At 38.4% G+C, this 144,179-nt stretch overlaps 3 protein-coding genes and 1 long non-coding RNA gene across 6 annotated transcripts; 1 reads left to right on the forward strand and 3 right to left on the reverse strand.

The window, feature by feature from the left end:
• Window positions 1-4,577: 4,577 nt before the first annotated feature.
• Window positions 4,578-28,735, forward strand: rhd (Rh blood group D antigen). The gene is given in 11 exon segments (XM_002936599.5): window positions 4,578-4,818; window positions 12,188-12,368; window positions 15,633-15,783; window positions 17,059-17,212; window positions 18,455-18,621; window positions 22,479-22,616; window positions 23,960-24,090; window positions 26,051-26,130; window positions 26,721-26,807; window positions 28,456-28,560; window positions 28,563-28,735. Coding segments are annotated over 11 exon segments (1,401 nt in total). The 5' UTR covers window positions 4,578-4,676; the 3' UTR covers window positions 28,628-28,735.
• A 1,747-nt stretch (window positions 28,736-30,482) lies between these two features.
• Window positions 30,483-40,243, reverse strand: tmem50a (transmembrane protein 50A). 2 transcript variants are annotated; one of them, XM_012956319.3, is made up of 7 exons: window positions 40,097-40,243; window positions 38,110-38,213; window positions 35,561-35,673; window positions 34,307-34,374; window positions 33,408-33,500; window positions 32,686-32,746; window positions 30,483-30,757 (listed from the first exon to the last, which is right to left on the reverse strand). In XM_012956319.3, the coding sequence occupies exons 2-7, from the start codon at window positions 38,200-38,202 to the stop codon at window positions 30,712-30,714; spliced, it is 474 nt and encodes a 157-aa protein (XP_012811773.1). In that variant the 5' UTR covers window positions 38,203-38,213; window positions 40,097-40,243; the 3' UTR covers window positions 30,483-30,711. The 2 variants fall into 2 exon arrangements, with proteins under 2 accessions (XP_012811773.1, NP_001096521.1); NM_001103051.1 differs by lacking the exon at window positions 40,097-40,243 and having other exon boundaries at window positions 38,110-38,207.
• A 3,726-nt stretch (window positions 40,244-43,969) lies between these two features.
• Window positions 43,970-54,790, reverse strand: LOC734071 (microsomal glutathione S-transferase 3-like). 2 transcript variants are annotated; one of them, NM_001045747.1, is given in 5 exon segments: window positions 43,970-44,073; window positions 44,486-45,649; window positions 47,130-47,202; window positions 49,542-49,661; window positions 54,574-54,716. In NM_001045747.1, coding segments are annotated over 4 exon segments (426 nt in total). In that variant the 5' UTR covers window positions 54,706-54,716; the 3' UTR covers window positions 43,970-44,073; window positions 44,486-45,548.
• A 12,714-nt stretch (window positions 54,791-67,504) lies between these two features.
• Window positions 67,505-100,481, reverse strand: LOC105946707. The gene is made up of 3 exons (XR_001170125.3): window positions 100,265-100,481; window positions 68,698-68,761; window positions 67,505-67,817 (listed from the first exon to the last, which is right to left on the reverse strand). It is a non-coding gene; the product is annotated as an uncharacterized LOC105946707 (long non-coding RNA).
• Window positions 100,482-144,179: the final 43,698 nt, after the last annotated feature.

Consider the following 144,179-nt stretch of genomic DNA (forward strand, 5'->3'; position numbering starts at 1 on the left):
TGAGCCCAGCAGCCCAGCATGGTGCACAGTTCCGTTAGAATATCCATTTGTGTATTACCCATTTAGATTTAAAATAAAATGGTTGGGGATAACAGGCTTTGTTCATTTAAAAAGTTTTTGGCTGACCCTCCTATGAGCCAGTAGAGAATCCCACATCCAGTATTTACCCTGACAGCCCTTTCAAAAACAGCCTGTTGAGTGAAAACCGGACAGGTGGTAACTCTAAGCTTAAAGGAACAGTAACACCAAAAAAGGAAAGAGCTTTCAAGTAATAAAAATATAATGCACTGTTGCCCTGCACTGGTAAAACTGGTGTGTTTGCTACAGTAACACTACTATAATTTATATAATAAGCTGCTGTGTAGCCACGGGGGCAGCCATTCAAGCTGGAAAAAAGGAGAAAAGGCACAGGTTACATAGCAGATAACAGATAAGTTCTGTAGAATACAATAGTGTTTTATCTGTTATCTGCTATGTGCCTGTGCCTTTTCTCCTTTGAATGGCTGCCTCCATGGCTACACAGCAACTCATTTATATAAATTATAGTAGACTTTCTGAAGTAAACAAACTTTTACCAGTGCAGGGCGGCAGCACATTATATTTTAGTTACTTTTATACACTTTCATTTTTTAGTGTTACTTTTCCTTTAACAGATAGAGACAGTATCACATTTTGTACACCTTATATAAGCTTATGGTGGAAATAAAAAGGGATTATAAGAATTTTCCCAGACTGAGGCCCAGGAGGGCCAGATTCTCTGGCTTATTTGATTAAAAGCCTAAAAATGAATATGGCTACAAATGCCATATTTTATATACTGACCTTATTGAACCAGCCTAAAGGTTCAGCATCTCCATAGTAGTAATGATCCAGTACTTTAAATTTGTCAAAGGGGTCACCATATTGGGATCTATTAGAAGTGTCTACGACAGCTGTTGAGAAGCTGAGCTTAGGGGTTGTCACAAATCATCAACAGAAAATTAGGTTTGCTTGTCATAATAGCTGACATTACAGGGCTGATTATTACATTCCAGTGCTAGTTCCACTGGTTTTAGAGCTGCAATGTAGTAATTATCTGTATTCATTAGTAATCAGCCTTGTATCAAGAAATTTATATTGTATATATACTGTATGTTGTGAGTCAGTCACTGAGCTCAGTAACTGACAGCAGCACAGAGCGAGCATGTGCAGGGAATCAGCAGAAAAGAAAATGGGGAGCTACTGGGGGCATCTTTGGAGGTACACATCTTACATGCCTTGGGCAGAAGCTCAAAACATAATGTAAAAGATTTCTACATTACCTGTTTAGTTAAGCTTTAGTTCTTGTTTAGTGACTTCCAGTCAGGGTAAGACTGGGCTGGTGGGACACCAGGAGAATTTTTTGCCCATGCCCTTTTTTTGGCCACACCCCCTAAATATCACTCCCATTTTACAAAATTTGTCAGGTTATGTAATGCTTGAACACATTTCTGGGGCCTTGTTTTATATTTTTGTATATTTTTGCTAAGGTGAGATTGCCCTTTAAGATCAGTTCTCACAAGAGACCCGTTTATCTTATTAGTTACAATTGTATCTTAAGTGCAGGTGTTGAGTATTCTCTGCCAAAAGCCTACTTATCTAATTAAGTTTTAGAAATGTTGTATCTTTTTTGGTGTTCAGTGGAGGAGATCAAAGGGAAATAAAATAATTTTGAAATAAATTATTATTATTATATATTATAATTATATTATATATAATTTTTTAATTAAAAATCGGTAATGTCCCAAGAAAATTGGGACATTTGGGAGGTATGAAATGGTGACCTGTCTATGGAAGACCTGGACTGGGAATCAGAATAGGTCCTGGCATTTCAAGTACCCAGAGGCCCAAATAGCCCTCCACAGGCCCAATAAATAGTGACTGTCAATGTCATCTTACAGCAGCCCCTCTGGCATTTGCCAGAATCCATAGATTTTCAATCCAGGCCTGGGGTGAAATACAAGGTGTGAGTCACTTTGGGTCGGGCGGATTTTGGGTAGAAGGTTCACAACAGGGCTTTGGGAAGTGAGCCCTTAAGGACGGGCCCTGCACCCAGTTTGGCTAAAATTCTATAGTGGCTAACTACAGATAAATATTTGTCATGTGCAATGATGTCATGAAATTATATCATTATACCACATCCACAATGGGTAGCCTGTTTTCAAAGTTGACATTTTGGTATAGCTTAAAAAACTCTAGGAGTGATGCATCAGACTTTTCATGAACTATTTAAGTTATGATTGTTTTTTTCTAATGAACTAATTAATTAACATCTGTCTAATAAATTTGTGCAAATACAATATTTAAAATATCATAACCACAACATGGTGATTTTCACCAGCAAATAAATATTTTCCAATTTCAGTGCATAGAATTGTTTGTATGCATAGTATATAAGTACTTTAAGCATCCCTTTTGTATGGAATAAGGTGGAATTCTCACTGGAGGATTCTTTTACCCTGGGGAAAATTTTATTAAGCAAGATTGCTTAATGTGGTGTTACTTAAAGAGACAGTATGAGTTCATTGAAAAGGGCTTGTGCTGAACAAACTTATTATTTTAATGAAGAAACATCCATGGTTTCTGTTATTTCTAGCACTAAACAAGAATTTTAAGCTAGTTTCACTTTTCGCTCTAGGCATATAAGTAGCTTTAAACAAACTGCCATGTTTATAAAGGGAAGGGGGGTGTAAAAAAAAAGGCCCAATTTTCAAATTAGTGCATGGTACTGGTAAAAAAAATAGAAAAATAAGTTTCTTTTTTAATTAAAACTATAACTTATATAAGTATGTGAGCACTTGTGTATAGATTGGATCTTTGATGAGGGTGTAAGCTCTACCCTTTAAAGGAGAAGGAAAGGCTAATTGTAATAACTGCTCTATATTTATTAAATTTGTGTAAGTCTCAAGCTGCAGGCATACTTTCAGTTCTCTCAGTAGTGCCCTTAAGTCTCCCCATATTTCACCTGTTCAGATGATCAGAAGTCTCATAGGAAAAAAACCCTGAGTTCTGTAAACAAAATTCCCATAATGCCTTGCTCCTGCACCAAGACCAAGACCCCTGTACATGCACAGTTTGTAAGACTATGAGGAAGCTTCCTGCTGATTGGCTCAGATCACACATTCCTAAGGGGGGGAGGGAGTTCTTAGCATTCTTGTGGGAGGAGGGAGCAGGAGAGAGCTGTGCAGACTCTGGCACAGGAGACAAGAAATCTTGTGTTTCTTTTGATAGAGGACTCACTGCAGCATTTCTGTGAGTGCTTATGGCTGTATTTACATAGACCTTTCTGATAAATCTTACTTAGTTTTTACCTTTCCTTCTCCTTTAAGGTTTTATCCAGAAACTACTACATAAAGCTGCACAAACCAACAGAATGTTTTGTACAATTTTCCCTTTGTCTATAATATTAGCAGAAACAAACTGCATGTTATTTTCAGTATATTACATAATATCAAGTTGAATAAAGTGCTATTTGTAGGGCAATCGATTTTATCAGATCTCATAGTCTCTGTAAATAAGTTGGGAGATATCTGATTTGAAGAATGAGGTTGGCAAGCCCCATTAGACTGAGATGATATAAATGATACCACTGGCTTCCTTAACAAAGGTGCTGCAATTGTGTAAGGTCACAACAATTATTGTTAGCCAGTAATATTGGTGGAATCTGATTATTCCAGATATTTACTTTCTTTTTGTTCACTATCCTAATCACTGCCAGCCTACACCAGTGACTGATATCTAAATCTGGACTCCGTGCAGAGAGCAACAACCCCAGGGGTTTGTAAATTACCCTTCTAATATCCTGTTTTTTAATATTTAATCAGATTTTCATGTACAAATTTGAGTAAAAAAGAAAGGAAATTAAAAAAAAAATTTACACTTTAGTAAGTAGGTCCCTTGATATATTGCTGGCTAGGGTTGCCACCTGGCTGTTATTATACCAATAACACCATGATCATGGCAATTTTTTAATAGGAAATAAATATAAAAATATAGGAAGGCTGGTATTTTTTCCCTAAAAAGGTTGCACCCCTACCACTGACATAAAACTTGTGGCAATTCAGTAGTAGAACCGCAACCAGCAAATCCAAAAGTTCAGATCTTTAAATTTTTGGTTTTATTTTGCTGCCCCTATGGTATGATCTACTGAATATTATTTCATACTAGATCATTAAACTTAGGGGAAGATTTATCAAAATGCGAGTTCAGAGCTAGATGCATAAAAACTTACCCGTGTTCTATTAATTCTTATAGGATTTTAATAAGCATATTTATCAATTTTTATTAAAAACATTTCTAACGTTAACCCATTGATAAATATACTTCTAAAAATCCCATAGGAATGAATACAACATGGGTGAGTTTTTCTGTATTAAGCTCCAAACTCACAATTTGATAAATCTGCCCCTTGTTCTGTGTTCTCTAAAGTTTTGGAAGATATGCCTTCCATTTTGCTTGTTTGTACAAAAAGGCTTGTCATTGAAACCCTTTGTGGGTCAACGTGTCATGCCGATAGAGGTGCAGGCATGCAAGAGATAAGAGAGCTTCACATTTGGTTAACACCCTTCAAAAGTGTTGCTAATGGGCTTTAAAGTTTGTTAAGGTATTAACAGAAGTCTGTTGGAAAAGCCCCATTACTGAAGAAAGCTACTTTAAAAATGCCACCAAGATACACTACCAATTTGCGAGGACGTCTCCCTTGGGCAATCCTTTTGTTGCAAACCACTTTTATACTCATTTTTTTGCATTGTTTTCAGCATGACTACACACCAAATGCCAAGTATATCCAGAAATATCCAGGTAAGATCAAATAGTTTTGTTTAAAATTTGAGTTTTATTCACTGCAAAAAACATTGGCAGCACTAAAGGAAGATTTCTATCCAGTATCATTGCAATTGTAAGACCCTTCTTCCTGAGAATGGTGTTACTCCTTTCTGATATATAACTGGTATCTCTCTCACATTTAATAAACTAGTGCTAAATCCACTGGTAAAGCTTTGAGGCATAGGAATTATTTATCTTTTTATAAGAGTGTAAGGTTTGGCCAGATCCAAAGGTAGGCACAGTTTACTTTGAATTTGCCTGCAAACAAGTGAGGAAGAGAAGTGAGGGGTTGCTTGCCGCATTGGCAATGACCGAGGAGTGTTGGAGTGACAGCCCGGGGGATATGTTGTTAGTGCCGGTAATTGGAGGTGGGACAGTCAGCATGTTTTGTGTGTGTGCAGGGGCTAGACTGGCGGGGCACCAGGTCAGGTAGTATCGCCTGTGTGGTTTGCAATGTTATACTTCAAAATTTTAAGTAAAAAAACATTCTGCTGTTTAAATGGATGTTAAGTAAAAACTGAAGGATGATGTTTCTTTGTTATCACATATATGCATGTTAACAGTGTTCATACATATAGACACAAGTTCACACAGTGGGCAAATTTGCATCTGGGCAGTAACCCACAGCAACAAATTTGTGATTTATTTTAGCTAGCTGCAGGTAGTACAATGAAAACATTTGATTGGTTGCCATAGGTGTCTGTGGATTTCTTCATTGTGACCTCCTTGTTTTTTCTTCCCTGGATTTCCCCTCCCCTAGTTGAGGGTCTGGGGCTAGTGCACCTGGAGCACCTTTGTTACTTGTCTCTTGGGCCTTTCATATGTTTGAATTATTTGCCATGGGATACTGCCCAGTTGCAAATCTGTCCAGTGTTGACAAAGCTGGTCATACATGCACAGATATAATTGTACAAAACTACATTTCTTACAAATTTCAGGCCATGTGTGGGCTCTGAATTATTATCTAGATGATATTTGTACCATGGCGATGGGTCATTTAGATAATTGAACAGGTTAGAAAATTTTGATTGGATAACGATAGAATATTTGCATGTATTGTGTATCTGACAATATCCTTGGGGGACCTACAATGCATTTCTGGGACTTCACTTTTGTATGATTATTGTCTACCAATTATTTTATGTTCATAACATCCTCTAATTTGTTATTTTTAGTACTTTATCCTACAATTTTAATCAGAATGTTAGTTTTAGATCACTGCATTTAAACATATAATCAATTTCAGAACGTTCTTTGGAAGAAGATCACATCTGAAGGTGTATGGCCAGGTTAACTGTTGATAAATGACCCCATTATTAAGAGACTAGTTTTTAAATAGGAAATTTGGCTCTGCTGGTGTAGAGATCACAATTGCGTTCTTTGAATTTGCGATGTGGCCCCCCTTGGACCCCCTCCACTGGGGGGAGAGGGGGCCTCCTGCAATGTTGCCTTCAGGGTAGCTCTGGTGTAAGAATCACCCCTTCATAGGAGGCATGATAGTGCTGGGGGAGATTGTAAAGATGACCGGCCATGTTAATATTGCATTCCATAGTCTACATCAGGATAGGCAAGCTAAGTATACCTTTTTACATGTGCCTATAATACAAAATAAACAAAGAGCACATATATCTGGGAAACTAAGCTTGGATAGCTATTAATTTTGGATATATACATTAATAATCCTTGCCCAACTTTACAAGATGGGTTTTATTAATTGCATTTTATACATTCGTATGCAGGCACAATAAGGCCACAAAGGCCTGGGCCTAGAGTGAATGCAAGCCACCTAGCCACATATGCACTGGGGACTGGACGGGAGATTCAGTTGTGAACAGTTGCAAAATAAACTGTGCAGTTCCCAGCGATGTTGGTATGAAATGTTTTTTGGTACAAACGAGCATACTTAGAGGTGAGGGGCAGGTGGTTGGGATGTGGCTGATCAAGTATGCATGCTGGAGTGGGGTGTGGAAAGGGGCACAACTATGGTGCTTTCACCAGTGAAGTTTCTACATAGAAACCAGTCAGGCTTTGCTTTCATTTTCTAGCTTGCAGTAGTCTATTCAAAGCTTGACGCTGGCATAACTATTATATAGGCAGGGGGTGGAACAGAATCTGTGCCTGCCACCCCAGGGGCCTGCAAGTAATACCTTAACACAATCATTTACAGGATTGCACCACATTACGAGTGGGGTGCAAGTTTGCCCCGAGGCCTGTGGAGCTGTAGTTGTGCCACTGGTTGCTATTGACAACAGCAGTAGTGCATTATAGCACCTATGTTAGTAAATGAGGCCATAAATATATCCTACGTATAGAAACAAGTAAGAACTCATGGAGCAAGTTAGTCCCCGTGATAGATCTCTGATATCACAGGCAAGTAACTGCTCCGAAAAGGCTTTCCATCAACAACAATAGAAGTCGCTGGTGGAAAACCCTTCACACTGCTTCGTTTTACGATCGCTCCAAGTTGCCTGCAGGAGGAAACTGCGCAACTTTGTTATAACAGAAGCGATACAGTCCACCACCAACTTCTATTCTTGCCGGTGGAAAGCCTTTTCAGAGTGGTTTTCTATCGTGGGTGAATATCACGCTCTGTGAGTTCTTATTCTTAAGGTATGGAGATTCAAATCAGCTCATATCTGTCTTGTAGGTAACGTATCTCTTCACCTACTGTTTATCTTATTAATATCAATAGGATTGCTAGAGAAATTCTAAGAAGCCATATCCTAATTTTAACCGCCATCAAAACACAAAACCCCAATCCAGTTAATATTAGTAACCTATTTTTAAAAATTAACATGCCTAAGCTTTTGTGGGATGTGCATGCAATTTCTTATTTCTTGTGCAAGTTTTTCTAAAAAATGATTGAATGCATTAGCAGGTGGTTCCACCTTGTATCAAGTGAGCCATTTAGATTCATATAGATTTGTATTCCTGTAATTATATTTTTGTGATTTTCTACAAAGCACATGGTGTTAGCCTGACTGTGCTGAATGGCAGAAGTGCTAACCACAGTGACTGTGTTTACCACAAAGTATGGGCTACTGTCACAAATCCACAATACCATAATATAAAAGAAAAAGTGACCACAAACACAAAACATTATTGCAAAAGCAAACTACTTAAAAACAAACAAACAATATATACAATCATCAATATGTCTTCAGAGCCAACATGTTAGAGGACAGGGAATGGGGTTTCTGGATAACAAGGGCTAATAGTTACCATATGGTAGACTTTCTGTACAATATGAAAACATTGGCAAAGGTTTTAGGGAATGCGGCCCTTTAAGATGTTGTTGTGGGACCTACAAACATCTAGTTAGACACTGCTTACAACTCACATCATCTGCCTATGGCTGATGATGGCATTTTTGTGTAGAAAGTACTTTGTCTGTTATAAAATGCTTGAGGGGGCAAGTACTTTATCATAAAACCTTGGGGATCAAGCACTTTGTCTGTCATGAAACACGGGAGCAATTACTGTGTCTGTTATAAAATTCTTGGGGGGCAAGCACTGTGTCTATCAGGAAATGCTGAGGGGGCAAGTATTGTGTCTGTTGGGAAATGTTGGTAGGGGCAAGTACTGCATCTGTGAGGAAACACTGTGGGGGGCAAGTACTAGGTCTGTCAGGAAAAGTTGGGGGGGCAAGTACTGTGTCTGTCATTAAATGCTTGGGGGGCAAGTATTGTGCCTGTCATATAACACTTGGTGGCAAGTACTGTGTCTGTCATGAAATGCTTGAGAGGGAAAATACTTTGTCATAAATCGCTTGGGGGCAAGTATTTAGTCTCTTTGCCTGTCATGAAACACTTGGGGGGTAAGTACTGTGTTTCTCGGGAAATACTTGGGGCAAGTACTCTGTCTTCATGAAATGCTTGGGGGGGTGGGCAATTACTGTGTCTGTCATGAAATGCCTGTGGGGAAGTACTGTATCTGCCAGGAAATGCTTGGGGGCAAGTACTTTGTCATAAAAAGATTGGAGGACAAGTATTTTGTCTGTAATTAAATTCTTGGGGGGCAGGTACTGTGTCTTGAAACAATGTAGGGGACGTACTAGGCCACAGACTGTGTCTGTCATAAAATGCTGGGGGGGCCTCACTGTGTCATGAAGTGCTGGGGAACACATACTTTGTCTGTCATGCAGTTCTGTGCCGGTCATAAAAGGTGGCATTATATGGCACTATGTGACTGGCTTATGCTGTTCAAACCCTCCAACTAAAAATATTGCCTTCCTTCTACTTTTTAAATTTAATTTGAGTAGCATTTTTAAACACATTACAACACACACTAGCAACACTAGTGCTCATTGGGCAATCATGTATGCACTCAGGACATTTATTTATATATTAAAAATGTCAAGCAAAATTCACGATTGCCAAATGGGCACTATGCTTGCTAGCTGTCATGAAATGCTTGGGGAGCCACACACACTGCCTGTCATAGAAAGCTGGGGGGCTAACATGCTGCCTGTCATGAAATGTTGGGGGGCCATACACGCTGCCTGGGATGAAATGCTAGGCATACTGCTTAAGCCACACTGAAAGTTTGCTCACATGTGTAGCAATAGGGACAGGATGCGCACAAAACTTCAGCGCATCCTGTCCCCAGTGCTCCATATGTAAGCTAAATGGATGCACATGTGTATGGGGCTGTGAATCGGGGCAGCTTTGGCGCGCCGTGATTACAAATCTGGTGTTGCATACACAATGCCTAGGATAAAATGTTGGCACACACACTGCCTGTCATCATGAAATGCTGGGGGACCATATATGCTGCCTGTCATGAAATGCTTGGGACCACACATAAATCCATAAGTGCCCAATGGGGATATATATAGTGCACTTTATAAGGCTCACAGTACACAGTAGTGACTTCACTATATTTTTCATTCTGACCAGTACAATAGTAGAGAATGTTAAGAAACAAGCATGATTAAGCATGACCATTTTTTTGCTGCATTGCTTTAAACTGAGTACTAAAGCCTAATTACTACAAGTAACATAGATCTGCACACCACATGACAACAGCTTTATCAGTTGTGTCCAGGCTTCCAGGTTGCTAAACTTAAAACGTTTACCACGCCTATTTGTGTGTGGGTATTGACAGAAAACCAACTTTACTGTAGTATGAACCGTGCACATACATTTCCCCATTCTGTTTTGAGCTGCTTCCCCAAATCCAGTTACTTTGTATATATGGCAGAGATGTGGAGAATCAAAGCAACTTTAGAAAGAAGGGCACTGTCCATTTGTTGATACTTTCTCCACAAATAAACTAAAGGGAGCGTAGGGGACTGGTAAATAGGTTGCCCTTTTTACCTGGCAGTCCCCTAGCACTTTAGACACCTAAGGGGGGGGAGGTCTTTATTTTAAAAGGGAAGCCCTTGTTTTCTGGGTCAGAGTATGACCAGTGTAGCTCATTAGTTTGACAAGATAGCATTATGTTAAAATATATAAGTGAAACCTTCATGGATTCTGGAGCCATTTTGGAGAGTGGAACCTATGAGCTGCAGATATAGCTAGTGTTAGGTTAGACATGTAATAGGTTGCACTAGATGTGACAGATATTTAAGATAAGTTGGCAGTTTTTGGCTCCACCAAGGAGTGCCAGTGGGGCTACATAAAAAATTGTCTGGGTTCCACTTGAAAGGAGATTCACAATAGCTGTGGTTAACTCATTGTTCTTATGTTGTTACATATTGTGTGTGATTGACCCTGCAGGGATAGAGTTTTTTTGACCCAGTGTTGTAAATATGTACCTGATCTGTGCTATGATGAATGATGCATTATTGTTGTTGTTTGCTCCTCTGTCGATTTAATTACATAAATTGATCCTTGTAACGTTCAGGAACCACTGGTGCCAGTCTTTGTAAGAGTTATAGTTGCGCAAAACCCTGAACTCCATATGTAAGGGCTCATGCCTGAGAGAAATAGTCTCATTCCAGGAAAAGTTTTAGTATAGCTTACAGTTGTGTGAATACTGAGTTACCATAAGCTTGCAACAGCGTTGTGCTCCACAAATGTTGCGGGGCTACAAATCCTAGCATAATCCAATAAGGTTAAAGGGAGATGGGAGAAAAGTTTGGACTGGATTCTAAATAGCAGTGCTGCTTAAAAGGGTCCTCCAACCAAAAAGTAATTTGCTAATTAAAGAACATATCATTCTAAGCAACATACAATGACATTTTCTATCATTGTACAAACAATTGTTTTGATTGAAGGAATCCTTTAAGCTTCCCATGTTCTCCAGAAAACCCACCAATGAGAATCCTGCCAGGTCTGTGCATACCTTGCTCCATTTTCGCATTGAAGCCATTAAAGGAGAACGAAACCCTAAAAATGAATATGGCTAGAAATGCTAGACTAAAGCTTCAGCATCTCCATAGTAGTAATGATCCAGGCCTTCAAAGTTGTCACAGGAAGTACCATATTGGATTTTGTTAAAAATGTATGTGACATTCACGTGCTCAGCGGGAGTCATGTATTACCACTGGGCATATTTGCACATGGACAGTAACCCATGGCAACCAATCAAATTGTTGTATTCATTGTTCTACCAGTAGCTATTTGAACAAGGCCAGTCACTGATTGGTTGCTGTAGGTTACTACTCATGGACAGATATGCAAGTATTGATAAATAAGCCCAGTGTGCTCTGACCATCTGTTGAGCACCTAAGCATAGGGGTCATAGCAAATCATCAAGCAGAAAATGAGGTTTGCCTGTCATATAAACTGATGCTATAGGGTTGATTATTATAGTTTAGTGCAAATTGCACTGGTTTCAAGGCTATAATTTAATAATAATCTGTATTTAAAATGGTGTTTAAAATGGCATTTTTGACTGTTTAGCGCTTTAAAACTATTCACTAACAATTTATTACATTTATTACATTGCAAATGGTTAACACCTGCTTGAAGATGGCATATATCTTAATGCAAAAATAGGTTAAGAAATTTTATTACACACACTGGGCACTTGCACAAACTAAAAATTTACAATCGGAAAACCTACTGTCGCTAGAAATACAAAGGGTTTGCAAACACAAAATTAGGAAGAAACTGAATTTTTGGTATATTACATTCCCGCAATAATGCTAGATAACTAATATATGGCTTGTAAGGATGGTACACATTAGAGAATTATTATACATTTGTAATTAGGATAGTTATGTCCATGAAAAGGAAGGTAAACTGTGGACCATGCTAGGCTGCTGTCATTTAATGGTCACCTGCTCAAGATCTACTCTTAGACCACTATTTTCCTATTGGTCACCCCTACTGTAATCCCCCTCTGGACTTGCCAATGATTCACATGTGAAAATAAAATCTGTTTTTCTCATCCACAGCATTTCAAGATGTTAATGTTATCATCATACTTGGATTTGGCTTTCTATTTGGGTCTCTGAAGAAATTTGTTTTTAGTGGAGTTGCATTCAACTTTCTCATCACGGCTCTTGGAATTCAGTGGGCAATCATTGTGGATTCTTTTCTTTTTCAAAGCACAAAGCCATCCATTAATTTACACAGGTACTGCTTATTGTCGCTGTTGTTATTGTTTTGTTAAGAGGCAGATTTATCAAAATGTGAGTTTAGAGCTTAATATATAAAAACTCACCCACGTTCTATTTATTCCTTGGGATAATTAGCAAATGGTGAGTTCTAAATACTGTATGCTTCTAAAAATCTTATAGGAATAAATAGAGTGTGGGTAAGTTTTTATGTATTATACTCATCAATACCAACAAAGCAAGAGTTAAAATTAGGAACAATAAAGACACAATGAAGTCGGTCAACAACAGGGACTTTATTGAAAAGAACAATGATAACTTTAATCATAATGATCAAACTAATTTAAAGGTTACTGAAATAGAGAGAATAACTCCAATTTTTGTTACCGGTTTTAGTAACCAATTTTACAGGATTAAACATATTGTTAACACTCTTATTCCTGTATTATATAATGACCCGGACTTAGCTACATTGTTGCATGATGGCTGTAGAATAGTAGCACGAAAGGCCCCAACTTTGGGGAATATCCTTTCCCCAACATTGTGGAGTTCAAAACCTAAAAGAGACAAAATGACATGGTTAGAAACAAAAGGTACTTATATCTGTGGAGCGAGGAAATGTATTACTTGTGCTTATATAAAACAATCTACCAATTTCCAGAGTACTATTACTGGTAAAATCTTTGAGATGCCCTTTTATGCCAATTGTAATACAAAATTCGTGGTGTACCTTTTGACCTGTTCAAATTGCTACACCCAATATGTTGGTTGCACAATTCGTCCTCTTAAGAACAGGATGCGTGAACACATTAGACATATAGTCTCCAAAAATGAAAGTAGCCCAATAGCAAGACACTTTATACAATGTTGCGATTCTGATGTGTCCAAATTACAAATACAAGTAATAGATAGGGCCCTACCAGATGAAAGGGACTCAGACAGGCTTTCCAAACTTTTGCGTTTAGAAATAAAATGGATCTTTGTTCTTAACACTCGCCATCCTGATGGCTTGAATTCGGTATTTGACATCAGCTGTAATGTTTAAATTCAGTCTATTTTGAATAGCCATATATGCACCTGTTACTATTTTAGCTATTATCATAATCATCATAAACTTACAGCATTAAGCTGTTATTTAGTTAGCTACTTATTTATTCTTTTCAGTATTTTAATGTATTATGAATTTTTGACTTCACTATTTTACCAATTTGGCAATACTAATTGAGTTATATTAACATTAACTATATGAAGTATTTGTACATATGTTCATATAATTATATGCTTTTACAGCTTCAGATAATTGATTATTTCTCCTTAATAAGTGAACATAAAAGGGATCTGTCGAATTGTGCTTTCTATTACTTATTCCACATGTCTATATGTTTTTAACATAAGGGAGGAGGCGTGGTTTTTATCTTTACCTGGCCCCTACGTCATTGTGCTTTTGCTATTTAAACCTTTTCATTATTGTTAGAACTAGCCTATGATTAAGTGCCCCATACGCACGAAACGCGTCAGGCATCTGTTTTTAAACATGTTGGAATAAAGTTCGAGTTTTAACAGATCCCTCTGAGTCCGGAATGCTTGTCGTCCTCTTTCAAAATTCAAAGTTTTTATGTATTAAGCTCTAAATTCACATTTTGATAAATCTGCCCCCTACATTTTTGTTATCAAGGCCATGTTATTTTTGCTGTCAATACCTAATAAATAGTGATACACAAAATATTTTGCCAGGTTTCACTGTGAAAAGAAAAGTCACGCAGCTTGGAAAGAAGTCACAGCGAAAAATGTTCACAAATTTTAGCCATTTCACGAATTATCCAGCAAAGCAAAATGGCACAGATTGAGAAATGTTAAGGAACTTATTATATATAATATACTTAATAAGATGTTGCCCCCTATTGAGAGCTCTTTAGCCTGCAGCTGGCTAACTTACCTGGCTCTGGATGCTGGTGCTATTCGCTGTGGATACTCACTTGAGAGTTCTATACGAATGGTTCTTGGATGACTAGTGCATAGCAGCCAGGTACATTCTGTTTTCTTTATCCAGAAAGCAACAAATTATGGTGCAGCCATTTCCCATTTACTAAAGGAATACTATCATGGGAAAACACATCAGGTAATAAAGCTTCTCCAGCAGAATTGTTGAATCCATTTTTCAAAAACACAAACAGATTTTTTTGTATTTATTTAATTTGAAATTTCAAATGGGGCTAGCCATATTCTCCATTTCCCAGGGTGCCACAGCCATGTGACCTGTGCTCTAATAAACTTCAGTCACACTTTACTGCTGGGCTGCAAGTTGGAGTGATATCACCCCCTCCCTTTCCCTGCCAGCAGCTGATCAGCAGAACAATGGGAAGAGAGCAAGATAGCAGCTCCCAGTAGATATCAGAATAGCACTCAGTAATGGGGTTTTGGTGGAATTTCTCAATAAATCAGTCTGAAACACAACTTTTTTTAAGCACAATCCTTCTATATTTAGAGGAGTATAATTTACTGGTACATTCTTAATTTTTATATGATGTGTTTCCTTTAAAATAGACTGTTAATTTTAATCACTGTAATATAGCATTATGTTACTTGAATGCCAGGCAGTTATTTCCTCCCAGGAAGTCATAACTTAGAAACATACCTATATATTTTAACACAAATTTTGCCGAAAGGCACTTTTCTTTGCAACTATTTTGTGACATGCTATTTCAATTGCAATAATTATTCACTCTTAAGAACAACCAAGAAAGCCACTTATATATTTGAGCAGTGCAGTGTCAGAGTGGTTACACACCTAAATATAAGAATGGCAAAGCAAACACTGGTTACTGGTTGCTGCCTTCAAATGCAGAGCTTTGATTGCAGCCATTGCACCATATACATTATGTCCTTCTTATGTTTCTGTGGGTTTCTTCCCACACTCTGTAAACACACAATAAGTCCTCTTATTTTAGTTAATAGTCCTCAAATGAACCTGACTGTAATGTGTATGTGAATGTGTTAGGTACTGTAAGCTTCACTGGGTCAGGGGCTGAATCATTTTTAAAAATCAGAATTATTTGATTAAAATGGAGTCTATGGGAGATGGCCTCCCTGTAATTCAGTATTTTCTGGATAATGGGTTTCTGGATAACGGATTCCATACCTGTATAGTCCCTGTAAATCGCTGAGGGTTACGATGGTGCTATGTAACTAAATATTGATAATTGTAAAAATGCTGCTAGTTTGGCCTCAATTTATTGTTTATTTTTAAAGCAGCATGTAAGTAAAACCATTTTCTTTTTTCTAGTTTGTGCAAAGGTTTGATGGATGTGGTGCCAGTTCTAATCTCTTCTGGGGTTGTTCTCGGAAAGGTGAATCCAGTGCAGCTGATAATGATGGCAGCCATTGAAATACCTGTGTTTTGTGTGAACAGATACATTATGGAAACTCATTTGAAGGTGAGACAAAACTTGGTAGAATTAAAAAGAAGAGGTAAACGACAAATATATCCTTTTAGCTCAATAACATGATATATAATTCTAAGCAACTTTCTAATACATGCTACTAACAGATTTCTAGTACATTTGAAAGTATTTGTTAATGTAACTGCTAATAAAAGCATGATCTGTCTATCACTTATTGTTCTCTACATTGCTGGGTCTGATTCAAGAAACAATGTAGCCGAAATGATTAATGGCGCTGTGAGGAAGGATGACATTTTGGGAACTGTATCCTCTGTTTAGGAGAGTTGACTTCTGCTACATTGTCAGAAAATGATAACAGACTATACCCCTTAACACTGTAAGTCTAAAAATGTAAAAAAGTAAAATATATCTCCCCCCCCCGGTTTATACAATTCATGGTGCACACACACACATCAAGGGCACACATATATGTTAGGAGACATCAGTCAATGAATGGGCAGAGCTCTGCTTCTTACTCCTGCATTCTACCTGTTACAGTTAGAGATGCATTATTTCCTGTCAGGTGATCACTGAGGGAGCACACAGCCTATCACTAAATGGTGGCTCAAGGTAAAAGTTGTGAAATGCACCAGTTAAGCCCACCTATTAAGCCCACCTGTTTGCTGTGAGCCCCACCCAATTGGCCTCACATTATAGAATGAGAAGCAAAAGTTTTATTTTCAATGATACTGTATACAGATTTATTAAAGACCAAGCAAAAACATTCAAGGTTATAAATAAATTGTGGGACTTGGAAGTTGTTGATGGAGGGGCAGCACAGTGGCAAGCTACAGCCAGGGGTAAGCAATCCCAGACTAGGGGTAGACGGAAGAGGTACCTGCCTAGCGCCCACCACAGTTACACCATAGGCCTACCCCTAGTTCCAGCCTTGACCATCATCACTGTTATGAAATTTTTAGGGGCATATTTATCAATGACTGAAAAAGGAGTTTGCTCTGAATAAAGAGCTGTAAAGTCTCCTTCTGGTAAACTGTGGTGACCTCTGTTTTCACTCTTTGATAAATATACCCCAAAGACTTAATTGCTGAGGAGTGAAGCTGGAAATTTTTTTATAGATACTAAGGGCATTCAGATGCTTATTTCAATAGCAGTAAGAAAACTGGTATTAGCTTCTAATAACAGCATTCAATTGTATATTTATTAAAAACTGCTTGTCGGTAATAAGTGGTTCTTATCTTTAGAGTATGTGTATTGTATGCGTAACTGTAATACATGTAATTTTATTTATCTGCTTTCTTAAAATCTCAGATGGAAACCCAAGTGAGCATGATGCATGTGCATATTTTTGGAGCATATTTTGGATTGGCAGTGTCCTGGTTAATTACCCTACCTACAATTAGTAACAAAGTCAATAAAGAGAAAGAAAAATCTGATAGAATGTCAGACATTTTTTCAATGCTAGGTAAGTCTCATAAAATGTTACTAATAAAATGGCTGCACCTGTCAGACACACTACACGTACTGCTTTGCATAGTGTGCTCTAACTTTGCATATCTGTTTTAAAAAAGAGTAATTGACATGGCCAGTTAAGACAGGCTAGTGTTACTATAAAATATATTTGCCTAACACAAAAATACGTCATGGGAAAACATGTTTTTTTCAATCCACACTAGTTAATAGCACTTCTTGTGCAGGATCCTGCACTGAAATCAATTTTTCGGAAGAGCTTACAGATATTTTTTTATTTAAATTTGATATGAGGCCAGCCAATTCTTTACTTTCCCAAGTACCCTCAGATATGTGACTTGTGCTCTGATAAAATTTAGTCTCCCGCAAGGTGACAAATCTGGTAATACCTTCCCCTTGACTAAATTTTGGTTAGCTTCACATAAAGTTTAGTAGGTGCTGGAAACATGTTTGGTCATAGGAAATGTTACTTTTTCAGCAATTAAGGATTGTCACGGGTAGTGTTTTTTTCCATTTGGCCATCCAAAATACATTTGGTGACATCTCAAATACATAAAATACAATGAGAGGCAGAACTTCATCCCCAAATGCATTGCATACAATAAGGTCCAACGGCACCCCAGATCACCCATACCCAGAGACCAATGGTTCCTGGCACCCCAATCACCCATACCCATGGGCTGCCCTGAGGTGGCTTCTGCAACGCCACCCCCCTTTTCTTGCATCAGAGGGGGTCAAGGGGGGGCTGCATCACTAGTGTAGAGAGCACAATTGCTCACTAATCTGTAGTGTACCAAATAGTGTTTATTTATCTTTTATTTTTCTCTATTGTAAGCAACCATAATAAAATTGAAGTTAGCTTCACACAGTTCAGATTTTGAATTAAAGGAAACCTATCTGGGTGCAATACTAATTTCTGCAAAATATGCTAGTAGCAAGTGCTATGTTTACTGCTGTGGTGGAGAAGGTACATTTGATTTGGCATACCCCTTCCCTTATCCAAAAATCACGAAAGTCACCCATACCCCTTCCCTTATCCAAAAATCACCTAACACGTAAGTCACCTAAGTCTCCTCACAGAAGGGACATTATAAGAACCAATTTTAACTGTGATTAAAACCTAGCATAAGCTTACCCCCACCCCCCTAAAAATGTATCCCTAATGTGCAGTAAAGTTTTATAATGTGCCATCCAAATCGGGACTCTGTTGTAATGTTCTTTTTCTATTGCTGTTTAGGGACACTGTTCATGTGGATGTTCTGGCCATCTTATAACTCTTTATGGCTTGAAAAACATAATGAAATAAAGAATGCCATTTACAATACTTATTTTTCCCTTGCTACTAGTGCAGTTACTGTATTTTCAGTATCAGCGTTGCTCAACCCAACAGGAAAGCTTCAAATGGTGAGTTTCATTTCATTTGCAATAGTTCTGGTTAGACATTCTGGTAATTAAGACTCTGACACTGAAAGACCTAATTCTGATTCCTTGTAATGATTCTTATGTCAGTGAGTGGCCCTAGGCCCTGGGCACTTGTAAGATGTGCTGTGAAGTGACTCAGATCTACCAATACTTATTTTAAGTAATTTATGAAGATTTGGCTCATAAATTATTTTCTATATGCTCATACCTGTATTCATGGCGTGCTGTCAAAACAGATAACTTTAACTTTGCTTCCAAATAGATCTCTTTGCAACAGTTGGGTATTATCATAAATGTCCAGGCAATACAAGGTGGTGGTAAAGCCCATGGACTAGCCAGCAGCCATATTACATGCAGCAATTAGTTTTTCTAAAGGCAACCAGTCTTTTAGGGCATCCTAAACATCTTTCATGATCTTCTAGGACAGGGGTCCCCAACCTTTCTTACTCGTGAGCCACAGTCAAATGTAAAAAGACTTGGGGAGCAACACAGGCATCATATAAAAGTTCATGGAGGTGCCAAATAAGGGCTAAGACTGGCTATTAGGGGCCTCTATGCACACTATCAGCTTGAAGGAGACTTTTTTTTGGTAGTACATCTTTTTATTCCACTAGAACTTGCCAGCAAGCCGGGAATTAAAACAAAAACACCTGGTTTGAGGGCACTGAGAGCAACATCCAAGAGGTTGGTGAGCAACATGTTGCCCCCGAGCCACTGGTTGAGGATCACTGTTCTAGGATCTTGCCTGCTGAGTTGCCGCAAGATCCAATAAAGCATTTAGTGGTGCTTTAACTAAGGGGCATATTTATTAACACTGGTGACAAACATTACCAATGATGTTGCCCATAGCAACCAATTAAATCTTTGCTTTTGTTTTCTTTTAGGTGACCATTAAAATCTAATTGCTGATTGGTTGCTGTAGGCAACATCAGCAGTGATGGCTCTCTCCAATGTTAATAAATACTCTCCTTAGTTTATCAAAAATCTAGCAGCTGCACCTTCTTCCCCAAATGTTATCAATGGTGCTGGCAACTTTCCTAGATGTAATTCAATGCCAGATACACTTGCAAGGAAATAAAGTAGGAGTCACCCACTTTTGTACTGCTTAAAGGAAGCTTACCCATCAGGATGGTGCACTGGTAGAAATAAATAGGGTGAGCTTTTTTTTCAAGCAGTAAAGTATGCAATGCCTACTTTGTTTTTCTTGCATTTACCTAGTGTGCCATTAGCTGCCAAACTAAATAATTCATAATATTGCGTAAGCTTGGTTTACTGTATGTAATTAAGAACTAAAAGAATATATGGGCATTTATAGTGGTCATTATTGTCAAGAGTGGTATAATTTTTGTCAATAACAATTGACCAGTTAAACCTTTTTAAAGATGGCTGCCTATTCAAGAAAACAGATAGAAAATGTGAAGTAAGTGTGACTGAGTAAATATTTGATTAGGTGAGCCAAAAGTGTGGTGTTTTTACTAAACAATAGGAGGACTATTGGGCAATATACTTTTTAAATTTTGACTTGCATTCTCCTTTAAGGGCACTATTGAGACAACTCAAGGTATGCCTGCAGCTTAAGATTAACTCTTTACTAGCATTTCCTTCTCCTTTAATGAAAGATGATTATATGTTCTCTGTTAATGTGCTATACCATTTCATTTACCTTGAGGTATGGCTTAACTTTTCCTTGTTTTTGTGAATACTGGCAGCATCTATGGCAGGGATGACTTTACAGACTCCAGTGTAGTAGGCTGGGAAAAACACTACTGGAAGAAACTTTATTCCATGTAACATTAAACTGTGTTTATGTTGCATCAACCTTCAGCCTTTAATGCATGGTATACAACAGTGCTGTCCAACTGGTGGCCCGCGGGCCGCATGTGGCCTGCGACCCCCCTCTGTGTGGCCCCCCACCTGTCTGGCTGCTTTGATGGCTAACTCTTGTGTAAGCTTTAAATGGTATCAGTACTGTGATTAACTGCCCCCCCTGCATGGTTCTCACCTCAGATTCAGGCTGTAATCACGCATATTGTTCCCCTGTTCACACCTCTGTAGGAGCAGTAGAAACCCACAAATAATCCCTGCACACTGCGAAAAGAACATATACTGAGGTGGTACTGCAATTAAAAAGTTTTTTAATATATAGTTATTGTGCAGACTGTAGGAGCAGTGCCAGAATTGTGTCACTGTAGGCTGCCTGTGTGTGCCATACACACAGGCAGCATAGGGAAGGCAGAGTATGGCACACACAGGCAGCATAGGGCAGGCAGAGTATGGCACACACAGGCAGCATAGGGCAGGCAGAGTATGGCACACACACAGGCAGCATAGGGCAGGCAGAGTATGGCACACACAGGCAGCATAGGGCAGGCAGAGTATGGCACACACAGGCAGGGTAGGGCAGGCAGAGTATGGTACACACAGGCAGAGTATGGCACACACAGGCCAAGTATGGCACAAACCAGCCAAGAATGGCACACACAGTGAAAGTATGGCACACGCAGGCAGGGTAGGGAAGGCAGAGTATGGTACACATAGGCAGGGCAGGGAAGGCAGAGAATGGCACACACAGGCAGCATAGGGCAGGCAGAGTATGGCACACACAGGCAGAGCAGGGAAGGCAGAGTATGGCACACACAGGCAGGGTAGGGCAGGCAGAGTATGGCACACACAGGCAGGGTAGGGAAGGCACAGTATGGCACACACAGGCAGGGTAGGGAAGGCAGAGTATGGCACACACAGGCAGGGTAGGGAAGGCAGAGTATGGCAGGTTTTTGCTGTGGTCAAGTGATAACATGGGTGTGGTTTCAAGTGGATGTAGTTTCAAAAAGGGGAGTAGTCAAAACTGGCTTCCATTATCGGCCCTCCACCAAGTAAACCGGAAAAATTCCGGCCCTCGGTACCACAGAAGTTGGACAGCACTGGTATACAACAAAGAATGCTAGACTCACATGTCTTCTGATCTCTCTAAACACAAATGTACATACTGCTATTCATTTATCAGAGCTAGCAATTAGCTGCTGTTCGGGATGTAAAAGTCTCGTCGGAGCATGTTACAGTGCTGTCCAAGAAGAGATTTAAAAAAATGGGCTGCTGTATGACAACATATCATTGCTTTATCTTTGTATGTATGCTCATCCTGCTTTATGTGTTTACAAACCAGCACCACAAGCATCAAGCTGATGTAATTCTGAATAAATCATCCAAGTGTATGAAATGCCACTGTGGAAAGTTCTGCAAAACTACATCAAATATTTGAAAAATCAAGAATTTGGCACAGAAACATCCGCTCGCTTTTTTGCGGTCCCCTATCCGACTAGATTTTCTAACCTGCCCGATCGAGATTTGGCTGATTTCAGGCCAGACATTGGTCGGGCAGGCCCGTCGGAAGTGCCCATACATGGGCCGATTAGCTGCCGTATCGGTCCAAGGGACCGATATCGGCAGCTACTACCGGCCCGCTTATGGGGGCCTTTATGCTTATAAGGCACATTTGTTTGTACAGCAGCAAATCAGATTTAATTACATAGAGCAACTGGAGGCCCAGGGGCTGTATATGGCCCTTCAAATGATTTTTATAGCCTTTCATTTGCTTAAAGATTCCATAGATTTCACTGTAGTAACATCATCCTTTTAATTGAATCTGGCCCTCAAAAATGCAAAATGAATGGCCCACTACATGTAATAAGTTGGATAGCACTGATATAGCGATTAGAGTATGCCTTAAATGTAACTTGAGTCCTGATTTTCATTTGAGCTATATGTGTGATAATGGGCTGTTCCATCTACCCTTATTCATTCATTCATTAAACAGTTAATATTATGTGATGCTTTTTCAGAGAATCATCCATAATGCTGTGTTGGCTGGTGGTGTTTCCATTGGATTCACAGCATACATGCTTCAGTACCCATGGATTGCAATGATCATAGGACTTCTTGTTGGACTGATCTCTACATTAGGTTTCCATTACTTTCAGGTAACATTTGTTTATTTTAAAGCCAAACTCACGTTCGGGTGCCCCTAGCTTCATCACCAAGTTGTTATGTTGTTTACTTACTTATACAGTAATAACAAACATCAGGGAAAGAGTAGTGATACAGATCTTCATGGTATTGAGCATAAACATTTGAAGGGAAGATACAAATACATAAAAGGTGAGATTAGGAGTCGAAGGGAACAAAAAAAGGCCAAAAAGAGAAAAGGTAATGGGACAAATGAATAGCAAAAGGGGGTAATACAAGGGGCAGAGGAACAAAGATGAGTGCAATAGAAAAAGTTTGAGGGTAATAGGGAACAGAGAGGGGACTGGGGCACAAAAAAATTGAGTGAATTAAGTATAAAGCCATAAAGTAAAAAGAAATGGATTAGCAAACATAATGAAAAATGAAGAAGTCATTGTAATGTTGGGCATACAAGGCATGTGTGTCCAAGGCAGGATCATAAAATCAGTGTCTGATTGGGACCCAGGGGCCTATCAGAAAACCTTAGACCCTAGGCCCGCTTTCCAAACTATTTTTCCTCCTTTCCTCACCCAACCTCTTTATTCTCCTAGTCACTTTTATTTACATGCTAGCATCTATTCTTCCATCTATTTCTCCTCATTGTTTCCATTCAGAAATAGGGAATAATCATGAAACAGGCCAAATGGTCAGGAGCTGGAGGGCCCACGGGGAGTTTTCCTGGTATCCTGGTAGACCAGTCTTACACTGCATAAAATGCATCCTATTACTTGTGTATAACAAAAGACCCTTGATCAATGCACATTCCCTGGCTTTTTATTATTATTGTTATGAATCAATACCCATTTTAAAGGCATAAGACCACTATTAATGGGACTGGTATGGGGGTGTTACAGTTACATGGAAGTTTGTCCATTCTTCCTGCAGAATAACTCTGCTACAGTACAAAAATACACAAAGGGGGTTTTGGGATTATTGCAAGTACAAAAGTGCAGGTGACATGGCCAAAGTTACTACACAGATGCAAAACATGAGATTAATCTGTCATAGAAACTGATGCTACAGTGCTGATTATTAGTCAGTATTTATGCAAAGTGTATTGGGTTCTATGCCGCCATGTTATGAAAAATGTAATTAACTGCTAATCAGCCTTTTATATTTTGATTGTTATATATAATATGCACATTGTGAGTTATCGACAGACTAATTGTGTCTTATATTACAGGCTTTTACATATATATCATACTTCTTTCTTTCTTTCTGCTCTGCTGCACTTGTACGTCTTTATGATTTAAAAGTGAACAGTTGACTCTAGCTAAAGAGGGTAATTAAATCTGATTAAGATGCATTCTTTTTTCAGGGACCGTTAAACACAGTTTCATTAGTACACGATACCTGCGGGGTTCATTACACATTTGGACTGCCTGGATTATTCGGGAGTATAACCTACGTAATATTAATCATAACAGCAGATTTCAGAAGCACCGCAATGTAAGTTTTATCACAGTGTGAATGTGTCAAATAAAAATAGAACTGACACTTAGGGGCTGATTTACTTACCCACGAACGGGTCGAATGGAGTCCGATTGCGTTTTTTTCGTAATGATCGGTACTTTGCGATTTTTTCGTATGTTTTGCGATTTTTTCGGATTCTTTACGAATTTTTCGGATCCAATACGATTTTTGCGTAAAAACGCGAGTTTTCCTATCCATTACGAAAGTTGCGTAAAAAGTTGCGCATTTTGCGTAGCGTTAAAACTTACGCGAAAAGTTGCGCATTTTTCGTAGCGTTAAGTTTTAACGCTACGAAAAATGCGCAACTTTTTGCGTAAGTTTTAACGCTACGAAAAATGCGCAACTTTTTACGCAACTTTCGTAATGGATACGAAAAACTCGCGTTTTTACGCAAAAATCGTATTGGATCCGAAAAATTCGTACAGAATCCGAAAAAATCGCAAAACATACGAAAAAGTCGCAAAATGTTCGTTTTCAAGTCGGAACTTTTCCAATTCGGGTCGGATTCGTGGGTTAGTAAATCAGCCCCTAAGGGGGACTTTTACTAATCCATGAACGCTCCGAGTGTATTTTCGGCGATTTTTTCGCAACTTTTTCATACTGTGCAACAAAATTTTTGCGACAAAATTGTATTGTCGCGCCGAGTACGAAAGTTTCGGATTCATTCAAGCTTCGTTATCGTGACTTTCCTTGGGCCAGGTTGGAGCTGCACAGTGCCATTGATTCCTATGAGAGGCTTCCAAAATCATGCACAGAAGGATCAAAGTCGGAAAGGTTTTCCTCTATTATACGATCATTCTGTATGAAAATTTAGTGACTTTCGGATTGCCAATACGATATTATCGTGACTAATACGATTTTTTCGTAAGCATATTTGTGATATTTGCGATCTTAAGAAATTATTGTATACAAACCGAATCTATCCCATTCGGGATTCAAACTCGTGGTTTTATGAATGTGCCTCTAAGCATTTTCAATCACTAGTTGTGGCTTCTAGGTAATTCACAGCACCTCCCATTCAAATGAATGGGAAACAACATAGAATAAGTGGGGAGATTTTGAGTGTGTTGTATTTCTTGTTACATATGAAACAATGTTTTCTTTCTGAAAAAACTTTCATACATAAAACTGGAATTTTAGCTGTTGAGAATATTTTGTAGTTTTTATTTTTCTTTGCATAAAAAGAGAGCTCATTTATTATGGTCATGGTACTTTTTGTACCCTTTTGCATGTCTGAAGATGAGTTAATGGTCAAATATATTGAGGTACTTTCTGCTGGAAGTACATGTAAGGTTTGCTACAAAAGGGCAATTTTGATACCCTCAGTTCCCTGCAAGAGAACCCCAGCCATCAATCCAGCTTTATCTACAGATGCAAATATAAATGTATTATTGCTGCCTATGGCAGATGCTGGTCAGGCCTACCAGAGTATCTGAGTAGCCTAGGAGAGTTTCCATCAACCCGCTCTATAATTGCTGTGAGTATGGTCCCAGGGTGTTCAGGTCTCTAGTGGGCCCTAGAAGACCCAGTCTGACACTGCAGATGCTGGCACACGTAGGTGGGGATTGTTCTGGAGCCTGGTTAATAATAATATAGTGAATAATTTACACCCTGTTATAGGGATATTATAGCTGTTATAGCTTTTATAGAGGTATTTATTATAATACATAAGTTTCAATGAGTCATGTGACAGAAATGAAATCACCAAGATTTATAAGGATAGAATTTACAAGATATTAATGTATTATATAGATAATTTACTATGTTGTTTTTTCTGTTTTTTTATTTGAAATAATGTATCTAATCTCAGAACAAAATTGGCTTCTTGGTTATATGTAATATATTGTTTTTTCCCATTGGTTTGTTTAAATTAAAAAAATTGAAGTTTTTAACGTATGCTCTATAAACTTACGGTACCCCTCATTTCTTCCTGCAGACAGAGTTATCAAGCAGTTACTGGAGTTGCGTGCATTTGCTTAACGTTGGCTCTGAGCCTCGTTACTGGAATTATTACAGGTTAGTGTTATTTCTGTACTACTTTCAACCTTGGATTAGTAAAATGGAGAAAGAAAAACAAGAATGTGTTTGCTTGTTTAATGCTTCTGTTTCAGCCTCTGGGCATCATATCCAAATGCCATAGAAACTGTAATCTAAAGCCAGCCAGTGAGCCAACAGTGCACTCTTGTATTTCAGACCCTTCCCTAAATGTTATAGACTTCAGAAGAAAAACAAATGCAAGATGAAAGTTCTGCAACTTTCTTTCTATCTTTTGCCAAAAAGTGTGAATTGCCCCTTTCGTGTAATGAAGGATTACAAAAAATATGCACAAGTTTTTCCTTTGCTCAGCGTTGATGTCAGCTTCCATGGTTCCCTCTAAGATGTATGCAAGTTCTGAGGCCAGCGCACACAAATTGTGTTGCGCACAAAGAAACACAACATTTTGCATTCAGACCTGAGCACACAGTTTTTAAATATGCACACATAGGTTTAAAATGTGTGCATAAAAATTTTTGAACATACATGTGCATGTAGCACTGCTTTTATTTCATTTTAGATCATAACAAAAATCTACTATTACTGTACTAACTCACTTCCCTTAAATATAGGTTTCCTGTTAAAATGTAGGTTATGGAAAGCACCCAAGGAATGGCACTTCTTCCATGATCAACCTTATTGGGAGGTAAGAGTATGCTGTTATGCTTAGCATGATTGCTCTTGTGGGAAAAGGGCCCCAAACAGACCATCCTCTAATTTGTGTTTAAACAATAAATCTAGGGATGCACCGAATCCACTATATTGGGATTTGGGCGAATACCAAACCGAATCCTAATTTGCATATGCATATCAAGCCATCGAAGCGGTACAAAGAACTGTACATGGTTAAAAATTTTCAACTTCCGTGTTTATGTGACTAAATGTCAACATTTTAACTAATTTCTCAATAAAATCTTTTTCTCCAAAGCTCCGTTGGAAATCTAGTTTGCCCAATTATATAACCTTTCTATCTTTTTTATCTACCTTTGCCTGCATTAGTATATTTCTTAGTAATGTTACTATGTATCTCTTTAAGTGTACTAGCCATGACTAGTATAGGGATTATGTTTCTCTGAGAATAGATGTTCCAAGAATAGTAATATTCTCTGGAGCAGTGATTCAGTTTTACTTAAATACTAATGGATTGCATGTCAAATCTGTATTTCATTTATTTTAAACTATAACTTTAGAGGTTATAGTTAAAGGAGAAGGAAAGGCTAAGTCACTTGGGGGTGCCAAAATGTTAGGCACCCCCAAGTGACTTTATCGCTTACCTTGTACCCCGGGCTGGTGCCCCTGTTAGGAGAAAACAGCACCAGCCCAGGGTACCTGGGCTTTTAATATGATGTAGACATTGATATTCTAAGGCTATTTGCAATTGGTTTTAATTTTTTATGGTTTTTCAGTTATTTAGCTTTTTGTTCAGCAGCTTTCCAGTTTGGAATTTCAGCAGCTAACTGGTTGCTATGGTCTTGTTTACCTTAGCAATCAGACCGTGGGTTAAATGAAAGACTGCAATATGAATAGGAGAGTGTTTGAATAGTAAGATAAGTAATAAAAAGTAACAATATTAATACACTTGCAAGTACACAGACCAATAGTTTTTGGCTGCCCCATTTGAAAGCTGGTAAAATGTCAAGTGGATGGCAAATAATTAAAAAAATAAATTATGAAGACCAATTGCAAAGTTGCTATGAATAGGAGATTCTTTAACATACTAAATGTTAATGTAACGGTGATCCACCCTTTTAACTTTTAATGTTTTTTATTTGTAGCTTACAGTGCCTGGGGCAATGAAGGCTGGCTTAATGATTTGCCCCAGGGCTCTATTTTTTAGTGTAACAAAAGTCAATAGAACCTGAAAACTGCAACATGGAACTTAGAATGACAAGTGTCTTTACTCAATTATTAGAATATGAAGCTATGAACCCCATGATTTTATGAAGCATTGTTAAGAGCCTAACTCCCTCTCTTACAAGTGTTTGACTCCTATTATTGTCTTTGAATACAGCAGCTTGCTATTTAAGGTATTTTCTGTAACTAAATTCAGCTCCAAGCATTTAGTCACAAAACAATCCACAAGCTGTGAGCCATGCAGGGTTCTTTCTGAACCTGGTAGTGCAGCCAAGGCTGATACTGTCAGTCAATAGGGTCAATCTCTGTTCCTTATAGTGGCGGTGTGCACCCAGGCAAGCATTGAACAGCCCCTGATTTCTATTGTCTTTTTAAACATTGTATTAATGAAATAAAATCAGCTAGTAGCAAAACTTTGTTTCTTGGGATCTAATACAATTTATATTTTAACAGTTTCCTCATTTGGCTTCACATCTATAAACACAACAAACAAGAAGGTGTACAAGTGCCGATTCCCAGCTGGAACCCAAAATAAAATTAGAATGCTTTGTTCTTGTAAATTGCTGATACCTCACCTCTCTTGGGTGCAGGGTGTGTTGTTATATTTGTGACATCTATTGTGTGATATTAAGTATAACTCTATTGATGCGACGTGGAACTTGTTTCATACTTAATAACCAGAATGTCAAAATGTGACTTATAATAATAAAGAGTATTTCTATATTAACATGAATTAGATTGGTGTGATAGTAAACATAATAGCTTTATGCAAACACACAAATAAATTAGCAGAACCTCATTGTACAGCTGAAATTAAGCTGGCCATTTAGCACCTTTACCAAACAAGAGGATCTTTGCCAACGTTTCCCTAGTGATATCACCAAATATACCAACCACCGGATTGGATAAGGAATATTACTTAAAGAAATACTGTCATGGGAAAACGTTATATTTTTTTCAAAACACATCGGTTAATATAGCTTCTCCAGTGGAATCCTGCATTGAAATCTGTTTTCAAAATCTCTTGATACTTAATTTTGAAATTTCACATGGGGCTAGCCATATTCTTCATTTCCCAGGGTGTCACATCCATGTGACATGTGCTCTGATAAACTTCAGTCACACTTTACTGCTGAGCTGCAAGTTAGAGTGATATCACCAACCTGTCAGCAGCCGATCAGCAGAACAATGGGAAGGTAGCAAGATAGCAGCTCCCAGTAGATATCAGAATAGCACTCAAAAGTAAGATATCCAAGTTTGGCTTGGGACTCCTCCAGTTACACGGGAGTAGGAGAAACAATAGGTTATCTGTTCTAATGTGTAGCGCTGGCTCCAGCACAATGCACTGAGATGGCTGCCTGCACACCAATATTACAACTAAAAAAAATACATTTGTTGGTTCAAGAATAAAATTTTAAATGGTAGAGTGAATTATTTGCTATGTAAACAGTGTAATTTAGAAATAAAAAGTATACCATAAAAATCATGACAGTATTCCAATTAAAGGTGAAAAGCAGGTGAGGATACCTAAAGGTGGGGAAAAACCTTAATCGTCTGGTTTCTGAATTCCCCACTTTGTTTGCTGCCTGCCCTGATCTTTTGCTTGAATACGACTTTGAGTTTTCCTAATCCCTTGGATACTTCAAATTGAACTATCTGAACACAGCTTGCTCCTTGGTCCTGACTTCAACCATGGCGAGGGCCATTGGCATATCAAGTGGTAGGCAAAATTAGGCTGCCACAGTCATTTCGCCCATGGACCAATGATAAGATCAAACTTGTCCGACAAGACCACATCCACAATATCTTATCTAGCCTCATGCATTTGACTTCATACATTGGCTGCTCTCTTGGCCTAGAGGGACTGAGTTGGTAGTCAATATCTGCCCTTGATTGGCTAGCTTTAAAAAACTAAAACCATCATAACCACTGGGTCCCTCTCCAGAGGCCTCTAAAACCACACCCCTGGAGACCCCCTAAATGTGGTCATTTTGCTGTACTTTGTTCTGAAAAACACAGTAGTGCAGTGGTTGATGGTATCATTTTGTGCTGCTTCCAGTTCTCTTTTCTAGTTGAGAGCCTTTATATAATTAGGTCAGAATTATCCAACATTAGTCTCATGCCCTCCAATGACCTTTATAACTCACAGCCTGCTATTACTTTATTTGATACAATTAAAAAAATGGTAGAAATATATATTGTAATCACAATACAAGGAAGTTTAATGTGTCTCTGACACTTAAATTAAAGTACAGGTATAGGAGCTGTTATCTAGAATGCTGGGACCTGGGGTTTCCGGATAAGAGACCTTTCCATAATTTGGATCTTTATACCTTAAAGGTGGTCATACCCTATAAGATCTGGTCATTTGGCTTCAATCTGCCCGTGTATGGCCACCTTAAATCTGCTAAAAAAATAATTTAAACTTTAATCCAATCCAATAGGATTATATATGTGTATGTATAAACAATAAGAAAATGTTTTGTTAAACTGTTTTACTTCAAAGACAAATTTACATTTACAAAACATGACAAACAGCTGTTAACCAAACAAATAAAAAGTGCAAAAGCTGATAATAAAAGTATTCAGTGGTAAATATTTCCAGTACTCTTGAAAAATAAAGGGTGTGTTTTAGCTAAAATGGATTATTATTAGGAATGTGTTAAAAAAGGGAAAAAAATGGAAGAAAGATTTTTCTGTGGAGTTGTTTTACTGCCATAAATCTTCAGTCCGGCCAAATTTGAAAACCAATCCCCTATAAAAAGATTACAATTATTACAAAAAAGCAGAGCAATACAATCATATGGAAAAACAAACAATCTGATATAATTTTCCAATATTTTCAATAATCCCACAACAATCATACTTGGATTTTAGTCTATAGGAGTAGGGAACTAGAATGCTAATTTGTAAATGCAAATTTTAGTGCACCGTACAAATCTGCATTATATGGTAACAAAAATGTGCCACCTTCAGTTTGGAATCCACAATGACAACAAGGAAGCAGCAGCCATTGTATAGAAGCTGTTATCAAGACAAGCTTTGAATCATGCCAAAATCATTTTTATATCCGAGTACAAAGGACCTGATGCACATGCACAGGCTACGCAGTTAAAGGCAGTAAGGAGGGCAGTGATATCTAGGAAGTGCAGAAATTAAAGTGAAAGTGATTGCTGTGCCTAAGGCTTAGAGGTAGGGAACGCAATATACAACTGACAGCTGAAACTTTTAAATACATTAAAACCATGCATGTATGTTTCAATTAAAAACAAAAAAACAAATTAGGGTTTCATGTTTAATTTGAAAAGGACTTTTGTTATACAGCTTATGTCTGGGTGACAGGTTCCCTTTAATCATAGGTTAATAGCATGCAACAAGTAAAGGTTTTTGTTCTGCGATGATAATAATGTTCTTGAATAAACTTTTCTAACTCACTGAATACTGTCCAGTTTTTGAGCCTGGTATAATCTGTTCCCTTTGCTGAAGGCCTGTGGCATGTGCACCTGGTTCCCTTGTCAATTGTGACAAGTTTCAATTATTACCCCAGGGAGATGATGTCTCTGAAGCTGGCATTTGGCAGAAGCCCAACTAAAGTTTGGACTGACTGCATCCCTAGAAATTATTCATGTCAGCAATATCACTATCCATGAGCTCTGAAATACTCTACAACTGCTTTATCTCCATGGGGGCAGGGGGAAGTGTTTTTATATTATATACTGTAGCCAAATTAAACTATCAAGTTAACAGAGAACAGAACACCATGTAGCATTTTCACTAAGATACACATTTTCTTCTTGCCAAGGTTCACATGTATTTTCACTGGGACATTGCTTATTTACTAAGTATCTAAATATGAATGCAATGTGCCTAAGTTTGCTATCATAAATATTTTTTGTAACTACGCCAGATAATTTTCCCCATAACATTTTAATCGTGAATATAGGCTGGCAAATATTGACATTAACCAATAATGTATGAGAGATATTAGAATGTTGAATATGTAGATAAGGAGATGCAAAAGTGGCTGTGATATCTTTATAATGGTAGTTCACCAGTCAGGACCTGGCAAAATAAGTTTGTAAGTTCATTAGTGCAAAGTTAACTTGCCAGAATTTTTTGTACTCATATTAAATTGACAATGCTGTGGCAAGCCTTTTAGTACATCTGCTCCCATATGAGAAGTATCACTTTTGAAGTTGTCATTTTTATTTTTAACAGTAATTCAGTTAAACTGTATTATATAGTTGCAAACAGTTCTAGAAACCAGAAGGAATGGTTTAGGTTACATACTAAATAAAAGTAAAATAAAAGTTTAGTACCACCACTGATTAACTCTTTTCTTCCCCTTTAAATTATACCAGAACTTCTATACTAATGACAACATTTAATTGCTGTCATAAAACCTACTTTGTTCAGTTTGTTTGAAAATACATATTATGACCTGACACTTCTCCATGCTCTTTAATCTACAGTGCCAGTTGATGGGACTTCCTCTGTTCCTCAAGCTGTGCTCAACTCTTACCGCCATGTGTATCCTCCCCTGTTAAGTTCACGGCCTGTGCAACAGGGTAGAGCCCATCGCTTGCACACTACAGAACAGAAAACTAGTGCAATTTGCACACAAGGCCTACAGAATCACCAAGCAGTCTGCAGGATAATATCTGCAGTTAAATATGTACATACCCAAAGAAAATAAAAGCGTTCTGAAAAAATATGGCAATTCCTGGATATACCACCACACTACCTGTAAAAGGGAAAGATATTTTTATAGATGTATGACAGAAATATGCAAATTAAGCAGTCTAAAAGTAATGAGCAAATTAGTTATATTGGAGAATACACTGCCTTATGCACACAAACATGGAAATACTCTCTCATGTGACTTTGTGTGACTTTTTTTTTAGGTTATGGATTGCCTAAACAAATCACATATTACATCTGCAAATTCAAGTATACAAAAGAACCAACTTTTTTTTAAATTGTATCCCACTGTAGAATAAATTAGGTGAAGGCAAAACCCTGCAAGATAAATATAATATATTTATATATATTATATAATATTGGGTGCTTACCTTCTACTTGGAGCCAAAGTAAAAGGCTGCACACATGTTAGGCTCATTTACCAACTCTGGACAAAAATATTGCACCTAGGCAATGATCCATCTACCTATCTGTAATTAGGTTTGTTTAGGCAGCACTGAAAACAAAAAAATTGTTGGTTGCTATTATCTACAGTGTCAAGTGATGGGACTTCTGTTGGGACTGCAATAGTGCATATTTTGCTCATGGTTAGAAAATGGGCCAGCATTACTCCAGTATGAATGCAACATAAAGCACCAGGAAATACATGCAACAATTTTGTTTTTATTCTTTATACAACCATGCAAAATAGTTCACCAACCTACCATTTGCCACATAACCTCCAAACAAAATCCACATGGATGCTATCAGAGAACCGAAGGCCAACATGAAGCCAAGAAAAAGCCAAATACGAGCACCTTAAAAAAAGAAGTTATTGAGTGAAATATATGTTATTAGACAAAGACAATTATTTACATGTATTTTTTTCTCTTCTCCAAACTGTTCTACTGGTTGCTCTTGTAAGTATGAAACAATTTCAGGCACAATAAAGAGGAATAAGGAGACAGCAGCCTCCTACTGCAAAACGGTCATGAAAAGTAATTACTCAGCTTTATGAAATGTTGAATTTACCATCTCAGGTAGGGTAGAACCAACAATGTTTGCCATATTATAGTTTCCAGGTCTGAAAATATTTTTTTTCATAAACAAATATGAAATTGGACAAAACAGGAAACCTATTTGGCCAATGAACCACCAGCATCTAGATGTGACACTATCCAGTAAAGAATGTGGCTGGTGTTGACTTATGTGAATTATCTGAGGGATACCCTCAAACACTTCTCTTTCTGGAGTTGTGGGCATGCAAAAAATAATCTGGTTGAGTAAAATTAGTGCCCCCTTGCTTACTTTTCAAAGCTCATTACCAAAAGCGGTCAGAAGAACTGGGACACTGAAGTTTGCATGCACATTGAAAAATACAAAGGCCTATAGCAAATACTGTTATCTAAGGAGTTAGCAGCTTTAGGTAGGAAACTCTGAAAATACAGATTATTTAACACATGCCTGTGCCACTGTGGTTCCCCCAGCTACAGTGTAGGAATTGCCAGCCCACAGCTCCAGTGAGTGAAGTATTTGGGGGTCATATGACCATTAGGGTAGCACACAAATTAACCTTGGTGGCACAATTATCATTAGACTACCCCAGTATGAATTTATTACTTACCAGTTTGCCCCATGCACCCCTCACTGTAGCTGTCTCCACGAACCTGCCCATTGGACACTGCATTTATCCTGTTTAAGCACAAAAACAAAAGAGAAAAAATACATATTATATATTTACGAACAACATTCTGGGTTTATAAAACACAAACGCACACAATTACTAAAATAAAGGACTATGCATGACATATAGCACATAACAGATTTTTTATTTTTATATCACTACCTACCTTGGCGAAGCACAATCTAATGTCCCTACTATGCCCAAGCACAAATCAATTTCAGTAATGGAAAAAAACAAAACCACACAGAGAATATATACCCTTACAGAAAGTTCATTGCTTAAAACTGAGAGGCTCAGAGGTGCTGCCATCTAGGGGCAGTCACTCAAGTTGCATTAGTTAAAACACATGAATGCTAAAGTGGCTGCACCAACAGCAGATGTCCAGTTGATATACATATGTTCAATATGCCCATGATGTCCCGTGACATCAGCAACTCAAAGAGATAATCCACATTTCAGGCCTAGTCTGTTCACCTTCCTTTCAGAACAGTAACATTTATTTCTACTTCTGCATCCATGCAGAAGTTACTTGCATCCAGCCATTCATTTGAATGGGATCCACCCTAAGCCATTTATATGCCACCTAGCGTACAAATATGCATGCAAAAAGCATATTTATGCATAAGTAGTTTTGGGGAAATTCAGTTACCAGGGACCACGCAAGGTAAAAGACAAAATTTACCTAATTCGAGCTCTGTGGATTCTGAGCTCAACAAGACTCAAAAACCTGAACAAAAAAAATCACAGGTTTTTTTAGAGACTTTTACATGGGAACATTATGAAGGAGTACAGGAGGAAAGGGGGATGCAGTTGGGAGAGATATCTCTTTACAGCACAGAAAAACAAATAATTGCTTTTACAACCAAAAAACTACCAGGGTAGTAGTGACCAAGGCTAGCTCTAGAAGAGAATTCATCCAAGTCAGGGGGAATCTGCATACAGAGAATTTTATTCTCTCTCATTAACAGGTTTCAGATGACCTAAAGCACTTCCCTGTCAAATGTACAGAAGGTGATCTGGAGCAATTATCACCAATCAGAACACTGCATGAGCCATTGCCCTTAATATTTTCACTTGACAAACCCAAAAAGAAAATAATTTTAAAAAAGCGCATGAGCACAAGATGAAGTATAAACAATCTCCTAGATGCTGGGAAAAACAATATATATCAGATTTCAAGAATAATTTACTTACATTAAAAATGCAACAGTGGCTATCACACCACAAGCATGGTATGAGTGATTCAGATTTTCTGTTTCGGGATAATTAACAGCAGCATCAATGATGATCCACCAGCCTGTAAAGAACTGAAAAAAAATACCTCATTCAGAAAACACACAATTAACAGGAACACTCTGCTCTTTATCAGCAACCATACATATGCTAAGCTTAAAGGAGACATATTGGATAAATGGAAAACCCCTAATTTTGTAGGCAATTATGTATAATATATGGTTCTGGTTTCACTTTTGGCTAAACATAAATCCTATCTGTAAAAACGGCCCCTTTATTGGAGCTCCCTATAGATCCTATCATTTTTCTGTCTGTATTTCAAGGGTGGGCGTGTCCTAAAAGTCCCTGCCAGAAGCACAGCAGGAGGGGGATAGGCAATCACAGCCTTAAGGTGCCCATACACTATAAGATCCACTCGCTTGGCGGTGTCGCCAAGCGATGTCGCCATGCGAGCGGATCTTCACTCGATATCCCCACCTACGGGTGGGCGATATCGGGTAGCAAGGGACTTAAAAATAATCCGATCGTTTGGCCCTGGGGCCAAACGATCGGATTACATTTGAGTTTATGGGGCAGTCGGTTCGGGGACCGCATCAACGAGCCAATGCGGTCCCCGATCCGACTGGATTTTCTAACCTGGCCGATCGAGATCTGGCCAATTTCAGGCTAGATATCGGTCGGCCAGGCCGCTCTGTTCTGCCCATACATGGGCCGATTAGTCGGCCCGTGTATGGGGGCCTTTACACTCACACAAGCAAAGACAGGCTTCAGTTCCCTATCAGGTCAGTCTAGCTGCTGATTGGTTCCTATCCTACAGTGCCGTGTACTGAGAGCCGCCGGCTCCCCAGCACATCCAGAGAATTCAGCCAGCAGGAAGTGGAACAGATTGGCGGGACTAGTGAGGTCTTGGTGGAATTTCTCAATAAATCAGTCCGAAACACAACTTTTTTTTAAGCACAATCCTTCTCTATTTAGAGGAGTATAATTCTCTGGTAGAATCTTAATTTTTATATGTCTCCTTTAAATATGTCTATGAAGATTCTCATTCATCCAGGTCATGATATACAGTATCTAGTAGAATTAAGTCTAAAACAACTGGACTTTTCTGAGTTTTTCTTGAAAACGTTTCACCACTCATCCGAGTGGCTTCTTCAGTTCAAATGACTGGTAGGGAATTCCCCGGTAAATTTTACTGTCACTCTTTTGAGGACAGTAACGTGCATATTTTGGACCGAGAGGACAGATGGTTTGAAAGAGGTGTGAAAGAGGCCATTTATGCCAGCCTGGAAAAACCATCCCTGAACAGAGGAGGGGGCCTGAGACACCGCTTGTCACCAACATACAATGGCGCGTTGACATCCTTACCCCGGCAGTTTCACAACAGTTCACACTTCCAGTCATGTACTTTGAAGGATTAACACCTTCATCAATGAGAATCTTGGTACCATTGTGATTGGATCATACCTTCTTACACCTGTCAGTTTCAGCTAACACCTAACTGAACAAGTTCAATGGAACCATTGTGATTGGATGTCTGTGACTCTACTACCATCAAGAGTTTAAATACCGGGGAATTCCCTACCAGTCATTTGAACTGAAGAAGCCACTCGGATGAGTGGTGAAACGTTTTCAAGAAAAACTCACAAAAGTCCAGTTGTTTTAGACTTAATTCTACTAGATTCTCCTTTAAATAGCTCTTTCACTGGTTAGCATCCATGGGGAGCACAGAACACATATTCCTATAAGACATATCAGACTGAGCAGGATGTGATATGACATCCTGATGCTGCAAAATATTCAGAGTGGTAAATGTGAGACAGATCTATGTTTAAAGGCAACTGAAATCTGTGGGATGCCAGGTTAAAGCTTCTGTTCTTGGAAAATGGTCTGTATTTACTGTGTATCTGCTGTACATATGGACATTTGTAAGTGTAGGGCTGGATCATATGATACTTTGTCTGAAATTTTACATCTTGTTAGCTGAGACAGATACTTGAAGGTGCGTTACATCCCTTGACTTGCATTTTGCCTAGCTGGGAAGGAATAAGTAATTTTTTAGAAGAGGGAAGAAAGGTTAGTGAAGAAAGGCTTTATCTGCACCAATAGGCCTATAGTACTTTGATCATTTTAAGCTGGTGCTCAATCCACAACTGGCATAAATTGCCCAGATGTCTTTTAGACAGGTTTTAAAATCCTGTTGATTGTGAACTACAAGCATTGATATGGTCATTCCCCAAAAATTCAGCATAGGCCTGCAGTATTATCTTACCATTGGCCTCTGGAAGACAGGTTGTGGTCACCAATGAGCAGCTTCCTAAATAAATTGCCAGCTTAAGAAGGGTGTGCCTGTCACTATCACTCCCAGGATATTTTATGGAAAGCGGTGACAGGTGATGGATTTTTTGACTGCTGCTGTTCACTTGAGCACCCTTATGTACCATAGGCATTATGCTTAGCACAATTTCACACAGCCTCTACTCTTACAGTTACACAAAACACATTGTCCTTACTAGAACACCAGCTGCAACAGAGGCCACTGTATTTCTCTTCTCGCCCCAATCAATGCATTCTGAGCATCTCAAGTTGTCAAAAAACCCAGACATCTTGTAAAGACCTGTTGAGAAAAATACAGTCAAGTGAAGATATCCATATATTCAAGAAATAAGTGCATGGATCTGCAATCTACTAAACACCATGTATGCAAAGGGCCTAAAACTAAATGATACAATTTTGTTTTCAGACTTTCAGCAATTTATACATAAATGAATGTACAGGTATGGGATGCCTTATCAGGGACCCCGTTATCCAAAAAGTTTTAAATTGCAGGAAGAAGAAGGTCCTTTCCCATAAGTACATTTTACACAAATAATTGTGTATTTTTTAAATGATTTCCTTTTCCTCTGTAATAATAATACAATACCTTGTACTTGATTCAAACTAAGCTGAATGAATCCATATTGATCATAAACAATCCTATTGGGTTTTTTAATGTTTACATAATTTTAAGAAGACTTAAGGTCTGGTGATCCAAGTTACGGAAAGATCCCTTCTCTATAAATTCCATGGTCCCATGCAGCCTGGATAATAAATTTTACCTGCACTGAGAATATTCAATTCATCTATATACATAGAAGAACAACTATATACTTGGTAAGGGGTATAAATGTGTTAGCCAGAGAAAGACACTCTTTTGGAATGCCATCAGCTCCGATATCTATCAAAAACACATGCTGAGCCCAACATATCAAACACAACATGCAACTGTTATAGTCTGATCCCACATGAGGCTGTTTCTTGGCCCTCATTTTTCAGTCCCTATGTTGGCATAAACCGTCTTCTTATTTGCCTGCACCCAGAACCACTGCATTAACCCGAGTGCAGGCACATGTGCTGGATATTGGCCCTGAAACACAAGACTTTGCATTTTGCAGCCGATATCCACCGTGTGTGTTTGCACCCGGGACGATGCAATGGTTCCAAGTGCAGGTAAGGAAGAAGGCTGATGGCAGCATAATGGCTCTGCCTCCATTTTTCCACAGGCTGAGAATCAGCCTGAAAATATCCAACAATTCTTACCCAATACTAGGGGGCTGATTTACTAACCCACGAATCCGACCCGAATTGGAAAAGTTCCGACTTGAAAACGAACATTTTGCGCAACTTTTCGCGTAAGTTTTAACGCTACGAAAAATGCGCAACTTTTACGCAACTTTCGTAATGGATACGAAAAACTCGCGTTTTTACGCAAAAATCGTATTGGTAACGAAAAATTCGTAAAGAATCCGAAAAAATCGCAAAACATACGAAAAAATCGCAAAATACCGATCATTACGAAAAAAACACAATCGGACTCATTTCGACCCGTTCGTGGGTAAGTAAATCAGCCCCTAGGTCTTTTTGCTTTTTACCAAGAAGGCAAACTCAACTTTGTGAATTTAAATGAATTGTTTATATTTTGTATGAATTTAATAAATATGTGGTAATAATAATAAAGTGTAAGTGAAGTTATTTACCAGGCATTTAAACCAAAGTTGGGTAGCCCAATGTATTCAATGCAGTTAACAGAAGGCTTATGGTTAACATAGAGAGAGAACTGTGGTTGAAGTGTTTACATGGGATGGAGGGATGCTACAAAATCTGATAAAGTAAACTCAGATAGTTTCTGGTTTCACCTGTCTGCATCTGACATATATTTATTTCAATAGTAAACAGTCTGTACTTCTGTAGACTTTCTAAGTCAGATGAAAACCCACCATTCTGTGCCCCCCTCTGTCAGTCATGTTGGAACTTGCACTTTACAGATCAAATTTGATTATACTTTATATTATGTTTATAAGAACACCAGACTTGTCAGTGTGAGGCCATCCAACAAAGGCTGCTGTTTAGCGTGGTACTTAGACAAAGGTAGTGCTTCGCTACCTTCAGCCACAAACCTTTATTTTGACTACAGGATCTTCCATAAGATACCTTAGAATAAAACACACTATAATCACATACCGGCCAATAGTCGCGCTTCCCTGAACACAGTCTCAGTATCAGTTCGCCGATAGAAAGCTTCCTAGCTCTTGCAGAACAACAAACCCACACGTCACATGCTTCCTCTCACGGGACTGTGACGTTACATGCTTCTTCTCACGAGACTGCGTGACGGCGCACGTATATGAGTGCAGTGACGTTTCACGTAGCCGCCTTTTGTGAAGTCTGTGGATTAAGGAAGTTGTGCTGGTGTGTGTGGCACATGACTAACATATAGTAGTGTGTGTGCTTGACAAGTGGAAGCGGGAGCTTAGTCTCGCAGTGTATTTACTTTATCTGCTCACAGATTTGTCAGTGGAAGAAGCACTGTATTTTTCGTGTTGGTTGCCGGCCATAACTGGTGCCTTAGGGGGTCTTTTCTCCCAATGTTTGGAGAAGTTTAAGTCGTTTATATTATCTGCCCGCTGTGCCGCTTTGGATATTGGAGGGTGCAGTTGATGCACCTGAAGTCTATGCTCCCAGTAGTTAATGAATTGTAGTGTTGATTGCTTGGGGCTTTTAGGTAGACCCTTGTGTTTACAGGGTAACCCTTTTGAAATAAAAAATAACAAAAGTGGTATAAACTTGGTATAAAAGTGGTTAACTTTACATATAAATACCTCCAACTTTTGCTGAAGAAAGAGACAAAAGTATTTATTGTTCTGCTGGTTAGCAGTGGTACTTGTTATGGTTACTCTCAGTAGCTACCATAGTTATCAGCAATCAGGCCTCAAGCAGCCCCCATCTGCCAACTAAATAATGTCTGTGCCGCTTACATCAGCCTCTGTGGCATTTGCCAGAATCCACAGATTGCCAGTATGGGCCTGCCAGCAATACCCCCACCAGGGTCTCTGCTCCCAGTATTTAATTAAAAGTACAATTCATTTTTTTGACTGCTCAGCGTTTCAGCTTATGCCAGGGAACAAAAAATGTTTCTGTGGTTGTCAACAATACCTGCTGCCATCAGAACCTCATATCACGAAAAGGATATAATTTTTGTGCAGAGATAGGTCAGTTTTTTGTACTTTGAGGGCCCTAGTGTGGTTTTTGCCACAATTTGGGGACAGAACAAGGGCTAATTTAGGAGAACACTGGGTATAATTGACTTTTTGAGTCCTGTCTACTAGGTCCCTTAAAAAAGTGCCAGTTACTTCAGGCTTTTGGTAAACTTGCCATGCCCCAGTAGTGACTGATTTCAGTATCAGTTGCAAAATCCGTGGGTACCCAAATGCAATTTTCCATATAATTTCTTCTCGGCTATGTGGGCAAAAAATAAAGAACAATGTAACAAAAAGTAGAACAATGTTTTTTTAATTTTTGCTGCATTAGAGCAGATCACAATAAGTGATGCTAAAGTAACTGATGCACAACATAGCTGGTGGGTTAGTGCCAGTCAATATTGGCCATTACTGTGCCAATTAAGTCTGCAGGGTTAGTGCAATTTTTTGATGCTGGCATTAAATTCTGGCCTTAAACCACAGAATCTGTACAGTGTGATAGTAACTCTTGCAATCAGGGTCACTCCTCTAATGATGGAGGATGAGAACCTCATGTGCAGTGTGGGTAAGGGGGATAGCAGCCCCATCTGTAAATAATGAACCCCTTCCACCAATAAATATGGATTCTTGTTTACAACTTCCTTTGTTGTGTCAATCACATTCACAAATTTACATGCAACAATTTTAAGTACCGGTAACTCTTATTTGTGTTATATGCAAAACATATGCCGTAAGCACTATCCCTTTATCCATGGGAGGATTTGCAAGGTGACATTGTCCCAGATGCCAACAAGGTGACCTGCACTTGCTCCTGTTATGATGACTGGGTGACCTGTCAGAGCCCCTGCCATGGTTGCATTTATGAGGCCAGGGTGACTTTATTAGGCACCTTCTATGACTTTGCCTGGGGCACATACCATCTCTGTGGGGGCCTTTTCTATTTACTAATCAGGAAGTGAACAATATAAACTAACCTAATCACATCCAGTAATAAACACTTCTCAAGAGCCTGTGACAGTGTCTTCTATCACCACTTCTCATATATGCATATTGGTTGAAGCCTTTAAACTACTAGCTTAGTACTGAAATTGAAAACAGGAAGTGATTTGCAAGAGAAGTAAACCAATCGCTCGTCACAAAGTAATGGCTTGTTTTTTCCCTGCCATTTTTGTAGTGTGCATCCAATATTTTTTCAGCATTGAAAATAACTTTTTGCAGTGCAGATTCTTCCATTACCATTTAAACAGATATGCAACCTGATATATGGTTACTCAGGATAAACACTAATGATGGGGTAGTTATAGGTGTAGTGTCCTTTAGGTCTGCCAGTGACACATGCACACAGTTCATACCCAGATTTTCTGTTTAGAAGAGCAACTCACTGGTTTAGTGTTTCAACTGACATTATGTTAAAGTGATCAGGCAAGGATTGTACAGCTGTGTATATACATATACTGCTATTTCCCCTGCCATACATTTCATATATGAAATCACAGCAGTTAAAGAACTCTTAGAAGTCATAGTCATATAAGTTATAAAAGAAGTCATAGTGTGTACTTTAATTCCTGCACAAGGAATCAATTTCGTACATTAATAAACCTATGGCCAGGTGTAGCTCTCTTTTTTATGTGTTTTGACACTATATTTTTCCCAGTATACTTCCACTCATTAGAGAAGTGATCCCCAACCAGTAGCTCGGGGGTAACATGTTGCTCACCAACCCCTTGGGTGCTGCTCTCAGTGCCCCCAAACCAGGTAGTTTTTTTAATTCCTGACTTGTTGGCAAGTTTTGGTTGGATAAAAACAAGATTTACTCCCAAATAAAGCCTCCTGTAAGCTGATAGTGTGCATAGAGGCTATCTAATAGCCAATCTTAGCCCTTTTTTGGCTGCTTGATGAACTTTTATGATGATTGTGTTGCTCTGGAAGTCTTTTTACATTTGACTGTGGCTCACGAGTATTGAGTACCCCTGCATTAGAGGATTACAAATGTTATGGTTTTAAAGGAGAACTAAACCCTAAAAATGAATATGGCTAGAAATGCTATATTTTATATACGGAACTTACTGCACAAGCCTAAAGGTTCATCATCTCAAAGCTAGCAATGGTCAAGGCTGTTACAGTTATCAGAGAAGCCCCCGATCTTGGATTCTGCTACAAGTGTCAGTGACAGAGAGCTGTTGAGAAGTTCAGTTTATATATTTTAGCCATTACATCCGAATTACCAAATTCCCCCAGCAATGCTGTGGTCTCGTTAATTTGCATGCAATACAGCTTGCAAGTATTAGAGTAGAATCAATACCTACCCTAATCTGCTACTATGCTGTGACTTGCTGGTCAGGTTTACCACATGACCAGCATGTCACAGCATAGTAGCAGATTAGGGTAGGTATTGATTCTACTCTAACTCCATGCATTAGTCCTCTAAATAAAGTCTTGCACAGTTATGCTTTCTCTAGTTACAGATTTGTAATAGGTGGCTCACAGGGGCCAGAGAGAAAATGTAACACATAAGCGGTTGTAGCAGCAGAAAGAATTAATGAATTCAAATAAAATATGGCGACTGCAAAGCAGAGAGAATGGCAGCACTTCAAAGTGTTTTAGGCTGTACTAATGAGTGGAACAAAGGCTATATTTATGTATTAATATAGTTTCTTCCCCTTTAGATATCTGGGGTTGTGCATTTTTGGTGTCCAGTGAGCCTCTGGTTTTTTTTTTTGGTTTTTTTTGTCACTTTAAATTTTAACATAACTTTGCTTTTTTGTGATGTGAATTGAGACATCTTTGGATCAGATACTGAAGAAAAGACAAACAAATAACATTTCTAATATTGAAAAAAAAACTCAAAAGCACTATACTTTGTCAAAATAGCTTTTATTGTTAATTTATTGTAACGGGAGAAAAAGGCTAGTTTGAGTCTTGCCAGGCTGAAAAGAAGCAATTAAGACGTTAAAGGAACAGTAACACCAAAAAATTAAAAAGTGTATAAAAGTAACTAAAATATAATGTGCTGCTGCCCTGCACTGGTAAAAGTTGTGTGTTTACTTCACAAAGTCTACTATAATTTATATAAATAAGCTGCTATGTAGCCATGGAGGCAGCCATTCAAAGGAGAAAAGGCACAGGCACATAGCAGATAACAGATAAAACACTATTGTATTCTACAGAACTTCTGTTATCTGCTATGTAACCTGTGCCTTTTTTCCAGCTTGAATGGCTGCCCCCGTGGCTACACAGCAGCTTATTATATAAATTATAGTAGTTTTACTGTAGCAAACACACCAGTTTTACCAGTGCAGGGCAACAGTGCATTATATTTTTATTACTTTAAAGCTCTTTCATTTTTTAGTGTTACTGTTCCTTTAAGCATCAGCCAAAGCTAGTAAAAGAACATCAAAAGAACAGAATGACCCTACCAATGCTAGGATATTACACATATATTATCTGAGAAAGCACATGTAAAAGAATATGGCTAAGGCAAGGTTATACAGGTACACCAAAAGTGAGTCACTATTATCCAATATTCAACAAAATGGTTTCCAACAATGTAATGTGAACTTTCCAAACTTCAAAATACTGATTAACTCCAAGAAAATATAAAGGCTGTTATCAGAAGCATATATGAAATCTTTATCCATAAAACGGTCTATACTTCCTTAAACTTTATCCATAAAACGGTCTATACTTCCTTTTGGCAATTGTTCTCCCTTTGTCTACTACTTACAAATCAATAGTTCTGACAAAATTCTCAAGACTCACAGCGTAGTTTACTGATCAACATATGTGGCTGCAGCAATGCAGTGAGCATTTATTTATATAACTGCTTATACAGAATTATGTGTAATTCAGAAAATGTTTAGCCCAAGTACAAATGATGCTATGCAAGAAGCGATTAAAAGAAACAGTTTGTGGATATAGATTTGGACATGTTTGGAAATGTCTTAGTTTTCAGTAAAACAGACTACCCGGTAAGGAAGAATTCAAAGGAAGAGAAAAGGGGCACAGCATGCTGGCATGTGATAGTAAACTTTTGCAGAAGGGAACATAACCCAGGAAAGTACAATCCAGGCAATGAGGCTGCAAACTACAAAATTGAACAGCAGGCTGACAGTTAAAAACAGACAAATAAGCTGGTTATTATGGTGAACTCTCAATTTTATAGGAACAAGTTTTAGATAATGACCGACGACATTCCCCTGTCCGTTTTTCTAAGACCGCTAACAAGTGCAGACTGTCACATTACAGCTATTAGGGTAAAAAAATGTGTTAAAAATCTAGCAATTAAAAGCAATAGTCTGGGTATTCTCTGGACCATTTTATGTCCCATATAACAAAACAAAGTAAAAGATAACAATCTAATAATATGCTTTTCCAATGACATACAATGAAATAACATTACAGGAAGTGTTCCCAGGTAAGCTGAAAGGCAGGTTTAATTAAATAATTTGGAGAAGCTGTAGAGCAGCGGCTATAGACAGCAGCATCAATCCAAAATACCCAATGTAGCCATAAGCTGCCTTCATTCTCTTCTGGGGATCTGAAAAGAGCAAAAGAAACATTAAATGACATGTGGACAAACTTGTATTTTCACGCAAAGAACAAGTGGAACAGTGGCTTTCTAAGTTTACACCCTTTTATGTACTACTCCTTTAAAGGAGAAGGAAAGTCTAAGTCACTTGGGGGTGCCAAAATTTTAGGCACCCCCAAGTGACTTAAATCGCTTGTTAGGGGCCCCCGGGGTAGCAGCAATCGCTTCCTTCTTCCTGATCGCGTGCATGCGCAGTAGAGTGAAAAGCCGAAGTTTGAAATGAGAAGTCGGCGTTTCACTCTACTGCGCATGCGTCTGTCCCGGACAATTGGCTGTAGCGTGAATAGGGAAGGAGGAAGCGCTCGCTACCGGTACCCCGTGCTGGTGCTGTTTTCTCCTAACAGGGGCACCAGCCCGGGGTAAGCAATTTAAGTCACTTGGGGGTGCCTAACATTTTGGCACCCCCAAGTGACTTAGACTTTCCTTGTCCTTTAAAACTGTGAAATCTTCAGTTACCCGTATTTTTTTCCCTCTATCCTTATACAAATCATGTAGGTTACTGTCTGTGCTCCTGTTTTAACTGTTTTCTAGAAAACCCTATATATTGTTCTTAAATGCAAGACAGTGTATATATACACTTTACAGTGCACACTGCTAAGGATTATAGAATGACTGCAATTCTTGATTAGAAGTATACACTAATTTGTGATGAATGACAAGTTGGCTGTAGCTGCTAATTTGTAATGTAATGAAAAAGCTAGCTGCTCTCTTAGAATAGTACAATATGCTGTTCCAAATACCAGTGCAAAGACCAAAGGTAACCATACACACTATAATTATGATCTTTCCCACCACCATTGGTCATAGGAAAGTTCTATGTCCACTTTACCAATGTTAAGAGCATTAACATTGGTATATGGGCATTATATAACATACTAACACTGATTTATTAACATATATGGGCAGGTTTATCAAAATTTAGATGTGGAGTTTTAGAGGTATTTTCTAACACAACTAAACTTAAGAATGAAAAATGCACAAGTGTTTCCTTATTTATTAAAAACCGCAAAAAAAAAAGTGAACACTGAAATGCGGGAAAAAAAAACGTTAATACCTTAAAGTGTTACATCACTTAAATAGCACAAATAGTCCCCAAAAATAAAAGACAAAAAACGGAATACTTCGAAGTGAAAGTACCACAAGAAAATTGCCCAGGACAGCTCCAACTGATTTCTACATTACCTGACAGCCTTTAGATGGCGTATTTTTAGAATTGCAGTTTTGATGTATAATGGTGAAAAAATTGCATTTTTAATAGAGAAAAATCTTGAATTTTACAACAAAAAAAATGATTGTGGTAAAAAATACGACCATTGGTAAATCTGCCCCAAATAGTCATATAGTGTGCATTGTGTCGTTTTTCTATTTTTGGTTGAATTTGACAAATCACAGCAAACCTCAAGCTCCTATACGACTGATATATTCTTACCGCCAGTGTAATATCCCCAGGCATATGAAAATCGGCTAGTCACCCAAATTGCTCCAAGAACTGCAGCAGCGAGCTGGAAAAGAAAAATATAGCAAACATATTATTTCAAATAATTTAAACACCAGGATCTGTTAAAGGACAAGGAAAGTCTAAGTCACTTGGGGGTGCCAAAATGTTAGGCACCCCCAAGTGACTTAAATTGCTTACCTTGTACCCCGGGCTGGTGCCCCTGTTAGGAGAAAACAGCACCAGCCTGGGGGAACCTGTTGCGAGCGCTTCCTTCTTCCCTATTCACGCTGCAGCCAATTGTCCGGGACAGACAGTAGACATGCGCAGTAGAGTGAAACGCCAACTTCTCTGTTCAAACTTCGGCTTTTCACTCTACTGCGCATGCGCACGCACGCGATCAGGAAGAAGGAAGCAATCGCTGCTACCCCGGGCTGGTGCTGTTCTCTCCTAACAGGGGCACCAGCCCAGGGTAGAAGGTAAGTGACTTAAGTCACTTGGAGGTGCCTAACATTTTGGCACCCCCAAGTGACTTAGACTTTCCTTCTCCTTTAATACCAAACAATCACATGACAAATTTACCATGTGATCTCAGCAGTCAATAAAATGCTTTTCTTGCTCATTTTCAGACTGAGATCAGATTTGATTGTGATGTTTATGTGGCCTTGGCCAATCATCTGTAGTGAAACTTTTGATTTGCTTGTGGCCAACTTTAGCAAAAGCCACTTGGACAATTTTTGATTTAGTATGTTTTACTAAATTTATTATTTTTTATTAATTTTACTGCAGGATCAGAACAAGAATATTCAGTTGTACATGAATGTTATTTAATGTTCCTAAAATTATTTGTAGCTACAGTAGACCCTGGCCCCTAAACTGGCCCAGCACTGTTATACAATGTGTCTAAAAGAAGGCATTTTATCAGATTTCCAGTTTAACAATTGTATAATGAATTCGTATTTATCTATGCATGAGAATCATTTGTAAACAACTCCATCATCCAAATTGTGTTACTGAGTAATATTTATAAGGTACTTCTGTGTTTTTCCATTGTAATTTTAACTCACGGGTTCATGAGTTATACTAAGCAGCAATTCAAAATAGATATACTGAGAGGCTTTAATTTTATTATTGATTTTTTTTCTCATTTGGGCTTTTTATAATTTAATTTTCCATTCTGACTTCTATCCTGCTGCCTGGCAGCCAAGGTATTTAAGCCCTATCAATCAGACCAGTAATTTTAATTCCAAGGCCAAGTGCTGCAGTACCATAAAGGTAAATCATTTCAAAATCAGAGTAGAAGAAACACTAATTGCAAGTCATCTTTGAATTCCACCATCTACAGTATTAAAAGTTAATTTTATTGTGAACTGCAAACTGCTCCTTTTATGTTGTTATAAATTTGTGTGCTCTAAGAAGTTTAGTTTGCATTTTTAATGACTGATGGCCTGTGTAGGTCCACAGGCTTTATAAAAATAACAGCAGGAGTCTTTTTAACTAATTTGTACCACTCACTTATCTGTTTAGTTAGATTTTTGGATACACAGCAGTCAGCTGCAACTTACAGGTTGCCTTTCCAGGTGAATGTAATGCAAAACACTTAAGGGGCACCTGTCATACACTGAAATAGTTTCTCCCCCTTCCCCCACTAGAACTGCAGCCTAATAAAGTCTGCACTCCATTTGGAGGAAACAGTATTTTAAAAAATAAATAAAAAGCCCCCACCAATGCTAGGCCACCCGCACTGGGTGGAAGCTTCTGGTGCAGGATGCCATGGTGTATAGTGTGCATGTGTATTGGGAGTGAGTCTCCCCACACTTGCTCATGCCTATGCCACATGCATTTGCATAATGAGTGAATTGTGGCACTTGCTCATTATGTGCATGGGTGGGCTAGTATTAGCCTGTACCTCTGGTAGGAGCAACAGTTTCAGGGTCACAGATGCCCTTTAAGGGTTAAGATATGAGGGTCTGTTTCACAGTTAGCAAAGTGACTGAATCTGCCAAGGTGCCTCCAATTGACTCAAATGTGAACCACCTCATTCTCTTCTTAACGAAAGAATATATTTCAGCAAGCGGAGAAAAACACACCTTCAGCCTTAGGGTGAAGACACAGAGCGAATAGTAGCAGCTACTTGTCACAGCTACTAAAATAGACAATACTGATCATTTACTGATAACTGTCTGTACATGTGTTTTAGCAGAGGCAATTCTCAGTATTGACTATGGCAGGGTATTTTCTGGCATTTAGTAGCCATGAAAATTTAGCTGCTACTAAGTAGCTCCGTGTGTCTTCACCCTTAAGGACAAAGTTTGCACAAAGCATTCTCGTACGTTTCAGACCTTACTGGCATCATCTATATCTACTGTACACACAACACTTCTATATATTTTTTTTCCCACTTACTGGAAATGCAAGCCCAGCTATAAGCTGGAAAATAACCCACACTGGATACACCTCCATAGTGTTCTGATGTGCTCTCTGGACACAATTAAACATTTGGTCTTTGGAGTACATCTCAGGATACTAAAACAAGAGAAGAGGACAAAGATAAACATACATTAATAAAAAATATATGTAAGGTATATTACATTATATGTTATTAAAAGGTACATTTATTTTTAGTGTTATAAATATTATCCTTTTTAATCCTTTATTTAACAGAAACTGTTCCTGCACTGCTGCCTGGAATCCCTGTGTCTCATTTAATAAGAGTGAAAGAGGTAAGGAGGCTTAGCTGCAGCAAAGTAAATACATGAACATAAAACTATATGAAATGAGACCTCCTGATGTGACTGCTATTAAATATATAAAAAATATATATATATATATATAAAGGATTTTTAGGGCCCCCAGCCTGCCTGAGGTTCCACTGGATAGTTTGAATATTATCATTTTTTTTTTTCAAAGCCTACCCTGAAACCCACTTTAGGGAAAGCTCAAGACTAAACTACAGAGATGATTGTGTAGGATGGAGTCAAATCAGCATCCTACAGGTCAACACATAATGGAACTGATACAAAAATCTGATGTGTAAACTACATGAACAAGTTGCCATCCAATGCAATCCACAATGACATGAACAAAATATCAGTATAGTGGATTTCAAGTGTGCTTACCGCTAGCACCACATTCCCCAGAGTTTCAGTAAAAGGAGTTGCACAAGAACACAAATTGCAGGCTGGCACCAATCTGAACTAATTAGTTAACACCAGGAGCCTTTCACTGTTGCATTATAAAAATACATTTATTTTAAATTATAAATATAAAACAAAAACACCTTACATGTTTTGCGTCGCCAAGAGAAGCTTATGATGAAATGTTTCTTGGCAACACAAAATGCTTAAAGGTTTTTTTGTTTAACATTGATAATGTAAAATAATTACATTTTTTATAATACAATAACGAAAGGCTCCTGGTTTTAACTAACTGGTCCGTATTGGTGCCAGCCTACAATTTGTGTTCTGATGCAACACGCTGTCTGAAGTGAACACCGCTGATGGTGTGTGACTGACTTATTTTTCTCATTGAAATAAACTGAATGCCAGATGTAAATGCAGGAACAAAACCCACCTTCTAACTTTATCTGATCCGACTTACATTACAGCAGTGCGGATAAGATTTTGTAGGATCCCACAAAATGTCATCCTGTTGCCTGACAAGATTTAGGGGGTCAGATAAAGTCTATGTTTCTGTAGTGTAGCCCTTAGACCTAGAGTTTTCTCTGCATTAGCCACCTAGCAGCAGAAAACAGATTCTGTTAATATTAATAAGTTGTAACCAAACATAAATAGATGAATACGAGCAATTAAATGAATCTGCCAAAAAAAAATTCAATATTAAAGAAAAGTAACATTATGTCATGTTTTTTTTTTTAAACATTATTTACACAGTACATTTTTTTTGCAACACTAATTGAAAGTGAAGTGAAAATGTGTGGTCCACGAGCAGAAATCTGGCCTAGGAATAGATATATGGGTCACCAATACTCTGATTTTCAAAAAGAGGTGTTGAGCCCCAAAGCCTGGTATTTGTAGTCTTAAGTTATTAATATCTAAAACCACTACAAACAGAAAATGTACGTAAACTGCAAACGTTTACATCAAACTATTTTTTGGTTTACATTCCCCTAAATATCATTTAGGCTTGTGTAGTTAGTCTCAAAAACAAGAGTAGCCCAGGAATGATACAGAAAAGAGCAGACAGGGAAGAATATCACATTTGTAGTATAATCTGATAATCAGGTGGATGCAGTTCACAGAACTGCATTTAGATCTTTCAAATGGTCAGGTCAGGTACCCCCAATTCCAACCTGACTGCCCAGTTAATTAAGACATTATTGGGAACAAATATGTACTACGGCAATAAGAGTCACTTGCATCTATTGGCACTCTGTGTGCCAATCTCCTAGGTCGTCATGGTTTGATGAACAGCATGCAACGTGCATTGAGTGTTACTACTATGGGGCACATTTACTAATCCACGAATCCGAATCACGAATGGGAAAAAATCGTATTGGAAACTAAAATTTCGGAAGATCGCATATATCACGAAAATGCTTACGAAAAAAATCGTATTAGTCACGATAATATTGTATTGGCGATCCGAAAGTCCCAAAATTTTCGTACCGAACAATTGTAAACAGCGGTAAAACCTTTCCGATTTTTTCGTGCAAACGTCCGAAAAAGTCGTGCGCCGTCCGAAAGTCATGTGGACGCCCCAAAAAAATCGGCGAAAATACGCTCGGATCGTTCGCATCAACGCTTGAGCGTTCGTGCTTTTGTAAATGTGCCCCTATGTGTGCTATCCTTTGTGTGTTGCTCCTACATGTAAATGGCCAACACCTAAAAATACATGCCAAAACTGTAGCTGCATGCCACAAGCGATGCAATTCTCACCCATATCGACTAAAGAAATCAGGGATTTTACTCAGATGAAGACACTCTAAGTACACATACATAAATCATGTGCAAGGTGTGGCATGAGCTATTAGACTGGCACCCCCAATTATGTTGGTGATCTGGGGAAAAAGCTGCATTGTGTGTAAAATACATGGTACTTGCTTTCATGAACAAGTTCAATTGTCTAATATTAAAAATAATATGTACTGTAATTATATATATGTGTAATATGTGTCCTACAAGATTTTACAAGCCTGAGGAACTTTATGGGGGCTATGGGCCATGAGTCCATTGCATCAGCAGATGAACCTGTGCATGTTTGAGGAAGAACAAGGGTGATATTCATTCTAAACAAACCCAAAGACCCATTTATAAATACACTTTATAAAAGAGAAGATTTATAATGTGCAGCAGAAGCCAAATTATTTTTTTCTAGGGCAAAATATTGTTTTAGTGTAAATGTTCTACAGGTTAGCACAACCTAGGTACTAGAATACTAGTTCAGTTATTTAAATTCTTTTAAGTGTTTTTTTAGACTTTATATTTTCAGTTAATAAATGGGAATGTGTTTAAACTTGCTGTATTACATTAAGCTATACTGCCTGTAAGAAGGAAATATTTGTAGTCAGACAAGCAGAGAGACTCTGGGATGAGGCAATGCAAGGCACATTTTCTCTACATTCAGCATGACATGGCAGTTTTTAACACCATAGTATTCCACTTAACCCTATGTTTACATAAAAATCCATAGAAAATATGGAGGCTAAAATGGACATTTTAAAGTGGCTGTTTAATTATAAGTAGAGGATTTACAAAAATGGCAATTAAAAAGCAGTTTGTTTCCTTTGTTGGTATTTTATAAAGATATACTTTTGTAGTAAAATACACAACATTGAATTTGCATTAAATGAATGGCTTTCACTGAAATTTCTAAATGCCAGTCTAGACAAAACTCCCTGAAATGCCATCCCACCGGCTAGAATGTAAATCGCCGGTGGGATGGCATACACGGCACAGCAATTTGCCGAAATTGCTGACGTTGCCTTGAGAGGAAACTTCGGCGATTTCGGCAAATTGCTGTGCCATGTATGCCATCCCACCGGAGATTTATATTCTAGCCGGTGGGATGGCATTTCGGGGAGATTAGTCACTCGCTACAAGGGTCATTTGTCACGCGGCAACTAATCTCACTGTCTGTCACAGTCCTAACAGTCCAAGGCAACAACAGCCCATTAGCAGGGAAGATTTGTGCCCCCAAAGATGCCCCAGTAGCTCCCCATCTTCTTTTCTGCTGATTCACTGCACATGCTCTGTGCTGCTGTCAGTCACTGAGCTTAGGGACCGACTTACAATATACTGTATATCCCATAACAAAAACTTAGATTCTTAGTTTCAAGTTTAGTTTCCCTTTAACTTTGTGGTGTGGCTTTGCAGCACATTTAAATTAAACTGTCGCACCAATCTGTACAAAATTGTGTAACTTAATTGTTGTGCTATAAAATCCCCTCAGCCGCCTCCAGAGAGTTCCTATGGAAAACCGGCGATGGGGATGAGGGGGTACGCGGCTGCAATGTGTGGAAGTGATGTCACACAGTCCCTGCACAACTTGTCACTTCTGCCAACTAGGGGACACATTTAGGTCTAGTGCCTGGGGTAGCACCACAACTAAATACAGCCTTGGTCCTTACAAAAGATTCTGACCATCTGCTGATCTCTGCATGTACACTGCAGAGGAGGTGGTCCGTGATAGCATTCTCCAGAAGGGATAGGTCAAAGTTAACTCAGGAAAAGCCCCATTTTAAATTATGAATATAATTCCAACGATGGATGTATGCTTTTGCAATATATTTAGGGGAAACTCCTTCTTTAGAAAGTAGTAAATCCTACCACTTTGGTGTAAAGCAGCGATCACCAACCAGTGACTCGGGGCAACATGTTGCTCACCAAACCACGGGATGTTGCTCCCAGCAGCCTTACTTTTGGCGCTTACTTTTGAATTCTTGGCTTGGAGGCAAGTTTTGGTTGCATAAAACCCAGTGTAATGCCAAACAGTCTTCTGTAGGCTGTCAGTGCACATAGGGGCTACCAAATAGCCAATCATAGATATTCTTTTTGTGCTTGTGTTGCTCCCCAACAATTTTCCCATTTGAATGTGGCTCACAGGTATAAAAGGTTGGGGATCCCTGGTGTAAAGTACGCAAACCTGGCTTTCTACGTAGATTTTAACATAATCTCAATCCAGTCATCAAAAGTGCATGTTGGAAAAGTGTAATGTAACTGTTACAAAGCATATTCTTGTTACAATACACTGACGTGCAAGTAAGTACGCCCCCCCCCCTCCCAGCCCGCCATTACAGGCGTTGTCACCTGTCACTGCCCCTCTAGGTAAAACAGCTCGAACTACTAATACACCCTCAGCATCCCAGTTGCAAGCCGTAGAATGATGTGAAGACGCCTGGGCGAAACAATATTCTGCAATCCAGTTTTACACAGGGCAAAATGAACATAACAAGCACCCCCCCCACCGTCCGGTTTACCTTTACTCCGTACTTCTTCCTTGCCCCCATCACCTTCATGCTCAGGTACATTATCATAAACACGCTGTAGATGTAAGTAAAGATCACATAGGCGAAATTACTTGGGAGCACATCGTGGACCGTGGTTGCCATGATTGCTTCAGATATTCAGCCACCACTTCCCAGAGTTTTCTGTATTACAGCGCGGCTGCCCCAGCTCTTTATCTTATGCTGCTTCTAGTCACGTGAGTGGGCGGAGCCACAACAGCTGGATTAGTCCTGCTTTGTATCTTCCACCCTCCCGCCTTTAGTAGTAAATATTTGTGAAGAACGATAAGGGGTGCAGTGACTTTGACCTTTCACACTGTATTTTAAGACGTTTATTTAATTACTTAAGCAGGTTGTTCGACAATAGAAGGGATATTGTCATAAATAAAATGGATTTTGTACGTTTGGAAACTTTCCAAGACTAGTTTCAAACTTATTTGAAAAAAATGTAAGACAAAACAATTGCTAATGTTGGCACACCTAATTTATCTAGTCCCTCTTATTTGTACTACTGCTATTTATGCCCTAATTAAATAAAAATGTAACAATACGGTGATGTAAGAAACAATCAGCAGGGCATTCCACCTCTTTTGCCAGTTATTGGTTGCTTTGTATGTAATTTTCTGTTCAGTGTATAAACCCATTTATTGTATTATACACACAATGCAGAATATGTTGGTGTGTTAATGCATGTTAATGATAATATACCTAAAGGGCTCATCAAAAGCATATCATATTTATGAGCACATTTATCAAACTACGACAGGTCCGATTAAAAAAAATTAGCATTTTTTCTAAAGTTTACAACTTTTGCACATTTTCTGCGATATTTTGGTTAATTTTCGCAACTTTCGTACTTTGCAACAATTTGCGCAACAAAATCGTATTTGTCGCAACAAGTTCGAAATTTTCGGATTCATTCAAGCTTCGGTATTGTGACTTTCCTTGGGCCAGGTTGGAGCTGCAGAGTGCCATTGAGTCCTATGGGAGGCTTCCAAAATCATGTACTGAAGGTTCAAAGTTAGAAAGGTTTCCACCGTTTACAGTCGTTCGGATACGAAAATTTTGTGACTACCGGATCGCAACGATCGTTTCAATACGAAAATATTGGATCGTAAGTACGAAACCTTTGTGTGCAAATGAACAGACTTTTTGCAAACATCAGAAACTATCGGATTTCTTGATTCGGATTCGTACTTTAATGAATCTGTCCCATAGTGTGAGCACTGTTGGACTGGCCCACCAGGATACCAGGAAAACTGCCGGTGGGCCCAGATGTCCCAGAAAGCTCAGGGTGGACCCTCCTGCTACTGACCATTTGGTCTGCTTCATGGTCATTCCCTATTTGTGAATGGGAAGAAAGATGTTAACATGTAAATAAAAAGACTAGGAGAATAAAGAGGTTGGGTGAGGAAAGGAGGAAAAATAGTTCGGAAAGTGGGCCTAGGTTCTAAGGTTTTCTGGTGTGAGTTGTAGTTTATCTTAGATATAATCATACAGACTAATGTAGGGACCCATAGGGTTAAGTGCCCTATGGTCTAGTATCCCTACCTCTTCACATCCTAACTGTTATTGGGCAGAGCCCTCTACACTCAGGTTACAGTTCTTAAGCTATCCCTAACAGGTTTAGCCAGGTTAGCCACTCCCCTTGCAGACTATATAGTGTCTTGCAAGGGGGAGTGTTGTCCTCTTTGGCTGCCGTTGTCTCAGGCATCAGACCACTGAGCCTGGAGGCATAAGGCCCCAGTAATAAGAGTCATCTACCATCTAAAGTCGGGGACAGGACCCTGTGAATGAGCATTAGCCAGCACAGTCAGTTCTGTTATAGCACCCTCTAGGAGTGGTGTGCACAGTTAGCATATTTAGCAAGGGAAGCCATTAGCCCCACCAAAGGAGTGATTAGGATCCCAGGAGTAGTTCTCCTATTTGGCAATGTTGCCTCAGTGCAGGGCCACAGAGTAGAAGTAGGACAGGCTCACCTGTAGGACTCATCCACTAGAGGTTATCAACCATACAGAGTATCTACCACCCGGACTACCTCCTCAGGCACTGGTTGTATAGATGTGTATCCTGGCCCAGACTCTACCAAGAGGTGGGAGAGACTGGTGCACAACTTCCCTTCTGCTAAAGGCACTATATCCTTGTATCTTATCCATCTGCTGTGTCTGTGAGTATAATACCCTGTTTGCAATATTCCATCAGTGTTTGGGACAATAAACAAGTTACTAGTTCATCAGCAAGAACCTTTCTGGTGTCCATTATTACAACTGCACCACATCGCTTATATAGTTGTAGTTCAACAACACCCTCAGCTCCACCTATCTCGCACTTAGCCAGGGATCCCCAACCCGAAGCTTGCGAGCAACATGTTGCTCGCAGCCACTCTTGATGTTGCTCGCGTAGGTCTCCCTGCAGGTGTCAGTTAACCTGTTGGACAGGAAAACTGCTCTGGCCATATAAAGTGGGGACAGCCAGGAAGAACTTCACCTCCTTATCGCAACTGTAAGTATGTCTGTGATCTCTTTTTCTCCCCCCAGTAATCTCTAGTTGTGTTCCCTCACTTGCGATCCTGCCTCCTGTCCTATCTCTCTCTTTGTTCCGAGTTCGGCCTGCTCCCTCACTTGCCATCAATCGTGCCTCCTGTCAAATTCAGCAGTCAGCAGGAGGGGCTGGAAAGAGTCACAGAGAGATCTTGCGGCTATCACTCACTGCTGGATTTGACAGGAGGCACGAACGATGGCAAGTGAGGGAGCAGGCCGAGCTGGGAACGAAGGGAGAGATAGGACAGGAGGCAGGATCGCTAGTGAGGGAGCAGGAAGAGCTCGGAACAGAGGGAGAGCTATGACAGGAGGCAGGGTCACAAGAGAGGGAGCTGGAGGAGTTAGGAAGGGGGGGAGAGAAAAGGTTGCATACCTCCCAACATTTGAAAAGCAGAAGGAGGGACAAAAATGTCTGCCGCGCTTAGAGCGGCAAATTTTTTAGGTCACGCCCACTTTATGGCCACGCCCCCAAACAGGCCCATTTTACAAAACCACACCTGAAAAGCATAACATACACAAAGCGCACCAGAAGACAGATACGGTGGCCCCAATCATTTTATGACATATTGTGGCCCTAAGGATTTCATTATGCACTGTGGCACCTGTAGTTAATGACAGACTCATGACAGACATTGGCAGCCAGGGCCCCCTAAAATATTGGTAGCCAGGTGTTATGTTTTGCATTGGCGCTAGAGCAGGGACCCCCTAAACCATTGCTGGTCCTCCCCCAGTGTCCCCCTACTATGGGCTGCTCCCCACTGCAGCATCCACCCAACATCCTCCAGCTCCCCCCAGCGTCCTCCCCAACATCCTTCAGCTGCCCCTTACCTTCCTTCAGCTCCTCCCAGCGTCCTCCCCAACATCCTCCCCAACATTTTTCAGCTCACCCCAGCGTCCTCCCCAACATCTTTCAGCTCCCCCCAACATCCTCCCCAACATCCTTCAGCTCCCCCAGCATCCACCCAACATCCTCCAGCTCCCCCCAGCGTCCTTCCCAACATCCTTCAGCTGCCCCTTACCTTCCTTCAGCTCCTCCCAGCGTCCTCCCCAACATCCTCCCCAACATTTTTCAGCTCACCCCAGCGTCCTCCCCAACATCCTTCAGCTCCCCCCAACATCCTCCCCAACATCCTTCAGCTCCCCCAACATCCTCCCCAACATCCTTCAGCTCCCCCCCCAACATCCTTCAGCCCCCCCAACATCCTTCAGCTCCCCCAACATCCTCCCCAACATCCTTCAGCTCTCCCCAACATCCTTCAGCTCCCCCCCCAACATCCTTCAGCTCCCCCCCAACATCCTTCAGCCCCCCCAACATGCTCCCCCAACATCCTTCAGCTCCCCCAACATCCTCCCCAACATCCTTCAGTTCCCCCCAACATCCTCCAGCTCCCCCCAACATCCTCCAGCTCCCCCGACATCCTTCAGCTCCCCCAACATCCTCCCCAACATCCTTCAGCTCGCCCAACATCCTCCCCAACATCCTTCAGCTCGCCCAACATCCTCCCCAACATCCTGCCCAACATCCTTCAGCTGCCTCCCAGCATCCTCCAGCTGCCCCTTACCTTCCTCCAGTGTCCTCCCCAGCGTCCCCCTGCTCCTACCACCACCAGCTTCCTCTGGCTGCACCCCAGGGCTCTTCTTCTCATCCTCGTGACGTCACACGCACGTCTTTTGTTAGCGCCGCAGCTTCTGCACTTTGAATGGCTTTATGTTAAAACTGAAGTGAGTAGCGCAGAAGCTGCGGCGCTAAGGGGAGATGTGCGTGTGACGTCACGGGAGCGGAGACGTTTAAAAGCGGGACAAATCGGCGGCTATCCGGGACAGCGGGACAGGGTGGCAAAATCGGGACTGTCCCGCGTAAAGCGCGACAGTTGGGACGTATGAGGTTGTGCTGCTATAACTGCTGCTGGATTTGACTGGAGGCACAATCGCAAATCAGGGAGCAGGGGGGCTAGGAAGGAGGGTGAGAAAAGATCCCGATCAGTCCTGTGAGCCTCCTGTCAAATCCAGCTGTTAATTATACCAGCACAATCTTTTGAGTTCCAGCTCCCCTCCACTGAATATTTTTTATCTGTTCCCAGCAAAATACTTTTCTGGTAAGCCATCCTAGTGATCCCTTCTCCCCAGCCCATGCCACTGCTGTGCCAATTTTTTCATATTTCATATATTTCACATTCTCTGTTACCCATTACCTTTTTACCAAACTTGCTGTACCAGAAATATGTTTCCAAAAAGTTCCACATCTTACATTCTTTTATTCCTTGTTCCTCTGTGCCATTATCCTGTCCACAATCTCCTCTACCTGTTTGCTCCTGCCATTCTCTCCTCTATTTATCCTTGCTGCTTCTGTGTGCCATGCTGCCTCCCATTTGTACCCTCAGAGCTCCAGTGTGCCATACTGCTTCCCATCTGCACCCTCAGAGCTCCAGTGTGCCATACTGCTTCCCATCTGTACCCTCAGAGCTCCAGTGTGCCATACTGCTTCCCATCTGTACCCTCAGTACTCTTGTGTGCCATACTGCTTCCCATCTGTACCCTCAGTACTCCAGTGTGCCATACTGCTTTCCATCTGTACCCTCAGTGCTGCAGTGTGCCATACTGACTCCCATATGTACCCTCAGTACTCCAGTGTGCCATACTGACTCCCATCTGTACCCTCAGTACTCCAGTGTGCCATACTGACTCCCATCTGTACCCTCAGAGCTCCAGTGTGCCATTCTGCTTCCCATCTGTACCCTCAGTACTCTTGTGTGCCATACTGCTTCCCATCTGTACCCTCAGTACTCCAGTGTGCCATACTGCTTCCCATCTGTATCCTCAGAGCTCCAGTGTGCCATACTGCTTCCCATCTGTACCCTCAGAGCTCCAGTGTGCCATACTGCTTCCCATCTGTACCCTCAGAGCTCCAGTGTGCCATACTGCTTCCCATCTGTACCCTCAGAGCTCCAGTGTGCCATACTGCTTCCCATCTGTACCCTCAGAGCTCCAGTGTGCCATACTGCTTCCCATGTGTACCCTCAGAGCTCCAGTGTGCCATACTGCTTCCCATCAGCTACACCTCAGATTTTCAAAAACTGGCAGAAAACATGCAGTGCCAGATTTCACACTGATATTTTAATATTATATAATATTTTAATATAGTGTATATTATTATTATTATTATTATTATTATTAAAAATTGTGTTTGCGCTACTGTTCACGTATTGTGTTGCTCACGAACAAGTTTTGCAGCTGAATGTTGCTCATGGGGTAAAAAAGGTTGGGGATCCCTGCACTTAGCGGAGGCCCACACTGGGAAAGGGATTCGCATGTAACACATGCTCTACAGCACATTACTAGCCTGGGTTTGCCATATCCTAGCCAAACAAGTGTTACACTAAGCTAAATTTCCAGAAAAAAATCATGCCAGTGCTAGCGATACTCCTCATATACACCTCATATCTCATGACCCCCAAGAAGCTGTAGACAGCATGTCCCCTGGGACAATAGCCAAGTAATTACTGCGTTCTGCTATTAAAAGTATGCAGCTGCAAGATCAACGTGGACCAAGATCAGAAATCATAGGGCCCCTCACAACAAAATTTTCTGGGCCCCCTCCTCCTCCTCCTGTGCCCCATCTCTTAGTGGCCCCCTCAGTACAAAGGACACACACACATTGGTAGCCAGGGCTCCCCTAAAACATTGGTAGCCAGGGGTGGTCCTCCCCCAGTGCCCCTATACTATGGGCCACTCCCCACTGCAGCATCCTCCAGCTCCCCCCAGCATCCTCCAGCTCCCTCCCAGTGTCCTCCCCAGCATCCTCCAGCTACCCCATAGCGTCCTCCCCAGCATCCTCCAGCTTCCCCGCAGCGTCCTCCCCAGGCAAGCAGAGTATAGCACACACGGGCAGCCACTGACCTGAAACCAGCTTGCACCTTCAGCTGCCCAGGTTCTCTAACCTGGTGACGTAACTTGATTGTGTAAGGCCCCCCTGCAAACAAATCCTCTAAGGGGGCCTGGTGCGAACAGTCCCTCCTCTCTCCCCCCCTCTCCCGGCCTGCTCTTGTTGCACCTCCCGAGCTGCAACGTGCCGTGCCACTATTTTAAAAAAAGTTAAGAGAAAGGCGGGGGAGGATGGACTGCAATACAGCAGACCCTGCGGTCCGTACCCCCCCATCGGTGCGCCCCCATGACTCCGGGGGTCTGCTGAATAGCTAGTTTCAATAGTTTTGACTGCCTTAACCCACCTTGACTCTAACGGGTGGGGCATCGATCATAGAATCCGACCGTGGGTCCACCATATGCCAGTAAGTAACGACAGTGATGCACATGGTTATCCCTGACGCTCTCTGGCTGATTTTGTATTGTTCTAAAGGTGGCCATACACACCGTTATTATCGGACGAAACATAGTTTCGTATGAACTTCGGCGAGATGCACAATGCAGGAAAGATCATAATTGTAAGGTGTATGGACACCCTAAGGCTTCAGAACAATTATGGTGAAATCCCCACAGTTAGAGCTTTGCCTAGGTTCACAAAACAAATAATTTATGCTCCTAGGTGCCTAGAAGGGTGGGAAAAATCCACTTTGCTTTATCTTTTTGCCAAGGGGTTAATTAACATTTTGGTTTTCCCATATTTTAGGTTACCTTCAGATAATGACCTCCACAGGACATATGAAGTTATGGCATCAAATGGTGGGTTCATTGAGGTGTTGAGCAGATATTTTTCTTACCGGTTAAAATTATGTAGTTACTGATGATTAATTATATGTGTAATTAAATACATTTTATTATTTAAGAAACCAATTTGATCCAATTGCACAAATCTATCATTTTTTACCACTGCCATAAATAAATATATATAAATAAAGCATTTTTATTTTATGATATTGTACTTATGTGACGATCATTGCATCAAGGCCTTGGAATGACACTTATGACACTTGAGAAAAGTGCACTTCAAAAGCAGACCTCTGCAAAAGTCAGTTTTTCTAAACTAGGATTAAGGGCTCATACTGAGGAACGTTCCTTCTTGCATTACCCTGCTGTGTGTTCTCCTGCATTTCACCGCAGGGGAGCGCAGAAAGGAATGCCTGTGACAACAGGTGTATTTGAAAGAATAGCATGCGTTGGTTTCTTTGCTTCCCTGCGGTGGGATGCACAGAAACAAATTATGAAATAACAAATTGCAGATTAAGCACAACACAGCTTGATGTTGTGTAGCTGTTATTGCATTTACTAGTGTGGGATCTGTTTTCTGGAATGCTTGGGACTTGTTTTGGATAAGAGATCCCATACCTGTGCCAGCAAAACTTATGTTCAGTACAAGTCCTATTCATTGAACCAATGTTGGAAAAGGAGGTATATTCTCTTTTTAAATCTCCAGGAACAGAAGCAGCAGAGCTTGGGACCTGTGCTAGTAGACTCTCCTATCCCACCAGAGCCAATACAGTGGGATTGCTTGGGGGAATGTGCTTTTATACTATAATGGATATGTAAGTAATCCCTGGACTCTTGTACTATGGAAATTGTTGAAATTCACAGTGCTTTGAAGAAAAATCTGCTTTGAAGAAAATTAAGGTGTTGATATCCCTGTAAAATGCCTGTGGTTTTTAGTGCTCTACATTTGTGGTTAGGTGTGTGAGCCAGTAATTTTTTCCCCTTTCACACTCAGGCCAAATTCACTCTTTTGAAAAAGACACTGAGACAAAAACACTCAACTCAGAAAAGAAGAGAACAAATGAAATGACATGCTTCATGGACGACCTGAGGTTAAAGAACAAAGAAAGCCATTTGGTAAACGCTATGGTAAAATCTTCCCTTCCTCCCTACCCTCTCCTGAATTGGCATTTAATTTTTCGGAATATACTAACTGAATTGGTGCACCAAGGTAAAGAAGATCGGCTCCTTTTCACAGTTAGCGGCCGCCATTTTACTTTCAATCGTGTCACTTCCCTCATCTGATGCTCCCTACTGCACATGCGCCCCCTAGTGACCCCTTGACGTCATTGCAACCACGCTCTGTCAGTGCATGCATGGGGCGCATTAGAAAAGCAATGCGCATGCGTGCCCCCTAAATTAACTTTCCTAAGAAAGAAAAGCTGTCTATGCCTTGGACTACAAGAAGAAACTTTTATGGGAAAGGAAGGAGCACTGTGGATAAAGCACTGAACAGTATAAAGAATCACTAAGAGTACGTTTCTGTTCTCCTAATTGCCATTAATTTGACATACTTTTTTTTTACCTTTAGTTGTCCTTTAAATTCACCAAAAGAAAGAACATCTAGATCTAGAGCCAAAGCATATTCAAGCAAATGTACATCTTCTTCAAGATTCTCATCTGCAAGTTCCAATTCAGGTTCAAGATCTTCAAGTTCCAGATCAAGAAGCAGAAGAAGATTTCAATCCAGAGAGAGAAGATATTCAAAGAGGTACAGGAAGAGATCACAATCATATTCTAGAGGTCACTCCAAATCCTATTCTAGAAGTCGTTCCAGATCATACAACTCATGTGGGAGGAAACCCTACACATCTGCTTACAGAAGACATTACAGGTCTCCACCATGTTACAGGTCATGGAGGAGATCATACTCTTATATGTTTATGTTTCTCATCATAGAAGGCGTTATTCAAGGAGCAGATCGAACTCACATGGCAGGAGATATTATGACTTTATCATAAGGCCTTACTTCCCTGAGTTTAGGAGCTAAAGAAGTAAGTCAAGGTTCATGCAGTAGGACTCCTCTTCGATTAAGTGAAAAGGGTAGGCATTCTCTTAAGTATAATTTTAGAGGATCATCCTTATCGTTGCAAATAAATCAAGGTAAAAAAATTCTTACTAGAGCATTTTACATGATAAGCTATCCAACTCAGACAGCATATTTCAAGACTGTGTAAGTGTTTGAATTTTTCCCCCCGCATAGAAAAATTAGAATTGTTGGAGATTGCAATCTCCTGAATATCCTTGGGAAAGAGATCTGCCTTAAACCCTAAGAAAATATCTGAATAAAGAGGTATGTATAACTGTTGTATGTATTTCCTTGTAAAGTGGAGACAATTTATTTCCTCTTGCTGACGCTCATAACAGATTTGAGCTCTTAGCCCAGTCTAGGCAGTAAATGGTGTTAAAGTAAAACCAGGGGTTTGCAAATGGAATTCAAAAAGCAGTCAGTTTCTTGAAACACCCGCTTAGAATGAAGTAATAAATAAAATTAATTTCTTGGAAAGTGTTTATCTTAAAGGAACAGTAACATCGAAAAATTCAAGTGTATAAAAGAAATTCCAGTATAATATACTGTTGCCCTGCACTGGTATAACTGGGGTGTTTGCCTCAGAAACACTACTATAGTTTATATAAAGAAAAATGCTGTGTAGCCATTGGGGCAGCCATTCAAAGGAGAAAAGGCACAGGTTACATAGCAGATAACAGATAAAACACTATTGTATTATACAGAGTTTATCTGTTATCTGCTATGTAACCTGTGCCGTTTCTCCTTTTTTTCAGCTTGAATGGCTGCCCCCATGGCTACACAGCAGGGTATTTAAATAAGCTATAGTAGTGTTACTGTAGCAAACAGACCAGTTTTACCAGTGCAGGGCAACGGTACATTATATTTCATTTACTTTAAAAAGTTTTAATTTTTTGGTGTTACTGTTCCTTTAATGATACATCATTAGTTTTCCTGTACAGTACTGCACAGTTTTCCTTATAGTCAGTTCTGATGCAGTATAAATACATATAGAGGCCATTTATGCCAACCTGGAAAAACCATCCCTGAACAGAGGAGGGGGCCTGAGACACCGCTTGTCACCAACATACAATGGCGCGTTGACATCCTTACCCCGGCAGTTTCACAACAGTTCACACTTCCAGTCATGTACTTTGAAGGATTAACACCTTCATCAATGAGAATCTTGGTACCATTGTGACTGGATCATACCTTCTTACACCTGTCAGTTTCAGCTAACACCTAACTGAACAAGTTCAATGGAACCATTGTGATTGGATGTCTGTGACTCTACTACCATCAAGAGTTTAAATACCGGGGAATTCCCTACCAGTCATTTGAACTGAAGAAGCCACTCGGATGAGTGGTGAAACATTTTCAAGAAAAACTCAGAAAAGTCCAGTTGTTTTAGACTTAATTCTACTAGATACCGTATATCATGACCTGGATGAATGAGAATCTTCATAGATATAAATACATATATGCCTTACTTTAACTGATGTTTACTATAATGACTTTTTCATGTTCAGTTGTCTGTTGTCAGTTGTCTATTTTTCTGAATTACACTTAATTTTGCGAATACTCTGGGTTTTAAGGTACTTCCATACTGGGTGTTAAATATCATTTGGTTTTTCACAATTTACATTAATGTGAGATGTTCATCCATCTTCCCATTAATTATTACGACACTGTCCAGGACTTCTGACATTTGTACTAACTTTCACTAAGTATATAGTTTAAATTCTTAATTTCTGTGACAAATGAGGAAGTGGAGTGTCCACAACTCCCCTTCCCTTATACTGTTATATACTATATAAGTACAATAGAAAGGTGGGCAATACCCATTAACTTATATATTGGTACCCTAAACTGTTGTATTGTACACAGCCTATTTGTTATCTGCTGTGTATTTGTATACATGTGCCTTTTTCCCTAGTCATATCAAATGCCTGCCGCATGGGTAGGCGTTCACAATTTTGCGGTACATTATAATTAAAAGCATTATTTTTTGTTGTTGTTGCTGTTTCTTTAAATAATATATGCATGCACTGAAGGTCATATTTTAGTTAAAATTTGTTAAGTTCAGGGAAGCAAATCTTAAAAATATTTTGGAATCACAAGGTATCTTTATCATTTATTATCTATGTTCCAGATGTATAAGAATGTGCTGAAGAAGAGACCTACTTCACTTGCAGATAAGTTACTGTACTGGTCCTTTTTTTTTTTTAGTCTATTTATCACCAATGGTGTGTTTGTTTTAGTTCTTGTAAGAAATTTGTTTTCAACAATTTTTAAGTTAAAATTAAATGATTGCATGCTGGAAGAGCAATGGACACTTGGTTTATAGTGGATTATGCATAAGTTAAAAATATGTTTTCCACAGTTGCCAAATTTTGCAACACAAGCAATGACATCTTAAAATTTGAATTAGACTTCTATATACATAAGGAGGTGGTTCACTTTATACTTTTAAAATCATATAGACCTTCATATTCTAAGACTATATTTACAGTTGGTAAATACCCGCAGGCTGGTGCAGTTTTCTCCAAACAGGAGCACCAGCCCGGGGTAAAAGGTAAGTGATTACAATCACGGGGGTGGGGAGCCTAACATTTGCCACCCCCCCAGTGATTTTTACCTTTCCTTCTCCTTTAAATAGGACATTTTGTAAGGCTAATGCCACATGTAGCGTATGTAGCATATTTTTGGCAAGCTGAAAACCACTTGCTGAGAATACGCTAAGTACAATTAAAAATCCTCCTACCTGTGCCTGCACTGATAGTATTATTTACGCTCAGGTGCAGGCACAAGTAGCCGATATCCGAGGAAAAAGCAAAGTGTTTTTAGGCGGATATCAGCTACATGTGCCTGCACCCAAGCGTATTCAATGCATTTGGGTGCAGGTACAGGTAGGAGGATTTTTAAGCATACGTAGCGTATTTGCCAATTGGTTTTCGGCTTACGGAAAATACGCTACATACGCTATGTGTGGCATTAGCCTAACATACTAAAAGTTAACTTACAGGTGAACACATGGGGTAAAGGCTTTGCTATGCTAAATTTTGTGGCAGGGGCACCCTCCTGCCCATGGGAAATTGTACTCCTTTTGCATTTTTGCACAATTATACAAAAGAAGAGGCTTTGTTATGGTGTTTTCCATGTCCTGCAATGTAGAGGTAATTTCAGGAGCTTTGTAGCCTGCTTTGTACACACAGAGCGCTGTGTGTACCAGAAGTTGTCACAGTCCAGGAATTTGTTTCTTTAATGCCAGAATTAGTTGACATGTGGAAAATATAAGCCTGTTACTACAAATGTGGTCTCATTTTTGGACAACTGATGTTACAGCCAAAATAGTTTTTCGGTTTCTTGAATAAATTAGCCTTTAAATGCCACACTATTACCATTGCTCAGCCATTGGTAATAGGAGCTTATATATAAAACTAATTGGCAGATTTATCAGTGTGAGATTAGGGTTCACTACAAAAAAATTCACCCTTAAAAAAAAAAATTGGCCCTTAAGTTTCCACTTGTTTCACTTATGCCATGACCTAGTTTCCACTTGTTTCACTTATGCCATGACCTAGTTTCTACTTTTTTTTACTTATGCCATGACCTAGTTAGTAACGCTAACATGTTCACTCACAGATGAATGGATAGGCTCACAAGCTTTATTTATGAAAGAAGAAAATGTGCATGTTCTTGTAAATGTTTGTGTCACAGGAATAACATATTAATTGAAGTGATGCGTAAATAACAATGCTAGCAATATAGGACTTGTAAGAATTTGCCAGTTTTTTTAAATGCTATTTTTTTACATGTTATATTTTAATAACAGCTATTATTCACATTTAAAAAAAATTGGCAGTCTTGTTTTTTTGCAACTCAAGAAATTCTTAAATTTTGATAAATCTGCTCCTTAGTATTCAGGTAAAAACTGTGTATCTAGTTATATTTTTCTTTGCAGGGTTCTGAAAGAGAAGACAAAAACACAAGAAGTACTATTAAAGAACAGGCAAAATTCAAGCACAAAAGTCCATTTAAGCTATGGCTTCCTGTCATTCCTAATCCTTCTCTAATTGCTTGTCTCCTAAAATTGGTATTTCTATTTTATTTATTGTGTTTTTTAGTTATTCAGTTTGATATTTCATATGCTATCTGATTGCTAGTGTCCTCCTTACCCAACCTGGAAGAGCAATAAGCAACAATAACAAAATTGTAGCCTCACAGAGCAATGTTTAGATCCTATACCTTCAGTTAAAGGATTGGATTTACTCATCAGGCAGAAAATAGATTTAACTGGGGTTGTCACCAGTCTGGTCCTAAACCAGACATCCCAGTTTTGCAAAGGGCCACCCAATTCAAAGCTTTCTGCTCAGTTTAAATGTCTCTGCTCTGGTGTCATAAACCCACCCAAAATTATCACCACCAGCGTCACTGCTACATCCCCCTTTACCATCAGCCCTCCACCCATGATGGGTTAAAGCCAGTGGCAAAGGGGCAACCCTAATCACTAACCTCATTAGATTGCTTTTATCAAAAATCCAAATTTGTACCACGCTGAAATTGGAAAAAACAAATGAGATAACTTTTTCTTCATCTAGCAGTCTGAAAGACATGTCTGGGTTTATTTGGATGCTGTGACAAGGCCACCTGTCTGTAATGTCAACTGTAGATTTTAAAGGAAGAGCAAATATGTTCTGGGGCTTATTATAGTTTTTAACATTGAGTTTATTGTTCTAAATAGGTTTGCATCTATAAGCTATTCTACAGGAAGGAACAAATAATACATTTTAACCATACGTGCAAGCATGAGTATATATATATATATGTAAATCTTATATATCTTACCATTGACCACCACAAGATGTCGTTGTTGTTTAGAGGAACATTGACAAGGAGGAAAGAGTAGAATCTGTCAATAAAGCAGATGATGCTTATTTCAGTAAGATTGCCTTAACTGCAATTATTGGGTCTAAACAAGGTGGAAGAATTGAGTATTGTGTACTTTTCTTGTTAATACCTGGAACAAATAGTTTTACAAAGTTCCTTATAAATTTACACATAGCTCCATCCAGTGGAAAATTAAACTATATATTCAGTATCTTTTGGTTCCAAGCACTTCTTTTTGATCAAGGCAAATGAAAGGCCTTCTTGCAACAGATCACATATACACTAGCCATTTTTTTTGGAAATGCCATTCAAACTGACAATTTGAAATAATTAGATGCAGCACCACAAAACTGACTATAATTAGCTGTACTATACCTTCTCCTGTATTGCAAATACAAAAGTATATCATTCTTTTTTTCCTGTTATCACTGTAAATTTGTGGGCAGAAATTAATGAAACACTTAACGAAATTCTACAATCCAACAAAAACTGCCCAAAAAATGCTTTTGCAAATGTGACCTTTATTATTTATTGAGCAGTATTTAGAAAATCAAAGAACCTTCACCCCATACCCATATCTCCTACTAATTAGTCCTCAGTAGTGATGGGCGAATCTGTCCCGTTTTGTAAAATTTGCGAAACGCATAGAAGTCAATGGATGACTTTTTTTTACTGCACAACTTTTTTTTTTTGGCAGCCATTGAATGCAGCGACACCTGTCAAAAATTTTCACTAGTTCTCAGGGTCAATTACTAGCTCTATTCATGCTCCATTCATGAAATTCACAGAATTTTTATCCTATAAACATAGAAACCATATACTGAGGAACACAAAAATATACAATACACAGAGACATATAGTTTATATTATAAACATAGAAAAATTGCAATCTAATAAACATCATTGGATGTTTAAAAAATCTATTTTGTATATTTTGTTTTTAAATTGTTCTTAAAAAAGTTGTTGTACTCACATCTTTAAATTTTTACCTGCTTCAACCTACAGATGCTTTGAGTCCCAGGCTGATAACAGGAGCAATTGGTAACCTGAGTAGAATTGTTGTTTCAGGACCATGTATCTGTCAGCGAGTTATTTGTTAATAAAACCGGTAATAACAGAATAGAATACCTTAAATTCTCAATTTTTGTGCAATTTTTAATGACTAAATAGTTGAAATTTTGCCAAGGACGGCTCCCATAGACTTCTACACAACCTTGCAAACTTTCAGATGCCAAAGTTTTGGAGTTTTTTCACTTAATAAATATCAATTATTAAACATTTTAAACCATAATTTAAATTCATAATTATTAGCACAAAAAAAGAACGTTAATAAATAACCCCCTGAGTGTTCTTTAGAATGTCGTGCTATTATGTACTAAGCATATATATTAATTTAACACTTGAGGGCAGTATGGTACTACAATGCCTAAATCACTATACAGGTATGACATCTGTTATGCAGAATGCTTGTAACCTGGGGTTTTCTGGATAAGGGTTTTTATTGTTTGAATCTATTAGGATTGTTCTGCCACCAATATGTATTTTTGCTGCTTAGTTAGGATGAAGTACAAGTTACTGTCTTATTATTACAGTAAGAAAGAAAAAAGGAAAGGGAACATATAACTGTACAAAATAATTCACTGGTAATATAGTATATTTTTAAAATACATTTTTACAAAATATCCCCCCAGCCCCCTTTCCCAGCTGGGGTTTTCTTCCCTGGCCATTCCAGACACTATGATAAAGGTTTCAGGGTATTTTTCTCTCATCTAGTGACATGCAAAGAGAAAACATCAAAAAATGCAGTTTTCTGTGCTCTTTGTCTCATGTCTGGCCACACTTTCTGACAATGTATTTTAGATTTCTGTCACTCACATGGCACATTTATAGTTTAAAGGAGAATGCAAGTAAAAATTTAAAAAGCACACTGCCCAATAGTCCTACTATTGTTTAGTAAAAACGCCACACTTTTGGCTCACCTAATCAAATATTTACTCAGTCACACTTACTTCACATTTCTAGAACAGGCAGCCATCTCTAAAAAGGTATTCTCCCTTCCTTTCCCTCCTTGCTTCATACTGCACATGTGTTTCATTCCCTTCCCCCCCTCCCCTCTGCCAGATCCGCTTCTGATTGGCTGGTGGGCATGTGTAGCTCACAACAGGAGACAGGATCAAGTTACACACATGCTCAGAGAATAGGAAGGCTGCCGCTGGCAGCCTACAGGAAGGGAAGAGAGATTTCAGTGATGTCACTGTAGTCTTCACACTGCTGTAGGCTGCCAGCACCATATCTCAGAGAAGCAAGCAGGGATCTGGGAATTTAGATATGCAGTAAGTACTTAATAAGAATGCCTTTAGATTTACTTTTAATTTATATTAACCTTTCATTGTCCTTTAATGTCTGAATGCAGTTGGGCTTGCCATCTGGCTGGTATTTATACAGTATTATCAATTTGTAATCCTCATTCATACTGCCTCTAACCTGCTGAGCCCATGTCTTTATATGGCACCTAAGCCTACATATTTTGACCAAATGCATATATGGCAGTAACTGATGGCACTGCATAATACAAAAGGTGCACAGGGGCAGGATTTGGGCATCCCCTTTTACACATCTACCATGTGTGTAATTTAAGGTGCTCCAACACTTGAATAATGAGACAGATTGCTGAGAGAGGGATAGTGAAGAGTAACTTGAATATTTTAGAAATGGGGCAAATTTATTTATTTAGAAAGATACTTATTTCCATCAGATGAAGCTTAAATTTTCATGTTTGCGATAGTTCCCCTTTAAAAACCCACATTAACATTGTATTGTGTGTTAACAGTGTGCTAAGGGAGTATGTATATTATAAACCATATGAATAAATGGAGAATAGTTTAGGGGGGTCACAACAGCAGGCACTCACATCCATCATGTAAGATGATTTTGAAATGAAAGAAAAAAAATCTAAAAATGTCAGTCTGCGTTTCAGTAAAACTAGATAAAATGCCTTAAATGCGCGTGAGTATTCTATAAGAAGTATAATTTCTGTTCCCTTTGTCTCTCCATTACAAAGTTGAGTGATAACCGTTAGTACTCTCAGTGCTATGTAATATTATTTTATATGCATACAAACATACATTAGCCATAGTTTAAGCAATGTGCAAGTAGTTCCTTAATTCCTTTAGGGACCAGCAACGTTACAATGGATGAATGATTGGATTCCCTAAAGCCAGTGATGGAGTAAAACTGCATTTTATTACATAGCTGTTGTCTGCATGGATCAGACAAATCAAAGCTAATCGAATCCTTCATATCATCTTACCATGGAATAGCTTCTGAAGTTGTATTGATAATTCCCAAGCTAAATCAACTGTGCACAACTGCAGAATTCAACTGGAAACATCAATAACAACACATATGAACATCTCTATATCATGCCAATACCATTCCAAGGATGCAGTACTAGATTACCGCTAGAAATCGGAAACTTTAGCCTAAATTGTTAACAACTCCCTTGTTAAGAAAGGGTCTACTTAGGAAATGCACTAAAACAATCAGTGTACTGAAAACAACTTCTCTTTGAATGGATAATATGGAACTATTGAAGGTGTTTTCAAGTGTTCCTGTGGAATTACAAATATGTTGATGAAGCTGCTGGGAAGTGACCAAAGGTTTTTACTATAAAACTGATATAGGGACAAGTAAAATATATAGATACGTAGACCAGTGACCAGGAGAGCACACAGAATCTTAATGCTTCATAGTATTGTTTTTATTTGTGGAGACATCATTGCACTACATTTGGCTTAACAGCATTCCTCAGATATATTCACCTGAGGAAGGCTAATATGTAGTGCAATGATGTCTCCACAAATAAAAACACTACTATGAAGCAAGATACGGTGTGCTCTCCAGTTCATTGGTCTATGTATTTGTAACTGTTTACAGCCAGCACAGGGTCTGTAACCTGTTGAGAAGCACTTACTATTAAGGAATACACAATATAAGGACTGATTTGCTATTTTGTGGACAAGTTAAATATATAGACTAAGCAGATCCAAAAGTTCTTCTGTATAGAGTGGAATCCTTATGGTTCTGAAGAAAACAAGGTAACTTGCGGACAGAGCTAAGGGTGGGTATAAAATGCCTAGCCATATAGTCATTAAAAAAAAAAAAAAACAATCTTATGAGCTACCATGTTTGTTAAAAATTTTTGTTAAAAATTCTTTATACAGCTAGTTGGGATTAAATAATTTCCCAAGTCTTAATTTAAGGGAATACATTAGAAACACCAGACACAATTGTTTTGAATCTATCAATGGCTGCATATGTCTCCAAAGGAACCAATGCTAGTAATTAACTAATGCTCTTAAGGGCCAGTAATGTATATTAGACCTGTACAGTATCACATATGTTCATTTTACCTGACCCCTATCACTTGACAGTGTTAGTCGCCCGCTACAAATCTCCCTTGTTGCGGGCGACTAATCTCCCCGATATGACATCCCACCGGCGAAAATGTAAATCGCCGGTGGGATGGCATACGCGGCGGCACGATCGGCGAAGTTGCCTCTCGAGGCAACTTTACATTTTCACCGGTGGGATGTCATATCGGGGAGATTAGTCACCCGCAACAAAGGAGATTTGTCGCGGGTGCCTGTTGTCACTGTTTGGGTGTGTCTTGTTCCAGTTGAAAAATGCATTAGCTCAGCAAAATGTTAGAACTCCTTTTGTACAGTATTGCTATTAAATTGCCCCCTTTCTTTTTTATTGACTTCCTTGAAACTAGGATATGTAAACAATCTCAAGACTAGAAGCATAACTACATGGGATTCAGAAGACATCATCACTATAGCATTATGGGACATGAGGCGAGTTTCCATTGGCACAAAAAAGATCTTTCTCCAGGGTAGAAAAAAAACTGTTGGGAAGAGTACACAGTCATTATTACTACATTTATTTATAGACCTCCGACATATTTTATAGCACTATACATGACATTCAGCAAGCCATATATTGGATTCATGGCGACTGGGGGTCTAGAAGAGAGCACACATCAGGATATACATTAGGGCCTCTGGATAAAACAATAGCTAAGAACATAATTAAAACAATATCATATTAGAACAGCTGGAACAGACAAGAAATTATAACTGGAGAAATGTTAAATTGCATTTTGCAGTACCTTATGTTTTCAGTTAGTTTGAGATTTTCTTTTATTAAAAAACAGAGTAATAAAGGGAATTAATAATTTTTAAAGGGCACTTAAAACCCAGTTTTCTACATTTGTTTGCCCTTGTGCAAAATCCCTAACAAAGTGGACATGTTTAGAAAAAAGTTACATAAAGGTGATGGTTTCCCTTATGAAAGACAACAATCTATGTTAATAGGGTCTGAGGTTTTCCAAAGTGTAAGAAAGGGCTGACTAAGTGCATACATTGATTTGTATTTGCTGTCAAATTTTATTTTTTCAGATTGCAAAATGTAGCCTGATAAATATTACAATGATACAGGTGGCCACTCTTAGTGGGACTGAAGCTTCACATCCCACTATGTTCACTGGGAGAAGGCTGAGAAAATAAAAATCACATATAATAAGTGTTCTGTATAGCTAATAGATCTTTACAATGCTCAGAACTCTTATTGTTCTATTATCTTGCAATTACAATCTTTCAGCTCAGACATAAAATCATTTGATCGGTACTGAGACTATACCTGCATAATGTATTTAACAGAAATTAACCAGGTTACAACCTCACTCTGTTGAAAATGAGAAAGTAAAATTCAGTAAAATCAATCTCCTTACAGCCAAATTACTCCAGGGCTGGATTTGAATTTCATATAAATGGTCAGCCCCTAAGATAATTTCTTTCAATAAAGGGCTTTGATCGGAGAGCTGGGTTAATTCAGCCTTCTGTGTTTATTGATGGAATGAGTAAGATGATCATGTAACTTAGGAAATACACCTCTGCTCCATCCTACTGATGGTTTCATTTAAAATTGTATGACGGGAGTCTGCAGGACTTGACAATATATCAATGCTGAGAGTTAAGAATGGAAAAAAGAACTGTACCTTAAAAAAAATAAAACATTTTATATTTATATATAAATATATATATATATATATAATTATTTTTAGACTGGCCCACCATATAAAAATATAAATGACTTTATTAACTGAAACATTGGATTTTTTGTACGATGTGTAATGAAGTCATTGATATTTCTATATGTGCAAATCTGAAAATAATTTTTTGTACATCTCATTTGGCTTAGCACCCTGGATGATTTGTACATTTGAGTGCAGACCTAGCAAGATAATGTAGGCTTCTAAAGATTTAACTACAAAAAACTAGTCTATACTTCAAAGCCAAGTCCGAGTGGTTAATTTCATTTGGGAGTGTAGGGATTCTTAAAACTGATGGTGGTGATGGTGTGATGGGATTTCTCCAGGTGCTATAGTTATAGTTGCTGTTAGTTATGTTATGTTATAGGGACCATAAATTGGAAGCTCACTTGGATAAATGATGTATAATCTCTGTAAAAGCACTGAAAAACAAGTTGGTGGTATAACAATAATACATAATAATTACCATTAGTTTGGTAAATAATATAGTTTTACATCAGTCAAATAGAATACTGAAATTATATTTCATAAGTATTTTCATTCATTTGCTCTACTCTGCTGAGTCAGTGGAGTGTGTAGACTTTGGCATCTGAAAGCTCCTACTGGTGCTTTGAAATGTATTTTTGGTCATATTAATAGATCATGACCAACACCAAAGATATTTATTTCTGTTGAGCAAAACAATTTAATGAATTGCCAGGACACTACCTGCAGACAATTCTAACATTTGGATAAAAAAATCTGTTTAGCACATCTAACATACTATGGGGCCAATTCACTAAAGTTTGTTAATGCTTAACGCATAGTTTTATGCCTTAAAAAATGTACCTTAATTAAGTACCGATTCATCAAAGTAAATTTGCATTCGTTACTACTCATATTGCATGCACAAAGAGCTCAGTTATTGCAAAGCATTATGTCCATCGCATTGCGGTAATTATCTAATAGAAATAATACTAAAGCATAATTCACAGGCATATTTTAAGGTTATTTAAGGTATTTATAGGTTAAATAGAGCAACAATCTATAGCCTGTATGAGGTACTGAAGCCTTATCTGCAGCCACTTACACACAGAAGCCATGCTGTTCCTGGTGTAGTGAAACTTCTGTGCTCCCTTAATTTTTTCGGCACAGGAAGTTTTCAGAAACTTAGAGGGATATATGGTGTAGTGTCACAGCCCACGTTTTCACGTTGCCTTGGTTATGTGCATGTAATAGTGTGCGCTAATATTGGGTGCTACGAAATAATCCATAAATATATCGCATGCTGTAAAATATCTCTTAAAAATATGTCTTCGCCATATAAATAACTACAATAAAATCGCTTCTTAATTCAGACAAGTGTCCTTTTTGTGAATCGATCGTTAATTCTCAAAATATAAGAAGTGATAATATTTTTAGCACATGCTAAAAATAACACCCAGTTTTTCAGACTTTGGTGAATCAGCCCCCAAGTGAGATAAAAAAAAAGTAACTGCCAAAACCCATGCATTTTATTATCTTACAATCATAAATTTCACATTCTAAGGTGTTTTTTTTATAGTATAATTTAGTCAGACATTTGACAAAAAGATTTGATCTTTAAGAAAAAGAAAACTTTCAGATACCTCAATACATAACTGGGAAGGAATGACTATGTCTGAAACTTAAATCAGTCTGGGGATCTGAAGAGAGCTTATCTATCATTGCATATTTAATCTTGGCTACCTAGGTCATAATGACATTGTCACAAGTGACTGCACACTAATAATCTCTCTGTTCATTAATATTATTAAAAGTTGCGCCTATCCATCAGCTCACTACACAAATTACATCTCATGAAATGTATGGATAATTTAATTGTAATTTATAATAACATGCATTTCCATACATTCCTATTCTTTTTACATTTTTGTTCATGCACATTTCTGTTTTTATGCCTCAGGGTAGCTTTTAAAAAGACTGGGTATCTTATTGTTAAGCTTTATACAATTGTAATCATCAGGAAATGCAAAATAATTAAAAAAAAAATAGATTACAATGGAAGGAAATAAATCTGAAGTCATATGTGTATATATATATATATATATATATATATATATATATATATATACACACACACACAGTATCTATTATTACGTGTATATATATATATATATATATATATATACTGAGAGCTAGGAAGCTGCACACCAAAAAACGCTGATAATACCTGGTTGCCTGTGCAGGAAATAATCATACAGGCATGAAGTGACGGCACACACAGGATTTCCACACAAGAGTCACAGAGATGCAGATCTCTGCGACTCTTGTGTGGAAATCCTGTGTGTGCCGTCACTTCATGCCTGTATAGATATATATATATATATATATAAAGATAATAAATGCTGCTGTTTACAATGCTTGCCACTGCCTAGTACTAGTATGTGCCAGGTCTGATTTAATGCAGTCAAAAAGATTGTTTCTTAAAGCAAGAGTGCACAATACAATTTTTCAAAGTCCATTTAAGTTGAAAATTGATTCTCCACTGAGAATTCTCCATTTATTAACACTCTCTAAAGTCATAAATCCTTTACAACCAAACCAATTATACACAAAAAGTTATAATGTTGTTGCTGTAGATTTAACATTTCCAGTCAGCTCTTATATCTATGTTATTCTTTTGTTGATTTGTGGGGCATAGATCAAAAGAACATGCCAGGGCATTTAAAGGGGTTAAATTCTGACTCTGAATATCTACACAGCACTGTATCTGCCCTTCTGAAGTTTTATTACAGCGGAATATTGGCAAGCAAAAAACTGCACAGTAATTTCCCATCTGTAATGCATTTTGGATACCTACTATGGAGTGCATGGGGGAGTCAGTTGTAGGAAATACTGACATGCCCTTTAACTAGTACTTTGGAATCAATGTACAGCAGGTTAAATTACAAGACCTTGTTTAACCTTTGTGTTCATTTTTGCCAAAACATTCCACCTTCTCTTGAACTGTTAGGGGCTGATTTACTTACCCACGAACGGGTCGAATGGAGTCCGATTGCGTTTTTTTCGTAATGATCGGTACTTTGCGATTTTTTCGTATGTTTTGCGATTTTTTCGGATTCTGTACGAATTTTTCGGATCCAATACGATTTTTGCGTAAAAACGCGAGTTTTCCTATCCATTACGAAAGTTGCGTAAAAAGTTGCGCATTTTGCGTAGCGTTAAAACTTACGCGAAAAGTTGCGCAACTTTTCGCGTAAGTTTTAACGCTACGCAAAATGCGCAACTTTTTACGCAACTTTCGTAATGGATACGAAAAACTCGCGTTTTTACGCAAAAATCGTATTGGATCCGAAAAATTCGTACAGAATCCGAAAAAATCGCAAAACATACGAAAAAGTCGCAAAATATTCGTTTTCAAGTCGGAACTTTTCCAATTCGGGTCGGATTCGTGGGTTAGTAAATCAGCCCCTTAGGGTACTGGCACATGGGATGTTTTGTCACTGAGGTAATTTGTGCAACCATGAATGAGAAAACGCCTGAATTTTTCTTCCCACTGGCTATAAATGTAAATCTCACAACTTCGGGCTACTTCAGAAAGCACATGGAAAACGGAACAGCAATTTTTTATTAATGATGGTGGAAAGGAAACATTGTTGTCTGCAGTAGCACATATTTACCGTGGGTCCTGTGTAGTACCAGTACATTTTAACAATTCCCAATTAGTTTATATATTGTAAACGTGCAGGATCCATAACCGACACTTTCTTCACTTTAAAGACTACATCTCCCACTATGGAGAACTTAAAGGGAAAACTCACATTTTTAATCATTTGTTGGGTCACTCTACCACAATACATAAAACAATATATAGTTAGGACCACTATGTGGAGATACCTCAGCATTGGTGTGATGACTTTTTTTAAGAATACAGTTAAATAAAGGCTCTGTTTTAGGGTTGTTATAGGGTAGTGAATGATCGCCAATGGTCTTTCTTTCTTCATATAAGGACTAAATATTGGGTATGTTTGTACAATCATCATTAATAAGACTATCTAATGACATTTTCCAATGAAACTGTTGGAAAATGAATTCATCCTTTGCATCCAAAGTTTGTAGAGTGTTTAAAATCATTACCCCCCCAGCAAACAGTGTGACTGGAGCTTTTAAGCCCCAGAAATTTAATATACACCTGTAAGTGATTCCTTATTTTATAGGCTGAATGGCAGCTAGAAGCAATATTTGGCTACAAGTTGTACATAAAACAAAGAAAGAAATTGCCAGTGATCCTAGGTAAGTAAGAAAGGGTGGTATAGGCAAGGCTGTATTTCTCCTGCACCCAGAGATGAAAGTGACAGTAAAGTAATGTGCTGCCTGTGACATCACTTCCAGATGCGTGACACCACTTCCAGGTTCACCGTCACTTTCATAGGAAAGGATCTGGTAGCAGTGGAAAATTTTATTTAACTTTTATTTAAAAACCTGTTATCCAGAAACCTCCGTAGAACAGAATATTGTACTTGATCCCAACTAAGAAATACTTATAGGAGGCAAAACAACCCTATTGGGTTTAGTTAATGTTTAAATATTTTTTTAGCAGATTAAAAAGAGACCCTGAGCATTCTGGATAATAGGTCCCATACCTGTATACATTTTAAAAAAGTTTAAGACAGATTAAAGAATTGTCCAGCTACAGAAAACATTATCTGCATTAAAACAGAAGACATCTGTAAGCGTGGACATTCTACTTTGCCATATGATTTATTGTTACAGGCTGAATCCACCACATGCTCTATTGACCCCTGGCCCACAGATCTTAACCATAGATGCTTTCGTAATTTATTCCATTCATCACCCAAGAATTATAAATACATTTTACCACTTCCACAGCTTGCAGCTGTTTCCTCTAATAGCAATTGCTGTCTTGATATCAATTCCCAATATATCATGCCATCCTCGTTACAATCTATTAACCTTTTTAAACCAAAGAATTCCAGTGGATTGTGGCTCACCAGATTTTACACAATAGTCTGGTATAAGTCAGTATTTAACTGTCTGGTTTTAAACCACAGCAGATCATAGCAATTTTGCATACAATTGCCCCTTCCTATAACCCTTAGGGTGAAGACACACAGAGTTACTAGTAACAGCTATTTGTTACGGCTACAAAAATAGACTGATCATTTACTGATAACTGTCTCTATGTGTGCTTTAGCAGAGTCAATTCCTATTATTGTCTATGGCAGGGTATTTTCTGGTGTTTAGTAGCTGGGAAAAGTAGCTGCTACTAAGTAGCTCCTTGGGTCTTGCCCTTACTTGGGTTTAAATGTTTTTTTTTACTAGACGCATGCAGATGTTTCCATCTCAGGCAAATACATCTATGAACCCATCTCAGCAGCTCACAAAAACCTATACTACAGGTCATGAAACTCCAAGGTGACTTCTAATTGCCTCATATTTTAGAAATGGGGGTACATTATTTGTTATAATACACAAATTTCTGTGAGTCATGTGACAGAAATAACACCACTAATAAATTATTATAGCTGATTACATCACGAAGCACCATTTATAAGGATATCATTTGCTAGATAGTAATGTTTTTTGTGTATTATAAAGATATATCCTATAGGTTGTTTGTGGCTTTTTCTGTGATATAATCCTCTTTTTACAAATGAAATCAGTTGTTTTTAACAGTTCCACTTTTGTAAAGAAAACCCATTTCCCCTTATTATTGATATGCATTATGTATTATACTGTGTACTTGTTTTTTTATTAAACTTGTTCCCATAGTCTGCGGCAGGATATGTTTTCCATAACTAGGTCCAGAACTAGGGGCAGGCAGAAGAGGCACCTGACTAGGGTGCAATGGTGGTGGGGCATCTGGGCTCTCTTGGCCTCAACGTCACTTGTCTCTGTGTGTTACCCCTGCGGCATACCCTCACACGTGTGCACTCATAAGGGTAAATGGAGGGTGAGGTGGCTGGCTGGGTTGGCTATTAATTGTCTATTTTTACAGTCCCAACATGTTATTCAGCTATTTACAAAAATTATACATCATATTTTTGAGCCGTTGCCCCAGGTGAGTTTGCAATCTAAGGTCACTACTATGCATTAACCTGTCTGTAGGTTTTTGAAGTGTGGGAGGAAGTTCACACAAACAATGCTTGACCATACAAGCATACACATTATGTACTGATTATACCTGGGACACAATCAGGCCCAGGACCCCAGCGCTAAAAGAAAATGCAATTGTATTGAAATTACTAGTTACTAAAATCATAGTCCAGAGAAAATCTAAGTAAAAGTAATTATTTGACAGCCAATACACAAACAATACTTGTTACCTGCAATGCAAACAGAGTCCTTTTGAGCCACAGATTAGATCTATATGAGAACTTCACTTTTTTTAAAGTGTAATCTTGCAATATCATAGCCTTCAGTTCTTTATGTTCATTCTGTTTTTTCTTTATTTGTATTGTTGAAGGTTGGACACATGAGGTGAGAACATATTACATAAACAAATGTAACTAAGTACTTAAATTGTATTTAACAAATTAATTACAGTATTATTGAGTCAGGTTCCCCTTCTCAGTTCATTTTCAGTTAGATGCTCTATATACAGTAATTCTCAATCCCAGTTCTAACTCTCATCTCATTTCCTGTATATATTATAACAATGACCTGTAGGGCATATCCCTGTGGACTGTGTAATACTGTAACATGATGAGCACCATGTTAATGTCAAGCTTCATGGGGTAAAAACACATCTGAAATCACAGTGTTTGCAACAGGCCATATGTTCTACTTTGCCCCTTACAATTATTTTTGTGCCCCAAGTTGAGTTAAAAAATATAATGCTATTGCAGACCTGATTCTTTAGCTATGGTGGTTGTAGCTCCAGGGTTTCCTTGCCTCAATAGATGCACTTGTGCTTTATTCAGAACAGGAGGCAAGAGGAAGGCAATGGTGCACAGTGCAACTATACTAAACTGCAAGAAGCGCCATTTGATGCAGGTACCTTTAATAAATGTAATTATTTGCATAACTGACTGTGGGCAATTTAGCAGCCCTGTAACTGCTCTTGTTGTTATAAATGACCGCTATACTTTTGGGGGCTCTTATGACACAGAAAAATGCATGCGGGGGAGGGTGGGGCTTTACTTATTTTGCAGCCACCCAAAAGGGTTTATTCACAAGTGCGATAAGCGTTATCGCATGCTTTTTTGCGTTAAAATTGACGCGGAAAAAAACGCACGTTAATTCTCGCGCAGAAATAATACTAACGCATGATTCACAAACACTTAGACGCGCTAAATATCGCATTAGTCTATGCGAAAATTAACACCTACTTGGGGCAGGCGGTAATTATAGAAAAGTACAGTTGAGCTTTTGGCAACACAATATGGACTTTGCAGTGTGATTTATTCAAGTATGTGTTGGCCCTAGAGTGATGTTGCCTCCAGTTTGTAGGGAAATGGTCATTTTCAGGACAGTAGTTTTCCGAAAGTAATGAGTGTATGGCTAATATGGCGTGCAGTTCTTCGCACGCGGTGACAGTTTGTGCGCGCTGCGTTAATTAGCGCGCGTTGCGTCAAATACCGCACAAAAATAGTCTTCGCAACTTAAATAACGCAAACAGCATTGCGTCTAAATTACCGCAAGTATCCTTTTAGTGAATCATGCGTTAAGACGCGGAAAATAAGAAGTGATAACATTTTTAACGCATGCTATAAATAGCGCTCGTTTTAATGCACCTTGGTGAATCAGCCCTAAAGTGTTTACCATGAATATTTGCATTTTTGGGGCTCCTACATGCAACATACATGGGTAAACCTATGCACATTGACCATCACACTGTCCAGTAGACCTCTGGCTTGTGTGATCTTGGTACATAAGGACACGTGGGCGATAAGACGCTGTAAAATGGATGCTTTGAGATGACTTTAATAAATTTCATAAAAACTTCTACATTTAGCAAATCTTTGCAGTTCTGTCGTTTTGAATATAAATTCCTACAGTATATAACCATTTTGGATTACAAAAATATATGTTTGTCAGGCAGTGTGTGTATATATATATATATTTATATTAATATGCACAAAATGCACAAAGTATAATTTAGAGACTACATGCCACATACAGTAGTTCAGTAAACCTATGCACATTTGGCATCAAACTGTTCAGTAGACCCCTGGCATTTATATTTAGGATGCTTTATGTTTGTACCTAAAGACACATGGGAAAAAAGATGTTGCGAATTCCAAAGATTTTCAGAATTTTTTATGCAAACCGCTGACTTAAGGTATGCTTTACAATTTGGTGTTTCAAAGTAGAAAGACATCTATTTTGGATTTGCGAGAACGAGTACGTTCCAAAATGATATGGCTTTTTTAAATTACCTTACTTTTTATGGCTGTACCCACATAAAATGTAGTAAATGTGTTGTTTTTGCAGTTGCTGAAATGACTGCATTGATAGTTCATATGAGCTATGTTCATTTTGGAGTCCCTACATGCCACATACTTAGGTACAGCTATTCACAATGGGCATCAAACTGTTCAGCAGACTCCTGGCACTCATACTTGGGATGTTTTATGTTGGCATCTATTGCCCTGTGGAAGATAAGATGTTATAAACTGCAAGCTTTAAGGGTTGTCATAACTTTTTTTTATCAAAACTGCAAAATTTAGGAAAGCATTGCAGTTGGGTGGTTGGGAGTGTAAAGACATTTTTTCCCAATCTGGATTCATCAGAATGTGTTTTTTCCAAAAATGTATGGGTTCCTTGGGTAAACCCACTGTTAATGGAATTTTTGGACTTGAAAGCTAAATTATGCATATTTCTCGAGTGGTGCATTTTCTACCTATGCAGGTCAGAAATCTCCATAAAATTATAAATATGTATTTGGTATTTGTTAATTCAGGAGGTATGGAACATGAGTACAAAGTCATATACAGGTATCTGTAAACCCCTTAGCAAAAAGAATCTGCAATACAGTGATTCCTTTGCTCATAGAGCCTATTTAAACAAACAAATCTCTTTGCAAATGCAAGCTTTAATTGCTTTTGCCTTATAAAGGAATATGGCATGCGTACAACTCTAAAACTCGAGCGTAGTTTAAGTTGTTAACCTAAGTGAAAAATTAGTGAAGTAATGAAGTGCTAATACAGATCTGCTGGTGCATTTTTTTCACTCATCATTTTAGAAAGAAATTATTTTCCCTCCCCAAGGACCACGTTAAAAGGCTATTCTGCCTGTGAGGCCAGTTCAATTTGCTATTATGAATGAACTGTTAGATAATAATCAATATATGTGTCAGTCAGGTCAAGCAGGCAAATGCATATGGTTCTGCAAGTTTTACTTACATGATATAGGTCTAGCTAGAAAAGGAAAATGCTCAGAAATTTCCGAGAAAATATTTCAGAAACCTAATATCCCGAATTTAAGGGAAATTTCTGATGTGCTCTCGTTAAATGGTTAGGCACATTATAATGTTTTGCAACCTGATCTATTATTCTCTGAAGCTTTGAAAACAGGAATTACAATGTTGTTAAACTTTTATTTGAGAATATTATATCTTGTTACGATAATTGTCTCAATGGATGAAACATTGTACAACTGTGGATATTTGGGATTGCTGGCAGTCCTCAAATGTCAAGATTCACTATTACCATCATTAATTTATATAGCAGCTCACTTCTTTGAACAGCTGGTGAATACAATACAGGGTTTAATAAATCTTTCAGTACATGTATGGGACCTATCATCTAGAATCTCAATACCTTAAGTCAAATATTAAATAAACTCAATAGGACTGTTTTGTTACCAATAAAGATTAATTATACCTTAGTTGGGATCAAGTACAAGGTACTGTCTTATTATTACAGAGGAAAGGGAAATCGTTTTTAAAATTGTAATTATTTGATTAAAACGCAGTCTGTGGGAGATCAGAACTTTCTGGAAAACCAGTTTCCAGATAACGGATCCCAACTAACTAAATTAGAATATAAAAGATAGAAGAGACCCAACATGGCAGGTACCTGCTTTGAGCAGCAGCAGCGTAACTTGGTCATCCTGGGTCCCCCCCTGCAGAAAAATCTTTTGAGAAGGCACGGTGCTAACTTGCATCTAGGCAGTAACCCATGGCAACCAATTCAGTGATGATTTCTAAATGGAAAAGACTAATCACTGACTGGTTGCTATAGATTACTGCCCAGATGCAAATTTGCCCAGTATATATAAATATATATTGGGTCTTTTATTTCACAGCAACCCTTACTGTTTTCTATATAAAACTTTTTTTTACAAAGTTTCACAGCCTTTCTGCACCTATCTAATTGCTGTGCCTGGTTAGCCAGGCTTAATTTTTTTTTTTTAGTAAAAATAATACAACCAGATGATAAAGTAGCCCTGACTTTCTATACAGTCTTAAACTTTGCTGTTTTAGAATCATTTTATTATTGTGATTCACATGCAATAAATGCAATCTCCTTAATTCCTACCATTGTCTACCATTTTTACCATATCGATGGAATCAGCAGTCCACTGAGAAACCTCTATATAAATAAACTCCTACCTTCCCCCAGCTACAGGCTGTTATCTTTTTAGAGCAAGGCTAATGGCACACGGGGCATGGTTTTTGTTGTAAACTTCGGGTGACTTCGGGAAATGGAGTGCCATTTATGCTTTCCTGTCAGTGATTTACTTTATTGATGGTGTGAAAGCATATTGGGGAGATTGTTTCCAGCGGTAGCCCATTAGTTTAACTCAGTGCTGTCCAACTGGCGGCCCACGACCCCCCTCTGTGTGGCCCCCCACCTGTCTCGCTGAGGGGTAGGGCAGGCAGAGTATGGCACACTCAGGCAGGGTAGGGCAGGCAGAGTATGGCACACTCAGGCAGGGTAGGGAAGGCAGAGTATGGCAGGTTTTTGCTGTACTACCACCATTAATATGGCTATGATCATGTGATAACACGGGTGCAGTTTCAAATGGAAGTGGTTTAAAAAGGGAGTTGTCACAACTGGCTTCCATTATCGGCCCTCCATCATGTAGGCCAGAAAAATTCTGGCCCTCGATACCACAGAAGTTGGACAGCATTATACAAAGGCTTCTCAGTGGCTGCTGGTTTGTTTGACTTTGCTCTTTGGGGTCAGGAAATAGAATATGGCTTTATTTTTGCCTACCAGACCCTACTGTCTCTGTTTCCCTCTTGGAAGAAGGAGGTCGGCGAACCTCTCCTCTTCTGTAAACACACAGAGATCAATAGCACATTCAGAGAAACTAGTGTGTACAGCTTGAAGTTAAAGGAGAAGTAAAAGTAAAAATTAATTAAACTTTATCAGAAAGGTCTTTGTAAATTCAACCATAAGCACTGACAGAAAAGCTGCACTGAGTTCTCTATCAAAAGAAACACAGGATTTCTATACTTCTTTTTGTGTACATGTTCTTCTGTGTCAGACTTCCTCTCCTTTAGGGCTCCTTCAGGTTTAGGGTTAGGTTTAGTCTGCTCAATCTGCTCCTCTCTCTAAATCCTCCTACCTTCTCCTGCTCCCCCTCCCATAAGAATGCATAAAAACTAACTAACCTAACTAAGCTCCCCCCTCCCTTAGGAATGTGTGAGCTACCAACAGCTAGAGCTGCAGGCAGGAAGCAGGGAGACCAAGCTAAAAGAGCAGCTGCAATATTAAACAAATGGAGGGAGTTTCTAAGGCTGATTACTCAGGTATGCTAAAGCTTTCTGCAGAATAAATATAGCATTCTAGGTGGCACTAAAGTGAGTAATCTATTGGCAGTAAAATGCCAAAATGACTTTCCTTCTCCTTTAAGCACTCCTGCACATCCTATCTCTTCACTCATTTGCATAGATTTTCAGCCAATTGGATTAGCAATATACAAAGAAATGAGGAAGGCAGAAACGCGCAGTAACAGTTATTGCCACTCCGTCCTCGCTTCCTGTCTCCCTTCTCTCCCTGCTGCACACCTCTGTAGTAAAGTATGGGGAAAGTATTTTTTTTTCAAAGTCCTACTTCTCTGGCAGGACAGCAAAAAGGTGGACAATGCCTTTTAACCAGTGGTGTTAATTGGGGTATACTGTCCTTTTAAGAGACAGAAGGGTTGATTCACTAAGGTGCGATAACGCTTATGGCATGTTTTTTTGCGCTAAAATTGACGCAAAAAAAGTGCGCGTTTCACATGTGCGTATTATCACATGCGTTAAGTCGCATATCGCGTGCGTTAAATAGTGTGCAACTGCATGTGTTAATTTTACCGCATTGCATTAATTCTCGCACATGATTCACAAACACTTAGACACGCTAAATATTGCATTAGTCTATGCGAAAATTAACACCTACTTGAGGCAGGCGGTAATTATAGTACAGTTCATGAGCTTTTGGCAATAAAATATGGACTTTGCAGTGTGATTTATTCAAGTATGTGTTGGCCCTAGAGTGATGCAGCCTCCAGTTTGCAGGGAAATGGTCATTTTCATAAAAGTCGTTTTACAAACATAATGGTGTGTATGGCTAATATGGCGTGCGTGCGTTAATTAGCGCGCACGACAAGTAGCGTGCTGTGTTAATTAGCACGTGTTGTGTGAAATACCGCACGAAAATAGTCTTCACGACTTATATAACGCAAACAGCATCATGTCTAAATTAATGCAAATAAACTTTTAGTGAATCGTGCGTTAAGACGTGAAGATTTTTTACCGCATGCTATAAATAGCACTCGTTTTATCTCACTTTAGCGAATCAACCCTAGGAGAACCTCCTTCTAAAATTGACTGGTTAACACTGTGAGTAAAGATACTACTATTATGGATCTGAGTTTTATCCAGTACAATTATTGCTGATACGCCCTAGCATAGTTAAAAAGGATCTCTTCATGTGATGAAAAAAATATATTTCTAAGCAACTTTCTGTTCTCTGACTCTTGAAACATTGTCAGTTCTCTCCCATGTCTGTCAAACAGCAGCCTTCTAGATTGTTTTAGGAGCCAGAACAAGAAGTTCAGATATTATAAATAGCCAGTCAAATTGATGTAAATCAATTGAAGTAAATCACCGACACTAGTTTTAAAAAATGAACCTGGCTGCATTGTACTTGCCGATAAATTTGTAATACCCTATTAATCCCCCTTTTCCTCACCTTCTCTGCCCAGTCTGCCCATTTCCCTGCACATTTACTGGTCACATTCATCCTTTACCAGCCCAGTCTGCCCATTTCCCCAACCCTTGTTTCATAGCCTCGCCCCCAAATGGGGTCATTGTCCCCCCTCCCGACCTGAAAGCCAGTATTATTATTATTTTCAAATTAGGCATAAATAAATGTAGCATGCAATTTTTTTTCATCTCTAATTCCATGTATGAACAGTTGCTATAATGTGTCCAGACAATGTTATGAGAGATCTAATAGTGCAGGAGACAAGGATACTTCTGGTAGACAATGCATTTGAATTGATACATTGTGCTATATCGATGCTCTGAAGTAAAGTTATGTATTTCAGAACTCAAAGGTCACCAGAGCTCATCTTCTGAGCTGAACTAATGCTTTTAGTAAAAGCTATTAAGGACAACTTTATAGAGAGTGCCCCTATTTATAGAAATATACATATTAACACATCACTAAATGTACCTACTGATTCGTGGATAGTGCGATGTAAAGGACTGAAACACTTTTTCTATTTTAGAAATCAATACATCTTGTTTCTGTGATACAGATTAACTATGGATCACAAAAATAATGAATATAGTCAGGGGCATATTTATATTAAGGGACACGAGGGCTAGTGTCTAGGCATGTTTGGGGGGTGGCCTATATTTTCTTTTTTTTTTAAAAAATGCCCCCAGCCTCCACTGCATATTTCCATAGGAAATCCAGCGATGGAGCTGGGGGTGAGGTGTGGGGGTCATGGGTTCAGTGGAAGCAATGTGAAAAAAAGCAATCAACGAAAGAAAAAATGAGCGTGAAGGATCACTCTCACATTTTTTACAATTATTTTTACAAAAATTTTTAAATCTTTCCATAAGTGTTCGGTAGAACTAAATTTGAACCCTAAATATGAATAGCAACCAATTAAAACTTTGGTTTCATATTTTAGTTTGTAGTTTTTAGTTTTGGGTTTCAACTGTTTCTGAGTTCATGGGCGCTATTTTTTCTGGTTTTCTTGTTTCTGACCTTGGCCTAGTCCTGACCTTATCTTGTTTGGCTTTACCTGTCCTTACCTATTCCTATAATTGGATAATTCTCCTGGCTTCCTGCCTTTAACCTCATAACTGACTCCACCGCCGACATTGTGTGTTTCAGGGTTCCATTAATTTAAATGGAAGATGCACATTGCTTGACAGCAGAGTCAATGACTGCAAGCAGTGAAAGGGTTAATCATAATTATGATAAAAGTATATTTGGTCCTTGGTTCTCAATAAACCTGTCCTCTCATATATGTATTTGGTGTATTTTGATATACAGTAAATCACATGACTTCCTTCCAGACTGACAGATTTTTCATGTTTGAAGACATCCACACCAAAATATATTGTAACCTAACACCTCTGCATTAGAATCTCAAGTGCTGGAAAGTGGTCCCACAGCACTGTATATGTTTTGTCCTCAAATATCCATAAATGTCACTACTTTTAGCGGATTTTTATCTAGATTTTAATCTGCCCCTGATGACCTGCTTTGTTAATCATTAATGTATATTTCTGTTCACACTTGTGCCGTTCTAATACTCATAAAATGATATGCTGTCAGTTTGGATAAATTTTACAGACATCGGATGTCTCTTATGAGAAGCTGGGGTGGTAACCTTCCCTTTTACATACATTTTGTTATCCATTTAATTTTTACTCACTTTACTGATATGGCTTACCAAGGAGTGAACATTTAGGGGCTGATTTACTGAGACACGAATTCGAATCCGAATTGGAAAAATTCCGATTGGAAAACGAACATTTTGTGACTTTTTCGTATTTTTTGCGATTTTTTCAGTGCCTTTACGACTTTTCGGAAATTGTCGCGACTTTTTCGGTACCAATATGATTTTCGCGAAAAAACGCGACTTTTTCGTAGCCATTACGATTCGCTCATATCTTGTCGTGACTTTTTCGTATAGAGCGCTCATAAGCGGCGGCCGAAACTTTCAGACTTAGCATGATTTTGGAAGCCTCCCATAGGACTCAATGGCACCCTGCAGCTCCAACCTGGCCCAAGAAAAGTCACCATACTGAAGCTTGAATGAATCCGAACGCTACGAAAAAATCGCAACATTTTGCGCAACTTTCGGAATGGCAACAAAAAAGTCGCGATAATTTTCCGAAAAAATCGCCAAATACCGATCATTACGAAAAAAACGCAATCGGACGCATTCGCCCAGTTCGTGAGTAAGTAAATGGGCCCCTTAGTTTTCTACTAAGGCTTCCATTAAATCAGTTGGCTACAGTGATTGTTGCACCCCTTTAGCATTATGTGCAAATCATTTAATTCTACTTAGCTGTCTCTGAGAATTGGTGCCAGAGGAACATTGGAAGTGGTGCTGTACTGGTAGGTAGCCTGTTTTAAACCTTTTTAAAATTGGAGTGCATCACTCACATGTTTTGGTTACACACATGGGCTGGCTGGTTTCCTAGCCTGTGGCCTATGTGCCTCCTGCTAGAAAGCCATGACCACACAGAAACCCACTGTGGCATATCAACATTTTGCTTTGGTCAGTCTGGAGCAGTTATTTTTTAATACAATGGCTGGTTGTTGGGCTGTATATTTGGCTGTATAAAATTTGTACCAATTTACTTCCTATAAGCTGACACACGTGGCGATTTTCGATCTCTCATGCGACCATCAGTCGCACGAAAGATCGTACAATCGGCCACTAACCGTTCAGGGCTGAAACGGCAGATAAGGAGGTAGAAACAATAGGATTTCTACCTCCTTCTGCCAATTCAGCCCTGAAGGCAGATTTTGATCAGGCGCCTTCTATGGCCTGGCCGATCGGCAGCCTCCTGCGATATTGGTCGACTCGCCATACACGCACCAAATATCGTACGAAAACGGGGTTTCGTACGATATTATCAGTGTGTGTATGGCCAGCTTAAGACTGGTCCCTTCAGTGTCGGACTGGCCTGCCAGGGGCTGGGATTCTCCCAGTGGGGCCCAGGGCTGTTTAAATAAATGGGCAAAAGGGGCCATTGCCCAGGGCTCACCAGGACTGGGGCCCACCATCAGACTGCTATAATGTTTGACTGAAGCATTCTCCCAAAAATTGAACCTCATTTTAATCATCTGGAGAGCTCAACATAACCATTTTACTTTCTGTACCATTTTACTTTCATGGTATTTGTGATTACAGTTTATCTGTGGGACCTCATGTCTATATCAGTAAGCACAGACATTTTCTGTATTTTCTGCCTTATTGTACTCAAGTGCCCCTGCTTGGGGGTAGTTCTATAAGAAATTTATTGGAGCAGTTGTGGGGGCCCACCGATGAGATCTTTGCCCTGGGCCCACTGGTACCAGGGGGTGGGGACTTTGCCCTTTCTGGAGTACATAGATTATTAACTCTTTTCTACTTTTTCCAGGTTCTGCTTGTGTATCATTTATTTCCAGCAGTAATGAAACTAGGAAAGAGTTAGCTTAAGATTCTGTGATGGCAAGGTTGCCAAACAGGGAGACCTTTACCCAATATGCATATCTTAACATCATGCTGATATCGGTCAGGCAGACCCATCAGAGGGCCCCATAAATGGGCAGATAAGGTGCTAACTCGGTCTAAGGGGACCAAATCGGCAACTTAAGGTTAATGTCTCACAGGGAGATTAGTCACCCACAATAAATCTCTGCTACTGTGGGCGACTAATCTCCCTGAAAAGTCTTTCCACCAGCAATAAAGGTAATCACCAGAATCTTAGGAAATCTCCTTGTGGGACATTAGCTTTAGTTCTGAATGTCTGTGTCTTTTTGGAATCTGCTATACTGATTGTTGTGCAATCTCTATGTATACAATTTTTCCCTAAGACTTGTTGATAATATTAATCAGGTGCATTTAAACAACAAATTCTCGGATATGAGAATACCAAAGTTCAAACTTTTCAGGAAGAAGAAACAGTTTCAGGGTTTGTAGCTGGTGGGCTTTTCAGGTTTTCTGGTGGGTTTTTGGTGGCCCAGTCTAATATTGGGTCCCTTAAACCAAAGCATACATTTTAGCTAAAACTTATTTGTGGTCTTTCCCTATCCAATCACCTAAACCTCATATTGATAATCGATTATATGATAGCAAGACTTTAGAGGTCATTTACAATGCAGATCAAACTGGGCAAAGTCTAAAAAAAATGCTGCAATCAGCCATAGACAAAACTGAGAATTGCCTCTGCTAAAACACATGTTGAGAATGTTATCAGCATTGTCTATTTTAGTAGCCACTACAAGTAGCTGCTACTAGTAGCTCCATGTGTCTTCACCCTTAGGCTTCACCCCACTCACCCCCTACCTGCCCCTAACTTGCATTGCATTGACACGCACAAGGGAAAAGCAGGTAGGAAGGACATGGTTGTTGCACTTCCTTACACTGCTTTCTGCAGTATTAGATTTTTGATTTGGCACTCACTGCAGACAGAGCAGACTGGGTACACAAGTGTATCCTTAGATGAGTACTTAGGGGTGTGATTTTGTGCTCCTTAGTCCTTAGTTTTGTGCCCCTGGGTTTAATAAATGAACCCTATTGTGTGAAGGGTATGCCATAGCCTTTTGCAGCTGAATGCCTACAGACATATGCACTAAATTTGATTCTAGTGTCCTCTGGAATGAATTCTACTAATAGTAAAGCCACAATTGCCTAATTTTTTATTAAAGTATGATCAATCAAGCAGTCCATGGAACATTGTTTATCAGTTTTTATCTTAGAATATTCAAACATTTTTCATAATGCGCATAACTTTGAGTTTTGCATTATTTATTGTGTGGCAAAATGCATATATACCAAAATATATGCCTGGTGGGAAAGGCTGTACTCTTTGGACATATGAAATATTAATATAGTTCATTACTAAGTGTTTCTAGTGTCTTTCTTTGGAGTCCTAACACAGGTCAAACTAAAGTAATAAACTGCATTAATATTTCATAAAATATTTTGAGACTCCTTTTTCTTTGCATACATATGTAGATATCCTGTCAATGTTATATAATATACAAAAGCCATGATTAGCCTGTAAATTATATAATTATAAATGGTGCTTAGAAATGACACTGCAGCCTATGCCTTTACTTCATGTAACAACTTGCTAACATCCTTATATTTTAGTACGGTGCATTTTTGCCATAGACATAATGGAATAAATGATCAGCAGGTGGGCTTAGTAAGATAAGCCATTTTTTATCCAGTGTTTTGAGTACAAGCCCTGTTATTGGAAGCAGGTTCTTTAGTTACAAAAGATTATCTGGTAGGTATTCTGTGGACTTGTATTAATAAATATAGTCACAATCAGCATTATATATTTAGATGCCAAATAGAGCAGTGTGCAAGACTGACCATCTCCATTCTGTATAGTATATACACTCGAATTACACAATGCAATGAAATTAATTCAATTAAATATTCACCTAGGATATTGAATATAAAGATATTGTTTTCTAATTATTTTCTAATATATTACACAAGGTACCTTTTTACCATAAGGCAATATAAATCATAGACAAAAGGTGTCCAGGCAAAGACGGAGCCTAATTTTACTGAAGTTATTCTATCAAGAAGATCTACTACTAAATTTATGTAATAAAATGCACTAAGTTTGCCCAGAAGCAGTACCCCATAGCAACCAATCACAAGGTAGCATTTACTGGTCAAATGTTTAGAAAGCAAACATCTTATTGGTAGCAAAGGGTTACTGCTCCTAGGCAAACTTATTACCTTTTATTAAATATAGGGGCTATAACCTTAACTGTCAAAATCAATGCCAGGGAAAACTTAAAAAAAACTTGGAAAAACTTGCATTTAGACTGAAAGTAAACTCTGTACATATGATTAACACCTCAATGGCACCCATAAAGGTACATTTTTAAATAAATCTAAATAATGTAAAGTTACACTTTACTGTTGGGGTATTCAAGTCACCAGCTCTAGGCATTTTCTTTTGCATTTTGTTGCCCTATAAAGCAATACACATCAGTTCTGGATATGTTCTCTGGTGACATTTTGAAAGTGTAGATTTACTTGGTTTCTGGCAAGCACAGGTTGTAGAGAAGTGAGGGTTTTGATTCCGATATGGGTGAAGAAGATCCAAAAGTTTAATATTACTATACCTCAGGCTTTAAAAGTATGAAAAATAAGTTACCAATAGAGAGAGGTGCAAACAGAGCAGAGCAGGCAGAATGCTCATTGGATCAGACTGGAGGAATTTATAGTTTAATTGTGCTGGATTGACTTGAGAATCCACCTTTATAGCTTCTAGACTACAGGTCCCATTATGCTTTAACTTTTTATAATGTGCTGGGTAATGTAGACCAGCAACATTGTTATAGCAAATGTATACCCCCTTTAAGTTACAGCATAGATGCCTTTGTTTGCATCTGAAGAGATCTAAATGAGTGATGTAGAGGACTGGTAAACTGTGTCCCTTTCTTTTTGGAAGTCCTCTAGTTATACAGACACTTATAGGGGGTCCTCAGTATAGAAGGGAAGTAAGCCCCTTTTCCTGGCTCTGGAATGACCATTGTAGTTCTATAGTTTATCCACAAGGGAACATGGAACTGTGGCATTGTAATAGTATAAAAGGCTGAGCAGCCTTCTGTTCAAAGTCCATTTTGTTTAGAATCTCACCTGGGCAGGCAGGTGAGGTACAAATGGAACCTAGGCCCAAGTTTAGGTCTAGAAAGATCAGGTTATGTTCTGTTATAGGTTGCACTAGGTGTGACAGATAGCTGTGGTGGATGGTAACAGATTGTAGTGGGATTAAGATCCCAGGTGTATTGTTGCCCAAAAGTAGGGTCCAAGTGTAAAGGCTAGATAGAGAATTGCCTGGGTTCCACTTGGGAGAGGCCTTACCCCGAAAGCTGGGAGTAACCCATTGTTGCTTTGCGGAGATAGAGTCGTATTGACCAAGTATTATGAGTTCATGCCTGATTTGTGCTATAAGAAAATCCTGCATTGTTACTTGTTATTACTCTTATATGGATCAATTTCAATAAACAGGTTAAGTTCATGAACCACTGGTGCCCTTTTTTGTGAGAATTGTAGTTGCACAACACCCTGGCCTCCAACATATGTGAGTCTTATTCTGGGTAAAGTTCTGCATAGATAACGGTTGTGTGAGTACCAATTTGCCTTAAGCTTACAGTGGTATAAATGCATCAAAAACAACAACAAATAACAAGCCTCTTTTTTTGAATAATTGATTGACAGTCACACGTTTGGTCTCCACTCTGTGGGAACTGGTTTTATACCTTTACTTTCCCCGTAGCATGGTTTCTACATCCTGTATTAAAGAACTGAAGCTTTGAAATGCTAATGTATTAAAAGGCTCCCTCTTCCTCCTTTGAAACATCCAGCATATTAATTCTTAAAATGCATTAAGATCTTTGCAGTCCCTTCCTAAGTATTTTGTGGGTTTTTTATGACATTAAGGGAAAAACATCATAAAAACCCAACAATCAAAAGGCATGTTCTTGTTAACCCGTGATGTTGTATATTTTTGCTTGTAAAAAAACAAATTCCTAATTTTTCCAATGTACAGATAAACTCATTGAAGCACATGTACATACTCACCTAAATAGACCTTCTAACACTGCTACATTAAATAACCACAATGAACACAAAATAATGACACCAGGGGAAAAAAACATTGGGACAGAACATAAGTTTTGAGGCTGATTTTCTTGACCATACATATGAAAAATGTTAAATCTGTTTCAAAAACAGAAGAAATGGGGTTTTTGTTTGCAATTGCTATGATACATGAGCTTTGAAAAACTGCCAAAATATCCATACGGGAATACCTAATTTACATAAATTATTATTTCTATTTCATATCACTTCACTTGATAGGGAATTTCACAATCTGACTGTAATTACACTAAAGAAACTCTTCATATACAGATGATTTAATAATTTCCTCTCTCCTCCAGTATCAAGGGATGTCCTCTTGTCACCTGCACTAGTTTGTAGTAAAGGTCTTAAAATGTTCATACTGACCATGTTTATATTTAAACACAACGATCATATCCCCTCTAATGTCCCTCCTCCTCCTAATAATAATAATTATTATTATAGTTGTTAATAGCATGTATTTATAAAGCGCCACCATATTCCACAGCATTTCACAACAGATGCACAGGTTTACATATAGGTATCAATCAATACCGAAGGTAAAGAGGGCCCAGTTCAATAGAGCTTACAATCAAAAATGAGAAAAACCTATGAGACATAAGGTCCAGGAGTCAGCAAAGTGAGAGATGTGACATTGAGTTTTCCATTTAGCAAGTGGCAGTGGTATATAGTATATGCTAAAAGAATGCTTAATTAGATGAGGTAAAGCTTCTCTAAAGAAATGTATTTTAAGAGATCAGTTAAAGGGAGGAAGATGTCCTGGGTGACCCCACTCCTGTGCCACAGCTCCTTTCACCTTTGACATCATCCAGAGGGAGGGGAACAATCTGAGTAGTGTGTGGTTAAAGTGCCTGGAGAATGCTGAGAGCCCCATAGGACATCTGGGAAGGAAGGAGGACCTCTGGTAGCCATTCAGTTTAAAAAAAAAAGGCTCAGGTTACATAGCAGATAGCAGATAAGCTCTGTAGAATACAGAGCATATCTGTTATCTACTATGCAACCTGTGTCATTTAGGCCCATTTCAACTTCACTTGTATGTATGTATGTATGTATGTATAACTTTATTTATAAAGCACCACAAGGGTACGCAGTGCTGTACAATCTTACAATATACAGAATTACGCACAGGGAGGACAAGTGTTATAATAAATAAATACAATAAATAAGTATAAATACACAGGGAATAAGTGCCATGTGGTATGAGACACAGTAGGGAGGTCCCTGCCCCGTAGAGCTTACAGACTAAGTGGTTGGGTAACATACAGGCACAAATTGGAAGGTAAGAGTGCACTAGGTATGGGCATTTGCCCTTAAAGTGGATCTGTCACCCAGACACAAAAAGCTCTATAATAAAAGTCCTTTTCAAATTAAACATGAAACCCAAAATAATTTTTTTATTACCACATCCAAACCCATTATAAAAGCATTTTAAAATCCTAGCTGTCAATCATATAATGCCTGCCCCGCCTCTATGCCTTAGGCATAGAGGTGGGGCAGACAGATACTTTCACTTTCAATTCAGAACTTCTTAGATGTCGCTGCCCTCCTCACATTCCCCCTCCCTCCTCACCATCTAATTGTGTAACCAGTGCATGGACATGGGCATCAGGTCCCTCCATACTGGCACAGAAACAAGATTTTGGCAGGATGCAATGCCTGCTTTGATAACAGTGTCCACAAAATGGCCCCTGCCTGCTTGCTGCAATTGTGAATTCCAAGGCTGAATAAGATAAGATTTAAATAATTTACATAAAGTAAGTAAAGTTTATTTTGCTTGCCAAACACAATAGAAAACAATTTTAAATTATTTCTTAAGGTGACAGGTCCGCTTTAAGCGCAGGAAGGGTGAAGACATACTGAGCTACTTAGTAGAAGCTACTTGACACGGCTACTAAATGCTATAACTTGTCATAGACAATGCAGAGAACTGCCTGCTAAACACACATAGAGACAGGTATCTGTAAATGGTCAGCATTTTTTTAGTAGCCATGACAAGAAGCTGCTACTAGTAGCTCCGTGTGTCTTCACCCTAATGACTGCCCCCCATAGCTATACAGCAGCTTATAAACTATAATAGTCTTTCTGAAGCAAACACAACAGTTTACCATTTCAGGGCAACAGTACATTATATTTTACATACTTTAAAACACTTTTATTTTTTGGTGTTCCTGATGTATATCACTCAGTGCCCACTAAGTGGAGGAACCATGCTAAGTACATTGGAGGGTTCCCAGGGTTGTCTTATCGCCAACAGGCACCTTGTTCATGGTAAAGTGTGCTACAAAGTCATTTGTAGTCATTATATATATATATATAAATATGTTGATATATCTACTGACTCTGGGGGCCAAGTGCAAATACCAACTTTCCCATCCCTTATAACCACCCCCGGTGCTACCAGCAATCAGAGAGAAATATTAGAAAAAAAAAGTACAACAAATATGGCAAATATATTTTTTTCTTGTTTAAACATTTTAATAGACTGAAAAGATTCAAACACTCATATGATTTTAGGTTATGCTGTATTTTAACGCAGAAGAACATTATTATTTAATATAAGGTCACATGATTCCTAAACATAATGGAATATGTGTTTGTTTCGTCTCTACATTGGAAGCGTGTGATACAAATATGATATTGCCTATTCCCAGGTGCCAAGAGAGTGAAAATATTGCATCTAACCTCAGTCTGGATGCAGTAGTAATCTTATTTGGAGAACACCAGCTGCGTAAGGATAGAGTGTGAATCTGACTACATGGACTTATTTATGGTGTATAATCAAATCACAAAATCTATACTTTTCACTATGCAGTCCTCTGCTACTTACTAAATAATTGATCAGAAATAGTCCCAATGCACATGTAGCAAGAAAGATACACATTTTAATGCTTACTCAGTGCTGAAAATGGGAGGAGCTTGGTGGGGTGCCATCTCTCCACTTCTGTTTTTTGGGTAAAAGTTATTGTATGTTTTTGCCTCCAATTCAGAATGAGTGGTGATGGGACAGGAAGGAAACATTTGCCAAATGCTAGGGGGAAACTGTCATAAAATGCTAAAGCCACTTTGTCATAATTTGCTGGGACTGTTTTGTTTTGGAAATGTTGGCACAAATGTGTTATGACATGCTGGAGTCACAGTGCAAGAGGGGGTCACAAAGCTATTTCATGTTTGGGGGGGGTCACAGTACTGTCCTATGCTGAGTGTGCTGGAAGTCACTAAGACATTAATATCTCGGTTCTCTGACACTTGTTTCTGGAAACCATTGTATACATTTATGTTGCAGACAATAGTAAGCATGTACTGTATGAGTCAAAAGTAGGAATGGCCTGTGTGATATGGGTGACATTCAAAAGTCGGGTTTTATTGCAGAAACTAGTTACACAGGGGCCGATTCACTAAAGTCCGAACAAACGAGTGATATTTATAACATGCATTAAAAATATTATCACTTATATTATCACATATTTTGAGAATTAACGATCAATTCACTAAAAGGACGTCACTCTAGGGCAATCACATACTTGAAAAAATACGACTGCAAACTCCATCTTGTCAGCACAGACAATCACCAGCTGCAATGTTGTTTAGTAACGCCTACTCCTGGGATGCGTCAGTTTCACAGTAATTATCGCCACATTTTATGCTTTTAACGCTTCAAATATGTTTGTGACTTATGCATTAGTATTATTTCTATTCAATAATTATCTCAATGCGATGCAAATAACGTTTCCGATAATTCACTTTTTTGCGCATGCAATATGAGTAGTAACGCATGCGAAATTACTTTGATGAATCGGTACTTAATGATCAAACACTTTTTAATGCATAAAACTATGCGTTTAGCGTTAACAACCTTTAGTGAATTGGCCCCATAGTGCTTTACAGTAATATTACATCAGGGTATTTCAATTAACAAACAAAGGTTATAGAAAGAAGTACTTATGACTGCCCCCCCCCCCCCAATTTTACTATATCATCCTGTAACGCCCTTTTATTAGATTTTAAAGGTATAGGACATTTTCTGAGCCCTGGGCAACTGGGACTTTAAAGCTGTCTCACACTGCATTATAGATTGCAACAGACAAGGTATTATTTCATATCTAAATGGGCCTAGAATTAGCTTTTGCATTATTCACAAGATCTCTCGGAGCTCTGTAGTCTCTGTTCAGCTGTGTAAAATGTCTGCCTGACACACTTAACAATTTTATTTCATTCTAATTTACTTTGCTTGCACTATTGGCTAACTAGTCCCAGAGGATGTCTATGCCTGTTTTGACACATTAGGCAAAGATTTAAGAAGTCAGAATGGCAATATTGAATGCTATAATACATTTAAGTCTGAGTGATGTACTGGAGTCATATGCTGTTCTGTATTGCTAAAGATGATACTGTCACTTTGTATAGCACAATCCTGTCAATTGTCTTTACATTATGTACATTCATTTTATGAACTGAAATCCCTTACAGAGCTGGCACACAATTTTCACAAAATAAAAACTGAATTACAAAATATTTAATATTGCACAAAATGATTTTCAAAATCGTAAATTCATTACTTAGACAGCAGTGTTGCATACCTAGAGGCTCACAATTCTGATATCAAATAACATTTTATTGTGAAATAAATTGGCTTACCATTTAAAAGACAACAAAACATGTGTCTATCGGTGTACCTCCTTTAAGAGCTGCAAGTTTGGCAGGCATTATCTGCAGCATTTTGTAACCTCTTCTGTTCCGACAATTTTTATATCAGTTTTGCTATGTTTAATCATAGAGAGTGGCATAACAACTTGGTGCTCATCACAACCCCTAACTGCACCCTTCCCCCAGCTCCACACTCCCTACCTGCTTACTTTTAGGTAGGAGATCGGTGAAGGAGGGGGGATCTCTTTAGTTAAAGATTAAGGAGTCTGCAGGTGTGCTTTCTCTATAGTTATACCACTGATCACAATTTAATCACCATTAATTCCACTATTCCATCATTAATCCTGCAAACATGGCCTAAGTTGATTAATTTGAAAAGATGTGATAAAATGGTTGCAGGGCTTGATAGCTAGAATGGACACCAGGCAATTTGTTAAAGGAGTTGTTTACTTTTAAATTAACTTTTAGTTTGTTGTAGAGAGTGCTATTCTGAAGCAATTTGTAATTGGTCATTATTTTTTATTATTTGTGTTTTTTTAACCATTTAAAAGCTGAAAAGTCTGAAGAAGAAAGCAAATAATTAAAACGATAAAAAAAAATAAATACTGCAGACCAATTGAAAAGTTGCTAAGACTTATACTATAACATACTGTGATAACATACTTTGATAAAGCTTTTTAGTATTTGATAGGCAGGACCTCAAATAAGGGTGACTGACTGAGTGGTATGGGGGGCGATTGGGGTGGCAGTGGTGATTCGGTTAGGTCACTAAGTGACTTTGGAGAATATTGGTCTGGTATATAGATCAGTATTATAGGAATCGAGATGATGTTGTATGGCCACAATTGGGCCCACCCAAGAGAGTTCCTTATTTGGCTACACTTACAAACGGCCCGATACACCCTGTTAACTAACTACCCACAACCCGTAATCAAGCAGTGCAACAACCTTATATGCACTACATACTAACTCTTTTGCTTATAGTACCTTAACCCTCTGATAACCCTTTGGTAACATAGAGGCAATGTTGGCAGTTAAACAGAGCTAGTTTATTATTTAGCATATATAATGGTTGTCAAATGCTGATTTCTTAGGTGTATGGCTGGTTGGTCCTGCCTAAACCAACTATAGTTTTACTGTAAATTTTAGCTTTATTATTTCTGCACAACACATCCTTAAATTTTATTTTGTACACTTGGGATCTCAATAAAGGTTAAGTTTTAATTGAGCAAGTAAACTCATTCCTCATGGTTTAAGAGGGGAAGGTGCACTTTTTTTTCCATTTGAGCTAATTGACCCTACACACCCTCCTTTTACTTTGTCCCATGGTAGGTGCTTCCTATTTATTTCTCTAATTTCCTTGCTTTACGTATGCTAGTTGTTTTCAAATGTTATTTTGTCCACTTTTTTTGACATAATTTATTTTGGAAGTAATTGCATCCATCACTAGATCTGTTACATGGATTTTATACATTTGAGGCAGTACTCAAACTACTTTTGTATATTTTTACCAGTGTATATAGCCACAATTACACGTGTAACTTGTGAGAGAATCATTTGTGTCCAAAAATGTACTGGGGGTATTTTTGCATACATAATATAGTTCTTCTAATCAAAGTAGCTTTGATTATATTGCGATATAGAGCAGAACATGACAGCCTGCGAACCCTCCCTCATGCCCCATGGAGAAGTAGCCTTGTAATGTAGGTAGCTACAATTGTGTCTTTCAATTTACACCATGACGGCATAGATGACGGCATACGGTTTCTGTTGTTTTCTCTTGATTTTTTAAGAGAACAGAAGTTCCAGGTCATGTTTTCCTTCTGCTACCTGTTCATCTTTGTTGACTACCTCTCTCACTTGTTCTGCTAGCTTTAAAATGATGACTATAAAAATGATTCTTGATACCTATGTTACTAACAGAGATATACACAGGAAGACCTGGATTACTTCCGGAAATATGAGTGATAGGTTCCCAAAGAATGGAAGTGCTAAGCCGGTTTACCTGAGAACATCCTGGTCAGAAGAAGCAGATAATGATCTTTTTGGCATGTGACTGTTTAGACATGGGGTCCTATTTATTATGCTGTGTAAAACAAAATTTGCTGGAAAAAAGGGTAAACAGTTGTCAATGGTGAATTTATCAAGGTGTGTTTTATATTACACTGTCTGAACGCCAGATTTGATGCAGTTATTTCTGGCAGAAGCCACTCAAAAAAATGTCCAAAAAAATTAGTGTTTATCTATACACATATCTATACATATATAAACTATATATACAGATACCTACGCTAAAGTAACTGTATATTGTAAGATCACAATAGCCTTGGATATTATACCTTATTTTCCTGGAGCAGTTGAAATCATTTTATTTTTTCTGTATATGTTTAGGAAAAACATACTGGCACAATTTATTCAGCAGAGTGAGCATTGTTTGACAATATTGAAGTGCAACAACTCACATGAGACTAATATATGGCTGTGTGAGTAAACCTTATTTACCTGCTTATTTGTGTTTATTCATATCAGTAAGGGTAGCCATTATTTTGAGATAAGGTAACCTTATCCATACAGTCTCAAAACAAGTGCCTTCTAGTGGCCAAATTATCAGAACAAAATGGCATTTTCTGGTTTAGTAGTATTTCTAGTATACAGTATTATATTGAAAGCAATATTATTGCAGTATTGTATGTGACTGTTATTGCATATCTGAGGTAACTGCAATCAGGTTAAATTGCACCTGTATTTCGATCTTAGAACCTAGCCCTATTGCTTGTAAATGAGCCCTACACTGTGGAATTTGTTCTTGAACTTTTAAGGGTTTTATTGCTGTACTGTACTTTACTGCTGTACTGTAAACAAAATAAGTAAACATTATGCTGTATCACTCTTATACCTTCTTATTTCACAACCCCAACACTTCTCCTTTGCTGAACTAATGCTCTAGTGATTTACTAAGTAAAGTATCAGGGTTAATAAAAGTCAGATTTTTGGCAGCTTATTTCAACAGGCACTTAGCTTGACCAGGGAATCCCTTCTCTTCTTGTTCCTTTAGTATTTGGAGCACTTACTGCTCGAATTGGCAGTGCTAAGCATCCTGTTATCTCTGTCTTCCGTAATGATGTAAAGTGCTTTATTATATTCTATGCACATAAGAATGAAATCTGCCCATCTTCCTGTCTATTTCGATCTATCTCGGTTCCATAACACCTTCAGTAACTTCCAATGATTTTACAATTCATTCCTTGTATATGCAGGAAATCTAGTTTGTTGCTCTATAATGTGTCTTATCTTTCATGAAAAATAAAAGGTTTACGTTTTCAATGTTGTAATCTCCAGTGGTTGAGCTTCTAAAATCCAGTAGATTTTGGGGCGGGTGGGAGAATCTTAATTCTGGAAAGAAGCCCAAGCTGACATCATGAGCTATGTTATAAGTTGTTTGTCCTCTATCTGCACAAATACATCATAATGTAGGCTCTAACAAAGCGAATCCTCTCCATTTTATATGCGCGGTAACCAAATAAAACATTTCTGGAAGACTATTTATGGACTTCCCATAATCATTAATCATACAGCATGAAAGAATCAGAGGAAGAATTCTAACCTCAAAAAGCGTCTAATGTAAAAAAGCTATTTAATGGGGGATGTTGATTTTCTAATGCCATTATTACAGAATAGATAATAGCATCAATAATTAAGTACAAATTGGATTTAATATTTTATGCTGGCGGCATGTAATTTACACTCTACCCGAGAAAACCAGAGGTCATGTCTGAGGTTTAAAAAAATAAAAATTATAAATAATTTTTCTGATAAAATTTGTATTTAATTAATACAAAAGATTATTTAATGAAACACGTAGTATACTTTTTAAAAAAAAAAAATTGTTGTCCTTTATTTATTTTCATTACTGGTACATAAAAACGGATGTTTTCCTATTGCTAGAAGCTCTGTTTGAATAGGGAAGGTGTGGTTAGTGTGGTGTGGTTAAGTCGTCTAAATCCCAGGCATTTATTTTAGTTTGTGCATGGCCTATGGGTTTAGAGATCCTGCTATTAAAACAGCTTGTGTGTTGACATATATTTAATCTCTATCATTTTACCACTGCACTGTACATAATGAATTACTTAGTGGTAAATAATGTTAACCCTAAAAGATTTATATATTTGTACAAAAAAGTATTTGATTTTTTGTTAGCATACCCATAACTGAATTAAGTGATTAAAAACAGTCCTCTTTGTGGGTAATGGAATACACAGTTTTATATTAACTTCAATAAAACAAATGTTTGTAATATATCCTAATTTTTGTTGTTTTTAAAGGACTAAGTGGGACAGATTTATCAAATATCGCAGTGGGAATTCTGCAAGATTCCTAGAAATGTGACATTTGTAGAAATGTTCCTAATTTATGAAAGATTAATCAAACAGTGCTAATGTGTTAATTTATTATTAACCCTAGTCTTTAGGAATTTGTTGTTTTAGAACAACTGGTCTGGGCTATCAAATACCATTGTAAGCTTTGGACCAAGATTATTTCAGAGCATTCCATTAATATAGATATGGAGAAAATGCACTTTTCCAGCTGATCAATTAGAATTAGATTCACAAATGATTTGCTAGTCATTGTGATTCATTCAGAGCCTAATCCAATTAAATGAATGTGACCTGAAGTAAATCCCAGAACTGTTCTGATAAGAACTAGACTGATCATTATTGATCCATAATAATCCATCTGTCTCCAAATATCTCTTGATTTTAAAATCTCAAATGTCTCTGCATTTATGAAAAATATGATTATGTAAAGCACAAGTTTCAAAAAAATTGTGGAGTGAATATGAATACGAAAAAAATACCTCAAAATCTTCATTTACAAACAGTTTGCAAAATAAAGCTCCTATTGACTTATACACGACCTCCCCAACTTTTAGATGGCATAGTTTTGGATAAGCGTTTTTTTTATGGTTTTTACACTTCATAAACTCTGAAAATGTGTGCTTTCAGAGTAATTACAATGGTGGATTTGAGGAAAAAAAAATACAAACATTGACAAATTTGACTCTAAGAAAGCTTTTTGCGTTCTTAGGGTTATCATATTGTATTGTTTTTTGTACCTCCCTTCCAATATGCCAGTAATAAATTATACATTTTTAAATGAGAGAGAGGCATATTTAAGCTTGCATTTCCAATATATGGCTAAAAAATATGTGTGTACCATATGACATTTATATTTATAGTTTATGTATGTGAGTGTATAGATTGGTAGGTGTGGGTTAGGTGTGCTGGGTTTACTTGGATGGGTTGAACTTGAAGGACACTGGTCTTTTTTCAACCCTATGTAACTATGTAACTATGACATCACAGGACCAAAAATCTTTACCCCCATATGTAACTATGACATCACAGGACCAAAAATCGTTACCCCCATATGTAATAAAAGGCAATAAGTTTGCCCAAGAGCAGTAACTCATATAAGATGTTTGTTATTTATCGGATACTGCTCCTGGAAAAACTTAGGGGCTGATTCACTAAAGGTTGATAATGCTTATCGCATGCTTTTTTACGTTAAAAAATGCGCAATAATTAAGTACCGATTCATGAAAGTCATTTTGCATGCGTTAAGATGCATATTGCATATGCAAAAAAACGCACTATCGCAAAGCGTTATTTCTATCGCATTGCATTAATTAGCAAATAGAAATAGTACTAACGCATGATTCACAAACACATTTGAATATTAAGGCATACTTGGGGTAGGTGGTACATATACAATATTGCGGTTGCCTTTAGCAACACAACATGGAGTTTGCAGTCGAATTTTTTCAAGTATGTGTTGGCCCTAGAGTGATGCAGCCTCCAGTTTTCAGGAAAATGGTAATTTTCAGAACAGTAGTTTTCAAGTAATGGTTACGTGTGTAATATCGTGCGCTAAGATCGCACATGGCAAAATATATCACGCGCGGTGGAAAATAACGCACGCGTCGGAAAATAACGCAAAGAATATCGCTTCTTAATTATGACAAGTGTCCTTTTAGTGAATCGATCGTGAAGTCACAAAAAAATAAGAAGTGATAAAAAATGTTATGCATGCTATAAATAGTGCTCATTTTATTGACCTTTAGTGAATCGGCCCCTTAGTGCCTTTTATACATATCCCCCTTAGTATTTAAAGTGCCTGCAATCCATGGTCCTATTCAATGCAAAAATTGTAATACACTTTATAGACAATTATAAAGAGAGGTCTTTGGTCTCTTACATTGGCAAGTTCATAGATTGTTAAGTGGTCTATTCACATGTATTCTATAGTTATGTGACTATATTATATATGTTTGCCCAGCAAGCATAATGAACATATATTTGTAATTTGCATTTGAAAGATGACATTGCATTAATCTAGTTGTTCTGGCCAGAAGCATATGTAGGATATATGTAGCTCATTAGGGTGGACATTGACCTCTCTCAGGGACTGATGCAATTCCCACTGATCAGATTTTTAGTCTTAAGTATGGTTGTGATATAGAACATGACAAGCATTCAAAATGAATTTTTAATTGGTAGGCCAGTTTTTTGCCTGTGAGTAGAACAGATTTCTTGCAGGTGACAAATCTCCCTCTGCCATTACCCTAAATCTCTAAATCCTATTGCTCCATACTTTCTGCATTACAGTTTCATGTTTAGCCAGCCTGAAAAGCCTATAGGGCAAACTTCACAAAACTATAGACATCTTTGTTCAAAATAGCTTTATGCTCTGGAATAGAAGATAACACTCAGTAAAATCCCATTTAAATGTATAATTGCAATTATGCAGCTATGTTATTGAGTTAGACAAAGTGCTTGCCCTGTTGATCTGAAGTGCTATTACATTAGTTGAAGCTCACAAAACCACATGCTTTCAGACCCATCACTGATTTCCTGAGACGCATATAGTTGGAGTCAGTTTCAGTGATTATTAAGGATACAATTGGATAGAAAAGTACAGGTTGCTTTCATCTGTTCTTAGAGAAATTCACATAAAAAGTTATAGGACTAAAGAACCCTTTTATTTAAGGTTGTCATCTTCCAGAAATCTCCTTTCCCACTCCTGAACAACACAGTCAACCACCTGTGCTGCCCTGTTTGACATGCCTGTTGCTAAAATGTATGGTAACAAATGGGGTTAGTGACCACCATATCTGCTCCTTTACATATCTTCCACAGCTCCCTGGCAACCAGGAGCATACACAGTTTAAAAAAATCTGATCCTGACCTCAACTGCATGTTTTTTCATTGGCGATAACTGGCAGAGAGCTGGCAAAAAGATTTCTAGTGGCCAGAAATTGAGGCTGCCACCACTGTTGTGCTGCTCTGAATTTTAGTAGCAGCTACTGCAAATGGGGCAGTACAGGAGGTCAACTGTGTTGTTGTTCTTTAGGAAGGCATCTGAAGGTACAAAACTAGTGTGGGTGCCAACAAAATAGCACATACTACAACTTGTGACTGATTTACCAATTCAAATTAGTGTCTGTACTGGTAAATAGCACAAGTTGTTACGTTTTGGTAAACTTTGCAACATTTTCAAAACAAGGTTTGCATGGGACTCCTATGGTGTATTTGTATAAAGCACAAGTAAAGTGGAACATTTATTGGCACAAGTATCTTTTAGAATAACATTTGGATGGACATATTTGCATCTGTTTTTTCAAGGAAGTGCTCCTTTCCCCTTTAATCAAGAAGGAGCCAGAGTCAGTTTATTCATGTGTGTATATGCTGTATCGCATAATATTGGAGAACTACTCAGCAGTGCAAATGTTTGATTTTATTGTCTTTAAAATGTACCTTGAAATTTCCCCTTGCAAAACAAGATACCTCAGTAAGTATTAAATATAATTTTAATAAAAACATAGAAGTCTTTAAAGATTAATATAGCTATTCTCAAATAATATTGATATGCTATTTTCCATCTTTATTTATCCCCTGATGAGGAATAAATGGCTCCCTATAGACTATTCATAATTGAAAAATGCTTTTAAGAGATGAAGGGTGCATTTGGGAAGGTGCCTGTTTTATTGTATGCAATGTCACTTTGATCAATTCTTTTACTAATGTTTTTAAGGTTCTTATGGAGAAGACAGATTGATGAACAACCAAAAATCAATGGTGCTTATTGTCTTAAACTACAGTCAGAATAGAGACTGTTAGTAGTCAAGTTAGGGACCTAGATATCATTTCAGACATCAAAATAACAAGCCCTTTGTGCAGACAAAATTTGGACTGAGGGAATTTATTTATTTATTATGTATTTTACCATAAATACACACATTTTGGATTTCTTTAAATTATAATTTATTAAGATTGTATGCATCAATAACAATAAAGTAAACTGCAAAATGCATTTCCGTGTATTAAAAATAAACTATTGGGCCCTGCCCAACTAGATAAGGTGTAGAGAATATATATGACCCCCCCCCCATGTAAGGTAACTAAGGACAGTCATGTATTTTTTCAAACATCCAATAACTCTTGTTTTGGTGTGGGGTAGATACTTAATATGAAATAATTTGATAAATATCTGTAGTCTGCGAATCAAGCAACATTATGAAAATCCTACCATTGAGTGACAGGCTTTAAATTAACCTTTTGTGATTGGTCGGCTAATAAAGAGTTTACTGAGTGTGCTTTCTCACATGACAAGTACTTGTGAAGAGCTTTTATGCATCTCCTGGTAGACAAGATTCATATGTTAGTATCAGGCCAGAACAGACACCAGTGTTTTGAACAAATTTCTTCTTTTGAATAAGCCCCTCTTCCTTTACTCAAAGGAAAACCAGCATTTATCCTAAAAATGAATAGACCTAGATGCAGAAGAAGTTGATTTTTTGGACCACATTTGTATTGGGGTAATTTAATAGCATGTATGTTGGAGGGATAGGCAGATGATACAGTACACACATTGTGAAACACCAATACACGACCAGGCACACATACTTTGATTCTAACATTTACTTCCAGCAGTAGCACTCCAACTAGTTTGGGCAAAAACTCCAGCCAATGGTATCACCACATGGTATAGATAAAATGCTCCATAATGGGACTTTCCACCATCTTTGCCGATCTCAGCTCCTGACTAGTAGTGTTATCTTACCCCTGCAAAGTCAAGTGCTCACTCCACATCCACTAACCTATTACAACTACTCCAAACTTCCAGATGACAGGCTGGTCTGACTCTGATCTCTGCAGCCAGATGTAACCACTCTACAGCCAGATGTAACCACCACCCTCCAATCAAGACCCCGAGTCCTCCCAGTGCTTTCCTTTTTTACTGTGCCAACTATATCCCCCCTGGGGGCCAGTGATAGACATTACACCCTATCAATTCTACTTATACTACGATTACACTGCTTCCATCTAGTGGGCAAACATACATAACATCACATATTTACATTCTATAAATACTAAAATTAGTACCATATAGAGTTACACAATCCTAACAATTATCTGGTATTTCCCTTTACATGTATGCTTTAATCACCATTTAATCACCAAATTTCACATATTTTCAAAACATTCAGTGTAATTTGCCATGTTTTTCACCTTTAATGAATTGCTCCTTCCCATGCTTCCCAAATCATTTCACCTTATGCTAGGTGCAAACTGTGCATAAATACTGGTACAAATGATTAGGCATCAGTGTTGGCATTCTTTTTACTTGCACATTATTCAGTAGAATCATTTGCATGCAGCAAGCTGTAATGGAATCCAAAACTAAGAGGAGCTAAAACAAAGCAGTTTGTACACTATGCTGAAATTCAGTGGTTGCTATTACTTATAGGACTCTAGATGCAACAAACTTCATAGTAATCATTGGGTGGTGTTTTTACCACCATAAAACTTTACCCCTGAATTCCTCCCATTTAATAATGGAGAACGCAAGGTTTGAAGTCATATATAATAAAGCTGTAAAATACAGCATAAAAGGAAAGATACACATTTATAAATACATCATTTTTTACACCACTTTTTTTCTGGTGTAAATTATTTTACACAATTTGACAAGCCCCTTAGTTAGAGAAATGAATTTTTCACACAGTACACCACCTACATGTGCAAGAGCCCTGTGTTTTAAGGGTTGAGGCACAGCATGATGTTGGAAGAATGTTTGTTCTCTCTATAGATTTTGATACAGTAGTTGCACACAAGATCATTCATTCAATCTGCCCATGTATTTTATTGCACTTGATTATGTGTCTCATTTAATTTCCAGAACACCTTTATGTGTAAATTCTTTAATATAATTGTTTGACAGTGCCTCTACTGGTAGTCTTTTGCCAGAAATCTAAAACGCAGTAGGTAGAGAAAAACACCCCCATGAATAAGCAACAGTAAAAAGATTTATTAGAGGCAGCAGCACGATATCTAGCAAAACACAAACAGAAGTATATAATGAATGACATTCAAAGTATATCAAAATGGCATCAATATTGATTTATTAATGCTAGGGAATGCTGCTCTAATTGAATAGATGTCCAGGAAGTCTGTTAATGTAGCTGACAACGATACAGGAATTTAATCTCCCAAGTGGGCAAATTATTACTGCTTTTCTCTCTTTGTTGACAGTTGGATAAATATCAAATCAATTCACATTTCTATGGAGTACTAAAACAGCATGCAAAGACACATTAGTAGATGTGTTGTTGTCAGAAAGGTCATACACCAGACTGTGATGCTTTGTACTGAGATTTACATTTGGTGCTATCTTACAGTGTAGTGCATTATGCCATTTTATACTATATCTGCTATATATCAAGTGATTTACTCAGGACAAATGACCAAGCAAGGTGTTAACATAAACCACTCCTGCGATGTTCTCATAAGCTTAGATGCACACCGAACCTTCCTCTTTATCTTTGCAAATAAGATTGTGTGGTTTCATCATTCTGTAGATGTGAAACCTGCTGGATTTGGCACACCGATTATTATGTGAACATTAGTATATTGGGCTTAGAAGAAAGGCAGTTAAACTTAAACGTCTGCCTAGTACAACTGTGCATTACAGGAAGATCTATAGCCTTTGTATACTGTGGGGGTACTATTTCATGATAGTTCTACCTTTTAGTGATAAGGAAAGTTTCTGCTGTGAACGAGATATATTAATGGTTATTTACCTGTTTCTGCAGAACCTAAGGCTCTGGGACAAATTCAACTTTCCAGGTGTTTAGTATAGTGACCTGTATACCCAGTAGTTCATTTAGACCTCTTTTCCTAAATGCTATCATTGAGCTAGAGTGGTCTTTTAAGGGTTTCATATGATACAATTTACTTTACAGGAACTGAACAAGAACTTCTGTAAGACATAGTTGTACTTGTTCTTCATCTTCCCTTTAATCATAGTTCTTTGTCTTCCCTGGAAAGAGGTGAGAACCTTGCCTTAAGGCTTCTTCTGGTCATTTTAAGAGCTGAATTTCCATTGTTTAACCAGAAACCAGGATTTTTTTTTGTGCAGAGAGTACAACTGTGGCAGCGGTGTGGTATGGGGGCTATTGCAGTGGTAGCAGCACCACAAAATGCCCCTGCTGCTTGCTTTAGATGCTAACATTTTCTAAATATAGCCTTTATATTAAGATGTATGCTTCAGAAACAGAAGAGAGCACATTTTATTTACAACCATATAGAATCATGTTGTACACCCCTAACATCCATTTTGGCAACAGTTTGAAATTGAAACCTTATACACTATGTATAGTATACAGACATAACATGTATGTAGTGAAGTTAAATGATTTATTATTCCTGTTTTTAGCATGAAGTATTATTTGACCATGCCCACACCTGGGATTGCTAGTTTGCCCTATTTAATTAGTAAAGCAAATTTAAGTTCAGGAACTGTAGTTTGGATTGAGCACAGACAATATTCTTAAATAAAACTCAATCTTCTTATTAATATTCTTAAATCAAACAGTTCTGCACCTAAACCTGCTTGGCTTTAATCTGATTTCTCTGTATCTGCACCTCCTGAAATGGATGCAGCATTCCCTCCCCAGAGTGAGGGCCTTTCACCAGGTAGTGTAAAACCAGCATTTGTATTTGGCGAGCAAACACAGACATAACTCAGAATGCTATGTCATAGATAGCAGCTAATCTTGCTTTCAGTTCTAACATCTAACCACACAATAATCTTTAAATATTCCCCTCTGCATGAAAAACTCACCATCGGTTGCCCACATACAGACAAGAATGAGAAATGTTAATTAGCTCAACAGCTAATAGCCCGAGTTACCCACAAATGTGAACCATGTTTGGCCCCTAAACCACTGACGAGTTAGGAATAAAAACACCAACCACAGCTGTTATAGTAAAATGGAAAAAGGAATTAGGAAACTGTATCACTTGAGCTGGCCGCAGGTAGGGGAATATTAATTGGCCCTTGACTTTATTCTGATTCCAGTGTGGGATAAAGGGCAGATTGTGGGTTCTGCAGTCTCTGCAAGCTCGCACACGTTTCATCTGTTTTGCAGACTAATATACCAGTGGAAATTCAAATATTTATTATTCAGCTATTTTTAACCAATGAATATTATAAAAACAAAATGGAAAACTTATAACACATCCTTTTATTTTACATTTTAGTTATTCTGAAAGAGGTATAAATGAATTTTAAAATGTATATGTACTGTATAATATAGGTAAGTTTTTTTGTGTGCCATAGATCATATCCTTTATGGTGCTGGTACCGAAGTTACAGAATTGCATTGATGCATTATATATGTTTCATTAATTAAGTGCAGGTCAGGGAGGTGACAGGGAAGCGTCTATAAATGTCATAATACCACCATGGTTTAAAGTAGTGTTATATCTCATACATTTTGGAGGGCCAAACTGAATTAAAATGATGATGTTATACAGTGAAGATTATGGAGCCTCTGAGCAGACTAGGGGCCATAAAAATGGTTTGGAGGGCCCATGGGCCTCCAGTTGGACAGCCCTGGTTTAAAGGAACACGAAGCATTGTATTTATGCTTACAAGGCCTGTGTACAAGTTTTTACATGAAGTGGGCTGACTATTTCTAATATAGCATGCTTGAAGGCCTGATTATTTTATAATGATTATATCATACTGTAAAGTCTATGGAGCCGTTGAGTAGACTAGGGGCCATAAAATTCCTCTGGAGAGTTATATATCCAGTTGGACAGCCTTGATTTGGAATTTGTTTGTTTTTCAAGTTATTACAAGCTTCATTTGGACCTTATCTGCTTTATTCTTACTAGGAGGAAGAGTTTTTATTTTAGGAAGCTATGTTAAAGGGGACCTGTCACCCTAAGAAATAATTCCAATTTCTTTTCTGGTGTGTTTGTTAAGCAAAATAAATTTCACTTACACTATATAAATTATATAAATCTTGTTTCCTTCAGTCTTGTTAATATACAATCACAGCCAGCAGGCAGCTGACATTTTGTGGGCACTGTTATTAAGGTAAGCTTTGTATCACCCCAAAATCTTGTGTATGTGCCAGAATGGGGGACCTAATGCCCAGGCCCATGCACTGGCTGCACAATTAGATGGTGAGAAGGTAGGGGCAATGTGAGTGCTGATGGAAAGTTTAAGTAATTGTCTGCCCCGCCTCTATGCCTAAGGCATAGAGGCGGGGCAGGCAGTATATGATTGACAGGGATTTTAAAATTCATTTAAAATGGGTTTGAATGTGTTAATATAAAAATGAATTTTGGTTTCATGTTTAATTTGAAAAGGACTTTTATTATACAGCTTTTCATGTCTGGGTGACAGGTCCACTTTAAGGTTGTTTTCCATAGGAGAGCTATGTCATACCATGTATGACCATACCAGCCTCAAGAATACATCATTAGGTAACTGGATGTATTTGCAGGTGCTACATTTGATGCAAGTATCTACTCTAGGCAGTGATGGTATCTGTTGTATAACAGTCATTTTACTGATGGGGTTTTCAGACTTAAATCTTGAATATCAGTTTCGTATTTTTGTCTCTCTTATGGTCAGATTTTTGGTCAATTTTGTTAAAAGCCAGCAAATTAAATTGAAAATATAACCCATTTGGGGCCAGCTTTACTCATGTTTGCTGCTTACTTCTGTTATGGAAGATAGCAGCAGTAGGTATAACAGACCCAAACCTGTCTGATTGCTTTTAGCTTGTATACAGCATAGAATGCAAATATTCTTTGATCTGGTTTTGATCTTAATGCTGGCAAAAAAATCCTAAAATACATGTTTGTCTGCATTTAGTGAATGCTTAGTTAAGTTTGGATGCATATCAGTGGGGTACAGTAGGTTTGGATGTGTGGAGTATTATTAATATGTGACTTAGTAAAATACTCCCATACAAAGGAACTAAATTAAACTACTGACATTAAATCTTTACATGAGTGAACAATTTAATTTCCTGTATGTTAACTACCTGCTGGAATGTCATGATATATGAAGAATCAGATTAATAGGTAAAGCAACATATGTTAGTCGGGGAAATGCAGAAAGAAAATATTGACCTTGGGCCACATGTCACTAATTCATCAGATCAGAAACTGGGTATGAAAGCTACTTTCCGATGTAAATAAATGGTAAAGGATCTATGGTTCACCAGGTCTGAGAAGCATTTTTCATTTTAATTTAATTGTATACATAGCACACATAGTCCTCCCTAACTAACAACTAAACAGCACAATGTGGGACACTCATAGAAAGGGCTGTAGCACTATTTAGCTATTTAATAGGGGCTATGTACAGCCCTGAACTGTTGTGGATAGTGATGAGCGAATCCATGCGCCAAATGGCCAAAAAATCACAAAACAGTGAAAATGTTGCATGTCAAAAAAAAGTTTCATGCGCCATTTTTTTAAAGTGCATAATTTTTTTGATGCAGGCGACCCTTTTTTGACACAGCCAACATTTTTTGAAGTGCACCGAATTTTCCCGCTGCGAATCCATGCCTGATGAATTATTTAGCCCATCATTAGTTGTGGATAAGGGCAAACACTTTCAAGGGATATATTCTGGCATAATCTTAATTTTTAAAATCTATTTAAAGGCAGCCACTCTGTGATTCACATTGGTTTGCATATTTTTATACATATATATATATATATATATATATATAGAGAGAGAGAGAGAGAGAGAGAGAGAGAGAGAAAGAGAGAGAGAGAGAGAGAGAGCATAGAATGGGGAGCACAGCAAGTCATAGTTCTATGCAAAAGGTGAGGTTTATTAGTCCTACGTTTAAGTTCCCTACTGGAACCTTCGTCAGGGAACAACAACCTTCCCAAGTTGTTAACACTTGTAATGTTAATGTAGTGTTACTTAGATTAAAAGAAACACCGACTGACCTCAGTGGCTTGGTTTTTGGTCCTAGCCTAAAGGTCAATTAGGGTGAGATTTAGGTGAGATCTAAGATATCTTATAGAACAACGGTTTCCGAGATGTGTAACCTTGTAATGAACTAAAGGGGGACCATGAACAACTGTGAACAAAAAAATTCTAAAAACCACCAGTTTAATGGGTAAATGTAGCATATGCCAGCGATCACAACTTCAACCTATACAGGACTGCAGCAGCTTTCTACCCTTAGGTCCTAAGTGCAGGATGTAGTAATATAATGTATGGCCCATTGCTAGTTACTCCCAGCAGCAATGGATAATCTTCATTCATGCTCAGGACACAAGTTTGAGTGCAAGTGCAAAACCACACCCTGTGCTCATTCACCCAGCACTTGTGTCTGGGGCATCACTTCTCTTTGCACCTCACACCAGAACTGTCTTACGTAAAAAATGTATTGTTATGTTCAAGTATCAATTTCTCTGTATCGTGCATTATTGCAGTATTTATGCGGTGTCAAAGGTATTGCTGTGCACATACTGAATGAAGTGTTACGTACTTTAGTTGTTTGTGAAGATATGAAATAGGGAGGGTTTATTCATACAGTATATCGATGTTTCAATGCAAACCAGAGAAGACACAAAGTGGAAAGCCACATCAGACATTAATAGAACAGGAAAGTAATATAGATTAACTGTGGTTTCTTTTGCTTCATTTTCTCATGAATTCAGGTTCTCATTTTGTGAGTAAAAAGGAACATGTATCTTTATTTTGGGCAGGGTTTACATTCACTCTGCTGCATTCTAAAAATGTAGATGTTATAAACCAGGAGCTGCATGAAGAAATTCAATTATGATACCACAGTTATGAATGTCTAGCTTTCTGCAGTATATTATGTGTATATATATATCACTTAAAAAATAAGATATTTCTATAGAAGATCCTCTGTAATAGATATGTCTGTGCAAAGTTATGAATGCCAAGCTTACACTGACTTAAAATGGAATGTTGTGATATTATTATGAAATAATGCCCTGGAAGTCAGCAGTTATTTTCAGTGATTAAATTTGGATCCTTTCAACGTTAAATGGATCTATGAGTATAAATGGTTCATTGTTAACAGGATGGAAAATGCTGCTCGCCAGCCGTTGAACATACAAGGATAGTTGCACACAGATGCTCAAAGAGTGGAAAATTGCATTTAACGTGTTCAGTACTATACAGCGAAATCTGATCGTAAGTGCTTTCGCTGTAAATATTTTGTTTCCTTTCCTACATTTAAAACTAAAGTCCCTCTGGGCAGAAAATAAGAACCAGCATCAATTTCCTTCACATATTTAAACTTAGATGTGTTTATTCACTTTACAATGTGTAAAATTCATATTACAATGCATTTCAAAGAATTGAAACCCTTGGAAATATTCTCTGGACCCCTATTTATCAAGTGTTAAATTAAGGAAATCAAATAAAGACTGCACAATTTTAATTTAATTTAATGTTCAATAAAATTTTAAAACTTCAATTAATTTCTCAGTACAGGTATAGGATCTGTTATATAGAAACCCATTATCCCGAAAGCTCCAAATTACAGTGAGGTCATCTCCCATAGACTCCATTTTAATCAAATGATTCAGTAAAGTGGTTGTTACTGGTGATGAGTGTATCTGTCCCATTTTGCTTCACCAGAAAATCTACTAAACTGCCAAAACCGCAAAGTCAAAAGGCGACTTTTTTTTACATACAACTTTTTTTTTTTTTTACTCCAAATGCATTAAAGTGAAAGGCTTTGAAAGCCATGAAAAGGAATGTATAAATTAGTCTTTGATTTGTGGGAAGCCATAATGAGGATTTTAGGAGTGGAGGGGCCTGGTTTTTTTCTTAGATAAAAGGAGGAAGATTCTTGCAGTAGAATTTAATACAGACTGTAGTAGGGAGAGGTTGGGGTTAGGGGGGCAGTTAGTAGCAAGTTGCAATATTCTATGTGGTATTGCAAGGGCCTTCGTTTTTCTGGTCACACATCATGCAAAAACAAACAAAGGGTGAACCATATTTTGGTAGCACATAGCTTTGTGTAGGTACGGTAATAAGGAGTTCACATCAGGAAATCTCTATCATGTATCAATAAAGCAATCAATGGTTTCTAGCCTCTAGTGCTCATTCCTGAGATGTAGGAAAAAAACAAATGTTACCTTTTCACTTACCCCCCCCCCCCAATTTATTTGATTTTATTTGAGTGGTTTTTAAACTTAATGTCGCACTATAAGGTTGGTCAGTATATTGTAGCTGCAACTTGGAATTATCTCTAGTCACCCCCCCCCCCCCCCTTGTAGACAGGGTTGGGTTTGGTTTTCCTTTATAACTTGTATTATGAAATTATAACCTGTATTTCATCGTGATTAGCACTTATAAAAAAGCCATTGTGCATGGCACAACAGGTTTGAATGCATCCTTGCAGCTTTTATTTTTTAAAGGACAAGGCAACGCAAAATATAATTTTTTGCCTATTTAAAGAAACCAAAATTCTAAGCAACTTTTCAACATACATTTATTACAAGTTTGTAATGGTTTTTGAGTTATTTGTATATATAATTGCTATTAGAAGCAGTGTTTGCCTGTCCTTTCTATTCTCTGCCCTGGTGGCTCTGACTGTTGAAACATTGTAACACAAGCCAGCAGACTGACAGACCTGTATTGCAGGAGAAGCAAGACCTTTGCAACATTGTTTCAAATGTAACAACCAGGAGTTCAGCAAATGCTGCTTTCAATAGCAAATACATTTACAAATAACATATAAAGCGCTACAAATTTTTAATTATTTCATATTGTAAAGTTGCTTAGAATTATGTTTTCTTTCATTATGCAAAAAATTATTTTTGGGGTTGACATGCCCTCTAAAGGGGGAACCGTATACCCCTAAACAATGTGAAATATTTCACATAAAATTTGAAATTCTGCTTAATAAAAAAATATAGCCTTTGTGCGGTTTTTGTTTTGTAATATTATGTGCCATAATATAATTCTAGAATGAAAAACTGGCATTTTAAGTAATAAGGTCTCTCCATCTAATTCAAGCCACTGTGCTCACACACAAACCAAGGGCATGCATACAGCCAATTACACAGAATTCTATTTCTGGTGCCACAGAATGTATCAAAATTGTAAACAAATGTAAAATGTATTCATTTACTGAGTAAACCCTAAAAATAAGCTCCTGGACATCATGCTGGTTGTTGGCAAAAAATCTTTGTTATTTGTTCTAACACAAACATCTGCTAAAACAAAAGACCATCTGAATATAAGCAGAACACATAGACCAAGACCTTCCATTAGTGCTACTGACTCAACAACACAGAAAGTACCATCAGACATCTAAGTTCCTGTCACCTGGATCCATTTCTGGCAAGATATATTAATGTTCTATTTACCATGATAATGTTAGCTCTATGAACTCATGGTTACCCTATTGATAGCCCTAATATTTGTTCAGGTCTTGAGTGTTTGATTTGAAACCCTATCCAATGGTTGGTTTAATGTTCCTATGACTAACAATCCATAACAGCAATGTTTTATCCTCCTTGTTATGTTTTATCATTATTATTTTTATGCTTATATACATAGGGGAAACTCTGAACTGTTCTTTCTCAAAAACTGCTCTTGCACTTTGTTCTCTTCCGATACATAAAGTCTCATGATCTTCTCTATTTCAGCCTTAGTAGCGAGCAAAGGCAATAAAGACTTAAACTGGTTCAATTAATGCATCTAAAAATTTAAACACTGCAGATGGCAGAGAACCGAATTCCATTAATGGGAGATTTTGCGGTTTAAGCTAAGCATCTAATTTTTTTCTATCGCAGGAAAGCTCAAATTATTTATGGCTATGTGAATATGACATCTCTTGTAATACCATCTCCTGAGAGTTAACAGTGGATATAGTTTGTCTCAGTAGCATCCCCTGTTTTGAAGAGCGCATTAAGCACATTTATTTATACCAGTTTTAAACTCTTTAATGAATATGTACATACCCCCTTCAAAACATAACTCTATAATTAGGATATTAATGTGTTTCAGAGTGAATCCTTTCACTGCCAGTGGATACAAATGCTTGCTGGCTCTTATGGCACAATGTGCAGAAGAGCTTTTTAAAGGCTTTCAAACTTCCAGTCAATAAATTAATAATATATATTAGCAGAACCTCAAGTGATTAGAAGTATTTCACTGGCTCTGTTATATTATACATTTTATAACTGCAGTGTCAACTTAGTTTTACTTTAAAATGATTCTGTCACAGGTAAATGCATCAGTTAATAGTGCTGCTCTAGCAGAATGCAGCATTGAAATCTGTTTTTTTTTTTTACAGATTTTTTTATATTTTATATATTTAATCTTGAAATTTGATGTGGGGCTAGACATATTGTTAGTTTCCCAGGTGCCCACAGCCATGTGACTTGTGCTTTGATAAGCAGAACAATGGGAAGGTAACAGGATAACAGCTTTCTGACACCTGCATTGCTAAAAATGCTCCCGTGTCCCACCCAGTGGTAAATATGAGAATAGCACTGAAAAGTAAAAATCCAAGGCTGGCTCAGACAAGTCATGTCAATAGGTTATTATTATTATTATTATTATTAATATTTATTTAAAAAGCACCAACATATTCCGCAGCGCTGTACAATAGGTTATCTGAAAGCAGTTGTAATGTGTAGCGCTGGCTCCTTCTGAAAGCTCAGACTCAGGCACAATGCACTGAGATGGCTGCCTACACACCAATATTACTACTAAAAAATACATTTGTTGGTTCAAGAATAACATTTTATATGGTAGCGTTTAATTTAGAAATAAAAAGTGGATGACTTTGATGTAGCTGGTCAGCTTGAATAAATTGCAATAAATGGGTAAAAATGTTGTAGTTAAATGCACAAAATGTCCTAATGTCCTATATATATTGATAATGGGTGCGTGCAGAGGACCCCTTGTCTCTGTCTATATGGTGGGAGCGCGGTGCAAAGTAGGTATGCCACTGTTTAGGGGCAATGTGCAACATTAAAAATTTGCCACAATGCACTGTTTTTTGCATTTGCCTCATGGCTTGCCCCCTGATTTCAAAGAGTTGCACCTGTGAGCAGTGGTGCCTCGTGTTTCCCCCATTTGCAAATTAGTCCTATGTGTCAGTAAATCTAGATTTTTGCATAACTATGTATGTGTTTTTCCAATATTTACTACATATTGTACACAATATTTGCAATTTCAGTAAAGCTAGTGCATTTAAAGTGGAAATTAAATAATCAACAAATCACTAGTAATAGCACTTTATGCAGTCCGAACGTGAGAACTGTACTTTTTTTTAATATAGACAGGAACAGTGCAGGCTTGATAGTATGGTTTAACCACTTATCAGATCTCAATTAGTAGCAAATTCAACAGAACTAGAAAAGTATATCTGATCACAGGCAAACTGTAAATTATTTAGGCAACCTCTCCTGGCTGTGTTGTTTGTTGGGGATAATGCTGCTCATTTTAGGAAATCATTAAAGATCAATAAAGGGATCATTAGCTGAGTGACGCTCTTGCTGAGCAGCCAAAGCTGCAGAATTACCACTTAATCCAGCTGTAATAGCAGCAACCTAGGCCCTTTTTAATGGGTGTCAGAAAGATTGATTGGTTAAAGCCAAAGGTTACCAAAGCAAATGGTGACCCAGACCACTAATGCACTTGTAACTCCTTGAAACACTTCTGTGCTAGTTAAACAGAATATGCCCTCGAAAACCGCATGGATTCTCTTCCGCAGACTATTTAAATCTCCTGTTGTAAACAGCAAAATCTTCTACAAGCAGCTCTAAGATGTACTCATTAAAATATAACATATTGACAAAGGCGATTTAATATTTTATACTGTTACTGTTAAACCGCTTTGGTATTGGTAATTTAGTAGATACTAGTAGAAAAACAAGAAAGGTATGAAAATGTGAATATTCATATTGGCAAACTGGAATGGAATTTGTGCATGATCTCAGACTGTGTTCTCTGCAAAAATATTTCATTTATTGTATATGATAAAAACAAGAACAATGAAAATTGTATGTGCACTAAGAGATACTTGGAATAGCAAGATATCATATAAGCTGGTGTTTTAAAGGAGAAGGAAAGGCTAAGTCACTTGGGAGTGTTAAAATATTAAGCACCCCCAAGTGACTTTAATCGCTTACCTCGTACCCCGGGCTGGTGCCCCTGTTAGGAGAAAACAGCACCAGCCCGGGGTACCTGGAGCGATGCACTTCCTCCTGCCGGCTTCGTTTCGCTGCGACTAACCAGTACCGCCGCTCCCTCCCCCGCTCCCTACGCACTCTGCGTAGGGCACCAACTCCCAGGGGGGCACCCAGTACCGCCGAGCCCTACACAGAGTGCGTACTCTGTGCACCAACATACCAAGTCTTCATCAGCAGCTCCTTCTCTCTTATGCGGCAGCGACAGGCCCTTTTATAAGGTTGCGGCCGTGCGTATAACGTCACACGTCAGCGACGAGGCGCAACCTTATAGAAGTGCCTGTTGCCGCGAGAAGGAGCTGCTGACGAACACTTGGTCTGTTGGGGGTACTTTCTATGGGGGCAATTGGGGGCACTGTGTGTGGGGGCTACTGTTTATGGGGGGTACTGTTTGGGGGGTACTGTTTATGGGGGCAATTGGGGGCACTGTTTATGGGGGCAATTGGGGCACTGTGTATGGGGGCACTGTTTCTGGGGGCAATTGGGGCACTGTGTATGGAGGCACTTTCTATTGGGGGCAGTTGGGGCACTGTGTATGGGGGCACTTTCTATTGGGGGCACTGTTTATGGGGGCAATTGGGGCACTGTGTATGGGGGCACTTTCTATTGGGGGCAGTGTTTATGGGGGCAATTGGGGCACTGTGTATGAGGGCACTTTCTATTGGGGGCACTGTGTGTGGGGGCTACTGTCTATGGGGCAATTGGGGGCACTGTTTATGGGGGCACTTTCTATTGGGGGCACTTCCGTAATATTTGGGGGAGGGGGCACAAAAGTAAATTTCTGCTTAGAGCACCCATTTGGCCAGCAGCGACCCTGCGACTAACACAATAGGCGCATGCACAGTAGAGTGAAAAGCCGACTTCTCTGATATTTAAGTTGTACAATTAGGCCAAAGTCACATTTAGGGGCACATTTATCAAAGTCCATATGATTATGAATGAGAAAAGTTCATATTTTTTCTAACTTTTAGAACTTTGCGTAATTCTTCAATCTTTTCATTAAATAACGCAACTTTTTCGTGCTTTGTGTGATTTGTTGCAATGACTACGAAAGTTTCGGAATTCATTCAAGCTTCAGTATCATGACTTTCTTTTAGCCAGGAGCTGCAGAGTGCCATTGAGTCCTATGCATTGAGTCCAAAATCATGCATTGAAGGTTCAGAAAGGTTTTCGCACCATTTATATATATATATACACCAATATATAGGGCTATAAAAATGATCAAAGTTGAAGAAATGTCATGATTTCCACACACCCAGAACAGCCAAGTGGGGCTATGTCTCTCAAGAATACAAAATAGCTGTTACTTATAGTCATGAGCGAATCTGTCACGTCTCGCTTGACCAAAAATTCAGAAAATGGTAAATATAAATATATTTGTGAAACGCAATTTTTTTTTGATGCGTGATGCACAACAAATTTTTAACTCCTATTTATGCCACTGAATGGTTAGAAATAAGATTTATTGTTTCCTATAATGTAGGTTCCCTATACATCCATAGAAAACACAATTTCTGTTTTAGACAGCTATAAGCTTCTAAACTATGCATGATATAAGCCCAAAAGTAATAGTGTATAGGTATTGCTAAAGATCAGTGTAAAATCAACACCATAAAGTGCAACCTATTTTTGGCATTCAGTGCAGGAGATCAAAGGAAAATTAGGGATTTTTCAGTAAGCATTCAGGACTGCAGGATGAGCTGTCGAAATCGGGACTGGCCTGTGAAAATTGGGACAGTTGGGAGGTATTCCTCCATTCACCACTGACACAACAGCCCTAATCAAAAGTGACTTGTTGCATCCAAATACTTGCAGGTCTGACATCCTGTGCACAACAGCTGTGCTACAATGTATTGTGTGTATAGCACATGGTTGCTTGTACTATACAAAAAATAGAGCAATTAGCAAAACAATCATGCTCAGCAACTTCACTTTTTTTCTGCACTTTGCACCTTCTCTTGATTTCACTGGCATGCTACACCCTGACGTGCAACTCTTTGCTGGCCTAGAATAGTACAGGTATCGGACCCCTTATCTGGAAACCCATTATCCAGAAAGTTCCGAATTATGGAGAGACCATCTCCCATAGACTCCATTTTAATCAAATAATTCACATTTTTGAAAATGATTTCCGTTTTCTCTGTAATAATAAAACTGCACTTTGTACTTCTATTGATCCCAACTAAGATATAATTAATTCTTATTTGAGCCAAAACAATCCTATTGGGTTTAATTACTGTTTAAATTATTTTTTTTTAGCAGACTTAAGATAGGAGAAATAATGGTTCTGGATAACTGAATTCTCTGCAATGTTGTGAGTTGAGGAAATGCAGGGACCTGGTACCTAATCACAGTGCCTCCATTTTAGCCAGATCCTGGAGTGGAGATAAGGCTGGCTATAGATAATAAACAACTCTTAGGGCTCTGGCACACGGGGAAATTAGTCGCCCGCGACAAAACTCCCTTGCAAGTCTTTTTCGGCGATTTCGGGAAATCGCGCCGCCGCGTGTGCCATCCCGCCGGCGACTTACATGTTCGCCTGTGGGATGGCGGGTCTGGGCAACTTGGGGAGATTAGTCGCCCGCGAACAGGAAGTTTTGTCGCGGGCGACTAATTTCCCCGTGTGCCAGAGCCCTTAACTTTAAATGCTATCAGAACAGGATATACTGCAGAAAACTAATTAGATAAATAAGGACTCATACTGTACATACTAGCAAGGTCCAGTGCTAAGCACAAATATTGCACCAGTTTAAGTGCTATTTAATTAAGTTTAATGTGCTGGTTATGCCTACTTAGCAAGGTGCAAGGCACAGTTCATGAAGGAATATAGGTGCCATGTACTATATACCTGTCTCCAGGTCTGGTAAGCACAGGGTTCCCCTTCTGTGTTGAGCTTCTACTTGTACAAACTACATTGTATATAAATACATTCTACATGATCAGGGATATCTATATTAATGCTTCTACAACTGGATCTGCAACTAGATCTATTTTGTGCCAGATTATTTTGCTTTGTGTGCAAAGTTTCTATGGTGGTAAATGAGTCCTATAGAAAGAGGGAATGTTTTTTTCAGTTATAATAAAGGACTGTAATTGCAATGTGTCTACAAATAACCACAATGTGTTTATAAGCATATTTATGAGTTGTCCATTTGGAATTTGTATGTCTTTGCAAATAGTGGTCAAATTGTAGTGGCCACTACAGTTATATCATTTGTGGGACGCAGAAGGGGCTGGTTTGTAACTACAGTCATGCTGCAGCCCTGCCAGTACAGGTATAACATATGTTACCTGGTAAACCATAATACAAAAGGCTCTGAATTACAGAAAGTCTATCTGCCGTAGACTCTATTATAAGCAAATAATTCAAATTTTTAAAAATGATTTCCTTTTTCTTTGTAATAATAAAACAGTACCTTGTACTTGATCCCAACTAGGAGGTAATTAATCATTATAGGAGAAAGAACAATCTTATTGGGTTTAATGTTTAAATTATTTTTATGCAGACTATAGATATGAAGATCTAAATTATGGAAAGATCCCTTATCCGGAAAACCCCAGGTCCCAAAGATTCTGGATAATAGATCCCATACCTGTACATTGTTTGTGCATTTGCAAACTTTGTAATTCCAGAAACACACCAATATGTACAGGATATTTTGATCACATTGATACCCATAGAGATAGTATCCGAGGCCATTCCAGTTTAGCATTATACATGTAGGTATGCAAGGACTTTAATCATTTGACTAGGAAAAAAAGGGCATTTGGGGTTAGTGACCTGTGTTTAAGTATGTGCTTCTTCTGCCATCAGAGGAAATACAAGTCATTTTATGTAGGGAATTAGCAGCACCTATTTTTGTGCATGAAGAGTTAAGTACAGATTGTGTTACACCAACTGCTTCTTGAGTATCTGATGTTGCTCCTGAATTCTCCCCACATTTAATCCTAATGAAACACTGAGAACTGAGCCGAAAAGCAGCTGGGAAAAGGGATGGTGTGCTTGTGGTAATCTTTACAAACAAACTGCAGCAATTAGCGGCCATCTCTGTAGGTTTTCACCATTAAACATTGCGGTCTCTTCCATGTAATGAGACCATATCAGCCCAGGGTAACATCAACGGTGACCTTCTAATGCTCCACCTCAGCCACACACCACAACACTGATACCAAGAATGATTTGAGGTATCAAGGAAAATTACTTATTGCAAGTTAGCGGGTTAATGAAAAAGCCACGTATCATTCCAAAGGCTAAAAGAATGGAAGTGTGGTTAGTTTTGTTTTCCTGCCCTCATCTGTCATGCTGGAAATTATTAGAAAGAAGGGAGAATTACCTCTGTTAATTATTAGTTCACTTGTATTTTGTATCCACTGACATATATCTGCATACTCTCCCTCAGCATTAATGTTCTTATGTGCAATTATAGATATGACTGTAGCTTTAGCTATTGCCTTTGCCAAACGAATCACTTTATAAGAACATACAATTGCAAAACCAAGTGACAGCTGGATCCTATATATGCACATGTATTAGCATCTGGGTTGCCAGTTCAGTGCTCCGGTGGCTTCCATAGGGCAGGTGGAATGTACAGGGTCCCAATGTAGGCTGCATTCTCCACCACTCACTGACTTGATCTGAATGACATGCAGGGCTGGAACTAGGGGTAGGCAGAAGAGGCACCTGCCGAAAACGCAACAATGTGGGGGCACAGGCAGGTACCTCTCCTGACTACCCTAATCTGTGCACCCTTGTCATTGCCCCACTGCTTGTCATTGCATGGCAGGGCAATGACCCCCCCCCGCTGTGGCATTGTGTATGCACACACACACACGCAGAGGGGGTAGGAGGGAGATTGCAGGGCGAGGTGCAGTGAAACTAGCTATACAGCAGAACCTGTGGTCACGAGGGGGGACCTGGTCGACAGGGGGGTCTGGTCCACGGTGTTATATCAGTGATGCAGGCAGGTTGTTAACAGTTCACCATCTTTATTTCTTACACACAGAGACAAGCTTCCTAGTCTCCACTGTTTCCCAAGGCTGCAACATTCAACAGCATAAAACTTTATAAAACATAACGCAGTTTATGCACAAACATAACACATGGGGTCTGCTCTATTGCAATCCCTCTTCCCCCACCCCTCTCTTACCATTTTTAAAAAATCTGGCATGGCACGTTGTGTCCCGGGAGGTGCGATGCAATCGGGGGGGGGGAGGGCGTGGGCGAGGAGGGACTTTTTGCACTGGGCCCCCTTAGAAGATTTGCAGGGGGAAATTTTCATATTGAACGATCATAAAATGCAGGAAAACCTTTTCGACTTTGATCCTTCTGTGCATGATTTTGGAAGCCTCCCATAGGAATCAATGCAGCTCCAAACTGGCCCAAGGAAGATAGCGAAGCTTGAATGAATCCAAAACTTTCGTACTCGGTGTGACAATAGGCAAATTTTGTACGAAAAAAACGTGAAAAATACGAAAAAGTCTGGCAAGGTACAAAATTGTCACAAAAATATACACTCATTACGAAAAAAACGCGTTTGGACGCATTCAGAGCGTTTGTGGATTAGTAAATGTGCCCCCAGATGTCTGCATACCACACATACACAATTTAAATGTGCAAAACATTGACATCAATTGACAAAAAATTGACTAAAAATCACCGAAAACAAATTAAATCCAATAGGATTATTTTGCCTCCAATAAAGATTGATTATATCTTAGTTGGGATCAAGTACATCAAGTACATTATTATTGCACAACTTTTTTATTAAGAAGTTTTATTACATTCACTGCACACTTGGGCAAACTTGCAGTTGCAAACCTTCTGCTGCAAGATGTGGGTTTCGCTGTTGGGGGTTTTTGTTGTTGTGCAGTTTTTCCATTAGCAAAACATATTACATTCCCCCAGAAGGCTCTTACAAAACTTTCCAAATCCATGTTAATATCAGTATATCCTCTCTCCCAGTGGGACTCTTGTTTTGTGCACTTTGCACACACTTTGCTCAGATTAAGTCTAAATCCCAAAATCTCATGACAATCCACATTCAGGAAGTAAATTGGGTTTTGATTCCCTAGGCACCACAGAAGCTCACATGGGGGCTAATATTTATATTTCTGTAACACAATTAAGAAATATATCCCTTTAATGACACCTAGTGCTTAGTCCCCATTATCCTTTTATGACGGTCCATACTGTGCAAAATATGACCAAAACCACATCACTTTAAGCGGATACTGTTTAAACATTTATTTAAGTGATCAAATCTCCACAAGTCAAACTGTTAAAACTATGGTTTAAAAATGTAACACATTCTGGGAACAATTTAGCACATTAGCAGAGAAGTAGTGGGAATTTCCTGTAAAGCCTATTTGTGCTAACCACATGATATTCCTCGGTGTGATGGTCCTATTTCATTCTGTTAAACAAAGGAGGCAAGTCTTTTTAACTGTCTGATGTCAGGGCTGGTTCCATAGACTGACGATTGTGACTTCTTTATATAACCAGATATACTTTAATTGTCATAAATCTTGTAACAGTCTTTTGAAATAATCTTTATTCTTCTTATTCCCGACAGGTGAATGGAGACGGTTATTGGTCACACTGTGTAAATTCCATTCTTTGATCAGCAGTTTGTGGTTTGTGCAGTTTGTATTCTAGCCCACAAGTTCTAATTTCATGGGAATTACCATAACTCAACACAACGTAGAGACAACAAAGTAGGGCAAGTAACAGAAACAAGTGAGCCATTACACAACATCTCTGTTACAGTTTTGTGATATGGAATTAACGAGATATGTGCAAAATGGAAAAGGAAGTCACTCACGTTTTAGCTGGTGCAGAAACTGCCTCCACAGTGGTATATTGGGAGAAATCAGTGAGAAGGATACAGACATTTCCAGGAACCTCAAGTTCCCTTTTTCAATGTAGCATTCCCCTTAATTAATTAAAAAGATAGAAATGCATATTTCTTCTCACAAATTAGGCAAACCATTTAAATTTATGAGATAAATAGTTGGTCATTTAGCTGCTAAAAATCCTGGCATGCACGGTCACAAATGGGCCAAAGGAGTATTTGCCTAGGGCCCACTGTGATAAGTGGTCCATCCCTAAATCTACAAAGTTACACTAACATGACGAACCCCCAAGTTTGAATAGCTCTATAAAATATCTTAAGATTAGTACTGCTATATATGTTTTGGGGGAGAATGAGAAATTTCATGCCCCACAAATGGGATCAATGCCTTGAACCCATCAGTGTCTTAAGGTGCCCTGCTGACACATAACACAAAGTCAAGTTCTTTAGATAATGTATTCACAATTAAAAAAAATTCTAAGCAACTTCCCAATATACATTCATTAATACTAATAGATTAGTATTAGGCTCATTAAAGGACAATGAAAGGTTAATACAAATTAAAAGTAAGTCTAAAGGCATTCTTTTTAAGTACTTACTGCATATCTAAATTCCCAGATCCCTGCTTGCTTCTCTGAGATATGGTGCTGGCAGCCTACAGCAGTGTGAAGACTACAGTGATATCACTGAAATCTCTCTCTCCTTCCTGTAGGCTAAACAATAGGAGGACTATTGGGCAGTATGCTTTTTAAATTTTGACTTGCATTCTCCTTTAACACATGTTTAACTACTCAGCTCAAAGTGCAGCATGGTCCTGCAAACATAAGTTTGTTACAATCTATCAAGTCAACTAGCCAAGTGAATAGATTCCATTCTACTATTCTTTAGATAATGTGTAATATTTAAAGGGGTCTCCTTTTAACTGTATTTACAATGAAAGAAAATTAAATTCTAAGCAACTTCCCAATATACATTCATTAATTCTTATAGATTAGTATTAGGCTCATTAACACATGTTTAACTACTCAGCTCAAAGTGCAGCATGGTCATGCAAACATAATTTTGTTACAATCTATCAAGTCAACTAGCCAAGTGAATAGATTCCATTCTACTAGAGCCCAGTTTAAGAAAATGTCAGTTTACAGCTAGATAATAATAGTGCTAGGCACTCTCATCATCACTGTATGAAAAACATGGTGAGTATTGGTGACAAAGCATGTGGTTGCTGATGCCTATCCCCAAACCATTTGCCCATATCCATGAGCCCTGTATCTGTCCCTGCATATTTCCCTGTACCTCCTTTTCCCCTTATTCAATCCCTTCTTATTTATATTACATCCTCTTTACCTATTTTTCCTTAACACCTTTCTTCTTGTTTCAATCTCAGGCTCTGGCAATCCCAATCTAAAATCACTAAAATCCTAGCAGCCCTGCTGGCCTCCATCTCCTCCCCCAACCCCCCCCCCCCCCCACCAGACACTTTTCCTCAACTCCATCTTCCCCACAAGGCCATTTTTTTATTTGTCACTAGATAAATAAATATAACTAGATATATAGCTATCAAAGACTTTTGTCTCTATTATTCGGTCTTAAGTGCCACAATTGTGGGTATAATATTTATATAGAGTTTACTCTTTTTTTGTCTAAATTTTATTTACTACACAGACACAAAAACATTACTATATTTTTTAAAGCCTTCTGTATTTATGCCCCTGCCCCTTGTGTTGGTGGATTTGGAAGGTGGTCCAAGTGAAAAAGGAGTTTTATTGGCATAACAGGTCTGCACTTACTAGAGTGTGACTTTTGCATTACCCAAACCCTACTGAATTTCTGCCTGATGAGGTTGAAAGCTCTGACTACATAAATAGGCAGAATTATACATTTTAATATGTAAATAACTATTTAGGTCACCAAATATACATGCCAGTCTACCTTCTAGTCCCTGTAATATCCTTGTATTAATAATGCATGACATTACAAATTAATTCTTGATTACCTGATGGCATTAATAAGTACCGTTTGCAAGGATACTTGGATACTTGGATACAAGGATATTTGATTTGATATTCATATATCCAGAATAATACACCCTGTTTGTAAGTGACCAATCAATGCAATTTATTTTTTATGGTTTTGTTGGATGGTTGAAGATGTAAATTAACTCTATTTGCTAAACCTTTAGAATATGTCATTTAACAGTTACAACAAGTAAATGAGGCAGCAGGTGGCACTCTTTCATAACAAACTTCAAATAACATTCAAATAAGTTTTACTGTACGTAAAGCCATTATAATGCAAACTTTGCTTTCTCTTCCCCATCTTGTTAAAGAAAGGGATCCTTCCAGTTTAGAATAAACTTTAACAGGTCACCAATAAAAGAATGGGCTTTGCTGCCAGTCCTTGCAAATTAGAAAACTTGTGTGTGGGATTACAGTAGACTGTACTCTCCAGTTGTCCTAATTAATAGGGGAATGTAATAAAAGTCGTAAAAGGAAAAAAATGTACACAAATAAGAATACCATTTTGCAAATTTTAACTTTTTAAGGCATGCTTAAAGATGGTGTAATCTTTTGGTGCAAACTTTTTCATTTAGAACTCAAACATTTGTTTTATATTCTTGTTGGGGTTTTACCCTTTCTTTGCTATGACTAGCCATTAGCTCTGACCTCTACATTAATGATACATGATGAAGATAATGCCATTTTAAAATAATTTGCAATTGGTCCTCATTTTTTATTATGTGTTTTTTTTTTTTTTAATTTTTAACTTTTTGTTCAGCAACTCTCCAGTTTGGAAATGTAGCAGCTATCTGGTTGCTAGGTTCCAAATTACCCAGGTAGTGTTTGAATGAAGAACTGAAATATTAAACACAGTGGGTCTGAAATAAAAGATAAATAAAAAAGTAACAACTGCAAAACATAAAAATTGTAAACTCAGAGAGAAATAGTTTTTTTGTCTTGAGACACGAGATGTGGGTATGGGCAAGATCAGGGGTTGGCAAGATGAGATTGTGTTTAGCATCATAGGGAGGCTTATCTATCAATTGTACCATAACTTAAATTTTTGCTTATTTATTTAAAAAATTTTGAATGCAAAAAACTTGATCTAATTGAACTGTGAAAATAATCCTCAGATTAAATTCACATTTTACATATGTCAGCCGGTCTACGAACTTCACAAAGGCAGAAACAAGAGGTTCTCTGCATTCACCCATTATGAATATATAGAGGACATTAAGACATTCTGAGCATTAAGCTACAAAGATATGCCCTCCCCTTTAAGCAAAACAGGGATTGTTTGTCCATATATTGCAATATACTTCAAGCTGGCCAACTATGTCAAAGTCATCCCTTCTGGCCAGTCCCACGCTTGCTTATGCAATTTATTAAGAATTCTACTGCTTCATTATACATTTTACACAGGGACTCAGTTTTACCTGCAGGCTGCTTGCTTTCAATGTTAAAACTTCCAAATGATTGCCCTTTTTACAGGCCACAACTGGGGTCACCTGACTGTAGTTGCGAATGATAGGGCTACAACATGGGGCTGCCACTGCTCCTGTATATACAATAGCAAAAATGTAAAATTGTGCTTACCACTAAATTTGAAACATTAAACAGGGTTTTTGTCTATAAGAATTTTGCGGTCAAATCCTTATTACACTCCCACCAAATGGTTTCGCATTTAGCAGTTAGCACAACTTTCCCTTTTTCACAAACTCTCAAAAAAATTTGAATGCAACCTGGCCTCCTCCCCCTACTCCGTGGGCGCGCACTGGGCACGCACTTATGAACGCATACAGGGTTACTGGACCGCTGGAGGGGGGGTGATGCATTGGGGGGAAAGGGCACGGAACTAGGTGTAAGTGAAAGGAAAGACACCTCCCTGACACTCCCTCCCCACCACTGTTGCACCCTAGGCAGGTGCCTCTTCTGCCTACCCCTAGTTCCAGCCCTGAGTGTAACAAGCGGTTTTGTGAATACCTGGAGATAATCTAAAGAACTGCTTTGAATTTTATTATTAAAGGTAGTGGAAACCAGTGCATAGACTAGCAGAGTAGCATAGCATAGAGCCTGGAAGAGTGGCATAGCATAGAGACTGGCAGAGTGGCATAGCATAGAAACTGGCAGAGTGGCATAGCATAGAGACTGGCAGAGTGACATTGCAGAGGATGAGCTGTTGCTGAGGTGTATGAGCCTAGCAGCATTCATTATGGACTTGAGAGGTTTAGGATATGACTCTCTTTAGTCCTTGTGCTACTCCAGTGTTACTTTGACCTTGTGTTTCAGATCATTGTCCTGCTGAAAGATCACATGACATTAGTTATATTCAAGCTAAAGTTATACTGCAGTCTGTGGTAGGTTGGATAAATAAATAAGTGGGATAACTGTTATCATCTGACTCATAAAGGAACTACAGAACCCCAGGCCCTTAACTGAACTCTAAGAGGAGGAAAAGAAAGAGAAAGAATGAATAGTTTCAAGTCATTAAAAAATACCACAGATTGGAATGAAATCACAGCAACTATTACTTATATATGTTCTGCCATTGCCCAGCACAGTCAGCCCTATAAAGCATTAGGCTCCTTTATCCTTATAGGCTTTCAACCTGTCTCCATATGCTTTGTGTCATTTGGGTGCAGGTTCAGATTATGTTGGGTTCAAACCCTATCAAACCCTATAGCATGAAGGTGGCAGTAAACTTGTGATTCTGAGATCAAGACTGACATGGCATGACGTATGTTAATTCCACAATGCCAGCTTCTGTTGTTAGTTCATGAATAAACTTGCAGTGTTAGTGGCTACCATACTTCTGCTATGATCTATATATGCATATAAATCATAATACATGTCATCTTTGCCACTTTGTTCCAAACAGCGACACACATTGTCCCCTGAGAAACTCTGCTTCCTAAATGTAAGAATTGTGACAATGCCACCTTTGCCAAAATTATGCTATGCTAAATATTCCCTGGTCTTGAGGTTCTGTCAGGGCCTGCTTGGCACCTGCCGGGGTTGGAGTAAGGGCAAAGGTGGAAACCCAGGTACAGACAGTACAGAAATTCCAAAGCGTGGTATCCAAAGTGTTAACTTTGATGTACAGGCAAAGGTCAGTTCAGGTGGCAGTCAGCAGAATCAGGCAAAAGGTCAAAACAGGCAAATCAGTCCAACAATGAAATTAACAGCACACCCAAGGACTTTAGGAAGAAGTCCTATAATTGTGCATGGAACCCAGGTTCTCTGCGCATTTTGCCACCATCTTGCAAGTGCCACTGATGGTGAGAGAAGCATCAATGGGCGCTCCTATCTCTGTGAATAATATATCATTTTGTATATTTCCTGGCTCAAAAGGGTGCTGTGCAAGAATTGGTAGCTGTGCATTTGGACAATGCACCAATACTTATCTGTTTATGGAAAAATGTCAGGCTATAATGTAATAAGCAATAGTAATATAGATGTGAGATGGTCCCATATGTGATGGTTGCAGAGGCAGTCTTTTAGTGGCTGAGCTGTAGTGAGCTGTGTGATGGGGCTTTAGGGAGAAGTGCTATAAAAATAGGAAGCACTGGGACAAGCAATGGTACTGGAGCTAGTAATGTTGCAAGATTAAAATGGGGTGCATTGTCATGGAAAGAACCTTTCCTGAGGCAGGTGGTATAGAAGAGCTTTCAAACCTCTTTTTGTACTGTGGCAGTGGCATCAATGTGCCATGTTACTAGAACAAGGTATTATATAGTAGTGTGGGCAAAATTTGCAGATTTATCAAATAGTAAAATTAGAGCTTGCCACAGTAAAATTTTATGACTCTCTCTATTTCTATGGGGGTTTCAGCTGCGTATTTATCAAAGGGTGAACTCTCACTTTCACTCATGAAAGAATGAATAGACGAGTAGAGGAATTTTACTCTGATAAATCTGCCTTGCAGTATTTTAATAATTGTGTATATATATATATATGACAAAGAATAGACCAATACACCAACACTGAGGGGAGATTTATAATTAGGCCCTGACTGGCAATCTGTGGATTCTGGCAAATGCCAGAAGTGTTGCTTTAAGATGATGCCATAAACAGCCACTATTTATTGGGTCAGTGAGGGGCTGTATTGGCCTCTATTTAGTTGAAATGCTAGGGCCTCTTTTGAATCCAAGTCCAGGCCTGTCAATAAGCCTACTGGTGTATGTGCAGCTTGCCCTTCCCCACCTTGGTGTCTGTGCCTAGTGCACTTTTAAAGCAGCAGACATCTGCCCACACAGAGAGCATTATAAAATCCAAACCCCAAATTCCCCCCCCCCCCCGACTGCCTTGCTTCCTGTAGGTGACATATTTACACATGAAGAACAAGCAGGTCGGTGTAGCCAAAAAGAATATATTGGTTTACTTTAACCATACAAGGTTTCATGATAAGAGAATGCAGATTGGGGTTTTGATATTGGTTACCCTAACAGTTTCAGCATGTTCTTTAGTGTTTTGTAGTGTTAATAGGATGCACGTGGTATCCCTTTTAATTGATGTCTTCATCATTGCCGTTTTCCCTCTGTACATGGCTTTTTTTGTCTCTTTACAGAACAGAAAACCCTTCTCTTGCAGACATAATAAAAGGGTTGTAGGACTGCTATGAAACCTTTCAAGAGGTATTGTAGTGCATTTCCTGGAAAGATTTTGAATCTCTTAAAAAGAATGAAGATGAAAAGTAAAACACAAACGTATCTGTGAAAGGGCTAACTGTAATATTCACATAATATAGTTAACATTTTCCACAAGCTGTGAGATCTAAAAAGAATATTTTTTTTCTTCTGAGAACCAGATTGTATGCTTACACGATATAGGAAGTCCTGTAAGTCTCTGTAAGGTTACAGAGAGTGGGGCAAGTCTCGCAATGATAAAATAGGGAGGGGAGGAAAGAATATAACAATATCTTGTGTTCATTTTTATGTGTGTATATATATATATATTGTGACATGCTGACTGCTTATACACGCAATTTTGGGGGAATTATCAATGGTAGGCAGGCAGGCAGGCATGCAGAGGATCTGGAGCATAGAGACAGGGACACCACGTCTTCAGGCAAAACACAGGTTTATTCAGGGCCAATTCTTCCCAACAGAAACATAAGACATAAGTTCATAAACATACAGTTCATGGTTGTGATATGTCCCTCCTTCAGGGCTCTCACCTTCCAGGGTTAGTTCCACACTGTGGCAGGTGGCACCCCCAGCTCCTCTGGGAGTTCCTGACACAGGCAGCCCTCTTGCCCTGTGCCCTGCTCTGAGAGTGACCTTCACTCAGTCAAGGTTCAACCTCCAACTCTCTCTCCTGTGTAATCACACAGCCCTTTTATTGGCTGGTCACCTGCAGCCTAATCAGCCAGCCCCCTACAGCTGGCCAAATCAAAACCTTAAAGGGAGTTTGGAATGGAGGACCTAACCAATTAACCCTCCATTTACTCCAGGGACCTATTCATGTGGCTTTTCCTAAGCCATTAACATAAACCCATGAGGAGAACTTGTTCCCCACATACACTGATCTTAGAAGCAGGCCCTTGCTGACTGATGTTAAACTGTACCAATATTTACAGCTGAGGGAGGCATTCATAGACCAATTCCGGGAAACATCCCCTGGTCTACGAGAATTATCCCATAGAAAACCTGTTGACCCAGGAATGCCCCCACAAGCTTGTGTCTAGGCTTTACTCCCTATTGAACTCAGCTTCGCAGGCCCCCTTCCACAGAACCTACCTCAAATGGAGGTCAACGCTGGGCGACTTAACAGATGAGCAATGGGAGGAGGTAACAGAGAACCTATACCACTTTTTGATATCCTCAAGGGATAGGCTAATTCAATACAAATTTTTGATGCAGATCTACTACACTCCAGCCAGGCTAAAGGCAGAGAAACTGACAAGTGCCATAGATGCCAAGCGGACCAAGCAAACTTTCTACATATGATCTGGAACTGCCCCAGGATCCAGGATTTCTGGATAGACATCACCACGCATATGTCAAGTCACCTTGCCTATCCTCCCCTCCTCTCACCATACGCCTGCTTACTTGGCATCCTGGAGGACCAAGTAGGAAGCATTGCCTCTAGACTATTTGCCCGATCCCTACTCTACTATGCTCGGAAATGTATTATACTTCGCTGGATGGGACCCAAACCCCCCCGGAAAAAGCAATGGATTAAGCTCATCAACGGAGCCCTACCCTCCATTAAACTGACATACTTTGCCAGAGGATGCCCAGCAAAGTTTGATAAAGTATGGCAACCATGGCTGGATGTGGAAGGGGACCCCCTGCCTAGAACAGCAGACACCCCGAACTTACCATATTAACTCCTTAGGTCTCACTAACCCCAATGCAAGCAAATGTGCAAACTCCCTACCAACCTTCCTTCCCTTCTCTTTTTCTTCCTTTTCTCTCCCCCTCTCTTATATTTGTTTTATTTGTTTGGAAAAAAGGAAAATAAAAACATTTAAAAAAAAAAAAAAACATAAACCCAGCATCACCTGCTGCAAAACCAGGCATTCTACCTGGTGCCATTTGTATCCCACCTTAAACACTGGTGGAAATACACCAAATAATGACCTTTTCCATTGCATCTCTCACAATATATATACAGTATATATATATATATATACGCACCGATATAATCATCCGAAATGTAGATATTTGGACCATGTGTGGGCTTGGAATTATCATCCCGATGATTTTCATACCTGGAAAATTCCAGATGGATAACGATAAAACCTGCGCATGTATTGTGTGTCTGACAATATCCTTGGGGGACCTACAATGCATTTCTGGGAAGTCATGTGATTGGTGTCTGCCAACTATTTCATGTACAGAACATCCCCCATTTTGTTATTTATAGGGTTTTATCAAACAATTTCAGTCTGAATGTTAGTTTTAGATGGTTGCATTTAAACGTACGATCGATATCTGAATGTTCCTCGGAAGAAGACTAAAATCTGATTGTGTATGACCACCTTAAGGGTCTTGCTTATCTGTTCTGCCTCATCCATGACCATGTGTCAGTGAAGTCTTAGCTGGTTCTCTGGTATAGTTTCCTGTGCACTGCACATGTGCTTCTACAGTTGTGTCTATTTCACAGTGTATCAATATTAGCTGTTTAGGTTTTACATGTTAAGGTTAAATAGAAAACATTTAATAAATACATATACAGTAGCAACTTTTACTAACACTGACATTGTACAAGGAATCTAACTTCCCAGCTGTAGTTGTATACCTGGAAAGGCATATAACATGCAAAAAATTGTGTTATACTCAATTTATTGTACACTGACTAGCTGATGAGTGTGTTTTATGCTATACTGTATTTATTTATGTAGCACTACAAAGAATGTGCACATTTGCTCCATGCTCCAAAGAGCTTACCGTCTTAGGGGGAAACATAACTGGTTTACTCTAGTTTCCTTCAACACTCGAAAAACATATAGTCTTGTTAATTGGCTTTAGACTAAATTAACCATAGTGTGTGAATGTGATAAGGACCTTAGATTACTAATCTGTAAAGTGTACAAAAATGTGTCAGTACTGTATAAATAACAGGAAGTAATTAAAACAAATAACATAAAAATGCTTCTGGAGAAGACTATTAGAATGCTACCTCTAGAAAGTGATTTTTAACCAGGTTTGAGAATAAGGTTAGAGTGGGAGCTTGATGCAAAGCATTCCAAAGGCACGGGGCAATCAGGGAGAAAGGTTTCATACATCACTCATCTCTTGTGGTGAGCAGAAATGCCAACAGATTGTCCCAAGGCAAGTGTAAGGATTGTGATGGAATACATGAGGAGGTGAGCGCAGATCACTCCCTGAGCCTAATCCCTTTATTCCCTATAGTGGCATCCATGTCACCGTAGGGTACTAACCCTTCCTGGTTGGAGCCACTGTCTGCTCTACTAACTACTCTGATCCTGACTTTCACTCCTAGAGTGAGCTATTACAAATTTTCCTAAAACTTACTACTACTACTGGAACCTACGTCAGTCCAAGGCCCTTCAGCACTACCTCACCCAATAAGTGGGGACCAAATGAGGCCATGCACATGGAGCCTTTCCTTTTTATAAACTAAATAAATCCTGACACCCTCTGGGCAATTGCTGCACTGTCAAGAATATAATTTAACCCAGGTATGGGAAATGCACCCCCTGTAAGTCGGGCCCAACTCTAGCTGGCCAAAAACCTCCTGGGGCTTAAAGGATTTAAAGGATGGCAAAACCTTTACCCTCTTACATTTACAGAACAGCAGAGGTATGCAGGGATGTTGTAATTGACATATTATTTGAGCAGGAACCAGGAGAGAAACATTATTAGTAAATGTAAGTAGAGGGGTTTAGAAATAGGTAAGATGATGTGGAAAGCGGCAGCAAGAATTGACTGCAGTGGGTGGACATGAGATTCTAGGAGATCAACAAGTAAAGCTGACCATACACAATAATATTCACTTGTTTAGCAAGGTCGCCAAACGGGTAGATTTTCCTGATTTGGGCAACGATTGGGGAGGGCCCATACATAAGTAGATTAACCTGCTGATAGAAAGGCAGATCTTAAATCTGCCCATGTATATTCAGCTTAACTGGTGCTGTAATCAAACTTAAAGTGGCTGCTTTATTGTTTTAGTTCTAAAAGGACAGAGGTACTTATTTTTGCAATGCTTCTGAGAAAGAAAGGGAGCAGTCCTACTTACCTGCTTTGGGAAACTTTATATAGGGTGATGTTGTTGACTTTAATGATAAAAAGAGACAACACAATGTACAGTATAATGCTCAACTATATATACTGTGTTTACTTCATGCAACTTCTTTACATATAGATGCCTTTGGAAACCCAACTACATTTACTGGACAATAAAGCAACATCATGTCTGGACAAATGTTGCACCTCAAAGGGGGCCCAAACCAAAAAGTCTCTAATCTATGTGGTTGTGTGTCACAAAGCTACAGACTTTAGAAATCATATTTGTTCCAGTGGTCACCATCTAGAAAACTGTTTGTAACCCATCTACCATGTGACATAACGGAATGATGATGATCTAAAATACACTTTGCATGAAAAGAAATGGAGAGACTTTAAGTGGTCAGTTTGCTGACAAAGGAAACCAATACACTGTGCTCTTTTTAAACAGAGCCTGAGAAGAAACCCTACATGTAAACATCATATGATGAGAAACATCAACCAATAAGCAGTCAAATGATACGTCTACTTAAAGAAGTGGAACTTACAGTTGCTAAAAAAAGAAGGAATACGTGCAGAGACATTAGCATTTTTATTTTACACATACTGTCAGTCAGGGAAATATTTGGCTAAAATTCCTTTTTATGTCCCAAATACTCCTGGAAGCACATCATAAAGATTAGTAAGAACCAATTTTTTGAGCTTAAGCTCATTCCTATGGGATTTTTAGACATTTATCAATGGGTGAAAGTTACAGTTCACCATTTTATAAATATACTTAAAAAAATCTCATAGAAATACAAGACTTGGAGGCAGCACAAACACAAACAACGCTGAAACCACATACATAACAGATCCTACCTCACACAACCGCATGGAATTTGCTGCTGCTCTCGGGCGCCTCAATATCCGCCAGCTCAAACTAACTAAAAAACAACTACTATACTCTACTTCCATCACCTTCACCCATTGGCTTTTCTTGCTAGGGCACCTGAGAGCACCACAGCAGTTTCTAAAATAATATCCTCCACCGGGTAGACCCTTATCTCTCCCAAGGACATAGCACTAGAGTTTAGCAACTACACTCATCTACTTATCTACTCCAATAAGGATCTTTACTATTACCTTAACACGCTCCCTCTGCCAAAACTCTCATGCCATCAAACGAAACATATGGACTCCTCCATCACTCAGTATGAAATAGCCAAAGCCATATTATCTCTCCCTTCAGGCAAATCCTCAGGACCAGATGCACTTTATTATAGAATGGTATCGCACCCATATCAAAGAAATAGTCCCCAAGCTACATGAAAAATTAATATACTCCTTTGAAAATTTTTCTCTTCCCAAATCATTTTACGATGCAACTTTATTGGTTATTCCTAAGCCTGGGAAAGAGAGCACACTGTGCTCCTCATATAGACCAATCTCTTTACTTAATATGGAAATAAAAATTCTAGCTAAAGTGCTGGCTAAACAACTTATCAAAGTAATATCTACCCTAGTTGAACCTGATTAGACTGGATTTATATAATCTAAATATAATAGTTTCAGCCTAAGGAGGATTTTCCTTAATTTGCAAATTACACATGAGAACCTAGGCTCTAGACTGGTAGTGTTTCTTGATATTGCCAAAGCATTTGATTCCACTGAATGGTCGTATCTCTGGGAAGTCATCACCAGAATGTGCTTCAGCCCAGCCTTCACTTATTGGATTAAGCTAACCAAAGGCCACATTAAGAGTATATGGGATCCTATCCCCTAGATTCTCACACGAGGCACCCACCAAGGATGTCCCCTTTACCCGCTCCTCTTTGCACTTACCATCAAACCCATGATAATTGTAACTAGACACTCAATGATTTGAAGGCCTTATATAAAAATCAACTGAGGAAAAGATTTTCCTATATGCAGACAACACACTATAATAAACTTGCCAACCCCCATGATTCCTTTACAGCAGTCTTACAAAAAATTAAGCACTTTGGAACATTGTCAGGTCTGCAAATTAGTTGGGAAAAATGCATTATCTTTCCCTTGTTGCCCCTAACTCTAATTGGAAGAATAAACATCTGTAAAATTTTTTACCAAAATTTCTATACATTTTAATTAATACCCTAGCCTCATACTCAAGAAAGCCCTACAAAATATTGATCGAACACAATCATTTGGTGAAACAAAACCCCTACCCTTTGCAGACCTACAGTACATTCAATGCCCCTCAGAACCAATTAGGGTTAACATCCCCCAGTTATTATACTATCTGGCCTCAGAGAACTCCCACATTGCCAACTGACACTGAAAACCCATTGCCATTTGACACTGATCCAGCATCAATACTAAAAGCCTTAGACTTTACCTCGATTAAAAGCCTAAACAATGCTCTCTACAGAAGTCGGAAGGATATTAGCCCTGTATTACCTGTCCTAGACACCACCAAAAGAACATGGGACAGCATGACACATTTCACCAATGCACCGGGGTTGCTGCCGCCCCGATCCTCCACTATGGGGCAACAGCAATCTCTCACACTTTGCAGCATTTACTTAGGCTGAAACCTGGGCCAAGTTAGGGGAAAAAAGAGTTGACCACTTATACACAAACAGAGCTTTACACACATTACCCCAACTCCAGCTAGCTGTTGCCTGACCCAACCTGTCAGAGTTTAGGAATGCTCAAATCACACATCTTTGCTCAGCTCCACTGTCGTCCACACTATGGCATTTTATAAAACTGACCCTAATATATGCTGTGTGATAAGAGACTGAATGAAGTTGTGTTGAAGGTAAGATATAAATAAAAGTTAATAATACATATTTAATACCCAGCTGGTTATTGTGGACTGAGAGCAACAAGGTGGATTTTAATGTTGCGTCAGTAATACAGTGCTCATTTTCCTTTCTTGTAACCAGTAGGTTAAATTGTTGTATGATGACAGTAAATAATCTTTTAGCTGTGATTAGCCCTGCCTAGCATCTACAAGATTTCTAACCCTTGTTGAAGGGCAGCTTTAAAGCACTAGTGGTCCAGGGCAAATAGCCCATCCCAGTTTTAGACATCTTTTAGTCATATTCTCTGCTGTATTTGTGTTTGTGGCTTCCATCTTTTATTCAATAATTTACATGTATCACAATAATTTATAGGTCTCCCCCCTGTGACCTGCAAGTCATAGATTAAATGAAAGCCAACCTCTCATATATATGTACATAGGTATGAGAAACATTCCTAAAAAGTTGTATTATAGAGCCCTTTCAGATGATTTTAATTAGGGTTCGGCAGTTCTTGATCGATCAGTCATTCAAAAGCTTTAAAGGCTGATAATGGACCCTGGGCAAATGCTCCTTTTGCTTGTTTAAAACGACCCTTTCCTCGTGTGCTGTAAAAAAACAATATTTCCTTTTCTGTCTGTAGTCCATTGTGTTTGCTGTAGAAATCAGGCAATGATTTCCCTGGTGTAATTTTATTCCGTAGACCTTAGGACTCATTTACAATGCCCCACACAGTGTGCTAACTGCCTCAAAAGATGCCTAAAAAATGTCTCAATCTGCCATTTTTGCATTTTGCCCACTGTGTTGGCCACAGGCCTCTGCACTCTGTTTCGGGGGCTGAGACTTGCAGGCTAACCTTTAATTGTAGTGCAGCCTATGTTTGGCTGTGATAAATACAAAAGGAGTAGCCGTGTAGGCACCCTCCTCTCCCTCCTCATTCAAAATATCTACAGCTTCATTCACCCTGAAAATAAATTGCTGTGGTGCCTAGTCTCCTAAAAGTATGGCAACATCCTAAAATACACAGGAAGTAGAGACACACACAAGATTTGGCTGGGGAGCTTACCTCATTTATTCTGTCAGTTTAACAACAAAACTCAATGTTTTGGGGGGGCACAAACTCCCTTTGTCAGTGGCAGAATAAATGGTGTAAGCTCCCCAGCCAAATCTTGTGTGTGTGCAGTCTCTACTTCCTACTTCATGTTCATCCTCCTCTTCTGCCCTTAAGTAAGGTAAGGACAACACTGAAGGGCTGAGCTGTGCCTTCTGACTCTGCTCTCTGCATGAAGCAACATATTTTTGATCCGGGGCTCTGTGCAGAAAACCGCAACTTAGGGAGTGCAGGTGCTAGTAAATGAGCACTAAGGGTTGCACTCTTGCACTTGTGCCCCCCAGGTTGCATATGACCCCTCATGTTTTGCTGATTCATACAGTATACAAGGCATTCAATTATAATTAGATTATAATTTTGATAGTATCTGTACAATTTATGGCATTATAATAGATGAATATACTGTAACCTCTTCTCTTATGTCTTCCCTTCATTACAAACTCTCTGCTTAACTTTTTCATGCTGTATGTAGGGGAGTTACCAAGACAGAACCTCCCTATACAAAGATTATATCTTTAGTAACATAAATATTCTTTACATCTATGTTACTTTAGAGGAAAATATATAGTATAATTCATTCAGGGTAATACCTAGTGCTTGGTAAATGATGGTAAATAGTGGATTATATTTCTTTGCTGCTAATTTTTAGCTAGTAGCTTGACAAATATTTTTTAACCCATGTTCTTATATGACTTGCCTGATTTTAGTATTTGTGAAAAATGGTTAAAAATTAAATTTAGCCAAATTTAAATATATATGAATTTAGTGAATACTTAGGATTCATTCCATACTTGGGAATGTACCTAACATTTTAAATACGAGCATATAAAAATGTATCCTTGATCTTATGTTTTCAGACATTACCGCACAGTTTTTAACATCTAAAGAGCAGGTGTCACTTGCAAGCA

This window comes from Xenopus tropicalis, chromosome 2, assembly GCF_000004195.4.
Source record: "Xenopus tropicalis strain Nigerian chromosome 2, UCB_Xtro_10.0, whole genome shotgun sequence".
In the NCBI taxonomy this organism is placed as follows: domain Eukaryota; kingdom Metazoa; phylum Chordata; class Amphibia; order Anura; family Pipidae; genus Xenopus; species Xenopus tropicalis.

Excerpts from the sequence above, each read along its gene's own strand:
- LOC734071 (XM_031896083.1), bottom strand. The coding sequence starts at position 54,705 with ATGGCAACCACGGTCCACGATGTGCTCCCAAGTAATTTCGCCTATGTG. Across the intron at positions 49,662-54,573 it reads GGAAGAAGTACGGAGTAAAG|TATCCTGAGATGTACTCCAA; the intron begins GTAAACCGGACG and ends CTCTTGTTTTAG. Across the intron at positions 47,203-49,541 it reads TAGCTGGGCTTGCATTTCCA|CTCGCTGCTGCAGTTCTTGG; the intron begins GTAAGTGGGAAA and ends TTTCTTTTCCAG.
- tmem50a (XM_012956319.3), bottom strand. The coding sequence starts at position 38,202 with ATGTCTGGGTTTTTTGACAACTTGAGATGCTCAGAATGCATTGATTGG. Across the intron at positions 34,375-35,560 it reads GCCACTGTTGCATTTTTAAT|GATAAATGCAGTGTCCAATG; the intron begins GTAAGTAAATTA and ends GTGCTTAAACAG. Across the intron at positions 33,501-34,306 it reads GGGGTGCATGGGGCAAACTG|GTGCTCGTATTTGGCTTTTT; the intron begins GTAAGTAATAAA and ends TCTTTTTTTAAG.